This window comes from Pyrus communis, chromosome 10 (genome assembly GCF_041283825.1).
Source record: "Pyrus communis isolate YQ-2024b chromosome 10, ASM4128382v1, whole genome shotgun sequence".
Classification (NCBI taxonomy): Eukaryota; Viridiplantae; Streptophyta; class Magnoliopsida; order Rosales; family Rosaceae; genus Pyrus; species Pyrus communis.
Genome location: NC_142574.1, coordinates 32,704,765 through 32,818,520, shown reverse-complemented (window position 1 = coordinate 32,818,520; position 113,756 = coordinate 32,704,765). Strand labels below are relative to the sequence as shown.

General features: G+C 37.6%; 25 protein-coding genes, 1 non-coding gene and 3 pseudogenes across 34 annotated transcripts; 16 read left to right on the top strand and 13 right to left on the bottom strand.

Moving 5' to 3' along the window:
• The first annotated feature begins 1,884 nt into the window (after positions 1 to 1,884).
• LOC137729277 (uncharacterized) lies at positions 1,885 to 3,855 on the top strand. Its single transcript, XM_068468150.2, has 3 exons — positions 1,885 to 2,135; positions 3,124 to 3,345; positions 3,446 to 3,855. Exons 1-3 carry the CDS (start codon positions 1,950 to 1,952, stop codon positions 3,653 to 3,655), a joined length of 618 nt encoding a protein of 205 aa, XP_068324251.2. The 5' UTR covers positions 1,885 to 1,949; the 3' UTR covers positions 3,656 to 3,855.
• A 424-nt stretch (positions 3,856 to 4,279) lies between these two features.
• Positions 4,280 to 7,008, top strand: LOC137729278 (Immunoglobulin E-set superfamily protein). Its single transcript, XM_068468151.2, has 6 exons — positions 4,280 to 4,368; positions 4,558 to 5,535; positions 5,645 to 5,711; positions 6,095 to 6,313; positions 6,424 to 6,548; positions 6,783 to 7,008. The coding sequence occupies exons 2-6, from the start codon at positions 5,287 to 5,289 to the stop codon at positions 6,858 to 6,860; spliced, it is 738 nt and encodes a 245-aa protein (XP_068324252.1). The 5' UTR covers positions 4,280 to 4,368; positions 4,558 to 5,286; the 3' UTR covers positions 6,861 to 7,008.
• Positions 7,009 to 8,142: 1,134 nt separating this feature from the next.
• Positions 8,143 to 12,425, top strand: LOC137729249 (uncharacterized). 4 transcript variants are annotated; one of them, XM_068468120.2, is made up of 11 exons: positions 8,177 to 8,283; positions 8,461 to 8,550; positions 8,671 to 9,057; positions 9,169 to 9,413; positions 9,556 to 9,640; positions 10,117 to 10,302; positions 10,394 to 10,561; positions 10,665 to 10,865; positions 11,535 to 11,706; positions 11,794 to 11,965; positions 12,047 to 12,425. In XM_068468120.2, exons 3-11 carry the CDS (start codon positions 8,695 to 8,697, stop codon positions 12,138 to 12,140), a joined length of 1,686 nt encoding a protein of 561 aa, XP_068324221.2. In that variant the 5' UTR covers positions 8,177 to 8,283; positions 8,461 to 8,550; positions 8,671 to 8,694; the 3' UTR covers positions 12,141 to 12,425. The 4 variants fall into 4 exon arrangements, with proteins under 4 accessions (XP_068324220.2, XP_068324221.2, XP_088534533.1 ...); XM_088678407.1 differs by having other exon boundaries at positions 8,660 to 9,057; XM_068468119.2 differs by lacking the exon at positions 8,461 to 8,550 and having other exon boundaries at positions 8,143 to 8,283.
• Positions 12,426 to 13,470: 1,045 nt separating this feature from the next.
• Positions 13,471 to 15,420, top strand: LOC137729845 (acyl-CoA--sterol O-acyltransferase 1). Its single transcript, XM_068468888.2, has one exon. It carries the CDS (start codon positions 14,103 to 14,105, stop codon positions 15,207 to 15,209), a length of 1,107 nt encoding a protein of 368 aa, XP_068324989.2. The 5' UTR covers positions 13,471 to 14,102; the 3' UTR covers positions 15,210 to 15,420.
• Positions 15,421 to 19,029: 3,609 nt separating this feature from the next.
• LOC137727532 (long-chain-alcohol O-fatty-acyltransferase pseudogene) lies at positions 19,030 to 20,460 on the top strand (annotated as a pseudogene).
• Positions 20,461 to 26,992: 6,532 nt separating this feature from the next.
• LOC137729279 (V-type proton ATPase subunit e1) lies at positions 26,993 to 28,847 on the top strand. Of its 2 annotated transcripts, none has more exons than XM_068468153.2 (4): positions 26,993 to 27,152; positions 27,319 to 27,474; positions 28,333 to 28,380; positions 28,539 to 28,847. In XM_068468153.2, exons 2-4 carry the CDS (start codon positions 27,377 to 27,379, stop codon positions 28,603 to 28,605), a joined length of 213 nt encoding a protein of 70 aa, XP_068324254.1. In that variant the 5' UTR covers positions 26,993 to 27,152; positions 27,319 to 27,376; the 3' UTR covers positions 28,606 to 28,847. The 2 variants fall into 2 exon arrangements, with proteins under 2 accessions (XP_068324254.1, XP_088533399.1); XM_088677273.1 differs by lacking the exon at positions 26,993 to 27,152 and adding an exon at positions 27,178 to 27,234.
• A 527-nt stretch (positions 28,848 to 29,374) lies between these two features.
• On the bottom strand, positions 29,375 to 30,877 carry BAG5 (BCL-2-associated athanogene 5). Its single transcript, XM_068469241.2, has 2 exons — positions 30,156 to 30,877; positions 29,375 to 29,939 (listed from the first exon to the last, which is right to left on the bottom strand). The coding sequence occupies exon 1, from the start codon at positions 30,875 to 30,877 to the stop codon at positions 30,239 to 30,241; it is 639 nt and encodes a 212-aa protein (XP_068325342.1). The 3' UTR covers positions 29,375 to 29,939; positions 30,156 to 30,238.
• LOC137727719 (uncharacterized) lies at positions 29,562 to 30,944 on the top strand. Its single transcript, XM_088677272.1, has one exon. The coding sequence runs from the start codon at positions 29,562 to 29,564 to the stop codon at positions 29,898 to 29,900; it is 339 nt and encodes a 112-aa protein (XP_088533398.1). The 3' UTR covers positions 29,901 to 30,944.
• Positions 30,945 to 31,882: 938 nt separating this feature from the next.
• LOC137727878 (fumarylacetoacetase) lies at positions 31,883 to 35,622 on the bottom strand. Its single transcript, XM_068466713.2, has 14 exons — positions 35,165 to 35,622; positions 34,992 to 35,070; positions 34,825 to 34,883; positions 34,618 to 34,742; positions 34,449 to 34,523; positions 34,059 to 34,134; positions 33,844 to 33,943; positions 33,699 to 33,758; positions 33,517 to 33,587; positions 33,354 to 33,416; positions 33,124 to 33,188; positions 32,663 to 32,759; positions 32,417 to 32,542; positions 31,883 to 32,144 (listed from the first exon to the last, which is right to left on the bottom strand). Exons 1-14 carry the CDS (start codon positions 35,369 to 35,371, stop codon positions 32,082 to 32,084), a joined length of 1,266 nt encoding a protein of 421 aa, XP_068322814.2. The 5' UTR covers positions 35,372 to 35,622; the 3' UTR covers positions 31,883 to 32,081.
• A 781-nt stretch (positions 35,623 to 36,403) lies between these two features.
• On the top strand, positions 36,404 to 40,568 carry LOC137728014 (transcription initiation factor IIF subunit alpha). The gene is made up of 10 exons (XM_068466894.2): positions 36,404 to 36,634; positions 36,774 to 36,955; positions 37,038 to 37,196; positions 37,489 to 37,640; positions 37,803 to 38,185; positions 38,646 to 38,761; positions 39,119 to 39,253; positions 39,544 to 39,762; positions 39,866 to 40,075; positions 40,221 to 40,568. Exons 2-10 carry the CDS (start codon positions 36,782 to 36,784, stop codon positions 40,311 to 40,313), a joined length of 1,641 nt encoding a protein of 546 aa, XP_068322995.2. The 5' UTR covers positions 36,404 to 36,634; positions 36,774 to 36,781; the 3' UTR covers positions 40,314 to 40,568.
• A 535-nt stretch (positions 40,569 to 41,103) lies between these two features.
• On the bottom strand, positions 41,104 to 42,504 carry LOC137730105 (mavicyanin). The gene is made up of 2 exons (XM_068469169.2): positions 42,114 to 42,504; positions 41,104 to 41,655 (listed from the first exon to the last, which is right to left on the bottom strand). The coding sequence occupies exons 1-2, from the start codon at positions 42,301 to 42,303 to the stop codon at positions 41,285 to 41,287; spliced, it is 561 nt and encodes a 186-aa protein (XP_068325270.2). The 5' UTR covers positions 42,304 to 42,504; the 3' UTR covers positions 41,104 to 41,284.
• A 5,651-nt stretch (positions 42,505 to 48,155) lies between these two features.
• On the top strand, positions 48,156 to 53,201 carry LOC137729253 (phosphatidate cytidylyltransferase 2-like). Its single transcript, XM_068468125.2, has 12 exons — positions 48,156 to 48,335; positions 49,280 to 49,431; positions 49,789 to 50,042; positions 50,157 to 50,308; positions 50,529 to 50,670; positions 50,753 to 50,909; positions 51,326 to 51,373; positions 51,474 to 51,560; positions 52,031 to 52,159; positions 52,254 to 52,310; positions 52,517 to 52,600; positions 52,707 to 53,201. Exons 2-12 carry the CDS (start codon positions 49,348 to 49,350, stop codon positions 52,788 to 52,790), a joined length of 1,278 nt encoding a protein of 425 aa, XP_068324226.1. The 5' UTR covers positions 48,156 to 48,335; positions 49,280 to 49,347; the 3' UTR covers positions 52,791 to 53,201.
• Positions 53,202 to 53,413: 212 nt separating this feature from the next.
• LOC137729254 (alkaline ceramidase) lies at positions 53,414 to 56,038 on the bottom strand. 2 transcript variants are annotated; one of them, XM_068468126.2, is made up of 3 exons: positions 55,876 to 56,038; positions 54,819 to 55,139; positions 53,414 to 54,246 (listed from the first exon to the last, which is right to left on the bottom strand). In XM_068468126.2, the coding sequence occupies exons 2-3, from the start codon at positions 55,070 to 55,072 to the stop codon at positions 53,733 to 53,735; spliced, it is 768 nt and encodes a 255-aa protein (XP_068324227.1). In that variant the 5' UTR covers positions 55,073 to 55,139; positions 55,876 to 56,038; the 3' UTR covers positions 53,414 to 53,732. The 2 variants fall into 2 exon arrangements, with proteins under 2 accessions (XP_068324227.1, XP_068324228.1); XM_068468127.2 differs by having other exon boundaries at positions 55,849 to 56,012.
• Positions 56,039 to 59,245: 3,207 nt separating this feature from the next.
• On the top strand, positions 59,246 to 60,976 carry LOC137727331 (phosphoenolpyruvate carboxylase, putative (DUF506)). Its single transcript, XM_068466197.2, has 2 exons — positions 59,246 to 59,921; positions 60,186 to 60,976. Exons 1-2 carry the CDS (start codon positions 59,525 to 59,527, stop codon positions 60,695 to 60,697), a joined length of 909 nt encoding a protein of 302 aa, XP_068322298.2. The 5' UTR covers positions 59,246 to 59,524; the 3' UTR covers positions 60,698 to 60,976.
• Positions 60,977 to 61,691: 715 nt separating this feature from the next.
• LOC137730392 (small nucleolar RNA snoR109) lies at positions 61,692 to 61,784 on the bottom strand. Its single transcript, XR_011068152.2, has one exon. It is a non-coding gene; the product is annotated as a small nucleolar RNA snoR109 (small nucleolar RNA).
• Positions 61,785 to 62,347: 563 nt separating this feature from the next.
• Positions 62,348 to 65,145, bottom strand: LOC137730185 (phosphoribosylglycinamide formyltransferase, chloroplastic-like). The gene is made up of 5 exons (XM_068469244.2): positions 64,555 to 65,145; positions 63,848 to 63,959; positions 63,181 to 63,357; positions 62,936 to 63,062; positions 62,348 to 62,775 (listed from the first exon to the last, which is right to left on the bottom strand). The coding sequence occupies exons 1-5, from the start codon at positions 64,955 to 64,957 to the stop codon at positions 62,662 to 62,664; spliced, it is 933 nt and encodes a 310-aa protein (XP_068325345.2). The 5' UTR covers positions 64,958 to 65,145; the 3' UTR covers positions 62,348 to 62,661.
• Positions 65,146 to 66,721: 1,576 nt separating this feature from the next.
• Positions 66,722 to 68,166, top strand: LOC148693944 (F-box/LRR-repeat protein At4g14096-like). Its single transcript, XM_088678800.1, has 2 exons — positions 66,722 to 66,883; positions 67,378 to 68,166. The coding sequence occupies exons 1-2, from the start codon at positions 66,839 to 66,841 to the stop codon at positions 68,146 to 68,148; spliced, it is 816 nt and encodes a 271-aa protein (XP_088534926.1). The 5' UTR covers positions 66,722 to 66,838; the 3' UTR covers positions 68,149 to 68,166.
• A 41-nt stretch (positions 68,167 to 68,207) lies between these two features.
• Positions 68,208 to 70,335, top strand: LOC137728638 (uncharacterized). The gene is made up of 4 exons (XM_088678136.1): positions 68,208 to 68,226; positions 68,288 to 68,831; positions 68,915 to 69,598; positions 69,921 to 70,335. The coding sequence occupies exons 1-4, from the start codon at positions 68,208 to 68,210 to the stop codon at positions 70,054 to 70,056; spliced, it is 1,383 nt and encodes a 460-aa protein (XP_088534262.1). The 3' UTR covers positions 70,057 to 70,335.
• A 1,182-nt stretch (positions 70,336 to 71,517) lies between these two features.
• On the top strand, positions 71,518 to 74,640 carry LOC137729594 (uncharacterized). Its single transcript, XM_068468575.2, has 3 exons — positions 71,518 to 72,058; positions 73,690 to 73,848; positions 74,142 to 74,640. The coding sequence occupies exons 1-3, from the start codon at positions 71,711 to 71,713 to the stop codon at positions 74,247 to 74,249; spliced, it is 615 nt and encodes a 204-aa protein (XP_068324676.2). The 5' UTR covers positions 71,518 to 71,710; the 3' UTR covers positions 74,250 to 74,640.
• Positions 74,641 to 74,951: 311 nt separating this feature from the next.
• Positions 74,952 to 76,794, bottom strand: LOC137728734 (mitochondrial pyruvate carrier 4). The gene is made up of 5 exons (XM_068467484.2): positions 76,648 to 76,794; positions 76,156 to 76,254; positions 75,998 to 76,050; positions 75,438 to 75,511; positions 74,952 to 75,252 (listed from the first exon to the last, which is right to left on the bottom strand). Exons 1-5 carry the CDS (start codon positions 76,700 to 76,702, stop codon positions 75,207 to 75,209), a joined length of 327 nt encoding a protein of 108 aa, XP_068323585.1. The 5' UTR covers positions 76,703 to 76,794; the 3' UTR covers positions 74,952 to 75,206.
• A 934-nt stretch (positions 76,795 to 77,728) lies between these two features.
• LOC137728637 (carboxylesterase SOBER1-like) lies at positions 77,729 to 78,479 on the top strand. The gene is made up of 3 exons (XM_068467367.2): positions 77,729 to 77,841; positions 78,226 to 78,295; positions 78,387 to 78,479. Exons 1-3 carry the CDS (start codon positions 77,729 to 77,731, stop codon positions 78,477 to 78,479), a joined length of 276 nt encoding a protein of 91 aa, XP_068323468.2.
• A 1,053-nt stretch (positions 78,480 to 79,532) lies between these two features.
• Positions 79,533 to 81,346, top strand: LOC137729395 (uncharacterized). 3 transcript variants are annotated; one of them, XM_068468340.2, is made up of 2 exons: positions 79,533 to 80,435; positions 80,960 to 81,346. In XM_068468340.2, exon 1 carries the CDS (start codon positions 79,718 to 79,720, stop codon positions 80,366 to 80,368), a length of 651 nt encoding a protein of 216 aa, XP_068324441.1. In that variant the 5' UTR covers positions 79,533 to 79,717; the 3' UTR covers positions 80,369 to 80,435; positions 80,960 to 81,346. The 3 variants fall into 3 exon arrangements, with proteins under 3 accessions (XP_068324441.1, XP_068324440.1, XP_088534321.1); XM_068468339.2 differs by having other exon boundaries at positions 80,787 to 81,346; XM_088678195.1 differs by having other exon boundaries at positions 80,784 to 81,346.
• A 4,873-nt stretch (positions 81,347 to 86,219) lies between these two features.
• On the bottom strand, positions 86,220 to 88,906 carry LOC137727302 (serine/threonine/tyrosine-protein kinase HT1-like). Its single transcript, XM_068466166.2, has 3 exons — positions 87,766 to 88,906; positions 87,001 to 87,456; positions 86,220 to 86,710 (listed from the first exon to the last, which is right to left on the bottom strand). The coding sequence occupies exons 1-3, from the start codon at positions 88,183 to 88,185 to the stop codon at positions 86,462 to 86,464; spliced, it is 1,125 nt and encodes a 374-aa protein (XP_068322267.2). The 5' UTR covers positions 88,186 to 88,906; the 3' UTR covers positions 86,220 to 86,461.
• Positions 88,907 to 90,299: 1,393 nt separating this feature from the next.
• LOC148693943 (putative splicing factor 3A subunit 1 pseudogene) lies at positions 90,300 to 90,883 on the bottom strand (annotated as a pseudogene).
• Positions 90,884 to 91,440: 557 nt separating this feature from the next.
• LOC137728636 (putative splicing factor 3A subunit 1 pseudogene) lies at positions 91,441 to 95,078 on the bottom strand (annotated as a pseudogene).
• Positions 95,079 to 98,760: 3,682 nt separating this feature from the next.
• LOC137729220 (protein SHOU4-like) lies at positions 98,761 to 103,682 on the top strand. Of its 2 annotated transcripts, XM_068468081.2 has the most exons (4): positions 98,761 to 99,756; positions 102,257 to 102,394; positions 102,682 to 102,893; positions 103,002 to 103,682. In XM_068468081.2, the coding sequence occupies exons 1-4, from the start codon at positions 99,010 to 99,012 to the stop codon at positions 103,192 to 103,194; spliced, it is 1,290 nt and encodes a 429-aa protein (XP_068324182.2). In that variant the 5' UTR covers positions 98,761 to 99,009; the 3' UTR covers positions 103,195 to 103,682. The 2 variants fall into 2 exon arrangements, with proteins under 2 accessions (XP_068324182.2, XP_068324183.2); XM_068468082.2 differs by lacking the exon at positions 102,257 to 102,394 and having other exon boundaries at positions 98,768 to 99,756.
• Positions 103,683 to 104,084: 402 nt separating this feature from the next.
• On the bottom strand, positions 104,085 to 106,402 carry LOC137728984 (tropinone reductase-like 3). Its single transcript, XM_068467801.2, has 6 exons — positions 106,046 to 106,402; positions 105,356 to 105,472; positions 104,970 to 105,104; positions 104,653 to 104,781; positions 104,458 to 104,559; positions 104,085 to 104,356 (listed from the first exon to the last, which is right to left on the bottom strand). The coding sequence occupies exons 1-6, from the start codon at positions 106,181 to 106,183 to the stop codon at positions 104,207 to 104,209; spliced, it is 771 nt and encodes a 256-aa protein (XP_068323902.1). The 5' UTR covers positions 106,184 to 106,402; the 3' UTR covers positions 104,085 to 104,206.
• A 387-nt stretch (positions 106,403 to 106,789) lies between these two features.
• Positions 106,790 to 110,800, bottom strand: LOC137730274 (EH domain-containing protein 2). Its single transcript, XM_068469335.2, has 16 exons — positions 110,505 to 110,800; positions 110,323 to 110,402; positions 109,865 to 109,933; positions 109,707 to 109,761; positions 109,533 to 109,588; positions 109,407 to 109,446; positions 109,271 to 109,326; positions 108,899 to 109,012; positions 108,644 to 108,746; positions 108,507 to 108,556; positions 108,242 to 108,370; positions 107,863 to 108,114; positions 107,693 to 107,772; positions 107,469 to 107,595; positions 107,196 to 107,339; positions 106,790 to 107,102 (listed from the first exon to the last, which is right to left on the bottom strand). The coding sequence occupies exons 1-16, from the start codon at positions 110,587 to 110,589 to the stop codon at positions 106,917 to 106,919; spliced, it is 1,626 nt and encodes a 541-aa protein (XP_068325436.2). The 5' UTR covers positions 110,590 to 110,800; the 3' UTR covers positions 106,790 to 106,916.
• A 661-nt stretch (positions 110,801 to 111,461) lies between these two features.
• Positions 111,462 to 113,429, bottom strand: LOC137728635 (RPM1-interacting protein 4-like). The gene is made up of 4 exons (XM_068467366.2): positions 113,424 to 113,429; positions 112,118 to 112,636; positions 111,686 to 111,883; positions 111,462 to 111,578 (listed from the first exon to the last, which is right to left on the bottom strand). The coding sequence occupies exons 1-4, from the start codon at positions 113,427 to 113,429 to the stop codon at positions 111,549 to 111,551; spliced, it is 753 nt and encodes a 250-aa protein (XP_068323467.2). The 3' UTR covers positions 111,462 to 111,548.
• Positions 113,430 to 113,756: the final 327 nt, after the last annotated feature.

Here is a 113,756-nt window from a genome sequence, read left to right as displayed (position 1 = left end):
AAGATGAGAGAAAATAGTGTAAGATAGTTGGATAAGTGAACTAATGACCTACATATGCTCTGGTTAAAAAATTTGACAATGAAACGAAAGATTAGAACAAAATGAGTAGATGGCATAGAAAGACTTGGAAGGAGACTATAAGCTATTGAGTACTTGAAATTAATATAAGACTTGACACAAAACCAAGCATAATTGCGTTTTAAGATTCATAATGATTTCGCTTAATGGAACAAGACTTATTTGTTGGTGTATAGATTGCGTTTTTAGGTGATACCATGCAAGACAAACACGTGTCATAATAAATACATATTGCAAAAATTTAGAAAATTAGAAGTCTAATTTTGATGTTTGAAGTGGCTAATCAAATTAGACTTCTGTGTTTGCAATGAATTTAATATTGTGGCCCCTTAGAAAAAGGTTCGTAATTGTTGGCCCAACGTTGATACCGATCCAACTTGAACGTAAAATAGTCTTTTATTCACGCACCGACCCAAGTGTTATGTTGACTAAAAGGAAAGTTTGAAATGTTTATGTTGACTAAAAAGAAAGTTTGAATTGTTACGTTAATCCATCGATTATGTTTTATGGCAATAACGGTAAATAAGTGTGTATATCCATTTGGCCACGGGTTTAATCTTTATCGATTTACCTTCTTTCTTAAGCTGTAAGTTATAATTATTTTATTCATTAATACTAGCAAATGTCTTGTGTGTGAACAATTTCATTTCATTTTGTTTTTTATTATAAAGTGGGATAAATTTTTTCAAAAGAAAAACTAATGAAAAGGGTTTGAAAACTTTGAGTTTTAATGATAAGAACAAAATAAAGGGTAAAGTAAATAGTACCAAGATTGACTTTTTAATGTAAAATGTGGTTTTTCGTTAAAGTGAACAGTACCGTGGGCTTTTCATTAAAACTCCCTTTTTAAAATTAAAAAAAAAAAAATCAGTTATGAAATTTGAGATAACGATGAGCAGCTTCTTCTAATGTGAGAATATTTTATTTTTATTTTTATTTTTTAAATAGGGTATGTTATATTAACCTGACTGTTAAATTATTGTAAAAAGCAGCAAAATTTATGTTCATATAATTACTAAATTTTTATTTGAGTTTAGTTTTGATGAGATGATTAAAATGGTAATTTCCCAGTGTGTTGGTTGACAACCAGAATTTTATTAATATGTAGGTTAAACTATCATTTGTCAAACAAAAAGTTATGTTAAATGTAGGTGTTTATCTGTAAGAGCAAGTCTAGCGTTGTGCATTGCCTTGGGGACCGACCGCTCAAAAACCCAAATTGCCAACCTTCCTTGCTCCAGCCCATGCTGGCAATTGGGCTAGAGGCGGGCCTATGGGAGAGGGGAGGCAGGAATCCACGGCCCAAGCGCCTGAGGCACACTAATGCAAGACTGACGTCAACCACGTTATAAATTAATAAAAAAATTAATAAATTTTTTAAAAAGTGTAACAAATCCGAAAACAAAATTAAAAAAAAAAAAAATTTAATTTTGCTATAAATATCTTATTATTATGTTCAAACTTACACCACAATTTTGTATTTTCTCAAATACTTTGGGTTGTAATTTCTTATTTAATGACACGTGATATAACGAGACCGATTTAAAATCCTATCCGAAATTACAAATAAAATTATTTTTTATTATTTTATAAAATAAAAAATACTAATATTTTATTATCTATTGCCATAACTATTCAGTTTAGAGGTGGGGATACAAAAGATAATTACTATTCATTAAAGATAGTTATTATTCACTGGAGGGGATTCAATAGGCAGTTGCCCTAAGGGGCCTTCTAACACTGGAAGTGCTCTAAAAAATATATATATGAATCAACGCAAAAAAAATAAAATATATATCAAACGCAGCGTTTAACTGTAATGTTCTCCTAACGTTTAACACCGGAGAAAACTTAGGGTGGGAAGTACGAAGATGGCGCTCGTTCTTAACCTAATCCCGCCATCCCAAACCCTCTTTCAGTCGTCGTCCTACTCCACTCGCCCACTTCCGACTTTCGTTTCCCGCCCAAATGAAGCAACTCAGGACTGGAATTCTCTTCTGTTCAAGCTCAAGTGCCGCGGCAGGTTCTCTTGCCTTTTCTCAGACAATAGCAAACAGGTCCCAACATCCCAAATTTCAATTCAATTTCCTCTTTTGTTTTCTAATTTCCCTCTTCTAATTTGTCAAAAGAGATGATAAAATACCAATTTTCAGAATTTTGACAGCTGACAATGTGGATTTTGAACAATTTTAGGCAAATTGAGCAAACAGTTCAGTTGGGTTTGTATTTTGTTTGGCAATGATGCATTCCTTCTTGTTAGTTTCTCAGTGGAGTATTATGTGTTTTCTCGTGGTATCCTTCTCTGCTTGGCCATTTGCCCTGTGCGGTTTGAGCCCTTGGGAAACTGTATGCTCAGTTAAATTGTGCTTGGAGATTTACATTTGAACATTCAATTATGTCCGAAAAACACTGCGTTCTTTTAGTGCCCGAGCAAAGTGAATTAGCTTTATGCATTGATTTGAGTTTTGAATAAAAGTCGAGTATTTGGTAGTTTGAGCATTCAATTTGTTGGAGAATTGTAAAGAATCATCGAGTGTTGAGTTAATGGTGCACACAAAAGGAAAGGGACCTCTCCGGATCCCTTTCCATCTGAGCCTACTGACCACACAATCCGAGCCCTTGAAATTTGATCCAACGGTTAAAAACAGAGGGTCCCATTAAAAGTTATAATAACTTTAGCCGTTGAATCAAATTTCAAAGGCCTGGATTGTGTGGTCAGTAGGCTCAGATGGAGAGGATCCCTTTCCCACACAAAAGGTTGTTCCACTCAGCTTGCAGAAAGCCTATTTTTCCCTGACAATGTTCTTATGATTTAGTTGTCTCGAACACCATCTGTTGCTCTAGGTATAGGGGCTGCTGACAAGGTCTAACCATGACACTGCACGTCGTCATTCGGACAAATAACAATTTTATCAGATATAACTTGCTGAAAAGAGGAGTTGATTGATCTCTTGGTCGCTCTTTTCATCTGGTTTAACGGGCCATAATTTAAATGCGGGTTCATCTTTCATGTATGAATTTAACTTAACCATTTTACGGTTCCAGGACCAAGCTAGGAAAGCTTTAGAAGGTGCACTTGGTGGAAAGAAAGATGAATTCGAGAAATGGGACAAAGAAATTAAGAGAAGGGAGGAGGTGGGTGGAGGAGGCAGCACTGGTGGAGGGGGATGGTTTGGGTGGGGTAGATGGTTTGGATGGTCGAATGATGGCAATTTCTGGCAAGAAGCACAACAAGCAAGTCTTGCTGTGATAGGTATCATCGTGATGGTAAGAAACTTCTTGCCCCATTTCTAAATTCAACTCAATGCCGTTGCCTGGAATATATACAGACCTCTCTATATCTCATATTCTTATTCTTGATTTTCAGTACCTCATAATTGCAAAGGGAGAACTGATGCTTGCTGTCATCTTCAATCCGTTGCTATACGCCTTGCGAGGGACAAGAAGTGGGTTTGCTTTCATAACTTCGAGAATCTTAAGGAAGGCAGCACCAGATGGCCATAATATCTCGATGAAGGAAGCCTACAGCACTGTCTCCGCTAAAGAGAGTGTTCTAAGAAAATGGGGAAGTGACTAGTGAGTGATGATTTTGTTTCAGTTTGAGATCACTCCAAACATGCATTATTGAGAATGTGACCACTATTTTTTGTATCTCAAGTCCAGAACGCGTTTAATTTGCTGCAATGCTGAACTTGTGATCAGGCCCTTGAATGAACAACTTGTGGATTCAAATTTAAAATCACGAAAATACCATCCAACGGTATTTTCATTCAATTATACACTGTTACGGGAAAAAGTTAACGTAAATAATACTATGTGATTGACTTTGTATATCGTCGGAGATGCATTTTCCAACCTCAGTTTTTCTGAGAATTGGCCTTGTATAAAGGTAAATGATTGACCAATTCCTACAATAGGGGGCAATCATAATCCCATCATTGCCTTGATTCCTCCGCTTTGGATCCTTTAATTATTTAGTAGTTGCAATTTCAATTAATCCCCTACCAAGAAATTTAAATCAATATAAAAGCTAATCACCCAAATTATTAGAAAAAAACATGTCATGCTGTTCATGCACATGTGTTATCTGGAAAATGATCCGCCTATGAATTTTATATAGCATTGTGGAGCTTTATAGTGCCATGTTATTAGTCACAACTCTGACGTATCAATTAACAAATAAAATTGTTCCATCTTGTAGCGGTTTCGAACACATCATTCATATTGGGGAATTAGACTAGTTATCAGGACAGCTTCTTGACCGGTCTCTTTTATCCCTTTTATTTTCGGGTAATGTTAGAGAGATTAAATTTATAGAGAAAGTTTTGGAAACTAAGAGACATGAAAGTTGATGATTGATTTATTACTTAAACGTTGATAAATATGTTTATTCTTATTGGTGACACATAATTTAGTTTGCAAATTTAGTTTCTAAATTTAATCTTTCTAGCATTACTCTTTATTTTCATGTTTTAGCAGGAGCTACAATTTTGGAAGGTACTAGGTGAGTGAGCATGGTCTAATCTAAACTTAGCGAATGCTCGTGTATAAAGAAATCACATATGCTTTAACTAATATAATTATGTTATCCGCTCTAACAAATATGATTACACATGTAAATTATAAAACTAAAAGTAAAGATAAAAAGCGGAAAATAGGTAGGGGTCAAAAGTTGCTATCTTTGGTCCACCCAATCCACAGGCTTACCTTACGCATGTCTCATCCGATGTGTTTGTTTCTGTGTTTCAAAAATTGAAAATCCCTCCTCGAGTCCTGGTCTTCGTGGAAGCTAGTGCTGCAACAAGTGACCCTCACAATCTCTCCACCCTTCTCTCTCTCCTCTCTCTCTCTAAAAGTTTCGGATCACCACACGACCATTTCCTCTCGGCTTGAAAACTCCTCCTAAACACTCCCTTCTCTCCCGCCCCGCCAACTTTTTTTTCTTGATGCAAGGTTTATCCTTGATGGGTTTTGCTTAATTTTCTGTTTACTTTTCTGGGTTTTACTGAAACTCCCTCATATTTTATTGGGTTTCTGTCTCCCAATTTTCTTGTTGTTTTCCCACAGAGATTCTCCAACTGGGTGTTTTGTCTTGTTCTTTTTGTTTATTTTGTTCTGTTTTTTCATTTTTTACTTGTAATACTTTGGTCATTGGGTCTACATTCTCTGTGCCCTTTGATCTTTTTGTTGGGGTTTGGTGACCTGTTGATGTCTCTGGCCGTTGGACTTGTTTCGAGTTCCAAAAACATGGGGTTGGATGATGATAACGCCGCCAAGGTTTCCGACAAGACGGCGAAAACCGGTGAGGCAAGTGCGGATCAACTATCCACAGGGATGGTTAGATCACCCAGTGAGGGTTCTCTCTGTCAGACCGAGGACGAAGATGACGATGACGAAGTAAAGAAGATTGAGTTGGGGCCTCAGTTCACTCTCAAAGAACAAATTGAGAAGGATGCGGTTTGTGTTTTTGGTTTGTTGTCTCTATTTTGAAGAATGTGGCATTCGGGTTTTTGTATCTGGCTAACGTTGTTGTTGTTTATTTGTGGTGATAATTTTGAGGTTTTAGGACGATGAGAGCTTGAGGAGGTGGAAGGAACAGCTTCTTGGGAGTGTGGATGTTAATTCTGTCGGAGGTAATCTTTCTTTTCCTTCGAAATTTCGAATTCGTTTTTGTCAAATGAAATAATGGAGCCTGAAAGTGTGTAAATTTTGATTTTTGCCTTTCAATTTCCAGCTGAAGTTCAAAACTTTAGGCCCGTTTGATCACCATTTCGGCTTTTAGTTCTAGAAAAACAAATGTAAAACTGAAAACGAAATGGTTAAACCAGCGTTTAGCTTCGTCACATGATTTTGTTTGCACGCTTTTGTTTTATATCTTCAGCCGTCGATATATCTTCAACTGTCAGTAAAATATATGTTTGTTTTGGTGTATAAATATGCTGCTGATTTCAGCTTGCGGTATGCGATTTTTACGATCTCTGATGGAACAACTTTGTTTCTGTCTGTTTTTGTGCAGAAACTCTAGAGCCAGAAGTTAAGATCATGAGCCTGGCAATTAAATCCCCTGGCAGATCTGATATAATTCTTCCGATTCCTGTCGACGGAAATCCCAAAGGGTTGTGGTTTACTTTGAAAGAAGGTAGCCGTTACAGCCTCAAATTCACTTTTCAGGTCAGCAATAACATCGTTTCAGGTCTCAAATACACCAACACGGTCTGGAAAACTGCTGTGAAAGGTACTCTCTCTCTCTCTCTCTCTCACACGCATATATTCATATTATGTAACAGCATTGATAAGCCTTAGGGAGTTTCGATGTTTCATTCTCGCGGATCATTTTCTTCGCAGTTGATAGCACGAAAGAGATGCTTGGAACATTTAGTCCACAGTCTGAGCCTTACACACATGTGTTGCCCGAGGACACAACCCCATCTGGCATATTTGCTAGGGGATCTTATTCAGCCCGAAGCAAGGTAAGTTTAACCGGCGCTTGATGTTTCCATAACCTCAGATCTTTCAAATTAGATTCATAAAACCGGACCCTTTTGCGAAAAGAATGAACTTGTAGATTTGGTACTTACACATCCACCATGTGGAAGAACGATATATGTTAGCCTGTTAGGATTGTGCTTCCAGTACTGAAAGCCCTCTTTGACATGAACTCCACTCACCGTCTCACATTATTCGCTTTTGGTTTTGTGGTACAGTTTGCTGACGATGACAACAAGTGCTACTTGGAGATTAATTACACCTTTGATATCCGAAAAGACTGGCAATCGTCGTAAAAATTCGATCTGTTTTATCGATTTGTAGTCCATTGTTTTGTTTTCTCAAGCTGAGACGATCTGCAATTCATTGTAAACATGTGAAAAATATTCCGCTGCTGCCTTTGTTTATTTTTCAATCCAATCTGAGACTGGTGACTTCATACAATGACGAGAGGATCGATCCCTTGAAACGAAGAGGGAAGGGTAAACAGATAATGGTTAATTCTCGTTAGCCAACGAGGGATGGCTCAATTGGTAAGGTTCCTTTCTTGTGTGACCGATCTGCAAATACCTATATAAATCCATACTAGTGGCAACCGGTAATTAAGTGTCACGCATAAATCTTTCTGACTTGAGGTTGTGGGTATGCTTTGATGCTGATGGTGATAGTTGTTTGAGAAGTTTAATTATTCTTATGATGAAATAATTAATCTTATCCAGTGAAATAAATAATTACTCGTTGTTGCTCAAATTTAATCCACATTTTCAATAAAATAAATGATTATTGATAAACAATCCCAAACTGAAATATAGGCTAATGGCTAGTACGATATCTTTTTGAGATATCCGTCAATATATACGTAAATTAGACCATCGATACTTCCGTAACAACCAATATTTAAACCCTTGGGCTGAATGCATGCCTAATGCTGTAGCATGAAACAAGTAACACAAGATATGATTAATATATGTGGGAAGTTGGGAAAAGGGTTGGGGAAGCCTCAAGTCGAACTTGAGTGAAATGGGCCACGAGCGCTTGATTTTCATTATGGCACTAGCCATCCTCCAATTCTTGATTTGATTCTCATGATAGTTTGTGTTTTGAGCGACAAACTTCTCGGTTAGATGTACTTTTAAAATGATTAAAAATATTTTTGGTGAAAATGTTATTAGAACCAACCTTTAGTAAAAATGAAAATATCTTGAAAAAAGCACTTAAAGTATTTCCCAGAGGAAGCACATAATTGGTGCTTCTTACATAAAACACTTCAAGTGTTATTGGAACCCAAAAAGATTTTTTCTAAAAATATTTTCAATCATTTTAAAAGCACATCCAAATGAGCCTTAAATTTTGAAACGTGAGCCTCGGACCATCAAGTGTTCTGACTAAGTTATTCTTTTACTATTGCCTATACAGGTTGATGATGTTACCAATCAACTTATATTATAACTCGTATTTATCCACGATGTCGATATAGGGAAAATAAACCCGTAGCAGACTTACCATCACAGTTAAAAAACGGGCCTAGAACGTCTCCTTGGACCTATTAAGTATTAAGCCCATATTACGCCGAAGGTTCCGGAAGGCCCAAATTATTAGACTCTCTCTCTCTCTCTCTCTCTCTCAACTGAGCATCTTACCTTTCATTTTTGCTTCGAAACAAAATCGAAAGGCTCTCTCCCTCTCGCTTCTCCGACTGCAAACAGCACACTGATCCAGGTAATAGTTTTGCAATCTTCACCAAGCTAATTTCATCTGTATTTTATCTAATCACATGTAATTTCCGATATATTTTCAAATTCAAATCGGACGAGAAAGCAAAGAAATATCCTAACGCACATAACTCAACACTCTGATTTTCTTTCACTTTCCCTCGTTTTCTGGGCAACCAAACAGAGCATTTGCTATTTTATTGGTGTTAAAACTCGGAATGTTGCTATTGAGCTTTCAGTCGACTATTTTTTGGCGTGTATTAGCTTTTTACAGGTTTGTACTTTAGAACTGCTTTATATTTTTATGTTCATGGCTGCGTTATATGCTTCTAGGGTTTCAGAAAAATCAAAGTTTGAATTTTGCCCTAATTTGTTTCTGTTAGTGTTGAAACAGGGAGATTTCAATTGGGTTAAGAGAATGAGCTCTAAGAGGGAACATGAAGGTAATGCTAGTGTGAACACGGAAGGGTTTGAATTGCATCCGAAGAGGCAAAAACTGAATGAGCATTCATCGCCGTCACCTGCCTCTGAAGGCACTCTACTTCCGGGTTTTAATTACGGAGACGTGGACGACGAGGACAACCACAGAAGGCCACCTGTGGGTGGCTTTAACGGGGACGGCAGCGATAATCAAAAGGGTGTACAGAATGGGGGTCAAGTTGGAGAACTAGAGGATGATGATGATGATGATGATGACCTTGAACAAGGACTTTACCAAAGGCGGGGACGTGAAATCGAGGTCAGGAGGGATTGCCCATATCTTGACACTGTCAATCGCCAGGTATATTTCTATTCTGAGTTGTTACAGTGTGGTATTCCAGCTTGTTTATATATTATCCATACAAAAGTATTCAGTGTATTGATACTGATTGCTTGCTTATTCTTTGTCCAGGTTTTGGATTTCGATTTTGAGAAGTTCTGCTCTCTGTCACTGTCAAATTTGAATGTGTATGCATGCTTGGTTTGTGGGAAGTATTACCAAGGCAGAGGGAAGAAGTCCCATGCATATACTCATAGCCTTGAAGCTGGGCACCATGTTTATATCAATCTCCGAACAGAGAAAGTTTATTGCCTTCCCGATGGATATGAAATAAGTGACCCATCATTGGATGATATTCGACATGTCCTAAACCCAAGGTTTGATGATTATATTTTCTTATTTTTCTAGTCTTCCTTGGGTATCCTTTTAAGTATGCATGAGTAAACGAATAACTTTGAATTCCTTGTAAGTATGCATAATTAAACAAATAATTTTGAATCCATTTGTTCTTATGTGTAGGTTTACTGAAGAACAAGTTGAGCAGATTGACAAGAACAAGCAATGGTCTAGAACACTTGATGGTTCTGATTACCTTCCTGGAATGGTATTGATTTTAGTTCTTGCACAAAATTCCACATATGTTTCTATTTCTGCTGTTGTCAATTCTGATGCTTGGTGCTATGTTTCAACTTCCTAATTCGCTTGGTCAATTCTGTAGAGTTTCCCTTCTATTAACTAACTCAGGGAAGAAGGATCTTTAATCCTTGCCAAATATGGAATTAGTTATGATAAATCTATTACGTGCGTAGCCAACAATTAGAGCTATGATATAGCTGTTCAGAGTTTTGATATACTTGTATGGTATCAAGAAAGCACCAGCCGGTTCTCTCTCATCCATAAGGTTAGACTAGATTGTTTTGAACCGCATAAGTACTGTGTTTTCATGCGTGTGGGAACTATTAGGGATGAATCTGTCTGATGGGTGCACTTCATTACAATGTGTCTTAAAAATATCTAGCAAGGTGTTATTTTGGCTCCTAAATGTTGCTACCTTTGTTTTCTTGATTTTGCAAAAAACAGGTGGGGCTCAATAACGTCAAGGAGACTGATTTTGTGAATGTCACAATTCAGTCTTTAATGAGAGTCACTCCTCTAAGAAACTTTTTCCTTATCCCTAAGAATTATCAACATTGCAAGTCTCCGCTTGTTCATCGATTTGGGGAGCTAACGAGAAAGATATGGCATGCACGAAATTTCAAAGGACAGGTTGGATCTTGATTCTTGTAGATTTCATATTTATGCCACTAGGTATTGTTATTAAACATTTTCATATGTCTTATATCTGTAATGTCTACAGGTCAGCCCACACGAGTTCCTACAGGCAGTTATGAAAGCCAGTAAGAAAAGGTTTCGAATTGGAGCACAGTCTGACCCAGTCGAATTCATGTCATGGCTGCTTAATACGCTGCATGCGAATCTTAGAACTTCAAAGAAAAATAGCAGCATCATATATGAGTGCTTTCAGGTTTTCTTTCTTATTCTTATTTTCCTTTGTTGTTGTATTGTTGTTGCTTCAATTTAACCTGCACTTTTCTTTAGAGTGTAATATGTTTTATTTCTGTGAATAGGGGGAACTGGAGGTTGTGAAGGAGATTCCTAATAAAGGTATTGAGAAGATAGAAAATGGTGATGACCAGAATTTAGGTGCTGCGACTGAAATTAAGGGCATTGTCAAGGAAACTTACAAAATGCCCTTCTTGATGCTTGGATTGGATTTGCCCCCACCACCGCTTTTCAAAGATGTGATGGAGAAAAATATAATACCCCAGGTACTGGGAACACTATTTTGTGCATATGACGACCTTTGTAGTCTCTATATATGTACTGCATCCTCTGGCGAGTGTGAAGGTCATTCTTTAGTTGCCTTTTTAAAGGTTTTAATGTCTTTCTAATAATTTCAGTGCCTGAGTAACTTTTTTCCTAGCTTGACAGGGGATTCCCATGGCTACATAAAACATGTCTGAATTTACTGGAGTTACGTACATTGACTTTAGTGGTGCTATTACCCAACTTGTACACTAGTTGTCTAAGATTGCTCTGAGTCGGATTCTGTAATTATAATCTTAGGTATTTACAACTTTGCTGGTCATTAAGATGGGTAGTTGGGCTATTCCTCAATTTTGTTGGTCTGAATGGAGGATGGTTGATTGCCTTGAATTAAGCGGTTTAGTCTTTCTTTCTGCTCCTGTTCAATACCATATAGTTACTTAAGATTTGATTGCAAATTAGGGACAAAGCAACTGGTCTTTCTTCTAAGCATTTTGGTTTTCCATTTTCCTTGAATATTGAATCGACCCCAGGAAGTTGCCCGTCATGTATGTCTCATTAGTCTTACATCATACATCATGCTCTGTTTAAACGATTATAGCACACCTATGTTATTTTGAGTTTTGCTTTCAAAATGTATTTATTTCTCATTTCTGTCTGGTATGGTTTAGGTCCCACTCTTCAACATTTTGAAGAAATTTGATGGGGAGACTGTCACTGAAGTGGTCCGACCTCGCATATCAAGGATGAGGTATCGAGTCACCAGATTACCTCAGTATCTTATTCTCCACATGCAACGTTTTACAAAGAACAATTTCTTTGTGGAGAAGAATCCCACACTAGGTGAGAATATACGTCTATGGAAATATTTTGTACTGGATGAATCAATCAGTAATGCTCATATTTTGTATTGGAATAATCATTTTGCAGTGAACTTTCCTGTGAAGAACCTCGAATTGAAAGATTACATCCCGTTGTCAACCACCAAGGAGAATGAGAGGCTGCGCTCAAAGTATGATCTCATTGCCAACATTGTCCATGACGGAAAACCTGGTGAAGGTTCCTACAGGGTGTTTGTACAAAGAAAATCCGAAGAGCTATGGTAAACTTTATTCTTTGTTTATTGGCCTAATGTAAATTTAAAGAAAATTCAAATGCATGGGCTCACTTCTGTTCTTTTCAGGTATGAGATGCAGGACCTTCATGTTTCCGAAACCCTTCCTCAAATGGTTGCGCTGTCAGAGACATATATGCAGATATATGAACAGCAGCAGTAACACGGGACAATTTGAGGACTGTGGTGTTATAGTTCTGTGGATTTGACGTTTTGTATGTGGAGATGTACGAGCAGCAGCAGCAGTAACATGAAATTCGTAATGGTATGGTTCTGTGGATTCTACGTTTTGTAGTTTTGGCCAAATTTTGACAGTAAAGCAATCGATGTTAGAGTAGATAGCTTCGCGTCTAAAATTGTGTCTTGTAATCGAGGTGTAAAGTGCCGAAAGGAATGTAACGAACTGTTTGATAATTATCTGTTCATCAGAAAAAATTGTTTCCTTTCTTTTCTTCTGAGTTGATGCTTTCTAGTTTCTGGTATCACTGGTGAAATTGAATTGCATTAGGATGTGTTTGGAAGTGCTTTTAGAATACGTAAAAGCGTTTTTGTTGAAATATTTTTAAAATAAATCCTTAGTAAAATGCAAGTGAATCTTGAAAATGCAGTTGAAAGTGCTTTGTGCTTGCACGTTATTGATGCTTCATCCAAAATGCATTTTTAAGTGCTCTTGCAATTCAAAAATGCTTATCAAAAGTATTTTTAGTCATTTTAAAAGCACTTTCAAACGAGTTTTTACTCTTTATGTTGTGGGCTGATAACCAGAATTTTGTGGACATTTCGGAATACTTGCTGCTAGAAGTAGGTGGCAGGTTTTGAAAATTGCTAGTGGGTACTTTTCAATTATTCAATTGTTCGTTGCAACGTTATTCCTTTGGAAGCAGATGCTGATCCCTCAGTGTTGACACACAAATTGAACTCTGGAGTTGGTCAGGATTGACCCTTACTTGAAACACCAGTGGAAATAGTCGCAGTATCTGCCAAAGATTCAAACTTGGAAGGCGATCGCGGGTGACAAATTTGGAAAATTTCGCCCCTTTATTTATTCACTTGAAGAAAATAATAAATTAACACTTTTATAGTCCTTGTTGTAAGGGTTATTAATTTCTTACACGACTTGTTAAAGCGATACGAAATGACGTAAAAATTAACAGACTTTGAATCAACTGCTTAAGAATCCATTAACGAGTCGAGTTGTTATTGAGTCATTTGTTAAGTATCGATAAGATTTAGACGTACGCATGACAATGGCTTGCATAACCTATTAACGCGACACGAACCATTAACGAATTGAGTCTTTATATGTCACCTATCAAGGAACAATTAAGATAATACATTTAATACGACCTGTCAATATAACCTATATGACACAAAAGTGACACAAAAAGGACTCATTTTCCAGGCCTATTTGTAATTTGCACAAATTTTCACTTTTTTACATGCAGTTTCGATTCGTAGTCATTTGTTGTTAATTTTTTTACAGCTACCTCTCTCTCTCTCTCTCCCTCTCTCTCTCTCTCTCTCTCTCTCTCTCTCTCTCTCTCTTTCAAGCCAAAGACATTGACCAAAACAAAATGCCTAACTCCATTGAATGGAAATAGTCCGTGGAATAGTACGTCAAACCCTTTCCCCTGATTACCTAACTTTCCTTGGACCGGAAATGCTGCTGTGATTGTAGTTTTAAGCCCATCACTCATGAGGCACTGGCACCATTTAACTTTTCTACCTAGCAGTCAATGATTGCGTCGAGACACCAGCACAATGACATCCCGCTTTCTCCGTTGCTGGACGACGATGGATTTGGTTTTTTCCTTTTTATTTTATTTTATGAAAATTTCGTTTCGTCGGTGAGAGAATTAAGTTTTTTCCACATTACATAACTCCCTCTTCAGCTTCACAAGTCAAAAATATAATCTCCGTCTGATTGGATCCCATTGGTCATGTGATCAAATATTATCTTTTCTGTTCCATTTGCAGCTAGCCGCAGAATCATTCATGTCAACACATCAACAGTCCTGAGAGCTGATAGGTTCGTAGCTTCTTGAAGTGGTTAAGAGCGTTTATATTTGCTCTGATATCGTATAAGAAAAAGAATTCAAAGAAGCATAATTTCTTCGGGAAGAAGATGGAGGGTGAGATTGGAAACTTCATCAAGGTATGGCTCTCAGTTTACCTATCTCTATGCTACTGCTATGCAATTGCTAAGTTTGTGCCAAAGGGAGTTCCAAGACTTTTGCTCATAATTCCAATCGTGTCCCTCTTCCTATACCTCCCTCTCCACCTCTCCTCCCTCCATCTCGGCGGCACCACCGCTTTCTTCATTTCTTGGCTTGCAAACTTCAAGCTCTTGCTTTTCGCTTTCGGCAAAGGCCCTCTCTGCTCCGACCCTTCGATATCTCTTCTCCGTTTCGTGGCGGTTGCTTGCTTACCCATCAAAATCCAGCAAAACCCGTATTCAAAAACCCAAAACAAAGAAAACCCAGCCCCGAAAATAACCAAAAATGGAACAAAATCCCCATTAAACTACGCAGTTAAAGTCCTACTCTTTGCCTTGTTGGTTAAGCTGTATGACTACAAGGAGCACATTCATCCAAAGCTCTTATGGATCATGTATTGCTTCCACATATACTTCGCCTTGGAAATAATCCTAGTCATCGCCGCCTCGTTGGCTCGAGCGCTTCTGGGGCTGGAGCTTGAGCCCCAATTCAACGAGCCTTACCTCTCGTCCTCGCTCCAGGACTTCTGGGGTAGGCGATGGAACATCATGGTCACCAGCATCCTGCGCCCAACCGTGTATGAGCCTATCCTCGCGCTAGCAACTCGTGTGGTCGGGCGCAGGTGGGCTTCTCTCGCCGGCGTGATGGGGACGTTTGTGGTGTCCGCAATCATGCACGAGCTCATATTCTACTACCTGGGCAGGATGCGGCCCACTTGGGAGATCACGTGGTTCTTCCTCCTCCACGGGGCGTGCTTGATGGCTGAGATCGGCGTCAAGAAGGCGGTCGGGAAACGGAAGAAGCTGCAGCTGCCGAGGTCAGTGTCCGGGCCGTTGACCGTCGCGTTTGTGACGGCCACCGTGTTTTGGCTCTTCTTTCCTCCTCTGCTGCGGTGTAAGGCAGACGTGAGGGCATTGGAGGAGTACGCGGCTGTTGGTGCGTTTGTGAAGCACATCGGCCATGCTTTCGCTTCTACAGCGGTGAACGCAACAGCGACAATAACAAGAACCTCGTAATAAAAGCAGACTTGTGGTGGAGAAATTTTTGAATGTCATCGGTCGACGGGTTGGTATAGTATGTATTATCATACAAATACGAAGATATTTGTTTTAAAATATTAATAACTTAAAAAATAAAAATTTTCTATGATAGTTTTAGCAGTTGACATTGTATTAACTAAAGCTACAACTTTAATAATTTTTAAATAGATATTTTCCCATTCGATCAGTACGTCGGCTTCATTCTTCTCCTGGTAATAACTTCTCACGTTATGTAAAGACCAAGTTTTTTTTTTTTTTTTTTATTGAGAAAAAAGATGATGTCTTGATTATTTCGTTTAAAAAATATGTTAATTTTTTGTTTAATATAATATAAATATAAGACATATTGTATGCATACATGTAGTAAGTAAATAATTTGAAAAAAAAAAATGATGGACAATAATAATAACAACAACATAAGATTGACACATAGGTGAATTTTACATTGGGGAATTGAAAAAATTAAGAAATAATACATGTGGTGTAATAATATATAAGTGTATAGTTTTATTCTTAATAGTACTGATAAAACTTAACACTTAATAATATAATTTTTTTTAGTACATCGATATTTTTACACTAAGGGAAGAAGAAGTTCGGCAAAGTCACATAATGAATAATCTAATTTGGTATCGAATTCGTCATTCACGAGATTCGAATCTAAGACCTTTCACTTTCAAATAAAAAAAAATATCATCAAACCGTAGTACTGAGTAATAATAATATAGTTGAATTAGAACAGTATCGGTGTAAATATCTGACAATAGGGCTTGCCGGTTTTCTTGTGGGATATGATGGTATGTAATGTGGCAGGATTGTATTTGCCACCGTCCAGAAAAACATGTAAGTGAGAAAATATAACCAAACAGAGCAATACTTGGGTACTCACTGGAGAGTACCCAGTATTCTGACTTGGATACGTGGAACAACTAGATAACAACACTTGTTCATCTCAAATCTGCCCAAACATAACCAATCAGCCTTTTTTCTGTTTGCCAAACATATGCTATCGTGCTATCCAAACACACGGCTTCTCCCTCACCGAAATACTACCAGCCCCCTATCCCATTATCGCAAGCCACCATCCTCTCCCACCACCACTAGGCGCATCCCGCCCATATTCAGCGCACCCAACCCTCCTTCAGTCGGTGACTCCACCCCCGCAGCGAGACCGCCTCGACGAAATCTGGGAGGATTACAAATTGGGGTTTCTCAGTTAAAAACTCGATGTTGGCTTGGCGAGTGAGCTTGAAGCTTGCATGCCGGAGCCGACGAGGCCACGAGATGGGGTTGATGGAGGTAGGAGGAGGATAGGACTTGTCCAGATCCACCATGACAAGGGCAACGGGAGGAAGAAGGGGGCTGTTTGGTTCTTAGCATATCAAAAATTTAATAAAGAATTAAAGGGACGGCTGTGCTGATTTTATTGGTCCATATCATTTGATCAGTAAATTGGGTACTTTTCCGTGAATATCTAAGTATTATTCGTTTACACATACGTGTAAGCATTATATTTCATGATTTTGACATATGTATTCTCCCGAATTAGTTTTAAGGAACTTTAACGAAAAACTACCAGTATTGTTAACTTTAATGAAAAGTCATATTTTTACTTTAAAAAGTCAATCATTGTACAATTTATTTACAACTTTTTTTTGTTATTTTTGTTAAAATTCAAAATTTTCAAAAATTTTCTATTAGTTTTCCTTAGCTTTTATTAGTATATAATCCAGCAAGAATTTTGCTTTCATATTTGACATTATTTGCTTCGTGGGAAAAGTGTTGAAAATCAAACTATATCAACCCCCTCTTTCTCTAAAGATCAAATGAGGACAAAGAAAATTATTAATGTGACGGAGATCCATAATTCATATATAAACTCTTAAGTGTCGGGGCGATCGCCTTCACATTAAGCATGATATATTGTGCTGATAGCCATCAAATGCAGAATGATTGCATATAATGAACTCATTATAATTATGATATTTCGATTTAATAATATAATATTATACGTAAGTTTTTTATTTTATAATAATGCATTACTGAATTAAGGTATCGTTTGGTATGCAGCGCACCAAACGGTACCTAAAGGACCAGGTATTGAGGAATCCGTTTTAATAAATTCGGATGGTTTAACATATTCTTTTCAGCGCTCGAGAAAGTTTAAAAGAAGTAATATAGAAAGAACACATCACCATAGAAACAATGATGAATCTTAAATAAATGGAAAAATCATGAATTGGTAAATTATAATATGAATTAGAGATGATCAGTGACCTAATTATAACTGATTTCGACTACTTAATTAGTTCCAACACTATTTTTTTTTGTCGAAACTTTTTTTTTTTAATTTGTTAGAATAGTGGGAAGTCCTTGGTCCTAGGAGACGTATATGTAATACAGTTTACCAACAATATTTTTTGTTACATCATTTTTCTCTTCGCTTTTTGTACATGTACAAGTTTAGATTTATTTGAATTTTAACACGTATTTATTTAAATCTTTAAGCTAGTCCACCTGATGAAAATTTTCTAGCTCTGCCATTTCAAGCTACTGCATATGCCACATGCAACGCTATCAAACCACACATCTAGAAAACGATTGCAACATATGGAAAAAAAAAAAAAAAAAAAAAAAAAAAAACTAAAGCAACATCCATCTACCATTGTTTTGTTTCCTTGGCATATTATTGCCCTGCTAATTTTAAATTTGCCGGCATGTCAATTCGCCTTTAAAGAGGACACGAGGTGGCCTCGTGGTTCACGACTTGTGTTATTACTTTATTTTCTTTGTTAGACCACCGACTATTTCTTATACTTCTCTCCGAGTTTTTCCGATCATCGAATAGTGAATTATCGTAATAAAATTATTAACTGGTTTTCTTATAAAAAATCACTAAATCTTTATATTTAATCTTCGTGCATGTACCTCGCATTTCGTTTTATCTCTACTATTTTAATAATTCAACAGTTAATTACAAGTAAATATACAAAAACTGAATCTAGAAACTCGAGATATATGAAGTAAAAACAAAGTTACATCTAGACGAAAAGCGGGCTGCTCTATATTAAAATTTGTTTGAACTTTTAGTTGTTGAATCCAACTAATGTGTCACTTTTAAGTCCTTCACGTGAATAAACAATTGGCCTCAAATCAAAGGTAATATTTGTTGGATTGCATTGCAATATAATAAAAAGAGCCATCATTTATTCCACTACATTTTTTTAACAAATGATATTATCTACATTAAGAGAAAGGGGTGAGCTTAGCCTCACAATTTGCTAGTGGTAATGTGGTTCGAATTCACCTTTAGCGAAAATCAAATTTAAGACCTCTTACTTAAAAGTGAAGAAAAATACCACTAAACTGTGACAGTAAGTAACTATTCCACTAGACTTTGATTTATTAAAAGTTTGTTTAATTACACTATCCTCGAATGACATGAATTTATAACTGACTTTTAGAAAATTATAACAAATTTTTTTTAGGAAGATCATATTCGTAATCATATGATGGGACATTTAATAATTGAATTTCATAATGTTTTAAAAAGAAATCTAACTATCAAATACCACAACATCTCTGATTTTCAAATTTCAGTCTATATTCTTGTTTACAAAAGGCTAATACTAGAGAGATTGAATTTGTGTACTAAATTTTGTATACTAATAACATGAAAGTTAATGTTTGAATTATTACTTTAAATGTTAATTAACGTGCTTATTTCTTATTAATGACATATATCATTTTAATCGACTTAGCATTACCCTTTTATAAACAATAATATAGGCTTCGAATAAATAAATAAATAACTACAATATAGGGACGAGCGTGTTCCGTCACAACCTTTACAATATATAAATACGATAGGACAATCTTTCTCCATCTAAAAAATTAGTACTCTCATAAGAATTGTTCACAGAAATGAAGAAATGGGAAGGAGAAATCCCAATCTTTTTCATGGTTTGGATTTTGGTTGTGGCATCACTATCTTACTGTCACACCGTCGGCAAGGTCACTTCTCCGGGCACTACCAGACTCCTCGCCATCCTACCCGTCGTATTCTTCTTCTTCTACCTCCCTCTCAATCTGACCACCATTTTTCTCGGCGGCCCGTCGTCTTTCTTCCTCGCTTGGCTTGCCAACTTCAAGCTCCTCCTCTTTGCCCTTAACAAAGGTCCCCTCGCCACCACCCCTCCCACTTCCATATCTCATTTTATCCCCTTAGCTTGCCTTCCAATCAAATTCCGAAACGACCCCAAAAACCATGAAAAGAAGGAACGTCCTGCGCGGAGAATTCCTGCTTCAAAATCTCTCCCAAAAGGCCAGAAATCGACTCTCAACTATGTGACCAAGGCTTTGATTTTTTCCACGTCATTACATGTATATCACAACAAACAGTTTATTCACCGTAAAATCTTACTCTTCCTCTACTCCATTTACATGTACACCGGCCTTGAGCTTACCCTCGCCTTGGTCGCATCACTGGCCCGAGTCTTCCTCGGCGTCGATTTCGAGCCGCAGTTTGACGAACCCTACCTCGCCACCTCACTCCAGGACTTCTGGGGAAGCAGGTGGAACATCATGGTGAGTAGAATTCTACACCCTACCGTATACGAACCCGTCCGGGAAATCTCCACCGGTGCCCTCGGGACAAAGTGGGCCCCGATTCCGGCTGTTATCGCGTCATTTTTCGTATCGGCGGTGATGCATGAGCTCATCTTCTATTACATTGGACGGACGTTGCCCACGTGGGAGCTGACGTGCTTCTTCCTCCTCCACGGAATATGTTTGTCCATTGAGATTATGATCAAGAAGGCTTTTGACGGTAAGTGGCGGTTGCCTGCTGCCGTTTCGGGCCGTTGGCGATGGCATTTGTGGTGGCGACGGGGGTGTGGCTGTTTTTGCCGTCTATTATGGTGCTGTGTGAACCGGACGTCATGGCGTACAGAGAATATACGGCTTTCACTGAGTTTATGAAAAGTGTTAGTAACTTTGTTAAAGTTTCTTTCTTAAGCATAGTTGGAAATTAAATAGAAGAAGCACTTCCATAATTGTATTTATTAAGAGTGGCTTTGGATGCAGTCCTTATTTATCAACGTTTTTTTATTGAAATCTTGTTGGTTTTTTTGTTTTTGATTGAAGTCCTTAAAATTAATGCAATAATGCATTTCTATGTAAGTTATTATAATTTTTAAATTACACTTGATATTTGTAGTTATTTATATTAATGAGCATTTAAATAAAATCCATAATTTGTTGAAAATATTAAAAGAAATTATGCTTAAATAAAACTCATGATTGTCATTACTTATATTAATGACATTTTACATATAAAAAAATTGGTAATTTTTATACGATGCATTTTACATACAAAAAGTTGGTACATTTTATATAAAAAAAGGGTGATACGTTTTATATAATGGCTACATTTCATATGAAAACAAAAAACAATGGCTACATTTTACACAAAAGAGATGGTACTTGACACACCCCGACCGAGATCAGGGCGTGCTGGCCGTCACACGGAGGTGACGTAACCATGTGCACGTGCGGAAGCTAATAAAATAGTAATATAAAAAGTACGAATAAATAAAAACTAGCATACAAAGTACTAAACAAGTGCTAGCGTAAGTGAGATACAAGTTCAGAGCAAGACTACAGCAGTCCAAAAGAAAGATGCGACAATAGTACACCCGAAGGTGACCCTACGCTGGTGAGTATCTGTCAGAAAAGCCGGGAGAACCCTCTGGGAAACCACCGAAACTGCTAAGCAACTAGAACCTGGAGGGGCGCAAAACAAAAGCGTGAGTGGGCAAAAACAAAGCTCTTTGAAAACCAATTAGTAAAATACATTCTAACCCCTCGTCGTAAAACCTGTATACTTCCCAGAAAAATAACATATGTGCGTATGTATATAGATGTGCCAAACATGCTCAAGGGTATGCCAATCATGCTCAGAAATATGCCATGTCGAAACCTCATAATGGAAATGCAAGTGCTCAGGTATAAATCATATCAATAACATGTAATCTGGCAGTCGGAGTCACCTAACGTGACCTGTACGGCTGCGTATAGAGCTCAAATCTCAAAACTCAATAACTGAACCTGCCCACGAGTCGGAACCACCTAAAGTGGTCTGTACGACAGGCCTGGGTGTAACATATATATACGCTTTAGTGCTACGATCACGTGAAGGCTGTGCGAATAATCGCGGGTCACCTACGAGTCGGAACCACCTAATGTGGTCTGTACGACAGGACTGTGCACCTAACTTGGATCCAAGCTGAGCATGTGGTGCGGGAGGTGAACATCACGTGAAGGACTGTGCCCTACTCTGGGCGGGAGCACTAACACCGGGGGTGCAGGTTATGAGCTCTCTAAGCATCTCAAACTATTACTGAATGTAAATATGAATACCACTTACCTGGCACTTACCTGTGCGTCCACAGCACCCAATATGCATATGTATATATATACGCAACTACTAATGCATGTGATGATGCATAAAGAATAATAATATGATGCATGGCATAACACAAATAACCCTTTTTAAACCATTTCTGGGAATATAAATGTATATAGGTATATACGGAAAACCAAAAGCCCACTCACTGGTAAGTGGAAGGGTCGTAGCCCCTCTGCCTCGAGTGACCACGCTCGTCCTCGGGGTACGTATCACCTATACGCGAAACAACTACAAAAACGTTAATTTTAAAGCACATAACCAACTTCTCGTAATAACTTCTCATACATTGCTCAAATTGGACAAATGAATATACCAACGTGCTCTACACAACCTCAGGAACACAACCATATTTTTAGAAAAATTTTCCTCCGCCGCACGCGCCGGCCACGCGCAGGCACGTGCCTGGCACGCTGATGGCGAATATTCCGTTAGTTCTAACGGATTCCGTCAACGGCGTCAGGAATATTCCGTCACCTTCTCCGGCAAGCCTCCGGCGACGTCGCCGGCGCCGGAAACTGGAAAAATTTTCTAACTTCGTTTTCTCTCTCGTTTCTCAACCATTTTCCACGTTTCTTGAACCAAAATGAAGCCCTAGACTAGTAGAACCACGTTATACAAGTTTCAAGGGCTAAAAATCACTAGATCATACCTGTCCACACAAACCAAAACCGGCCAACTTCGAACCAGGCTATTCCGACGTCCAAATTCGTCCAACTAAGTACTCCGAGGCTCATTGTGACACCACCAAGCTACCTACGAGCTTAAAAATCCCAAAAACGTACTACAATAAGTTTGCATGAATAGTACCTAAATCGGACCACCTCGAATCGACGTGAAAACGTTAGAGTTCTCACCTGAAAATGGTATGGTTGCACTCGCATGGGCCTCACGAGTTCGAAAATGTACTTGGTTCCTTCGATCTGTGAACGTTTGAGTGAGTTGTGTGTTTGTCCGTACGTTTATGGTGAAAGGGAAGGGAGAGAGAGACACGAGACAGAGACAGAGAAAGGGATAGAGACAGAGAGATAGTAAAGGTGAGAGTGTGTGTGTGTGTGGCCCAGCACCTGCCAACACCACACCAAGCAACCAAAACATGACGAAAACAAACTAGGGGCAAATTTGTAATTTCACACGTACGTTAACATGAATTTTGGGACGGGATGTCACAGTACTTACAAAAAAAAAATGGGTACATTTTACATATAACAAAGTGGTACATTTTTATAGACAAATGGGTACATTATTAATAAATTATGGGTACAAATAAAAGGTCAAAAAAAATATGAGTACAAATAAAGGTTTGAAAAATATGGACACAAAAAGAAATTAATATATGGATACAAACTAAAACTGAATAGAAAATTAGCAAAATTTAAAAAAAAAAGAGTTGCAAATTAAAATAGGTACAAACTAAAAATAAAAATATATGATACAAAATTTAACCATAAATATAAATATATCAAATGTAACGTTTCTAACACTAAATGAATAATTTAAAAATAAAATTTAATTATCTTAATATTGTAAATATTTTATTATTGAAATAATTAATGATGTTTATTAAAACCAAGGGACCTTCATTAAAATTTGAAAATGAATAAAGTTTCAATCAATGAAATTGAAAAAAAAAAAGAATGTGCACCTAATTTCTCTATTTTTTTTTTTTTTGGAAACTGCACCTAATTTCTCCATTTATTAATTAGTTAGTGTAACTGAGCAATCCCAGTCTTTAATAAAAGACCAAAATTGCCAACACTTTGTTGACAATCTGTTCGCCCTGGTTTAAGTTTTTCTGCTATTTTTGTGGCTCTCCTCTTGCTAAGAATCTTGGCAAGTACCTTTCTCCACGAATAACACTTCCAAGGGCGACTGCAAGACAATACTGTCACATCCCGGTCCGGGGGACCACTTCCCGGGCTCGCTCTACCACCGTAGCATGATATTGTTCGCTTTGGGCCCCGACCACAACACTTCCAAGGGCGACTGCAAGACAATACTGTCACATCCCGGTCCGGGGGACCACTTCCCGGGCTCGCTCTACCACCGTAGCATGATATTGTTCGCTTTGGGCCCCGACCACGCCCTCATGGTTTTGTTTTTGGGAACTCACACAAGAACTTCCCGATGGGTCACCCATCCTGAGAATGCTCTCGCGCGCTACTCGCTTAACTTTGGAGTTCCCATGGAACCCGAAGCCAGTGAGCTCCCAAAAGGTCTCGTGCTAGGTAGGATGAGAATATACATTTAAGGATCGCTCCCCTGGGCGATGTGGGATGTTATAAATACGGCTACCCATTTTGAGATAGTCTTGAGAAAGATCTATTATATACAATCTTACCCTTACTTTATAAAGAGGATGTTTTCACGACTCGAACCCGTAACCTTTCGGTCACAACCAATTTGACAAAAATATTTTCCAATTTTACCTTGTTAGTTAAAGTTTGTGGCTGTAAGTCAAAGTAGATTTAACTTAGTCAAGTTAAAAAGAGCAATATAGTTAGAAAACATTTTGATTGAAGATGATTATGTCTTTCATTCTTGTACTTCAAACTTCTATAAATAGTGATGTGTTTCTGGTAAGTTCGTAACTACTTTTGTGGCGGCGACAAGAACATTAACGTTGAAGCTTACTAATTGCTTCACATTCTAAGTAGAGACCAGGGCAACGCCAGTCTTGCTTCCTTGCCACTTTGTACTTGGATCTATATTGTTCGATTAGCATGTCGAGTTTATCTGCAACATCCCGCCCTAATGGATCTTTCTGCTTCTTTGCCAGCTTTCTTCTCATCACATTCTCTTCCCCCTCCACCTCTTTCCGCTCCCGTAGCTTCCTCTTTTTCTGATGCCTACTTGTCCTTGTTGAAGATTTTGAATTGCGAGCATCAACGACGATGGTTTTACTTTCAAATGATCTTCCACCACCCGCGTTCCATCTCGATGACCATTTTTCGGCCTCTTAGAAGGTCTCTATGTTTCAGTGGCAGCTCCATCATCACCAATTCTATTTGGAACTAAGTAGTCATCCAGCTTTTGCTTGTCATCTTTTTGTTTCCGTTCGTTGAACTGACTAATCACGTCTTTTGGAACACGATCATGATGAGCTGCACACTGCTGCGCTTGCAGCTAAGCTTTTCGCTCTTTCAACTTTTGAACATTCTCAAGTGCAAACTCCACAATCGGCCGACGTTGAGGACCAAAAGTTTCTATGAGCCTTCCTTTCTTCATATAGATCATCCAAGAACTTTATCTTCATGGTTGACGTTGAATACAAATGAGGGAGATCTTATGCCAACAAGAAAAGAATCACTACACAAATTAGTATAGCTAGCGGCAGGCAAATCATAGCTACTAACGAACCTTTAGAATAACTCGTTTTTGTTTTATAGCTCGTAAGGTAACTGCACCGATACAAAGTTTGCTCAGGGACTTCGGCACTTTTTTTATAAATATTCTTGTCTTTGAAACGTGATACTTTGGAGATCGAAGCTTCTCCATCATCCTCCTCTCCGCCCTGCATGGTTTCAGAAATTCACTACAATATGTTGCGTATATGTAGGGGAACGAAGAGATCAGCAACACTTACATTTATCATATCGACATATATATCAGTAGCTGAAACCCCTTCTGCCGCTGGAGTTCCCTTGAGAATAAGACCTTCCTGTTAGTATTTTGAAGAAACCAAATGGCAACCATTCAGGACACAATTTATAGAATCTAGATAAAGCCAGGATGTTCATCAAAGAAATAAACTTTGCTACATAGAGATTGCGGCGGTCTAGCTCCTCTTTTCTGGCCACATTCAGTTCCTTGTTTTGAGCCCATTTTTTAACCAAAGGGCGCAAGACTGTCAATTCTTAACCCTTGAGAGAAATTCCCAAGCCAGATGCCGCATTCCCGGCTGAAACAGCATAACTGGCTGCATCTTTTGTTTCAAACATGAAAAACCCCTTCCTTTTCGTTTCCTGCCACAACATAATATCACATGTACTTTCAAACGCAACAAACGATGCAAGAATCGTATCAAACTACATATAAGACATCCTCGGTGACCTGAAGGACTGGGGTAAAAGATTGCACTATCCCAAAGGTCGAAAACCTTTGTTTGACATCATCTTTATTGAAGTCAGACGGAAGATTGCTTATGAAGATTGTTCTATCCAGATCATCTCCTTCTTCTATCTCATCAGTAGCATTGGATTCTTTTGCAGTAATGTCTTCTTAAGCTCATGAACCAATTTATCAACAGGCGGCTTCTTGTTCCTTTTGGGCAATGCAGAACCTACGACTTCATTAGTACTACTCCAAAGTAAAGCGCGATTAAAATATGTACATTTTCTGCATCCTGTTTGCGTGTGAATTGTACAAATGCAAAACCGTTCGATAACCTGCAAATAGGAATAAAAGTAAGAACGAAGGGAAGGAGAAGAGTTTATTTCATTGAGCGAGAAACGATACTGGATGATGGTAAGAACAAAATTTCATATGACAATACAGTAAGCAAAGAACCTCAAAAGGAAGATTTCTAACGATCAGCTTCCACTTCCGAACCCTGAAACCCTGTCTCATAAAAACTATCGAGCGGATCAGAAGCAATATAATTACAAAGACAATAACGTGAATGACAGGCTAGAGCGATTCAACATTTAGTAAACCCGCCACTTTTCTTGCTGGTGTAACAAAATACATGCTTTTTTAACACTTTATAATGATGTAATTAACTTCCAACATTTAGTAAATCTACCCAGTAACATTTTGAGAATGTAACTTCAACTAGGAAATTAAGCATAACCATATACCAAATATAAGAAAAAACAATAAATTGCGCGTACGAAAAAGTTGAGAATATTTGAAAACTTAAAAAGTATTATGAATTTTCGATTTATGTTTCGAAATTTTTGAGATTACTCCAATTCTGAAATTTTCAAACTAGTCAAAAATTCCGAATTTGAAAATTGTGGTCCAATTCTAAAATTTATGACGGAAATTGGGAACGTTGTTTCCGATCAGATGCTTTAGAACACGGCCCTAGGCCCTTAGTGAATTCGGATCCTCTTTGTGAGGATCTCGGTGATCCATGAATCATGCTCGTTCATTGTACATCGTACGGTCAGAAATTATTTTAAATATTTTTATTTAAAATTAAATAAGAACAGTACCTAACAAAAACTGATCATACGATATACGATCAGACACAATTTAGGAATCTCTACGATCCTCACCAAAAGATCCGGAGAGCATGCTGTTGGGCCCCTAGGAACTTGCTATGGTAGATGGAAGACATTTCGGTTAAAGTACCAAAACGACCTTTTATTTATTTGATCTTTCTAAGCAAAAACAATCCCATTCTTCGTCATCCCCTTCCCATCACAGCCCAAAATCAGAGGTTGGAGGCTTGGAGCCTCAGGCAACGTACAAATTGTTTTTGAAGACAATCATATCATTCATTCGCGGTAACCACTAAGTTTTAAGCTCTCCCTCTTTCTTTCCCTCTTGCATAATTGCATTTCTGCCTCTCATTTATTTAATTTGAAGGTCGAATTGGATTTAAGTACGATAAATCGAACTGGGTTCTGATCTGTGACCAGATTTATAGATAAAGGATTGTGCTTTTTGCAGATCAACTGTTTGTGGATTTGACTGTTCGAAGAAGGGGTCGGAATTGGAGAAGATCGAAATGGGTTTTGTAGTTACAACTCTGATCTTTGCAATGGTGGGCGTAATTGCTTCCCTCATGGTCAGAATCTGCTGTGGCAGAGGCGCATCGGCCAATTTGTACGTCTTATTTGCTCTACTAGTTTTCTCTTTTAATTTCTGAATCCAAAGATTTTAGCTTTCTAACTTGTTTTCCAATTGTTGATCCAATATTTTGAAGTTGGTAGGATGTTAAATTGGATTTTAGTGATGTTTAGAGTTTAGGGCTGGTCAGATTGAAACCCTTATAGTATGCTGATTATGCTATTGGAACCGATTTTCGGTGATGGAATTCGAATCTTTTAAGGGTTTAGAAACATTTGCATTGCATTTTAGCGAATCGTAGCTCCATTCTTGTTGGATGACATTGTAGGGAAAATCTACCACATAGATTGTCGGGAAAGAAGAGGAGAGTTTTGGTCAGAAGATGCTTTGATATGGGAAGCCTGAAATATGCTAATCGGGTTCAATAATTTGATTTATATTGCATGATTTTCTAAATGTTTCTTCGTGTTTATATAATGAATATTGTCAATGAGTTATTGTGAAACTTTTGTCTATCATTTCCTAAGGAAGGAAATCTGTGGAATGTGTGGGAAAGGAAGACTGTGATAATGTTGTTCTTCACCATTTTATATCCTAGGAGATATGTGACGGTTTTAGTTAGACACATCAAGGAGATACCGTTGAATTTATGTTGGATGAGTTAGATTTATTGGTTACATTCGTGAAATATGTATAGATTTATCCTCAACATTTCTGTCTGCATCAAAAGAGATGAGGCGGCGTTGATTTTGATGTTTACTCCATGTCTACATCTAGACTTACTGCACAATGTTGTTTGCATGATTAAGATTCAAACACTTTTGGACCTTTCCGGTGTTGGGGGCATCTTTCAAATCCTCTTAAAGCTAAACGTATTGTTTTTTTCATGTGCAGGCTTCACCTTACACTTGTTATCACGGCGGTAGTGTGCTGTTGGATGATGTATGTCATCGACTCTTACCTTTGATTTTTTTTCGGTTGACTTTTTGGGAAAATTTTATCAATTTGGATTTGCTTCAGTTGGTGAACTTTTAATGTTACTCCTTTGCAAACTTTCCCACCTGGATATTGACTTAGCATGCTCCTGTCGTACTTGGTAGGTGGGCAATCGTATACCTTGCACAGATGAAACCACTCATTGTTCCGATCCTCACTGAAGGAGAGTGAAGTGTGTATGGAAGAATTTGTTCGTGCAGAACTGGGTCACGCATTATTGTTTCGGACTTTCCATTCGGGATTTGGTTGTATAATTTTCGAAGAGAGTTAGTTTGCTACGTAGGTTTATTGTACCGATATATTTGTTTGCTTCATCCTCCGTAAACAGGGTGATAGACCAGTCTTTTTTTTGCAATTTCGGTTTGTATGTACCTCTGTTTTATTGATGTGAAATAAAATTTCGATCCCTTGCCTTGTTCTATGTGCATGAAACTCGGATTGCCTGAGGGTCGTGTAAGAAAAGAATTGGGTTCTTTCTGTTTTTCCGGTTCGTCTCATTTTGTTATTCGCGTATTATAATGTCGTTCATAGTACGCTGATATACTATAATACATAGATTTTCAAACTATAACGTGAAATAGTAATAGCATGTGACAATATGATACATATATAAATTGATTTTTAAACAGTAACACATGAAATAGTAACATCATGTAACAATACGATATAGATCAACCATTTATGCCAATTTTATCTATATTGAGAAAATTTTCAGTGTTGCTTGAAATACGAAATGGTACACCACATGTCATTATACAAAATGATTTGAGTTGCATCATATGACATGTGATGTACCACACACGTCTTAGCAAATTGAAAAATCTCTCATCTATATCCTACAGCATGGACTTACCGTCTCTGATGTGAAGACATAGATGTACGCGAAGATATTATAACATTGTGCAAACCAATACATAGCAATTAATGGCACTAAATGATCTAGTTGAACTGCGAGGCAACAAGCAATGCGGCAGATTTGTTTTATATTTATTTGATTCAGTGAATGATTCACATAACAAACAATAATATAAGGTCTGATTTCATTTTCTCCTAGAAAAAGAGCGTGCGAAAATCATTCTTTAATATATAGTCGAGCAAGCAAAGATCAAACATTTCAGAAGCAGATAATGGAGAAGAGGCCGCCTGCACTAGCTCTTGGGCCGCTGAAGCTGACGCTGCTGCTGTTGCTGTGGTTGATTGCGTTTCCGGCAGCTAAGGCTTGCCCATCAGGCGGCAGCCGATGCAGAAGTTGCCCACCGGATGGCAGTCAATGCAGAAGTTGCATAGTAAATCAGATGAAGTTCGGCTGCCCAGAATGCACGCCGGTTCTGCGCTGTATGGCTCGATGCTTGTGGGGCGGCAGCTCGAGGGCCAGCTGCATCAAGAACTGTGATTGTGGCACCCCGAAGCTCTCCGACTGTAAGAGGTGCATGACACGCTGCAAGTGCAGCTGCATGTTGTGGTAGATGAGCGTTCTCAGGAAGAACAACAAAGCCTGTATGTTTCTGTTTGAAGTATGAAGTTTATGAGTTATGAATTCCGAAATCTATCTTTCTCATGTTCATTTCATTGTCAACGTGTCGATATTCTAAATTGCTCTAATTTAATTTAAACGTGGCGATATTCTATCTTTACGATATTTCATAATTAAAACCGTTGAATTTAAGTGCATGGAAAATAAAACTATTAAAAAAAAGGGTCCAAACTAAGTACAAAATTACAATTTGCGGTCTGTAGTTTGTAGACTGTGTCACTCTACAGATAACAGAGTAGGCAAGCAAAGCAGTGCCGGCGATGAACCAGATCACGGCTCCTGCAAAAATCGCTGCAAGCACCGAAACCCCAGATACTGAGCGCAAAACCTCTCCATCTCCTCCCCTCCTCTATCCCTGCACACCTCCTCCTCCATCTCCGCAAGGATGTCGTCCCAGTTCCTCCCAAATCCGCCGTCTCTGCCACCCCAGAAGCCATCCACGTCTTCCGATACGATCGCGTCCACGATCTCCTGCAGCCCCACGATCCGACGGCTCACCTTTCTCCTCGCTTCCCTCACCGCGGGGTCCACGCCGGGCACCGAGTCCAGCTTCAGCAGCAGCCGCATCAGGGACTCGTTCATCCTCAGCTTCTCACGCTCGCTTGTCCTGATGGCGTCGACAGTTTCCTGCCGTTGGATCCGGCGCTGGTACTGGTTGGCCTCGGAGTGGACGGCTGCGATTGTTTTGAAGTGGGTGCGGATGAGGTGGGCCCGGTAGGCCGATTGAATTTTGATGGCTGCGGTGGATTGCGGTAAGTGAAAGGTGATGGGAATTGGGGTGTCCGAGGTCTGGATGGGAATTTCGGTGGTGGCGGGAGGGGCAGGTTGGTCATCGTGGAGGGTGTAGGTGACGGTGGTGGAGGCGGAGGAGGAGAAGCTGAGTCTGCGGCTGCGAGAGGGTTTCATCATCTTTGGCTAAGCCCTGGTGAATTTGAGCGTGAAAAATGAAAATCATTCTTGAATTTAAAAAGACTTTTTTGAAAAGATAAAAAAAAAAGGTATTTTTGAAACAGTAGAAGGTTCTTGAATACTCTTGGCGCGTAACAGCATCAGCAGTTCAGCACTATCGCTCCCGTCCGTTAATTTACGGGACCCACACGCCCCCTCTCATTTTTGGATAGAAAGCTTGTTGGCACACGAAAGCGAAAATGATCATCTCCGGATCATTTTTACTAAATTCTTCTCATTAACTAATTTGAATTTTTAAAATTTGATCAAACGATTATAAATAGGAGCATATTTTAAAAGTTATAATAAATTTAACCGTTACATTAAATTTCAAGAACTCGAATTATTTAATGAGAATAATTTAATAGAAGCGATACGGAGAGAATCCCTTTCCCACGAAAGCATCTTTAATCTCACAGGCAAGGGAAGAAGTTATATGCGCAGCTACATATGCTACGGTGTCGAGCTAATAATATAGCTCATATTTTTCAATCAAGCTATTGATCAATGCAATTCGTGACATCAAATGGCAGACTCAAGATTCGAATCTTATTAGAGAATTCTTGTGTTAAATACAAGATTTAGATAAAAACAGATCACCGCCAAAATTTTAGTTTATTCACAAAAATTTCGTCGAACACTTAATGAGCTTATTGTTGTCAACCAAACCAGGTCGTGCACATGTCAACATCTATCAACATATGCCGAAGTTATCTGATGAATGATACGGAAAGAATTTGTTGAGTGTTGTCAACACAACCTATTGAGATATACATAGCAGACATTACATAAACACTTTGTAGGCACAAAAAGGACCGTATCAAATATTCGAATGGTCCTAGAAAGACCTATACACGTATATTTCTTGAACGTCGAGTGGTCCTAGAGACCAAGCCCCCGGTGACATCCACATTTGAATGTATAGAAAGAGGGAACACCAAACCGTAAACAGTAAATAGTGGGGGATTATCATAAAGCAGAACAACGCCGTCTTATTCCACTAAGGGTGGTCAGGTGAAATGCGCATGGTTTAGAATTACAAAACAACAAAGGCCAAGTGAATTACAGAGTAAATGGTACACAGCTCCAACAACATATGAAATTGAGGTTTGCTAATGGAATACAAGTACTCTGACTGATTACTTGAAGGCCAAGAAGAAAGCCTTCAAAGAGGTGAGGGAACAACCTTTCCGGAGCAAGTCCCAAAGCCAACGTTGTAACCATTTCCCTGCAATCATAACATCAAACGTAAAAATCAGACTGATAATCCTGCTGCATAACAAGTTCACAGGACCGATGGCAGTATGAAGTACATGTTATGCACAGTAGCGTGGATATTGTTTCATTCCAGAATTCTGGCAAACTTCATATCGAGGTATTGCATCAGAACAACAATAGGAGGAAAGAACAACAATAAACAGCATGACGAGACCGCAAGCAATATGTAAAAGAGATTGTAAATGTAATTAAACATGTAAAAAGACTTGTATCAACAGTAACCTTGCTAAACCCAGAAATGATGACTTCATCACCATCTTCTAAGAATTTGCGGGGTGTCCCATTTAATGACAGCTGCTTTTGTCCATTCCATGTCAACTCTAACAAGCATCCAAGAGAATCAGGCTCCTGTTGTGATACACAAGTGAATGAAATTCACTCTAGCAATAAAAGAAAACTCCACGAATTTATAGTCAAGCATAACTTAATATGAATGTACGAATTAGGAAAAAGAAACTGAAACCGTACAGGCCCACTGATAGTCCCTGTTCCAAGGAGATCGCCTGGCCTTAAGTTGCAGCCGTTGATAGTGTGGTGGGCTACCTGTTGAGTCAATGTCCAGTATCTGTAAATGAGGTGCACGAGTTAAGACACCTTATAAATGAAGCACGCAAGAACAAAATAAAAAGTACAAAACCATGGATTTTCCTTCATCTGATTACTTAGGCATCCTGATTAGCTCAACAAAAGCTAAAATGCACTTATTATGATGCCCCCCAAGAAGCGCAGAACTACAGAAAGCATGGTAATGAATATAAAGTCCATTATCCTAACCAAAAGGAAACTACTACGGAAAAGTTATCTCAACGCTAGGCAGTATGATTATGACCATCTTCTAGGTTACTTTTCCAATAGTTGTCAACAGGGTAAGACTTATCTCAGCTAAAGATTAAAGACTCTTGAGAAAGTAATAGGGGAGAAATCCTTACAAATTATTGAAGTTGCTCTTTGTGACCACATGCGACTCATCTTGTCCGGCAGGTTTGATTTGAACCTAGCAATAAAATGGCAGTTCCATCGTCATCCCAAGAACACAAGAGCACATGACTATTTACAATATAATCACTAAAAGAAAATTCCGTAAGGCCTTAAGGGTAAAAGAAACCATAAACTTTGTTAATTAACTAAAAGAAACAAATTGCAATGAGCTGGTAAATACCTCCAATGAAATGTCATAATTTTGGGAGATTTTTTCAGCCAGATAGGGCAACGGATGGGGGTCCTACGAGTCAGAGTGAACATAATATAAATATTCTATGACTTATAATTGCAAAGAAAGATTGAATTATGTGGGTATGCATTATGCAAATATGAGTAACCACCTGCTTGGGAGCATCACAAAGAAAAGGTTCTAGAGCTTCCAGCGTCACTATCCAAGGGGATATTGTAGTCCCTGATATTCACATTTTACACAAAGTTAATGTCAGTTTCGCAGTCATTACACGTTTTACACACTTATAAAACAATAAATGAAGAATTCAGCATCATAGTTTCCGCTTCTTACCAAAGCTTTTCCCAAGGAAAGGCCCAAGGGGAACATATTCCCATGCCTGAATATCTCTAGCTGTCAAAACCCAAACTTATTATCAAGCAGCTCCAAACATTAAACATGAAGGATTAAAACCTATTAAGGCAAGAGGCAAGCATACCACTCCAGTCATTCATCAACACAAGTCCAAAGATGTGATCTGCTGCTTCATTAACATCCACCGGCTTTCCTAACTCATTTCCAGGGCCAACTATAGCAGCCTACAATCAAAATGAGAACCCACACGACATAGTAAATAAAAATGGGATAAGCTTAACTGTAATTATGAGTTCTACTTCTACACTAAAATGCTATACTATAGCATAAGTGGCTAACCATTTCGAGCTCAAAGTCTAGTTTCAACGAAGGACCAAAAGGTGGTGGAGAGTTTCCAGTAGGAGCGGCTTGACCTCTGTGATAAGACAAATAAAAAATGTAAACTTTAAGATTGAAATCCAATAAGTATAATATGCCATCAGAAATCAGAATTGGATGGACAACTTTCACCGATTCAATAAAGAACGTGACATAAGACCAAAATCACCTTACTCATAAATCAAATATATAAGCAGGCAATCGACAAAACATCAACGGAAAAGTTTGGCCTTGAAATCAATTCTTGGAAATTGAAGTACTATTACTACTAATAGACAAGTTCAACAATTTTTACTCACCCTGCATATTCAATGAATCTAAAAGCAACAAAAATAAATGATAAGTTCTCACCTTGGTCGAATAATGTCCGTTCCTGAGATAACAACCGAAGAAGCTCGACCATGATATGCAATTGGAAGGTGGAACCTAAACATCAAATAAGACTCCCTTAACTTGGAAAAAACAATACTAAAACTAAAATAAGAAATTATGTTCAATGAGTTATCCAAAATCCACACACCAGTTTGGTGGAATCGCGTTCTGTGGCCCGCGAAATATGGTCCCGCAATTCTTCGCGTGATGCATTGACGAAAAGAAATCCGTATAGTCCCCTATTGTAATCGGAAGAACCATTTCTACCTTGCTCTACACATCAATCCACATAAAACATGAATGATTTGAATAAAATATATTGAAAATCTAAGCAGGATTATAAAATTTCAGGTACCAATGGAAGAAGTGATTTCTGCCTTAAACTTTCATTGTCACGCAAGGTCGGCTCAGTAGCTGCACCAGTAATAACCAAATGAATCTTAATTACCAACTTCATTAAGTGTAAACTAAGCCTAATTACTTCAATAAACACATTAATTAATAAGCATACTGCATACATACATGACAACAGCTTCTGAATGGTGGTGCGCGCTTCCTTCCACGCAGGCCGTCCAAGCGCCAAGAACTTGTTTAAATCAGGCTAATCAACCAAAACAGAGCATTTAATAATTAATCACTGCATTTATCATCATCTTAGTCAACTAAAAGTAATCTGTGATTAATGATCAACGGACCTGATGAAAGCAATCGGAGTTGACGAGGATCGGACCGTTGAATAACCCGGCGGCGGCGATTTCGGAGAGGTCCAAGACGTAGTCGCCGATGGCCACTCCCGGTCGAGCTGACGAACCCGGTTGGGGCTTGAAGACGCCGTACGGGAGGTTCTGGATGGGGAAGTGAGAGCACGGGTGGACTTCGATGAAGGACGTCAGAAGAGCCATGCTGTAAAACGGCGTCGTTGAGCGGAAGGGCGAGCTTAGCTGTGCAGTGAGGAAGATGGAGAGTGAGGTTGCTGACTTTACATAGGAGCAGCCCGAAGAAGTAGATTTGGCTTTTCTTTCCGTTTATTATTTTAATATGATTTTTGGGATATTTTAATGGATAAAAAGGTAATATTATATTGGGGATGTCGAATTTTGTGCTGTAACGGAGTTGGTTGGGGGACTTGGGTTTCATCGGTCCTCCTAATCGCGAATCATGTGGTAGATGGCTTACCAATCTTTCAATGAATGCTCTTCATCTAACCGTCCGATTTTAACTTGCTAAACCAATATTTGGTTTATGTGGCGTTACGGCCTGATAATTAGTCGTTACGTGTTTAACACATGTTTTAATAGTTTAATAAATAATTGTCACGTAATAAAACAGAGACACATATACGAAGAATTTCTCTTAATCTTTATATGTAAATTGGGCTTTGGTTTTCCAATTGCGCTAGCGTTTGTGTGGCACTATGTGGCATAAAATGAAAGAGGTCATGTAGGAAGCACGTCATCCGCTAAACAAGTTCACTGCCCACTTTAGTGTCATTTTCCATGTGAAGAAAAACTCACGCATAAACTACGTTATCAAACCAAAACACCGAGTGACGACAAACCCGTTAACCTTTTCTATTGCCTAGGAGACGTGAGATAGCGGTTTTTTTTAATAATATGGCCAGATGTGACGTGGCCCGCTAGTTGGGCCGAACTAATTCTTACACCACTATGGGCTGGGCTTGGACATGCAAATTGGGTTGCATTTTCCATTTTAGACATTGGCACGAGGAATGTTATTCATAATATCAGATGTGAACAATCATATTATTTGAAAAAATTTCAAAACCCAAAGAAATAAAGAAAAAAAATTCTTCGTATACCACAATCATCATTTAATTAACTAGTTTTTCTTAATTATTAATTTATTAAATAGTAAACTAAATTTAAAAATCTGATTAATTCAAATGATATGTTGTTCACGTCAAATATCACTTTAAATTATACAAAAATATAGTACAAAAAAAACATAATATGAACGTTACTCTTGGTGCACCAAGCACGTGGAATTGCCGCAGATCTGATGACAATATATGCGTTTTTATTCTTTTCCGGACTAGGAAATTTCAATCGACCCCAAAACGAAAAATAAAGAAAATTCTGTCCCGGCAAAAGAACAAGAAAACCCAAATTCACAACCGATACGCGATCTCTGTTATAAATCAAAAGGTAATCATCGAATTGTTGAATGAATTGGTAAATTGTTGAATTGTTAGGTTTCAGAATCAAAACCCTAGCTTTCGTTTGGGAATAGGATTTTCTCTCTGAATCGGTGTTTGTTTCTCGGGAAAATTGCGTGGTTCTGCAGGTGGGAAAATGTCGACGACCGATTTAATACTGAGACCTGAGTGTGGCGGATGTAAAACGACCAAGGATTTATACGGAAGCAATTGCAAGCACTTGACTCTGTGCGACGACTGTGGCAAAAAAATGGCTCTCAACCGCGCCAAGTGCAACGAGTGCGGCGCCGTCGTCACTCGCTTAATTCGAGTTCGCCCTCTCTCTCTCTATATATATGTGTGTATGTGCATATGTATGTAAGGATTGATTGATGTATTTGTTTCTGATATAGGAGTATAATGTTCGAGCGAGTACTGCCAACGATAAGAACTACTTCATTGGGAGATTTGTGACGGGGTTGCCGAGTTTTTCGAAGAACAAGAATTTTGAAAATAAATGGTCTCTCCACAAAGATGGACTACAAGGACGCCAACTTAGTGATGCCATGCGGGTAATTTCGATTTGATTTTGCCCATTGGCTATTACTTGCTTGGTTTTTACTGTTTCGCGAGTATCATTTGGTGATCGTGTTGCTATAGGTAATAACCATTATAAATTTGTGAGTATTCTGTGACCCGATTGTAGCAGTGTTTTAAAGTGTGAGTTGCGTTTCAAATGTTTTTGGTTATTGTAATTTTCTTTTGTTATGTTCCGCTCGGAATTAGTAAGTTGTGAGATGTTTCATGAACTGACATCGAGATGGTTTGCACCCCTTCGTATTTACATTAAGTTTCATTATATAGGAAAAGTACAAGAACAAACCATGGGTTTTGGAGGATGAAAGTGGCCGGTCTCAGTACCAGGGTCATCTTGAAGGTGCACAGACTGCAACTTACTACTTACTAATAAAACATCCCTCTGGAAAGGAGTTTTCTGCTATTCCTGCTGGTTCTTGGTATGCATGCCTTACCTATTTTTGCTACCGATGTTTTTATTTTACGGTTCATCACTTTTAGTCTTGGCATGAATATGGGGAAAAGCTTTTCATGAGTACCAATTATGGCTTCAATCGTATATTTACTTATCAAAACAAGGTTGTTTTGAGAATGTTTACTAGGTTCAATTTCAACAAGGTTGCGCAATACAAGCAACTTACATTGGAGGAAGCTGAAGAGAAGATTAGTAATAGGAAAAAGACTGCAGATGGGTATGAAAGATGGATGATGAAAGCTGCAAATAATGGAGCTGCTTTATTTGGTGAAGTAGAGAGGCTTGACAAGGATAATGGTGGGGCTGGTGGGAAGGGACGAAGAAAGACAGCTGGTGGTGATGATGATGAAGAAGGAAATGGCTCAGATAGAGGGGATGAGGATGATGATGAAGAGTTGGAAAGGAAAAAAAGATTGAATAAAAGAGGTGGTGATGGTGGTGATGGTGATGATGATAATGAAGGTGTAGGGGGAGGTGATGTGGACATGGATGATGATGATATCGAGAAGGGTAAGCATCTATCCTTTTTCTATTTTGCCTTATAAACAAAATATCATGAGCACTATCTTTTCTCCTTGCTAACCTAAACAATTGCTACCCAATACCATTATTAATCACCACGAATTCTTAGAAGAGTGAAGTTCAGCTTGGTTCTGCTTGCCGTGGAAAGATGCTGCATATACAGACATTGTAACAGCCTCTTTTTTACTTTTTTTTTTTTTGTCTCGTGAAAAGTAAAGGTGGTTTTAATCCATCTTTTTCTGTAAAGTATTTGATTACTTCATTAGTAAGGCTTTCATGTTAGTACCATGTCTTGGCATCCATTGGGGAAGTCATATCAATTAAGTCTTGTCCAGATGTCTTCTTTTTGTGAACATAACAGGGGTACCTGATGATGTCCATGATAACCACGTCTGGATTATGTTAGTTCCGTGTCTTCTTTTTATAATCAAGTCTCCATTTATTGTAGGTGATGACTGGGAGCACGAAGAAATTTTCACTGATGATGATGAAGCTGTTGGAAACAATCCTGAGGAAAGGGAAGATTTGGAACCAGAGATTCCAGCTCCTCCAGAAATTAAGCAGGTTTGTTGCACAAATGTCGCGCAACCACTATTCTTTAAGCATTCAGTTAGAAGCTAATACTGATCAAGAGAATAGGTAGACTTTATTTTGATATTTGTAAACAAATTGATTTGAAGTTCTTTTTTACCTTTGAAAATTATGCTAGGGAATATATTAAGTACAGCACTTGAGACCTCCCGTTATATTGCATGTTCAGTTTGGGAGGTCTCGGGTTTTTCTTTTTGCACCATGTATCTGGTGCTACCTTGGAAGTTCATGCACTTGTATGTCAGTTTTATCCATGGTGCAATTGCTGTGTTAGTTATGGCACTTTGTACAATTTAAAGATGGCCTTTTTTGTATGCTTCTTCCTCATAGGATGATGAGGACGAGGATGAAGATGACAAAGAGGGTGGACTGAGCAAATCAGGAAAAGAGTTGAAGAAGCTACTTGGGCGAAGTGGTGGACTGAATGATTCAGATGTAGAGGATGATGACGATGACGATGAGGATGTAGGTTATTTATTTTATTTTTTTGGCACACTTAATCTGACTAGATTTCCCATTTCCCATAATAAACATCTCAAATGCTTTATTTGGCACTTTTGTCAGAACTGCATCTGTTAGATGATTTTATTTTTTTTCCCTGTACCACGTGCATTTTGAATAGCAATGGACATTTTTGTTGATACCATTTTATTCATAGACACGGGATTTTTGAAAATTTGATTTGTCCTGTAAAAGTGGATCGCAGATCACAGCTCTTTTCCCGCTAATCGGCCTGTTCTTTCTGATGTGTCCAGCTGGATGATGATATTGGCTTTCCTCCAGCGCTGGCTCCAAAGCAGAAGGATGCACCCAAAGAGGAACCATCTGACAACAGTCCCTCAAAACCAACACCTTCTGCGTCCAGTCGAGGAACTACACCAACCTCCAAACCCTCAAAGGGAAAGAGAAAATCAAGTGCCGATGATTCTAAGGCAACGAACAGTGCACCTCCCAAGAAGGTCAAGACTGAAAATGTATGTTTTGCTACTTTGTTTTTATCAGCTTTATTTTTAGAAGCTTTGAAACTCCCCATGCTCGCTAATTATATGGTATTCATTTACATTGTATCTATATTAGGAACAAAAATCCATCAAAGAGGAGCCTGTGTCTGTGTCTGCTTCTAAAAGTAGTGCGCCTCCAAAAGGTACTCCACCCGTGAAAACGGAGCCATCGTCATCTGGTGGACGCGTCACCGAGGAAGAAATCAGGGCTGTATTGATGCAGAGAACACCACTCACCACAAATGATCTTGTATCTAAATTTAAGGGAAGACTCAAATCTTCAGAGGTACATTATCATGTTTTCTACCATTGTCTTGACTGACCTTGCTCTCTTCTGTTTGAACTTGAAGGAACGTAGGCTGAATAATTTGAATTGTGATAGTTTGTTCCTATTTTCTTCACTCTGTCTTATGGTGTGTCTTATGGTGCAGGAAAAGACCGCTTTTTCGAATATTCTAAGGAGAATTTCAAAGATAAAGAAGGGGAACGGAACCAGCAGCTATATAGTACTGAAAGAGCGATGATTGGATGATCCAATTTGGATCTCCCAATATATCCGAGGTGCCCAAACTGAGAATTTATGATTCTTCTGTTTAGTGTATTGCATACTTCGTGTATAATTGCTGTTGGACGATGCTCGCATCAGTCACTCGTCGGTACATGACTTGAATGGTAGCCATTGATCCTTGTGGGCTCTCCAGGGATCAATGGCTAGCACAACTCTGTGTGCTTATAGTCTTATTGTGCTCCTAGTAATACTAAATCGTCATAATTTGAAACTTGGTTGCAATATCAGAAAGGAAGTACGTAAACTTTGGGGCGTAATGCAATCCCCAGTTGAGTGCACAGGTTATTATTGCGGTTGATGAAGGTATATGATTTGTGTAAATCTCATTCATTCATTTCCCGTGACGTAGTCTAAATGGAGGAATGCAACTTCCGTAATGAAATTTTCGTATTGACGCTTCAACTTGAAATGGATTGATTGCAAATTTTAAACTTTCATCTTCTTATGAGGTTGTAAATAAGAACAATGCTTGGCTATTTAAGATCAATAGGAACTTCTATTCAAAATTCTTCATGTTCCGATAAGAGTTTTGTGTTTATGGTCAGAACCGTATAAAAATCATTTTTGCAAAAAATGAATTAAATATAAGATTGTTTAGTCAATCTATTATAGCAAATAAATTGACAGTTAATAATACTTTTCTAATTCTGTCCATCTATTTTATACAATTTGATGACTAAATGACTTTAGTTTTAATAGATTCTTTGAAGAGACGATCTTTATAGAGTGATTTATAATATGAACAATTCTAATCATAAACACGAATTTTTATAAATCAACAACGAACAATTTTGATAGGAATTATTACTCATCCAGAGTAGCTGAGTATTATTCTACAAATAATAAAACCAAAATCCAATTCTTCATACCAATCCTCACTCTCTTACTGAATTATAATTAACACACATCAATTAATTACTACTTTCTCTAAAAACCCAATACATAACAAAGCAACCCAACGGACAACACCACGAAGCTTGCAGTGAGATGGGCCGAACCAGAAGGGGTCGTGGGCCCATTAGCTGCAACCAACGCAGGGCCCACTGATTCCGCCACGTTGGTGTTGTGCATTTCAGGAGCTTGATATGACTGAGGCATAACTTCCACGTGTAGTTTAAGGCCATTCTTGCAGCTCTCGACGTTACTACTTGCGAAGTAGCGGAGTCCTTCCTTGTCCATTGAGATGGTATCCAGGCCGTCCGTGAACATCCTGATTGGGTTGGTTACATCGCACGACTCGAATTCCTCCTTGCTCTTCACTTCAGCTATGTACCCATGCGCCGTGGAGTAGGCTAGCCCTAAAAGTGCACACACAAAAGAGTTGTAATTTAAAGAATTCGAATAACGAACCAGACGCATGAAACTGTATTTACTTTCTTTCAAATTTATTCTCCTTTCTTCGGAAACCAAACAAACGGCTTGGCTAATGGTGCCAAGAAAACTAAACCAAAATTTGAGATAGTCTAGGACTGGTTTGCGATTACTTTCATATCGAAAGTGTTTTCTGACTAGCAAAAATTCCAGACCTTCTAGCATTTAATAGGTAATTTTTTCTAGTAAGTACTTTTAAGTTTTTTTTATCAAATGATGTCAAAACATGATTTCTATAAAACGCGATTGATTTTGTAATGCATAATCACTTTTGAGGTTTTAAGGAAGACATCCTAAGCGTTTTAACCGTTTTAGAAGCAATTACATGAGTAAAACTAAACAAACCCTAATTAAGCTTTACAGAGAGGATCGAGAGAAGACTCACACATCTTATCTCCGGCCCTAAATGTTTTGTCCGAGGACCAAGAAGCAAGGTCGGAGGATGGATCCCAGCCGCGGTCTGCTCCGACAACGTGGTACACTTGTGCTCCAACCAAGCCCCCTCCGAGGCTCACAGCGGCGACACCGACGAACAAAACAGCGATCGCCACCTTCAATATCCCATCTCGAGCCATTACCTCACAAGCTAGAGTATCTCAGCAGTCAGCACCACCCAAAGTGCTTCCTTTTATCGCTCTTATTCTTGAACAAAATATAAATGTTACGTAACCGCGAAAGAGAGTGATAATGTGAGGGAGAAGTAAAGGCGCTCCCCTCTTTCGGTTTTTAGCAATGATATACTTTCCAAGCAATTTCCCACTTGTTTTAACCAAAACAAGGGAATACTGGTGGTTGATGCTGCTATGTGTATTTGTTGGCTCCCTCTATGTGTACGACTACCACTGGTCCACTGCCCTGCTCCTTCTTTATGAGAATGCCCCTCTGTTGTTTTGGAGACCAATGTACGGTCTTCAATCGAAGAAGAGCAATTTATATCAAACAAATTTATCGTCATGTGACGTTCCGTTCTAATAAAACATTGTTATGTAAAAAAAAACTTACGACGTTCCGTTCTAATAAAACATTGTTATGTAAAGAAAAACTTGCGCATGCGTTATTGAACAATTTGACGTTACGTAATGGTGAATTCGTTCTATGTAAGTCTTTCTCATTCTTGGAGGTGGTTAAATGCCTTCAAAGCCGTAGAAAGGCCGTTAGGCCCTAGGGTTCCATGTTGCATAGCAGGCACTAAACCTTGACTTCCTTCATGGCCTAGACAGACACTCTTGCATGAAAGATTTCAGTGCTGTCATTGGCATCCTAAATCACTAATATAAGGTCATATAAAAAGAGTAGTGCAGTCTTCTATTAATAGCTCCAAATGCCACAAAAAAAATATGTAACCATTTTCGTGTTGTGTATTCATTTCATATAAGCCTTTCTTCGTTACTCTTATTACCAACAATCTCATGCGAATATAAAACATATGCCCTATTATTATCTTAAGCATCAAGCATGCTGTCCTATTCTTGTATTTTCTCCGAAGTTGTAAGTTCTTTTGTTGATTTACTTATAAAGCTAAGAATTCCACAATTAATTATTTAATCATGAATCGTATATAAAAGGAGCACAAAAGCGTTTGAAAGTTGAAGGTATGAGAGATCTTTAAGTATGACCGAAATACGGAGTGGTACATCACATGTCATAAACAATTGGAGAGGGAAATTTTTTTTTTTCTTCAGATGTCTCTCTAATTGTATAATGACATGTGACATATTTTTCCGTATTTCGATCACACTGAAAAATCTGTTGAAGGGTAGGTATGCTTTATTTCTTCTCTACTCTCCCAACGCAACCCTAGCTAACAACACCAAGGAGCAAGGAAAATCGTACGTACCCTCTAACATGGTCCATGCATAGTAATCAAATTTTACAGCAGAGCGGGATCAGTAGGAGATCTCATGTAGTGATCGCTGCAGCATTTCATACACCAACTCGAACTTGTCGTCTTGAATGAAAATCGACTACGCTCCTACGTATCATCTTTATCTACCTCTCATTTTTATAGTCACATAACGAAAATATACAGTCAAAGAGTAAGAATCTTCTCCATTAATTTGGATCACTAAATAGGAGTACTTTGTTACTTTCGTGGGACTTGTGTCTTTTATCAATGAGGACTTGTGCCTTAATTTAGAACAGTCTCTAGACTCTCTACAGAAGATTGCCGACTTGGATTAACGCAGTCCATGCTCTAATTAAATAAATAAAAATTTGATTGAAACAAACTAATAGAAAAATGCTGCCGAGATAGAAAATCTATAGAATTTTGATACGTATATACTGATTTTGGAACGATATACAAATCATATGACTCGCATCTTATCAGTTATTCCTAACTGCTATATGCATCATCACCAATTATTGTATAATACGGGAATACCGCCATCTTAATAAGGGACATCAAAACCCAAAACCAAATATGATAAAGAAAAATTTGGTGTGTTTAATAAAATAAGATATGAAATCTTAATAGGGTAGATTATGTATTAATCAAAGTCTTCATCATTGTCGCTGTCGTCCGTCGTGATGGCCTCCTCTGAGGGGTAAAATATGAAAATATCAGCTTCTTCTGGCAATCGAAAGCTCACCTTCTTCTTCAACTTATGAGTTTTATTCTCACTTAATTGTGTATTAATACTTCTGCAGCTCATTGACGCCGAAAGGTCATTGACGATCAAGTTTGCTTCATCAGATTTCTTATCCTCATTTTTTACGAGTCTCTCGAGGCAGAGGCTGTCTTTTGCTTTAGAGAGAGGTGGCAATTTTGACGAAGAAGATGCAGCTGGATGTATTCTTTTCGAGCTGGATCTAAATACATACAATTCGCCTCCGTTGATGTTGTAGTTATGATCTGCCTTGACGTGGCCGGGGGAGGCCAAGAGCCATTCTTCTAGGGTTGTCATCCTAGTCCCACTCCCAGCTGCTCCAACAATTCCAGTATTTTTTGTGTAATTATTGTAAATATTCTTCTTCTCTGGTGCCAATTGTCTCTTCCTTTTCTTATTCTCCGATTTTAAGCAGTCAGGTTTCAGCAGCTCCAAGATCGACGGCACAGGACTCGAATTCCCACCACCATGGCCACCATTTGATAACGATGAGGGCTTGCAATTGCTTTGATTAGCTCCCATTTCTGACCCCCTTAGCCTCTTAACTAATTAGAAAGTACGATTAATCAACGTACGGGCGAACAAACGAACGAGAGTTAACTCACCGTAAGTTCGTCGTGGATGAAATGAAAACATGTCGAAGATGAGAGAAATGTATTGACTTTGCTTTTGTGGGAGGGTTTTTTAAAGAAAATTTTAGACGGAGAGGCCTAGAGGATTAATGTTGTTCATGAACACAATGAAAGCTTAGGTAACGTCAAAGTTTAGTATTTCTGTATTTGTGTGTACGTGCTTTATCCACGACATCATCGCCTTGCATGCGTTAAGAGAGGGAGCTTCCATTTGAATGTTATTATACAGACTATGGTTAATATATACTAATTCATATAATTGCATGCATGATATATCTTGGCAAAATACGCCTTTAATTACATCATCAATTGGTTGATTTAATTATGTATACAAACAAGAACCACCGTAGGTGGCTTGGATTACTCTTCATCTTACTAAGCCAACACTCACTGCCTAATTACAATTTACAAGTTGGATTTTAGATTTTGACAGTTAAAAATGGCGATAAAACCAACTTTGAATCTTTGATGCTTGCGTTGGCCTTTTTCCTTATTTCCATCAGATGAAGGAGATACATTGTAGAAATCTATCTGCTAGCTCATCAGAATCTTTGTCGTCTCTCAGTAGGTAGTGACAGAGAATCCAATTGGAGTATCGCTAAGCTACTGCTAAAGAAAGAGCAACTGTTAATGACCTGACAGTGAGCGGTGGCCGTAGGTGTTATTTATATCTATACTAATATTAGCATATATATGAGTTCCTGTAGTGACGGGTCTGTCTGTGCTCTTTGTCTTGATTTGTCAATATAAATTTGCATGTATCGTATGTGGATATAGAGATATGTATGATTGCTAATTTGTTATTGCAGCCTCTTTACCTATGTCGTCTTTGTTGTTTTCTTATTGACATGCAAAAATCATAATCCAACAAGAAGGGAACATTAATTACGTTATAGGAGGGATCGTTCATTAACTTACAGGATACAAAAATACTAAACATTTGACGATCCGAGCCTTCAGGTATCCCTAAACCTAAAGGAAACCCCGAACTTTAAATCCCTCCAGCCGCCGGCCTCCAGCTCCTGCTTGGGGCCGGTGGCAGCCACCCTTTTAACCCTTCTTTATCCTCTCCTTCCTCCTCTTCCTTCCCTGCCCCGATTCCTGTCAGAGAACGTGGAGCAACCCACCTTTTACAAGTGGTGTGAATGAGCTCTGTCTCCGGGCATTTTGCTCATTGTTAAAGGTATTATACCTTTTAATTTGGGGCTTTTGTGCCATGATTTGAGACTTTTCACTCAAACTCTCCAACAGTTTTGAGTCAACCCTCCAACCACTCACATCCGGCCGTCATTACCATCCCTTCCAGATTTGGCGGATCTCATCTCAACACTAGTTCGCTGCTTTATCGTGCTTCTCTACTATTGAAGATAACTATATGTTGTTACCCTTATAGAGGTTTGGGGTGTGAGGATGTGAAGGTAAAAGAGTCTCACGGTGAAAGCAGAAACTTTGCAAGGGCTTATAAGAGGTTTGACTACTCCCCATATTGCTAATTGGTTATATGGTCGAGAATAATACTAGAGAGACTAAATTTGTAAACAAAATTTTAGAAACAAAAGGATATAGAAGTTGATAATTAATTTATTACTTAATCGTTGATAAACGTGCTCAATCTTATTGGTGACACATCATTTAATATGCAAATTGTTTTCAAATTTAGTCTCCATAACATAGCATTACCCTATGGTCGAACCTCAACTTTCTTCGGTGCTTACACCCCTTTGCTTTTTTCGTTCTACTTGGATCAGGGCATTTAGATGACTATTGATCTGCATGTTTGGCTCCATTTTACCGACGTTGAGACGAAGATAGGCTCGAGTTCAGCTTTCTGCAGACTCTTTTTTGGATTTTATGTTCATAGGTCGTCTCCAACAATTATGCGGTAGAGGAGGTGGCGGGTGAATCTTCCTTTAGGCTTTTTAGGTTTTTCTGTTGAGTTCACCTTTGGGACTTTTTGTGTGGGTCTTAGCTTTTTGGCTGATACACATTTTATGTAATTTTTTGTTTTAGTATAAATAGGAACCTTTATTATGCGTTGAATGCATAAGTGACGTCTCGTTTGTACCTACCACATTTATAGGACGGTTGTTATTTTCTCACCTTCATCTGCTGCAGAGTCTTTATACCGACTTTGTTATAAAAGCTCCCATTGACAAAAAAACAGAGACAATACAGATCTCCCCGCAAAAAGTTAGCAGTCGAAACTAATTTCAGTTGTATCAATATGTGGCCTCTTTTCCAATGTCAGTTTTAGTGTTTTAGGTTGGCTAATTCCGCTTATACATGAAAAAAAGAAACAGAAACTCTCTCTCTCTCTTAGATGTGTTGGGTTTCACAAGTTACCTAAAATTGCAGAATAAATATGGGCCTCATAAAAGCCCAATACAAGCTCAAATTCAAACTCTAAACCCTCACGGCCCAACACTATTTTCATACGCAGCCTGAAGCGTTTGGGCTGGGCTAGGCGTCAGTTCGATAAAGCTTGTCTTTTATAAAATTAACATAGTACGAACACAAAAATGTGAAATATTCCAAGTGTCAAAGATTGGGAAAGCGTTCTCCCCAAAAAAATAAAAAAAAAAAGATTGGGAAAGCAGCAAACAAATAGCATAGCATGCTTCCCTTCTTCCTCGCTTATAAAAATTAAAGTGATTAAGATTAAGAGCGTTTGAAATTATATATTTTTGTTGAAACTTGATGACATCAAAATCACTATTTATTTTTTGTGTTAGCTTTATATATAGATATAGCATTATCTCACTCATTATTGTTCACGGACTATTATTCACAAGCTTCTAAACCTTAAACCTCACAGACCTCTACTACTTTTGAGTTCTGATACACCTTCTCAATATTAGAATGTGTTCAAAATTCGAATTATTATCCTCAGAGAATGATACATAAAAATTAAAGTGATTAAGATTAAGAGCGTGTGTCCACATTTGAAATTATGTGTTCGGTATCAATAGTGGTAAATGTTTAATTACAATATAAATGGATTGCACAAAGTACAAAATAAGCATAATAACCAATTAAATGTTTGATTTGATTCATTGACTTTTTTACGTTGGAGTGTGACGGAAAGAAACAGCGCAACCAGAATCTCCTACGGTCAAACACTAGCCATACACGTGTACTCCCAAAACCTAAATCACATATCGGACGGTCAAAACTCCACCACTTTGTACAATTAGAAGGTGGTTCACAACTAAAATTCGTTTTTCGTTGTGTTCTTCTCTCCTCTTCCAGAAAACCAGTTACGAGAAAGGCACTTTCACTCTCTCTCTCTCTCTCTTCGTGTTCGCCTCTTTTTTCCTTCGTTGGGCTTCACCTTGTCAGTTCCCACAAGCGAGGAAACGAAACGAGGTGGGTTTCTCTCTCCTATCTCTAACTCTCTGGTGATTTTCGATCTTTAGGTTCAATTTATTGGTTTTAAGATTTGAATTTCGACAGTTTCTTTGTGTTCAGCTTTTAAATTGTTAAAATTTCGTATTTCTGCACTTCTGCACTATGTTTGTGTGTTTAAATCTTCTGGGTGGGCAAAAGTTCTTATTTTTTTCATGAATCTTCCATTGGGGCAGTGAAGATTTGCAGACTTGTTATTTTTTATCTTATTTTCCAAGCAAGGAAGTGATGAACATGGTGGGAAGGTATTGAAATTGGGTTGATCCCAAAAGGTTTGAAATTGATGGTTGAATTGTGTGTTCCCAAAGTTTTGGAATGCTAGCTCATAAAGAGTGTTTCTTGACTGGTGCTTGTAGTCACACCCATTTGATTGATATCTGATACTCATTGGTGGGTTCCTTTCATCTTCTATTTGTATCTTTGGTACCTGCAACAAATGACGTTAGTTTAGTGTGCCGCCGGCGTGTTAAGGTTTTAGCTTCGTATACCTTGGAGCATTTTGATAACCATTTCGTTTTTAGTTTTAGTTTTAGTTTTCGTTGTTGTGTTAGCGATAGAGGGTAAATACATGGGAGAATTTAGGGATATAGAAGGGTAGAGGAAGTAAGTGGAAGAGATGCATAAGGTAATGTACGGAAAGTTTAATCTAAAGACCAAAAACGAAAAAGTATTTGAAGTTGTTTTCACTTTCAATATGTTGTTTTCATCCATTCTTCTTTATTTGTTCCATTCTCTTTCACCTCCTACTTTTCCCCCATACTTTCCTCGTATCTCAAGGTTTAAAAGGAAACTGAAAATGGCCATCAAAAGGGCCCTTGATGTATGCAGTGCATAGTGACAAGACAATTATCACTTTATTTTATGATTACCATCTCCTTTTATCTGAATGTTATTTGTTCTTTCAGGTGACGGTCATTTTGCATCAGATACATGTATGTTTTAACCTGTTGAGCAAAACTAAGTTAGAACAGTCATGCCAGGAGACAATAGTGTCGGCAGCCCACCAAATCCAAGGTCCCCAATTGCTCGACTTCGGCATCGTAGACGCTCAGCTGAGGTTTGTTAGAATTGGATACTTATATTATTTTCTTTCAGGATAGAGTGTTGGGCTGTCTACCTTCATTCTGTATGATTTTATATCTAAAAGAATTGTAGGGGACAATATGACTTTCTCTGGTAGTTTAAATAATGTAGAGCGCACATTCGAGTTTCTCCTATTTGTTTTTTCATTTTTCTTGGTTTTGTAACTGATCATTTGCATGTTTTTTAGTTGTTTCTGCACAATATGTGTTTTTGTTTTGAGCTCTTCTGCAAACCAAAAAAATTAAAATTTTTATGCATGTGCTGTATTAGATGTAGGCATTTTAGATTAAGGCGGTAGTACTTATTCAATTTATTTCCTTTATGGCTGCAGGCTGTCCCCGATGATAGTAAAACAAATGGAGGCAATTTACTGGTTAATGACCGTAATAAATACAGGTCAATGTTGGTACGTGCGTACTCTTCTATTTGGATGATTGGAGGTTTTGCATTGAGTATATATCTGGGTCATCTCTGCATCACTGCTATGGTGGTGGTTATCCAAATCTTTATGGCGAAGGAGCTGTTTAATCTACTCAGGAAAGCTCATGAAGATAAGCACCTACCGGGATTCAGGAATCTAAATTGGTCAGAATAGTAGCATTTCATTTTGTCTAGTCTATTTTACTCCACAGAATCAGTTCAGGTGTTATTTAAAGAGTGTTACTGTAATATTTATTCAAGTTCAATTTCTCTGTTCAGGCACTTTTTCTTCACTGCGATGCTGTTTGTTTATGGTCGCATACTCAGTCAACGGCTTGTGAACACTGTCACTTCAGATAAAGTTTTATATCAGCTTGTCAGCAGCCTTATCAAGTATCATATGGTTGTCTGTTATTTCTTGTACATCGCAGGTTTGTTACAAATGATGTGTTCGAGTATAGCCAAATATTTGGTTGAAGTGAAATTGGATTTCATTGTGTTTTGCCTCTTGTTGACCAGCATCGAATACTATATTTGATATGCATAGTGGTTTAATTGGGTGAACATTTGTTTCGTTGGTGTTTTTCCTTTCCCATTTATATATAACTCAGATGATATTGATATTATTCCTTTCCCCATAATTGGGTGCAGGATTTATGTGGTTCATTCTTACATTAAAAAAGAAGATGTACAAGTATCAATTTGGCCAGTATGCGTGGACGCACATGATTCTGTTTATTGTGTTTACCCAGTCCTCTTTCTTTGTAGCGAACATCTTTGAAGGAATTTTCTGGTAATTCAAGTTTCTGTAGGAACAAACTCACACGTTGCCTTTTTTTGTTCCATTATCTGAGACAAAGACAAAAAAATTGCAGGTTTCTTCTTCCAGCTTCACTTATAGTAATCAATGACATTGCTGCTTATATCTGGGGTTTCTTCTTTGGAAAAACCCCTTTGATCAAGATATCTCCAAAGAAAACTTGGGAGGGGTTCATTGGAGCGTCAATTACAACTATCATATCAGCATTTTTGGTGAGCTTGCTAATTAATTGGGTGATAGGAGATAGACTTCTCTTGTCTTGCATGAAAGATAAACCATAGTTTCAGTCCGATTGCCCTGATTTCATTTTTATAGATCTTATGCTCCAGTAAGATAATTATTTGACTTGAAGGTCCACCATAATTGGTCACGGTACATCTCAACTTATAGAAATATGTGTTTAGAAGGTTTTTTTCTCTGTGACTTGTTAATCCAAAGGTTTTCCACTTTGAATGTATCAAAATTACCTTGTACAGCCTATCTTTTTGTTTGCATGCTTCAACCAGATGCACAATGTTCTCAGATGTATACACATTCTGACTATAAGTTCTATGTGATTGTGAATAAACAATAATGTGTTGACATATTCATTTGAATACAAACATGGTATGTACATTTGTTTATGCAGCTTGCAAACATCATGGGTCGTTTCAAGTGGCTAACATGTCCAAGAGGGGTAATGATTCTGATGAAATGTTATTCAATTGGTTTAGGAAAGAAATAGCATTTCAGTTGATGTAGCTAATCTCCACTGGTTTCTGTTGATGCACTTGCAGGATTTATCGACTGGTTGGCTTGATTGTGATCCTGGTCCCTTGTTTAAGCCAGAGTATTATACCTTTCCAGAATGGCTCCCACAATGGGTGAGTAAAGTGTTGCCTCTTGATTCTGTAATTACATGACAGCATACCCGTTTGTGTATTGTACTAAACCATAGATCATGGTAATCCCTAAGAAATTGTGAATTGAATCTTCTGTTTTGGAGATCAGTTAACTTGTTTTCCACTTTTTGATAATGAAGTCATTATTTGGCCAAAGAGTTTTGTGTCAACTGCTCACAGAACATGCATATTGTATTTGATAAATAGTCTCTACTGTGTTCAATGTTGTTCAATGTTCTTCTTTTTCTTCCGTGCTGAAGCTTCTTATAAAATTCGATCTTAACTGTTCTTTCAGTGGATTAGCAGGCTCCCTCTTAGTATTAACAGTTAGATGATTGTTTTCAGAGACTGCTTCAGTTATGTTATAGCCATGCCTGCAATTAAATAGGCTATTTAAATTTGGATTCTTATAAATTGAGTGAAATATAATCCTTATCTATTTTTTGTTGCAGTTTCCTTGGAAAGGGATCTCAATTTTGCCAGTTCAATGGCATGCGTTATGTCTCGGTTTGTTTGCATCAATAATCGCTCCCTTTGGAGGCTTCTTTGCAAGTGGCTTTAAAAGGGCTTTTAAAGTCAAGGTTTACTTCTGTTGTTGTAATTTGGATTGATGCAATTTTGCATAGTAAGCTTCAGTTGTTCGAAATTATTTTAACATTCTTCCATTTGTCATAGGATTTTGGTGATAGTATCCCTGGACATGGTGGAATCACAGATAGAATGGATTGCCAGGTATGATTTTCCTAAATAATAACGATAATAATTTTTCTGTCGGAGTGCTCTAAATTGTTCTTTAGTACTCCGAATGAATTGCTCATACTAATTATTGCTGCTTCCAATTCCCACTTTATGTTGATCTTTTGCTCTAAACGATGGGGTCTTTATGTTTGGCTTCAGTGAATGACTTAGATGACGCGACCCATTTTGTTTTCTTGTAGATGGTGATGGCTATCTTTGCTTATATCTATCATCAGTCTTTCGTTGTGCCTCAGAGCCTCTCAGTTGATATGATCATAGACCAGGTATCCTTTCTACAAGTGTCGTGCGTAATTCTGTTATTGGCTTTGAAATTTTTAATGAACAAGAATTGATAGCGATTGGATTGACTTTTTTCGTTTTGCAATTTAGATTTTGATGAACCTTACGCTTGAGCAGCAGCAAATTCTGTTTGAGAAGCTTAAACAAGTCTTGCAGGATAGGCTGGTTGGTTAATCGTGTGTGAATAACTTGTATTTCGGTCATCTCTTCGCCTCTCCCTTGCATGTTTGTACATGGGAATATTTGTAAATGGCGGTGTTCTGTTTTCGGAGAGCAACCCCCATTAGGCTGGAGGCATTCTTGTGCGCAAACCCTGTATATTCTCGTTCTCGTTTCATAGGCATCAACTATAGATGTACTTGCATTTCTCTCTCAATTTCCCTTGCGCTTTCGATGGATAACATGCCCATTGCAAAATTGGGTGATGCAGTAGTGTTCAATTTTTGCTGTCCTTTTGTGACAACATTGTATTTTTATAGTTTGATGGATTCTTGCTTCTAGGATTCATTTAACAGAAGATGTGACACGTAATCAAGCACAATGACGTTCTAGGATTTATATAACCGACCCCATTTAGTGAGAAAATGTTTTGTTGTTGTTGATGGATTCTTGCTTCTTTTACTCGTCTTCCTTTCTAATACATGCGATATTTGATATTTTCGGACAAGGGTTGTTCGGAATCAATGTGCTTGGCGTGTACATACACGCGTGCCACACAACGTGTAGGGGTTCCTTCAGTGCCAAAAAAATGCTTGGTGTGCTAGAGACAAGCAACAAATACAACTGAAAATTGCTCCTGCCATGAAATCTCACAATTTTTTCAAAATTTGGTGACAAACAATTAATAGAACCAGAGTTGCACTTCCAGAAATGAAAAACGGAAACAAAATTAAGTCATATCGACCAACGCAACAGAAAAGAGATTATAGATATGTTACACGTCCTACTTTTACAACGAAAATCAAGACAAGATCCAATCTAAAACAACAAAAACCAACCTTCTTCTCGGTCCAATCTAGAGAGTGAAAGAAAATGATTGTCCGGCTGTCCGGTTGCGTTCCACACCTGCGAAGAAATCTTACTGAAACTATACTCCTGCCTTTTGCTTTCGACCTCTCATTGGGTTTTTGGTTTTTCAATCTTCACATACGGCAAAAACCCCATAAAACGAACAATCCTGGGGGACCATCCTCGTTGCTGAGCCCGGCAAAACATCAAGAAAGTGTTCGCAAAGTAGGAATTGAAACCCATGAACAAATGCCACAAGGCATGACCCTGTGGGTTAATCATCCAACTGGATATCTCTTCGCAGAAGATGTTATCACAGAGCCAACACAAACTGCCAATAACAAGGGTGGCCACATACAGCTTTGCAATCCGCTTAGCGCACACGTCTTGCGTATATATGTAGTACTTATACATTCGAGGTACACAGAGAAGACACAAGATCACATAGTGCACCTTGAAGCCAATCTCAAAACGAACCACAGAATGAACACCAGCGAAAAGAGCACCATAGAGGAAGAGGAAGGTGGGCATTGTACTGCGATAATGCCAATCTGGGGAGTAGAGGATATACATGTAAAGGAGCATCTCCCAAACCATAGGAGTCTCATCGCTCTGTTGTTGCCTGGAATTACATACCAGTAAAGTTTCAGCACTCAACTTTCATTGCAACAATTTAGACAAATAAATTGAATAATAAAGTTACTGGACCTGACAGACCGAGTAACTAAAACAACTATTAGGCAGATAATAAGTCCACATACCCTCATACCTAATGTGGATTATGCATGTGTTAATGAATGCATATATATGCGGTCATTTCTTACGAGAGTGAACACATCGTTGTCATTAGCTACCCAGACTACCTGTGTTTTGCAACTTCATGACATGTCATATACATTACTTAAAACTGTTAAGGATTAAAGAAATTTACCCTGGTCCATAGAAGACGGCCTTAACCGCCAACTAACCAACTCAACTTAAACTTTCCAGAGTGCACGGGCTTTGTTTTCAAAGAAACAAGCTAACAATATTTGCAACTTTCATGTAATTTGTAATCAGATATAGTACTTGTAAAATGCATAATATACTCATAAAAGTCTAATATTGATATTTTTAATGTTTTGAAACACGTCATTCAAATTTTCCTGTTAATCCCTTCTGTCAGCATATAAACTTAACGAGAGTGATACTTACACATGTTGCAATGTGGCATGGTATAACATGCTTCCGATGGCAAGAATCATATTAGATATGTGTAGAATGCCAAATCTCTTCTCGAACCGCTGTCTCAAGGCGTTTATAAGGCCAATGAGCGCCAACAGAATGCATGGAATGTTTGATATAGTGTTGTAAAATTCCGCAATATAAGAAGAGTAGGCATAATTCTTCTCACAACACTCAATTGTTGATGTGACAGGACCCCAGAAGCTTGATCTTCCATCAGCCATTCCTATTTCTATGCTTGTATATTCTCAACCGAGTCTTTTACTTCAACTGTTGCAGAGTTCATAAAACCTGCAGATCATGTACCAGCACAAGACAATGTTGTGAGCGATTTGACTTAAAACTTAATGCAAACAGACACCATATCAGTATCGCAAGCGATTTGGCATAAAATTAATGTAAATAAAAAACCACACAGTATCGCGAAAATCACGTTCATCAAATTATTTATTTCCATAGAAAGCAAACAATTATGACTATCCTAAAACCAACTACGCATGAATCACACGCAAAACGCAACTTCTTTTAACTTCATCACTGAACCGAACATATTAGTAACACTTCCCTTAAATCGAAACAAAAGTCCCGATATTGATCCATACAACACGATCAAAATCAACCATGACAAATGAAAACCAGCAAATTCCACATATGGGTCATCAAATTTCACCAATAACCCACACTCGAATAAAGGAATTAATCAGATCCCACATACCAAATCATCAACCCAGATTACACCAGCACCATTCTCCTAGAAACCACAAGAAATTCGCACAATACAATAAAAGATAATTCACAATAAGATCCAATCTCAACCGTTAAAGCTCACGTAATCTAGCCAAAAAAACTTGAAACCCACCAAAAACCAATCATTTCCCATGACCCATGATCAACGAACGTGCTCAGAAAACTTGAAAACCCCACCAAAAGATCGAACCAGAACAAAAACAAATACCAGATAAACAGTACAATTTTATGCATAATAAAACAAGCATATTACTTCTGCATATTGAGGAATAAAACGCACCGTCTTGGCCGACAGAGATCTCATCCTATTCTCCTTGTGTGCTTTGGCACGGCCACTCTCTGCCCCTCTCTTTCAATGGCGTTCCAGTCTCTGAAATTTTCTTTTCTTTTCGGCGACCGATTCTGCTTGCGAGTTGTGATTCTTTTCTTCTTTTTTTTTTTTTAACTATTAATTTTAGTGGTTTTGGAATAACCTTTTACTTCTTGCTTGGGCCGGTGCCGACGCAAAATGATGGCCCAGACCATATTGTGCTGGGCTTAAATGGGCTTTAGATGTGAAACAAGTCCATTTAATTTTGTTACATTTTGGGCTGGCAAACTGTGCACAGCATCAACGAGGGATGTAGCTTGATCTTTTTCTTTTTTTTTTTTTTGATGCAAGGGATATAGCTTGTTAACAATGCAAAGCAACTTTAGCAAGAATGATTTCGACCAGACACAAAAGTAACTCGAGTTGTCAAAATGCTGACTTTATGGGCAGTAATGTGAACAAACTAAAACAGTGTGTTCATTTTTGAAAGTCGTAAGTGTCAAATTACAAATCACGTTGATATTATATTTTATTTGTATTTTCTCACCTACTAGTACAATGTATACAATGTTTTATCACACAAAATTCAGTCTTCGTTCGGAGCAAATATACTACATCTTATTTTGTCAATTATATTTTGGATTTGTGTATTCCTCAAGAACATTAAAGGTGTATTTTGTGATAAATTTGTATTTTCATCATGAATCATATTGAAAGGAGGGATTGAATATAGAACGTCTTGTTCAAAAATATTATTCTCATAAGCTTAAACTACAAAACTCATTTGAACGTACAGTTAAGAGCACCTTACATATATTTTATTATATAAACTATTACGTAGAGGTACTTGTTAAATGCTCGATCGAATGCTAAGATGAAGTGTGCAGTACCTAATAAGATTATTATTCCTTAAGCATTAACCCTTCTTCTGGAGAAATTTTCCGGTGTGCTCGGAGACACATGTTAAGTGGAGAAAAGTTTTAATTTTCAAGTGTCCCACCACTTGTATAATAACATAGTATACCATCCCGTATTTCTGAGTACGTTAAAAAAATCTCCTTCTTCTTCATGATATGAAACTATTGATTCAGTTAAAAAACTCAGTGATCAATTAATTAGTATATATAGTATATAGAAAATGCTAATTAATATATACATGGGGATGAAAAAGAAAGCTCCCCGCAACATATATAAGTTTAGAGTAATGGAGTAGGGCAACATGATTAATCAATGTATGTGGCTGAAAAAGCAGTCGTATACATGATCTTAGACTATCGCAGAGCTGACGGATTGGAATATATTTCTATTTATAGGACCAAATGGAAGTACTCGATGTATGCATGGGAGTTGGGACCATTTTAAGCAGACAATCTTCACTTCAATTGCCCAAAAATAATGATCAAATTGACTGATGGAGATACACACGGCCTCTTAACGTCCAACGAATTTGGATCCTCTTTTCAATGTTTTTTTTTCTTTCTTGAAAACGATAGATATTTACATGACATATTAATTAACTACGACAAGAGATAACTCAAATAGAATGTGAAATGTCCACAAACTAAGTGAGACAATTACAATTATTAAAGTTTCTTTAACACTACAAGAAATACTTCTGTATATAATATATTGTTACTGTCTCCAAACTAATCATGCATCTTTATTGAGAAAGTTCAAAGTAAAAGAGTTTCCTTATTAAAGGACCAACACGAATGTAGCTTGAACACTATATTACACTCTATCAATCATTCAAATGCATGCATGTCTATTAAAGTTGAAAATTTTACTTGATGTTTAAGTTCGATAAGTACCATATTGCATTATGGGAACGATATATGTTCTCTTCCAATTTTCGTAAAATGAAAAATTTTATTTGCTTGGGTCGCCTTTTAGTCGTATACGTCCACTTTTGGCGGCTGCAATTTGTTTGAGTTTCTTGTTACTTTAGCTGTTAAACATTTTAACACGTGCGGTCACGGTTTTTTTTTATAACTAGTGTACATTTTGTAATGACATTGGTTTAGAACAAGATGAACAATTTAGATTCAATGCATGTGGACACAATTAGGTTCATTGAACCTGGACACCAACAATGATTATCAGCTTCGATTTGCCACATCCGAGATGAAACGCCGACGTATTTGGCACGTGTGAGAGTATACGAATCCACATGCATGCGTAGGCCAATGAGTGCAAAGTTACCACACTCAAGTCACCAATCCATAAACGCAACACCAACGCAACTTCCAAGTATTGTTCTAAAAATCGTCGCCTAACGCTGTTTAGATCCCTTCTAGTGCTGCATAGACCCTGTCTAGGCGTTAAGTAGTTGGTCATCGTCCTAATTAATGTCTAGGTGTTTGAAAATTAAAGAAATAACGCCTAAACCTATTGAGGCGCCCGCCTAGACCACCTACGCACCTGCCTAGCCCCCCCCAAACCTGCCTAGACACCTGCTTAGTTTGCAACTCACTTAGACAGAAAATAAATAACTTTCATTTTGCATTTTTTTTTTTTCAATCAATTATAAGGGACTTGTTGAATATTTAAATAAATACACATTATAAACATATTCCTCATGTTTTAATTATGTTCTAGTACTTTCTAATATATATATGTTATTCTATTTTGTAGTTTATAATGAAATTATATATATTTTAAGTGTAAACAGACTTATTTACACAAAATGTAATAGATTTACTTAAATCCACCTAATTCGCCTAGGCTCCTAGACTCCAACTGATTGTCGCGTCTAACGTCTTTTAGAACCTTACTTGCAAGTCATAAAACGGAAATGAAAACCAAGACTAATCTTTCATGTATTGTCTATTAAAACTCTAATATCATATTAGGCGGTTAGTTATTGTAAAAGCTGCAGCTGCTAAATTATTGGTACAACTTTGAATTTTACAGAATAAATTATTAATCCCCATCACTTAATTGGTAATTTCAACTTGATTTTTGGTCAACCTTATCTCCTAAATATAATTAAAGAAGGGTTTTATTTAAGGAATAGTTATTAGCATTAAAAAAAATCTTATTTGACATTCCAAACTTTCTATAATTAGAAGAAAAAAAAAACATTTATGATGAGTATAGAATAAGATTTTTAAAATGCTAATAATAATTTTTTTTATTTAATGCAAATTTAAATTAGAAAATGCAACCCTGACTAAATCTCCAAAATATTGGTTACATTGTTAATATAAAAGTTTAGTATCTACGCAGGCAACAAACGAAATACAGAAAACGGAATCAAGACGTCAAATCGGGCAGGTTCATCGTAACTCATTAAACCCACCAACCCCTATAAATAATCCGCGGTGTCGTTTTAGTCACCACATCATGTCATCATCTTCATTCTCTCCCTCTCTCTCAAGACTTCTGTCTTCTATGTAAACACCATGAACAAACCATGACAACACTCTCCTTCTATATAAAAACACCCAATCGGGTCATTTGCTCCAATCATTTATCCCAAAAGCGAAAAAAATTGATAGTCTGATCTGATAGGAGGGAGCAGAGCGAATCGGGGTCGGAGTGCGAAATTCCGACCAAGTTGAAGAAATACGGTTGAGATATAGTAGCCAAGATCGTTCGCGATTGCGAATTGGAAAAAATGGGAGCGGTGAGGTTTCAGAGAGTGGCGGCGGCGTTTGACGAGGTGTCTCGGGTGAGGCTGTGCGAGAGCAGCGGGAGCGAGTACTCCACGGCCGGGGAGAGTTTTGCGGATTTGTCGGATCTTGTCAAGTCCTTCATCGAGAGAGGGGATTTGGGAGAAGGCGGTGGCGACCGGGACGGCGTACGGAACGATGAAGAATCAGAGGGCGGTGATTGGTCGGATTCGGAGACGAAGAATTCTCTGGAGAGATTGTTTGAGGTGAAAGGTGATGATTTGAAGAAGACGATTGCTGATGAGGTGGAAGTTGCTTTGGCGGGCATTGGGGACGACAAGTCGTCCCGGGGGTTCAAAAGGAGGTTGATGACTCACTTGCGCCACAAGGGTTTTGATGCTGGTGAGTGGAGTTTTAAATTTAGTAATGTTATTTATGTTTTGAGACGAGTTTTGGCGCAATAAAAATGTTGCTTATATGTGCCCGAATGGTCACAGAAGCATTATTTGCTTGAGGTTGCCCTTTAGTGTTATTTATGTTTTGGTTCCCAAAATTTGAAAGAAAAAAAAAATCAGTTTTTTCTTGTTATTTGGCAGAAATAATACAATTTATTTACATTATGAGATTGATTAATCACTAATTACATTATTCATCCAATGTGTGCAGGCCTTTGCAAATCAAAGTGGGTGAAATCGAGCCGGTTTCCAGCAGGGGACTACGAGTTTGTCGATGTCAACCTCAAGGGAACTCGTTACGTAGTGGAACCATTCCTTGTGGGACAGTTCGAAATTGCTCGTCCCACGACACGTTACACATCGCTCCTCGAAGTTTTTCCAAACACATTCGTCGGAGAAGTCGATGAGCTGAAGAAAATCGTGAGGCTAATGTGCACGGCAATAAAAAAATCTATGAAGAGCGTGGACATGCCAATGCCGCCATGGCGGCGGAACGGATACATGCAGGCCAAATGGTTTGGATCCTACAAGCGCACAACCAATGCAGTAGCACCATTAGCCGCCGCCAATACGACATTGGAATCGAACCATGGATTTGGAGGTGTCAAGAAATCAATGAGGCTTGAGGCATTGCCTACGAAGTCTTACTATTGCAGAGATGATTTTGCTAGTAAGGATGGCTTGAGAGTTGGGCGTTTGACTGCTGCGTTTCAAGAGGGATAGCTGGTCGTTTTGTCTTGATTCATTTTGGTCGTATTAATTTTGTTTTTGTTTTTGTTTTTGTTTTTTGTTTTTTTAACGGGCCCAATGGCCTTGTTGCAACCGTAAAATACCCATCTCGGTTTTGGTTAGAGAAAATTTATGTATTAAAATAGATTGCAAGATAAATTCGATCCCATGTTCATAATATATCAAAAATTTCAATTCGAAAATGTAATTTGCAGTTCAATTGTAAGTTAAAAATAAATCATTTAAAATAGTGTTTCGTCCTCTTGCACTGTAGTTCACAGAACCGTATCTCCTCCGAATCCAAAGGAATTGAGCTCATCCATCAAATGATTCGAACTATTAAAATTTGATTCAATAGCTACAAACAGAAAACCCTTCCAAAAATATAATTGTAGCCGTTTGATCAAATTTTAATAATCCGGATCAATTGATCATTGAGTTCAATTCCTTTGAATCCGAAGGAGATCCGGTTCCGTAATTCACAACAAAATCGATGTTCAAGACTCATCGGATTTTCAAGTCCAAAGGTGTATTTTGAGGGGAATTGCTAATAAGACAATATTCTGTCCGTTCTTTTATGTTCGATACTTCATATCCTAATCATTAAATTAGAGCAGTGTATCCGCTTGCAGTCAAATATGCTTACAAATTCTAATTAAAATCCAACTCGATTGAAGTAGCTTAAAATAATTATTTTTCTTTTGAAAATAAGTGTAAATTGAGGTTGTAATTAAAAATGTCAACCGCATGAAAAGTGAATAAATGTGGGCACCAATAGACGCAAACAGCCTGGGAAATCGAAGCAGGTTTGCCTGGAAGGTAACCCTAAAATTTGAATAATTTTAGTTCATGTAAGAGAAGGGTCTCACGAAAAGGCTAAATCCTATGCCATTTCTCTCCTCTCCCCTTCTCAATCAATTAAATTAAATCACACCAAAATTAAATAAAAATAATAAAACAATTTAGATATGTAAAAAAAGGAAGAAAGAACTGTGAGAAGCTCGGTAAGCAGATCTGTCGACAGAGAACGACGACCGGCCAGTAAACTTCTCTCTTTTGTAATTCGATATAGCTACAGCCCTTTTGGCCAAAATCAAGCGAAAGGGTATGTTGAATTTTTATAAATCAAACCCTTCTCTTGGTACAAGTAGCTTTCTTTTTTCATCAAATCCATAAATTTCCCACAAAAAAATATGAAAATAAAACTTGAAAATTCGGGAGAGAAAATGAAACGGTCAGCGGCTGCGGAGAACGAGTCAGAGATGGAAGTGTGATAGCTTTTTAAAACCCTAGCAGCGGCTGCTCATTTATAATGTATGAATCTCAAAGGACTTGTTGGCAGGATTGATCTCAGCCGTACATCTGCTTGATGTCACTAATATGGTGGCGAAAATGGACCAGTTGGGCTAAAAGGGAGATGTTGTGATCCACACCGTCCAAATGTGAGGGGTCCCGTCATACAAAGGATAGTAAAGGATGGATTGGACGTTCATGATTTTGGGGATTCAACCCAAAAGAGCGGAAATTCGAGAATGCTTAATGTGACTGTTGCGGTATTTTAAATCAATTATATTGTTAGGTGAGAATTTTGAAACGCATGATAATTCGTAACTAACTTGAGATACTGACACAGTCAAGAAAAACTAGGGTACGAGATGGGTAGACATTGAAAAAAGAACAAGAGTACCCTACTGCTGTATTTCGGTACTATTTGGCCTAATGCGGTTAGAACTCTCAAAGCAAACAGCCTCACTTTTGCCATAGGCTATTTAGCCATTGTACAGATAATGCAGTAAAGAAAAAGGATATATACGACTCACGCTACAGGTTGAGCTTGGAGCTCTTTTTTCTGCTACCTCCCCGTCTTTTTTTAAGTATATGCAATGTGCGCATCCAAGTAACAGGTAGTGTATATAACCGGGACAAAGTCTCTTCAAAAATGAAAACTTTCGGTTCTGCTAGCTGTATTCATTGGGATTTTCTTTGCTCCGGATAATAGGAATACCATCGTCCCTCCAAGCCATCCGTTCTTCACATACTGCTGTTATCACTTCCACGTACAAGGAGTGCTCCTAAAATCAATAACAAACAAAAAATTTGATTGATACAATGTACAGACTAACACATTTATGATTCCAGCACCCGAAAGAGGCCAGAATCCAAAAGGAAACACATGGAGAAAAGATTCTTCGGATTCATTCAGTGGTTCAGACAAGACAAAAATTGCATTACCTCCCGAAGAACCCTTGCTGCCAGCTCCTCGGCAGTGTCCTTAGCAAGCACAGGGACAACTCTTTGGGCAAGGATACGTCCTGTATCATAGTGCTCATCGACAAAATGTATTGTAGGGCCTGTGTATCTAACCTAAATAAAAGTTACAAAATATTAGAACATTTCCTGTACATACAAACAGAAAATGTAACTTGAATAGTGAAGTTTGACTCAAAAGTCTTTGGATATTGGTGAAGGATGCATACCTTGCCCCAGAAGCAATGACTGCCTTGTGGACCTTCATACCGTAATGACCTTTGCCTCCAAATGCTGGAAGAAGTGAGGGATGGATGTTCAGTATGGATCTGGGATAAGCTTGTATCAACTCAACCGGTATAAGTTTCAAGTAACCAGCCAGGAGAACAAAGTCAACCTCTAATCCCCTGGTCATATATATAATCAATCAAAAGCTAATTAGCAATAAAACTATGCTTAAAAGACTGCTCATAGATAATTCACACCACGCTAGCTACTGCTGAACTTGGTCTATGTCCCTAGGCTAATGAAACACCAGAAAATAAGCATGTACTTTTAAGCTACGGTCTTACAGATTGTTTATAGTGCATAAGACTGATGTTATACATAACCAACCAAAATGTGAAGAGGCTGATAAGTAATGTAAGTAACATACTATTGGGTTGTCTCCTTTATGAATTCAATAAAATGAGGGGGTTAACTTATTTAAAAATTGGGTGCCAATAAAGGCACCCGAAACTAAAAGCACCAATGCTAATGCATTTGTATCAATATTTGCCCCTGCCTCAACCTCCTCTTTGAGGGGTGTAATCGAACAAGTAGCATATAAGCAGATGGTTCGACATTCTAAATAACCAAGTGAGAGAGAGAAACTTTTGAGCTGTAGAAGAGGCTGACCTAAAGGTAGCAACAAGGTCAGCTGGAGATATTCCGTCAGGCTCAAGTTTAGTTTTCGGGAACACCATAATTGGGAGGCCTTTTTCTCTTGCATAGTCGGCGCCTCCACAACCTGACAAGCAAAAATAACTATCAGTACACCTGAATGAATATACAATATTCTCATCAATGATTTCTACAATATATTTTGAAGTTCCTAACTTGCTTTTACCACTCTATCATTAGCAGCCGAAACCCCAGGTGCCAATGTAGGCATTTTGAAACAAGCCTTTTGAACAAGTCTAAGGGCTCTGGCTCGGAAATGCATTTGCAGGAAGCACTCCTGCTCATAAGTGCTTTTGCCAGAAGCATAAGACCATTTTTATTCACAATCTAAGTGCTTCCTAGAAAAACACTAAATACTCATTCTAAAAGCATGTAATCTATCTCCAACATCAATGCTGCCATTGAAAGAATGCTAAAACATGTGACTACAAAAACTTTTTCATTCAATCTATATGCCCGATTTTGCCTTGATACGACAATAAAAAAACGAAGACCAAATTTTGAGCAAGCGATAACAACAAACGTTAAGATAGAGCAATTGCGTAGAAGTGAAATTTAATCCCATGACAAGTTAAGATCGAGCAATTGCAACCAGATTATCGAGTAAGAAAAGCAAACTGTATTGCTGTCAATGACAAAAAGCACTTGAGAGTGGAGGATACCTTGTTTACTTGCGACCAAAACCACAACGTCTCCGAGAATTAAACCGTTAAGACACGCTTCATGGATCGAACGGAAGTTGGAGCCCCCGCCGGAAACAAAAACGGCAAGCTTTTTCGGTCGAATCCCACTTGTCAAATCTTGTTTATCCGAAGAAACCACCACCTCAGCTCTCTCTGTGTCCGCGGTGTTCCTGCACTGTATTAGCTTGGTAGACAAAGGGCGAGCTTTGAAGGAGACCCACCTGTGGGATTGAGCAAAAGAAGCGGCGGAGGAAGAAGAAGAAGAAGAAGAAGAAGAAGAAGGAGAAGGAGAAGGGGAGGGAAATCTGACGAAGTATTGGGTTCTGGCGTTTGGAATCGGCGAGGGTGAGCAGAACCCAGAAAGCAGACGCTGAGCTTCCATCGAAAGACAGACAGAATATTTAGTTCTGAAGCGTTTGGAATGTGTCTGAGAGGAGAGGAAGCAGCAGAGTCAATCTGTGATGAAAATATTGGATTTGAAGCAACTTTCACATAGAGATGGAGGAGAACGAAGTCGCGGCGGAACTCGAAGTGAGTGTCACTGATGGTTCTTTGTTTATCTTTTTCTTCGGCTTTTGGTGTTTTTTCATATTTTATTTTATATTTATTTGTTTATTATTGGGTTATATTTTTACGGTAAGAAAGAAAGAATTCGATTAAATCACATAATAAACAGTCTAATTTAAGGAGATGTATTCAATTGAGATTTTGAGAAATTTTAATTTTTTTAATGAATCTAGGGGTATTCATTCAAGATTTTAAGTGATTTTTTGAAATTTAAGGTGTATTCAATTTGAATTTTAAGATAGTTTATTAAAATCCTTAGAAATCCATGTGTATTCAATTATGATTTTAAATAAGTTTATAACATTTTAGGTGTATTAATTATAAATTGATTTTAAAAATTTGATAAAGTTGAGGAATTAGATGAAATTTGAGAGATTTCGTAATGTATTTTAAGTATCTACAAATCTCATCTCTCCCTATAAGATTTCGAGGGAATTGAATCAAAATTTTATATGGAATCTCCACAAATCAATTAAAGTCCATAAAAATCTATAGATTTATAAATCCATTAAAGTCTCTCAAATTTTCAATTGAATATATCGAATTTGCCATCTACGAAATTTGAACATAAAAACTCTTACTTCTAAGTGAAGAAAAATATCACCATATCAGTACTGAGTGGCTTTATATACACACACACTATAATTGGGTTTGTGTGTTCTGAACGTCAAATTTATTTATTATTATTTAGAATTTTGTTTTGGTTTAATTATTATCAAATTTAAGGGCTTACTTCAATTCAGATTTTCAAAGATATTAATTCTTTTAATGAATCTAGAGATATTTAATCATAAGTTTAAGTGATTATTTGAAATTTAATGGGTATTGAATTAGATTTTAAGATAGTTTATTAAAATCTTCATAAATCTTGATGTATTCAATAAGGATTTTAGATAAGTTTATAACATTTCATTTGTATTCAATTAGAATTTGATTTTAAATAATTTGAAAAAATTGAGGAGTTAAAGGAAAATTAAGAGATTTCATAATGTATTTTAAATATCCACAAACTTCATCATTCTCCATGAGATTTCGAGGGAATTAAATCAAAATTTTACATGAAAATCCCTACAAATCAATTAAACTCTATAAAAATCCATTTAAATATTTCAAATTCCCAATTAAATACACATCTCTTATATAGCACTTTGATTTTTTTTTTTTTTTCTCCACCCCGTTACGTTAAATTTGAACTATTATATACTTTTCATAATTTTGATATAATTCCTTGAAAATCTCAGAAAGAGAGGTGAAATTTGTGAATGCTTAAATTATATTACGAAATCTCTCAAATCCTCCAAAATTTGTCAACATTTTAAAATAATTTAAAATAAATTCCTGATTGAGTACAACGTTATAAACTTTTTGAAATCTTAATTGAATACAACAAGATTTATAAAATTTTTGATAAATTATATTAAAATTGTAATTAAATACAGATTAAATTTCAAATAATCACTTAGAATTCTAATAGAATACTCTTAAATTTTATTAAAAGAATAAAAATCTCCCAAATCCTGGAAACCTCCTATACACTTCGACAAAGCAAACAAGTTAGACTGGTTAGCTTTGTCTTTCTCCTCTGTCTCTCTTCCTCTCTAACCTAGAAGCTATAAGAAAAGCGTCGCAGACTGAGATCCGTTTCGGACCAGGAAACAACCTCAACGGAAACGCTGCCCTGCCACTGCCAGATCTGATGACCAAAAGGGGCTGCCCAGCTTCTCAATTTTCCAAAAGCAAGGTACACACCCTTTTTTTTTTTTACAGATTCAAAACTCCGAAGTTTACGTTTTTTTCTTCTAGTCTCTTTCATAGATATCGAATTGTTATGAAAAATTTGATCTTTCCGTTTCCCATATACCAAACGCGCATGCCACCATCTAAAAATTGAATCTTTATATTTTTCCACATATCTAATTTGTCCATTGCTTTACGCAAAAGATACTACTTGCATCCCCCCATTGCTAATAATCTACATTCATTCATCTTAGAAAATTCATAATCGGAACTGTTCAATTTCAGAATCTCCAATTCGAAAGATTTTTCGTACGAATGACGTTTAAATGATGATTAAGAAATTGAACGGTTTTGTTTATGAAATATATTCATGAAAATACGTTTATGGGGATGTAAGTATTATCCGAACTTGATGAACGCTACCCTGTAACACTCCTTAGTCCTTACTCGGTTTGTTGTTGTTGTTTTCCCTTTGGGGTTGGCATGTTGATCTATTAGAAGAATGAGCACAACTTCGGGACGAGAGGAAAGGCAACAAAAAGAGGAAAAAACTTGGGGACAAAAGAGAAAAATAAGGGCAAGTGCAACGCGGTGGGCAAAATCAGTCGTCGTTTGCCAAATAGTCTTCTATTCTCGCTTTTCATGCTAACGGGAGCAGCCTCTGCTAGGAACCTTTATCGGCGGAGTAGAGACATGCCAAAAAGAAAAAAGAAAAACTTGGGAATAAAGGAGAAAAATAAGGGCCAAAACAACAATTTGGTGGACAGAATTAGTGAGTTGCCTGATGAAATACTTTCTAGTATTGTGTCTCTCTTGCCACTTAAGGAAGCAGCAGCTACCAGTATCCTTTCTAGAAGATGGCAGTATGTGTGGTCGTCCACTATGAATCTCGATCTGGATGCTAAATTTGAACTTGGTGAATATTTATTTCACTTCATGGTAATGGAACCAGAACTAAAAGACCAAGAACAGCATAGATACGTCAATTGGGTAGATAATGTGGTGGAACAACATAGAGGTCCAGTCATTGAACACTTCCTGGCTTGCTTTTATGTAGATTTCCGTTTTTCAAGTTTGCTCGACAAATGGATTCAGTTTGCAATGAATAAGAGAGTTCAAGTACTTGAGCTGGTATTCTATCTAGAATTTTGTAACCGTATTTCAGACGATCTCTATCCATTTCCCCACAAACTATTAGGTCTCGAAAACGTTTCTACATCGAAGCTCAAGGACATGCATTCTGACATTCCACAATCTCCACTCCATTGATCCCTTCTCGAGCAGCAAGATGCTACAATTGACGAGCATCAGAACGGTCCTTGGGATATATGCTTATCAGAACTCTTGGTTCCCACTTTCGATTTCTCTTAAACCACTGATCCTTTTTCTGGTTCCATAACTCGATCAGCGATTCCAACTCGCGCCACTCGCGTTGTTGTGAAGAGTCGTATCGAGTTGGAATCGCTGATCGAGTTATGGAACCAGAAAAAGGATCAGTGGTTTAAGAGAAATCGAAAGTGGGAACCAAGAGTTCTGACAAGCATATATCCCAAGGACCGTTCTGATGCTCGTCAATTGCAGCATCTTGCTGCTCGAGAAGGGATCAATGGAGTGGAGATTGTGGAGTTGGGGGAGGTGTCAAGGAAACACGGCGAACGGGTGCAAAGCTGGGGTGACATCAAAGGGGCGTTCAAGATTTTGGCCAAATTGAACAAGCAGAGGGAAAAGCTTGAGGTAGTGAGGATCTCTATGAGCCAGTTCGTGCAGCAGCTGGAGGCCGGCGCATCTGTGCGCATTGGGACCGAAAAGCAGGCTATGACCGTCGGCCGCCTGAGGGAGTTTGTCAGCACATCGTCTTTATGCGCGCTGGTTCTGGAGGACGCCGACGTCGAAGTGTCCGGTATGGTAGCAGACGTGGCACGTGAGGCAGGCTTCACACGCGTTAATCTCGGGTATATAATTTAGTTAATTGATTCTGATTATAGTTAATTGATTCTTGATTATAGTTAATTGATTTTGATCTCTCTCTCAAAAGTATAATTCTCCCTGCAAATTCAAACCCGGAAATGTCGTCGGTGATGGTTTCTATGGCCAATTTCCTGGCTATGGAAGATCGGTGTGAAAAGTTGAAGTCCAAGATTTCCCACTCGAGAGAATGCTTCGTGGAAAAGGCTAACAAGGTTCATCGCGCCGCTCGCGTTGTTGTGAAGAGTCGTATCGAGTTGGAATCGCTGATTGAGTTATGGAACCAGAAAAATGATCAGTGGTTTAAGAGAAATCGAAAGTGGGAACCAAGAATTCTGATAAACAGATATCCCAAGGACCGTTCCGATGCTCGTCAATTGCAGCATCTTGCTGCTCGAGAAGGGATCAATGAAGTAGAAATTATGAAGTTGGGGGAGGCGTCAAGGAAACACGGTGGACGGGTGCAAAGTCGCAGTGACGTCAAGAGGGCATTCAAGATTTTGGCCAAATTGAACAAGCGGAGGGAAAAACTTGAGGTAATGAGGACCTCCATGAGCCAGTTTGTGCAACAGCTGGAGGCCGGCACATCTGTGCGCATTGGGATCGAAAAGCAGGCTATGGCCGTCGGTCGCCTGAGGGAGTTTATCAGCACATCGTCTCTGCGCGCACTGGTTCTGGAGGACGCCGACGTCAGAGTGTCTGGTATGGTAGTAGACGTGGCACGTGAGGCAGGCTTCACACGCGTTAATCTCCGGTATGTTTGTGGTTGATATTGTTAGAATGACATTTCAGCAACCACATCAGCATTGCCATGTTAGCAGAGTCTGTTAGGGTTGTTAGAATCTGTTGAGAGTTAGTTAGCACTGTAACCGACTAACTTGAGATATAAAAGGATAGATTGTAATTCATTTGTACTAAGTCGAAATACAAAGATCAAATTCTGATTTCTCTCTCTAATTGTTCATCTCTCTTTTCTTACATTTTTGTAGTCTTAGCATTTCTTTTCAGTTCTCTAGTTTGGTTATCATGGTATCATTCGCCCGGACGATCTTTCGTGCCATCATCTTCTGCTGAAGGTTACAAATTGGTGATCTTGTTTGGGAGCTTCGATTTGAGTTTCTTCATCTGGGTTTCGATCTGTTCGGTTCAAGATCTCGGAGGATTGGTTTCTCAGGTTATATTCCTGAAACTTTATGCACAGTAGGTGTTTGATAAATTGTCACAGTGAGAAGTTTGTTAAGTTTTCTTTGAAATTGTATTGAAATTCGATAACGTTTGATGAAGTTTATGATTGATTGAGATTAGTGCTAAAAAAATAAGCATTTTCATGAAGAGAGAATTGTTAAAAGCATGTCGATTAGAGGCAAATATCAGCAGAAGATTGATTTTTCTGAGAAGATAGTGAATTAAAGATTGTGAATTGAGAAGTATGAAGTGAAGATTGTGAGTTACAAGATTGTTAACTGAAGATTGTGAATTAAAGATTGTGAATTGAAGATTGTGCGTTGAAGATTGTGAATTAAAGATTGTGAATTGAAGATCGCTTGGTGCAAATATCGTTATCGCAAAGATTGTGTTGCAGTTTGTGTTGAGAATTGTTTCTGAATTTTCTGAGTTGATATGGCGTCTAATAATGTCAAGATCGAAAGTCTGTTAGGAATGATAATTGTGAAGCTCCAAGATGACAATTTTGTCAAGTGGAGTTATCAATTCTAATCGGTTCTTAGAGGGTATGATCTGTTTGAGTTCTTTAATGGGGAATCTCAGTGTCTACCAAAGTTTTGCATTACTCCTTAATGTGGTGTCACCAAAGAAATTACTACAGCATATAAAAAATGGGTTAAGAAGGATTTAGCTTTGTTAAGCTTACTGATTCAAATTCGTCTTTAATGATAATTAAACTTACATTTCATTTAACAATAAAAAGAAATATTACTAGATCGTAGTAAATAGAATTTAACTCCACTTGACGATTCCTTAGGTTTCCAAAAATTTGTGAATCAGAAAGAAAAGGTCCCAATGTGGTAAGCGCGTAGACGCCCCTGATTTAGCATCACAATAGTAAGACCATCTTGAACCGAGGGTTGGCCAGATGGCTCGTTTTAGCCCTTTTGCTCTCCAAGAAATTAATATTTTAATAAACAGTTCATGGCCATATTTGCCTCCGTCTTCAACCGAGAACCAAAGGGCCAAACATAATTTATTATTTAAATTTAAAAACTAAAACGGTAACTGGATCAAAAAACCAAAAAAATTAGAACTTAAATTTAATGAATGGTTTAGGTATTTATAGGAAAAAAAAATAGAATTTTTAAGAATTAAAAAAAAAAAATTGGCCCAAAAAACCCCAAAAAAAAAAAAAAAAAAAAAATTTTGAATACAACGGCTAGCTGACTAGCCGTCGTATTCAAAAATTTTTTTAAGCAATTCTTTCTGGTATAACCGACAGAAATATATTTAATTTTTAATATAAATATATGATTGCTCTATTTTTTGGTCAGCCCTCCAGCCTTCTCTGATTCTGTGGGACCCTTTTAGATTCCACAGCCCTCTAGCCTAGTCCTCGGTTAAAGACGATTTTTGGACTATTTTCGACCCTTTAGCCTTTTGGAGCTTTTAGTTGAAGATGGCCTGCATGACCACCACCCAATCCCACCCGGACACGGAAACCATATATACGAATCAAAAACACACCTCACCCAAATCTAGAGAGAGAAAGTCTTTGTTTTAGAGAGAGAAAGCAAAGAAACAAAGAATCATAGAGCAATTCTTTAAAATTCTTGATATTTTTTTTTTAATTTTAATTTTAACGACGGATCGGACTCCTAACGACTCGCCAACGCAGAATCGGAGATCCATCAGCAAGATGGAGGGAGTTGGGGCCCGACTCGGGCGGACTTCGACCCGGCACGGACCGGCCACGGTGTTCACTGGGCCGGTAAGGAAGTGGAAGAAGAAGTGGATCCACGTAGCTCCTCCCTCCAACCACAACACCTCCACCCATCACTCTCACCAGATTAACGGTTCCTCTAACGGTATTAACGGCTCCCATCTCTTGCTTTACAAGTGGACCCCAATTGCCCAAAGCCAAAACGCTACCATTAGTAATGGTGCAGTCGCCAATGGAGGGGACATGAACAAGGTTTCTGCCAAGGACGACGGCCTTTTGGCTGCGAGCGAGGAGCCGCCCCGCCGAAAATTCAAATACATTCCGGTAATTTTGCTCCAATTTTACTTGTTTGATTGATTTTTTGTCATTGGAGTCTGATTGATGTCCTGGGTTGTTTGATTTTTGTACTTTTTTAATGAAAGCTTTGTGGGGTTTTTTGTATTGAGTTGATAGTGTGTTTTGGGTTACTAGTAATTTAGGGTTTAGTTTCAGAGATGTTGGGGAAGGAGGTGATTGACACATTGGAAATTATGGGTTTGTGCTTCTTTTTAGTTTCTTTGTGGACTGAGTGGAGTGAGGATCTCGTGATTTGCATAACGCGTGCAGCGAGTCCTCGAGTCGAAAAATGAATATTTGAAATTGAGTTATGAGTTATCTTTGTTTGTCATGTTGATGTTTAGATATAGTTGTTGGATTTTGGTTTGGTTTTTATGTTTCGTAAGTAGTCGCGATCCTGCTGTGAATCATACTTCATGCGGCTCATGAGAATCCATTTAGAATCGAGAAAAGATTAGCACATTGGAATGGTTTGTATTTAGAAGTAAACTGATTGTTGATTGGTTAATCATACTTAATGCAGCTCCCGTTAAACCGAACTTTGTTGTTGTAGTGAAGATTCAGTACTTTGAGAAAACATGGGATGTTCGAGGTTGTAGTGATTACAAAATTCAGCAAGAGTTCTCACAAAGTTGATATAGAATCTTGGTAATCAAGAGTTTTTGGGGGGTTATACTGACATTTTCCTCTAGACAATGATATACTACTTTGTTACCGGTTTTTGTTTTGTGGTTCCTTTTGGTATTTCTCTGAACCTTATTCTATTGGAAAGAGTTTCCAGCTATTCATCCATAGTGCCAACCGGCAAGTATGTAGTGACGAAGTTTGGTAAATGCAGCTATGAAGTTTTGAATATTTACAAGTATGTTGCGATGGAACAGTGGGATAGACAAGTTTTGAATATTTACAAATACCTGTTTATACATTGTGTTATGTTAAGATTTGAGGTTTATATTGTGCAAATAAGCTAGATTCAGTGAAAAAGATTGAACTCTGAAGACCTTTCTGGTTTGTCCGGCCATCTCTTGTTTTCCTAAAACCTGCACTAGTGCATGCTTGACTGAATCAAGCATCATCCGAGTGATATTGGGCGTGTCATAAGTGTAAAATCATGTCGCCAATTTCCAACTTGGAGAAACATTACCAATTTCATAAAGTGAGCTGGCTCTAGAAATCTTATTCTTATGGTGGATGGCTGGAGGGAAAACAGATGTATGGTTTGCTTACACTGGATAGTTAGGAAAATAGTTACACCAGGAACTCCCTTGTAGTTATTTAAATGCCTAACTCCTACCCCGGTGAAGTAGTCAAATTTGAGTTTGAGATATTGGGAGTAGTTATTTTTACTGGTGTGTATAGAGTGTATAACATTTGAAAACAGCGTAGAGGTTCTCTATGATTGTTCACTTTCTTATTGGATTATGGGTAGGATGACTCTAAGATGGTAATGATATTGAGTTCATTTTGATTTAAGTTGGGTGGTATCGTTAGACAGGTTTCCATCGTAACATTGCTAGACAGGTTTCCATGATTGGAATGGGGTTAGTTGCGTAGGATTTTATTTGATTTTGGTGGGGGGTTTTCTGTTGAATGATAATTTTATCCTTTTGACAAAGCAGATTGCTTTACTAGAAGAACAGCAAAATGAGGCTGCAGAGCAGGTTGAAGATGACGGCAACTCTATCGATGATGAGCCAGTTGAAACAGAGGCAACCCCAAAGAATGAGGGTTTAGATGAAAAACCTGACATTAATGACGTTCCTATGGAAGAAAATCAGGTGAAACGTTTTTGCCTTTATATGCTTGCGTTCTTTTCTACCATTTCTTTTTTTGGGTTCGTGTAGCATTACTTTGTATAGTGGAGACACATGCTTATCATATGCATTAGTGTGTGTGGGAACCATAAATTGACTGTGCTTTTCTGTTGGAGGGATTTAATTTACGCCTTTCTCTGTTAAGAAATTGTGGAAATCATAATATTGGTACTTGAATTCTAATGGTAAATCAAAAGAGGTTTGATTTCATTTTTTTTTTTATTAACAGTTGCTTGATTTTTTTGTTTCATTCGCAGGAGAGTAATCAGGTAGTATGCCAAGATCTGAATTTAAGTTTGGTCTTGAATGGGCATGAAAACGATAACGATTCTGGTCTGAAAGGTGAACAAACCAGAAATGGTTAGTTGCAGCGACTTGGTTCAAGCATTAAGCGAGCCTATATTGGAGGTCTTCGAAAACTGGCACTCATAACCTTACAAGGAGCAGCTAATTGTTGGTGACGAATTTGGAATTCAGTTTTCCCTTTTGGCTTTATAATTTACCTACGGCCATATAGGGCAAGTGAGTTTCAGTGGCATTCGCGTGTACTGTTAGTCTTCATTGTTTAGCTGATTGCAAATTATACCCATTCGGTATAAGATGCAAAACTTACATACTTCAACATTCAAATCATTGAATTTTTTCAGCCTGCCATTTTTGTTTACTTCTGAGATGGGACATGTACTTCGAAATTTTAGTGAGGTTGTAAACTTCTGAACTCTTAAACATTTATGAAGTTTTAGTTCTTCATTACAATTTGATTAGGCAGATTATCGTTCCCAAACCATCGAGATGTAGCACAGGTTGGAAATGTTGTAGTTCGTCATGCTTGATCATTCCAATTATACAGATGTCATTTGTTAACTTTGCTGAAATTATGTGAGATTGGTCATTTTCATCCACTACCGTCTTCCTTCTGACCGGAAAAATACCGCACTACTCTCTTCCTATTCGAGAGTAGGCCGCAGCCCGCCAACCGTGCGGGAGTGAACAACAGAACCAGGGATTTTGGGGGAGGAGGGATTACGAAATATGAACTACCCAGATTTAGATACAGGCACTGCAAATCGAAATAATATAGCAGAGATAAAATTTATTAGTGAATTAGGAACTTTTGGCTGTTCAACTGTCAACAAATTTTTTTCAGTTGCAAACTGAATCAAACAGAGAAGTACAAACTATCCGTTACCACATCAAACTCGACTATCCAGATCCCTCCAAGAAGGCGGCAACATGAAATCAAATTCAATGGAAACGGAAGGGAAGGAGGCGACATGAGCCTTGGCACCCATGACAAGATGTGGTTGGTACAATTTTCGCCATCATTCTTCAGCAACTGCTGCTTCTTTCTCCGAGAAATAGTCATGCCTGGAAAAAGTAGAAGATTATCTCATACAGATGTTCGTGTCATGATGAACACGCCATAAAAATGTTTTGATCGGTTCCAGTTAACCATTGATAACAAGCACTGTTTAGTGAACTATTTAGTAAGAGCTATCCCTTTTATCATCACCAAAATTTCATCAAAACAATTAACATTACATTGAACTTACCGTATTTTACGACTGAGTTGGTAGAGGCCTGTCCCTGCCATTGCTACATTCACGCTAAAAAGATTCCAGTTCTTCTGCAATTATGAATCGCAGAACGCAAAGCTCAAAATCCAGTAAAAACTCCATCCAGGAAAGCTCCAATATACAGAATCAAGAACAAAACCACAAGGCTAATCCTTAATGCATGCACTTTCACTCATCTGTTACCCCAAGTCCCTTTCTGTGTTCTATTTCCACATCAAAGAACATCCATGACTCTCTTGTTCTTATGACGAATATTATGCATCCACGGTTTTGGAACTCACAAGTTTACTGAAAGCCGGTCTATCATCTGAGGAAACCTGAAATCTAATTCTCGAACCTATCTCTCCTCGGAAAGTAATGCCAAATCCACATAAGATACATTCCTAGTGTTCATGATCTAAAACTTGGTAACAACAAAAAGAGAACGACAAAAAGTAAGCACAAGCTGTTTGACACTTCCTGGACCGAGCAACTATCATCGATCTTCTGATCTTCTAGAGGTAGGAAGGAACATTATATCGATTAGTTCAACTTACCGGAGTAATGACGGTGCTATAACGTGACCAGACAACTCCGGTGCATGCAACCGCTGGGTACAAAACAAAAGCGGGAAAAACATTAATTTGAGGCGAGACCAGACAAATCCACTACTCTCGTATAGAACATGAAACAACAACATATGTACAGAACAAACCTATTTGCTGAGGATATGAAAGGTTTTCTGGTGGTTTAGCGAAGTCAGCAACATTAGCTATGCTGATTCCCCATTTAAATGTGGGAGCCCAAAAGTGAACTGCAATCAAACAAATTTTCCACTACACTTGATCAAGAACAATAAGCGCAAACAATTCAAAGAATAAAACTTGAACACATTAGTTTAACAGAAGACTTAGCGCAAAACCGAATGCACTCACGTCAAACGATACATGCATCCGATCCCATCTAATGAGATAAGGTTTGGTAGTTGTTGTTGTTTAAACATATTGAACTAAATTCTAAAGAACCAACTACTTTTCCAACTTCTAATTTCTTGGTAAAAAGCTCGATTGGGTGTCTTTATCAAACCTAATTAACAATATACAGGTTGCAAATTAAAAAATAGAAAATATAAAGATGTGAAAATTCGAATAAAAATATATCGAGATTAAGATAATTCGGATGTGAAATCGGAGGAAGTGGGACTCACTGGTTTTAGGGCCGGCCGGGTGATTCCACAGCGCTTGGAGCTTCGTAGCCGCCATGGATCGTTCTCTCTCTAAGCTCTGTAGCTCGCGAAAGTCAGAGAGCAATATATCTGTTAGTGTTTTGAGATGGCCAGTAGTGTTTAGCCACGTGTGACTTAAAGGCGGGCTGGTCTAACGAAATGAATCCTCTTTGATTCCTCTCCACCTAATCCACAAAATTTATTATTCGGGTTGTTGAAATTTGATCTAACGGCTACAAACAGATGATACTTTAAAATTATAATAACTGTAGTCATTGAATCAAATTTCAACAATCTCGATTACGAACATGATGAATTAGGTAGAAAGAGATCTAGAAAAGATCCTTTCCTTAACGAAATATTCTCTGTGGCAGTTGTAAAGGCGCTAGGTAAAACTGCGATTTTTTTTATATTTTTAAATTTTAACATATGATATTGTATTTGATGGCGAGGAGGGTGGCCACGATTTTAAGCTCGCGTTAACATGTAATTTTAATTTTTAGCTGCCGTTAATCTTCCAAAAATTCAACAATTATCTCCATAAAACTGTAAGATATATCCACGATTTTTTGTTCTATTTTGCAAAGAAAACTATCATGACGACTTAACACTAAGTTAACTATGACACTGCAAATATTTGGTTACAAATTTTAGACTTATGGTTAAATTTTGACAAGTCGTCATTTAGAAAGGTTACAATTTGTATTGACCACTTACGAGCGAAACCAGTTGCCCTAAAAAGCGTTGGCATGCAGGCTTAAGTTAAGTTCCATTGCTCTTAGAATTGGAGTCTCAAAAAAATTAGGGAATGGTTAATGTTGAAACTGCAGAAATCACTTTTTCTGTCATTGAAAGCATGCCTCAATTTTAATGTTGCAGAGATATCCTTGTGCTGACTACGACTTTATGAAGAGCATAATTTGTTCCAAAGCAAGTCAGTACGATCTAATGGCCTTCAGTATGCTGATTTGCTTGTTCTTGTAGATGGTTCTGTGATGCCTTCTTGGTTTGACATCCACGAAAAGAAGCTGGTCTGCTTAAACCCGTTAAGAATGTGCATAAGATGACAGACAATGAGATAGAAGCTGGCACAAATCCTAGTAATGTCCTTGTGTGTGGATTCAGTCAAGGTGGTCGGTCTCTTTCTCTACGCACTCACATTTACACAGTTACACTGTTAGAAACAGTTGCGCGTTGAATTCCTTACTGTTGGTAACTCGAAAATACAATCTTTTTATCAGGTTCCTTGGCATTGGCAAGTTTTCTGCTATACGTACCCTAAAACTTTGGGAGGAGGTACAGTGTTTAGTCGATGGCTTCCTTTCAATTCATCTCTGATGGAACAAATAAAACCAGAACCGAAAATTGTACTTTTCAGAAGTTTATCCTGATTAGCATTCCTTATCGTGTTTCAAACTCGAAAAAGCATGTGCATCCATTGTCGTGATACCATTATCGCCATCATCCTGGACTTTGTCCCATTCATTTGATATATTTCAAATGAAATATTATCTTCCGTTATGTCTAGTTTGTGGTCTCAATGTTAAATTTGGTTGACAGGAACTGGTCGTTTCGTCGAACAAGCTGGAGAAGCAGTGTCAAACAAGCTGGTGTAAGCTGCGGATTGAAGGTAATAATATGCGAGCAACACAACATTCCTTAAATGCACGCATACTCCACGTTTATGCAACTCCTACATTTCACCCGTTTCTAAACTGCAGGCTTATCCTGGTCTTGGTCATTCAGTAACCAATGAGGAGCTCAAGAAACCTGGAATCACGGATCAAAAACTCATCTACGTAGTTCGATCTTGATGGTTTGCCGGAATGCAGAGCTTTAATCCGATTAATGTTGAATTGTTATAAACGTGCGAAATTCAAAACTCGCGGTTCATATTTGACCATTGTGGCTTGTGTAACATTAGCTTTTTCTCGAATTGGATTCGGCAGAACTATAAGTTGCTCTTGTGTGAACTTTCTTTCACTTAACTTCCTATTATTCCCAATGGCCTTCGTGCATCGCTCATCAGGGTGCTCCCATTTGACGTATATAAATTTTTTTATTGGAAGTTTATAGAATTTTCAGATCCTACTCAAAATTTAAAAAACATAAAGCATATGTACAACGTTGTCTAACACATTGTCCCTTTTTGGATTTTAAAAACAGTTGTATGTTTTCAATTTCCAAGTCAACAAGATATAGCGCAAAATGCACGTTACTACGAAATGGAACTCGTATCCGAAACATGACATCCTACTTGCAGTGCTATATTATTCAAACATCTATTCAATAAACTCCTTTTGACGCAGTCTAAATTGCTTGGCATTTAAAATACTCAGCTCCTTGTCTTGCATCAACACTAGAAAACATGCTAAAGATGTCACTGTGACAAATATTCTAAATTTATCATATTCTAATGTATAATTAATATTTTTACATAACAACATACGGTTGATTTAGAATACTACCACATTTATAATCTCATTACGTATTTTCCTTTAACCTTCTAGATACGGCCAAAATAGCTATGCCACTATTACAATATTATCACACATTATCACGTGTAACAAAGCGCAATTCATTTTATGTAGTACTGCAGATATTAATGTTGCATGATAGTTGTTAATGATGCGGCACCGCAGATAAGGCCAAAGCTTCGACTGAGAAAGTCATACCAACCCTACGTACAATTAATCATATCATACTAAGTTAGTCCCACCACATCACAACCGTCCAAGCAATCCAATTCAATATTCACTCACTCTGATGAGACTGCATGTACAGATACAGTAGGAAGTCCCGCGTCGCACATGAACACTTGCCCAATCAGAACCCAACTTTCAAAAACTCATTACATCACCCCATCACCAACTCCAATGCCTCTCCTCTCTCTCTCTCTCTCTCTCTTCTCTGAATCTGGAATATAACCTCAGCAAACCCTTCTAAGGCCAGAGATTCTATCTCTCTCTCTCATCTCTCCCTCTTTCTCTATCTAAAAACCTCACCATCTTCATCGCCAACTGTAAGTCTTTGCTTCACCAACAATTAAACCATGAAGAAGCTCTACCGAAAGGGAGCGGTTCATCCGTCACCGCCAATCATATCAGACCACCTGGCCTTTCTTCCCGCCACCATCCTCACCCTGGCGGCGGCTCTGTCACCCGAGGACAGAGAAGTCCTGGCTTACCTTATCTCCTGTTCTAACTGCTCCGTCAACTTATCCTCCTCATCCTCGTACGCTCCTCCACGTAATAGGACAACCGCCACCGCCAAAAAGACGGCAGCAGCAAAGGGCGGCAGCGGGAGCGGTGGGGTTGGCGGGGACCACCCGGCTAGGTTTAACTGCGACTGCTTCAGGTGCTACACGAGTTACTGGGTCAGATGGGACGAGTCGCCAAATCGCCAACTCATCCACGAGATCATCGATGCTTTTGAAGATGAGCTGCTGACTGAGAGCAAAGGGTTTTCATCAAAGACTAGTAGGAAGGAGAGGAGGAACAAGAGTAGGGCTAATAATGGCTCGGGTGAGTTGAAGAGGTCCGAGTTGAGTGTGAAAAGGAAGGAGCTGGCTCAGTCTCACACGGCGGATCAAGAGGCCGGTGGTGGCGGCGGAGAGGTTGTTGAGGAAGCCTCGGAAAAAGGGTCAGTGAGAAGGTTTGTGAGCTTTCTTGGAGAGAGAATATGGGGTGTGTGGAGTCAATAATTTTTGGGTTAAGTTCTTCTGCTTCCCTGAAGACGGTAATTAAGCTCGAATATGGCTTAATTTTGAGGTGGGTTTTAGCTAAATTCCATCTTCTTCATCTTCATGTTCAAAGAAAAAACTACTTTGTTTTTGTTTTTTTGGCTGCCCATAAATTACCCCTTCATGTTTATGTAAAAAGAAAATGGGTAATTAAATTTTGACTTTTGGAGTCATGATCACAACTTAGTTTCAGTTTTTATCATTGCGGTCTAGCACTTAATTAACAAATTATGAATGTTAAAAATGTTTGCATACAGTGTGCTTTTTAATTAGAAAGTATATATGGTTGGATCATTGATGCGGTATATGTTCAATGCTAATTTAGCACTGTGATAAGCCTACTTAGTAATATTTTCTTTGTTTTTTTATCCTTAAGAAGAGGACATATTTTCTTGAGGAGAAAAGGCCAAAATGGAATACGAAATACAGGGAATATGAAGGAAAAAAGAAAGAGAAAGCCTGGAAATACTTTTGTGATTGTTTTGTGTGGCATGCGGGGAGTGGGTGGCTCCTTTCCTTTGTTTGTCTTTTGACTGTCTAATTTCCTCCTAGGGTTTTGACTGCACAAGTGCAACTGCGGAATTAGAAAGCTGGTTTGTTTGTATTGCAACAATGTCGAACAATCCATCGTTTGTGTCTTTTTTCATTTTGGTCGTAACTCCGACGTTCTTTTCTAAGCAAGAATATTTGGCAAATTATTGCCAAATTCACAGTGTGAACTGGATGCATGGGTGTTTCCGTTCCTATTAAAAATGTCATCAATCATGTACTTCTACATTTCACCTCAACTTTTATATGTAACTTTGCACGATTGTCTTGTAATATAACTATCACATGGAATCTATGATAGGTTTATAAAGTAAGTAATGATACTTTAGGTAAACTACTTTGTATTTATAAAACTAAGAGAAATATTAAAGAGATTTTCTCAAAGTGATACTCTTTATGGATTTTTTGTCACCTCATAATTTAATGTTAATTCTGTATCAAAACTATAAATCATTATGTCAATAACTTGAGGTTCATAAAAATTATTACTATTTTAAATCTCCTTAGCATTTTAAAGTGAGATATTTAATAGCTTGAGCTAAATTACGCAATAAATTAACAAAATATAATGCTAGTGACTTTGAGTAATTGAATAGAATCAAATATCGAGGCATTGAGATATGAAATTCCTCCTTGAGTAGCGATGGGGATGTGTCGCTGCTGTCGCACTAGACAATGTTGGCATTCGACAACACAAAAAGTAAAGAGATATAGGATTCTTTCAAAGCAAAGGATCCAAAACCCTGAAGAATCCCCCCACTCACGTAATTAAACTATATTCCAAACCCTCTTTTCGTTGTTCTCCAAGGCCATTGCTTCTTTCCAAGGCTAATTATGCATACCAATTATTTTCTTCTTATTTAGCCCCTTTCCTTCGTCGACCGAGTTATATTCAGGCCGCTGGTAAATTAATAATGTTAAGAATTCTCCTTGATCTTCATGCTGCACTTACAAAAGAAAAGCAGCAAGTGCTGCTGAAAAACTAATCATAAATGAATACGTGTTTGAATAATTGAAATTAAAAATTATCATTGGTCACTTATCTATTTGTGATTGGATTTCAACAACACTTGCTGCTTTTCTTTCAGTAGCAAAGCATGGTTCTACTTTATATGATGCATGCTCAAACTTTTCATCGTCTAATTTTAAGATTCCTATATATAAACACCAAATTGATGTTTATTGTTTAATAATTACAAATACAAATACAAAAAAAAATAAAAAAATTGGTGGTCTTTCCTTTTTTTTGGGTTGAAAACTTGGTGGTGTTTCAATTGAGTTGAATTGCATTAATCCTTTTGAGGGATCGCTTAAGACAAAGGGAAAAAAAGGTAGGGGAGAGTTGCAGTTTACCAAACGAAAAGAAAGAGGTTATCCATCACTTTTGTGGATTAGTTTTGTTAATTCCTTTCCACTTAAAAATATAAAATGGAGAAGCATTACCCCCAAAAATCTAGATATTAAAAGCTTCGTTTACAAAAACTAGGGCAAGTGAAAAGAGATCATGTTTTTTGTTGGTAACTTGTGTAGAAATATTTCGAGTGAGAGTTTGGATTTTAACAACGTAATTAAACAAGAAAATCACTCACTTTTTTGAAGCGTAAACCCTAACCTTATACAGTTCCACCTAATACGATTTAGTATGCCAACACATGAAGACACATGTAAGCATATACCATGTGCGTATTGTATTTAGGGTTGGTTTGGTATTGTGTTTTGAAAAAAAGCTACTTCTGCTGTGTTGTGAGAATAAACAGTTGTGAAATAAACCAGCAGAGTGTTTGGTAAACTTTTTTGTAAAAGTGCTTTTGAAAAAAAAAAAAAGCAGTATTATAGTGTTTAGTAAACTTTTATGTAAAACAGATGTGAAAAAAAACCGGTTTTTCAAAGTTGAGTTTTGCAGCTTCTTGTTTTTGGCTTTCTTTCACCCAAAACTGTGAAAAAAAGTTGAAGCTGAATGTTACCAAACACAAAACAGCTCCCACCTTTTTTTGATACCAACTTTTTTCAAAAATCATCTCAGTACTAAACCAGACCTTAGTGAGCACCAGATATCTGACAACCCCTTGTAAAAATGAGTTTAATAACCCTTATACTTGTCTTTTATTCACTCTATCTACTCCACTCACTAATAGACTGAATTTTTAGTGTAATCATCCGTAATTATTACATACAAATTATAATATAAGTGGAAGTTAATGCATAGTATAGTATTAAATTATAAATACATATACATATTTTAATATCAATGAATTCATAATAATACACAACAACACAACAGTCACAATCGAAAAATATCTTGAATTGGTTGGATATAAGATGCATTGAACGGATTAAATAATTCATAATAATTCAGTTCATCAAAGTTGAAATTTTCAAAGGGTATTTGGGTATTTTGATCATCAAAAGAAAGAGAATGAAGAACATGGTATTCTATGAAATTTTGAACCCTTGTATATGCCTCACCCAGTGCGACCTCTCCATCTCTTATTTTTTATATGTATTAATAAGTTAACAACATGCTAAAATTAGGTGAAAGAGAAACCTCTGGAATGCGGACTCTGCATTGTGTTTGCTGAGCCAATAAATAGAGAACGATAGGGGGACAATTGGCTCAGCTCTCAGTGCCTTCAGCAGAAATTCCCCGACAGTTTAGCTTATCATATGGTCAGCTTGCATGCATCTACGTATCATCACCGTACACGTAGCTGTGGAAAACCTAGGAAGTGCATGATTCCCGCGTTTTTAGGCAACCAAAACTCAGTTAAGTCTCTAAACTGAAAGCATTAGTTGAGGATGCGGGTCAAGAAGTTGGTGTGAGTTTAGCACTATTGAATCGAATGAATATTTGATTCAATCATAAGCAAAAATATTAATCAAGATGCAGATTGCAGGGCAACAAACTCTGACATATGCGTTTTAGCTATGAAATGATTACTCGCTAAATATGTTGATTTAGTCGCTACGCTGGTGTGAGTTTAGTACTCTTGAAAACATTGTTAAATCTCACTTGTCCCCTTGTGTCTCACTTTATCACCCTACTACAAGTTAATTAAAAAATTCCACCAAAGTCGTCGATGTAGCACGTTGAAGTCAAACTGCTTGTTAAATATGTATTTGGTGAAGAAATTTCAAATGTGTGGTTCATGTTGCACGCTGCGCAATATTATTAATCTACATATTTTATAAAATGATTTAAAATAAGAAAGTTTTAATGAAAAGTTCACAGTACTGTACACTTTAACGAAAAATTATATTTTTACACTAAAAAGTCAATATTGGTACTATTCACTTTACCCTTTATTTTGTCCTCATCATTAAAACTCAAAGTTTTCAAACCATTTTCAGTAGTTTTCTTTTAAAATAATCTATAATAAGTAGATGATTTAGATGGTTGATATGTTATGCATAGAGCCTTTAAAGGAAGTGATCTTCATTTTTATTTAAAATAAGGTTAGTTGTGAGGTACACATCAAATTAAATTTTAACAATCCAAATTTTTTATTTTTCAAGTAGCAGTTCATAGATTATTCTTGCAAAACCAAATCGGAAACATATGAGACATTTAATTGAATTCAAAAAAATTGATGAACGTTATGTTCTAAGAAACATTAAAGTTTGTGCATAATAGGAGCCATGACAATTAAATGGACAAACGGTTTTCGTATTTAATTGAATTTTTTTAAAAATGATTTATTAATAGCGAATTACAAAATAAACATAATTTAGATCGTTAAAATTCGATGTGAAGTGAGTCTCACACTAATCCATACTTTTTCAACAAATAGAAATCACTTTCCTTAAGGGACCTGAATTTCGTGCATAATAGAAGCCATGCAACTGACCAGAAAGCCAACTTGGTGGTGACTGGAGGTGCATGTCGTCGTTCATAGCTTAGTTCTCACGCGTTTCCTCTGACTATTTCTTCTCTTTTTGCCTAATCCTTTTCTGTATCAGAACTGTTTTGTTTTTTTGTTTGTAATTTCTTGGCAAATCCACAGCCCTCATGATTTTGGAGAAATGGAGTAGTGTTTGGTTTCGAGTATTGAATGGATCAAGGGTCAAGGGTCAAGAGTCAAGGGTCAAGGGTCAACATATTTTAACAATTTGATTATCATCGTTTAGGCTCATCCACAAATATAAGATGACTGATCACTTGCTTTTGGTTTGTTGCAACTTTTAAAACTGAAGTAAATCACGCTGCGTGTGTGAATATATATATATATATATATATGTGTGTGTGTGTGTGTGTGTGTGTGTGTGACAGCAACTGATATCAAACGCTACGCATTTGTAGCTTTCACGTACAAAGTTTTTATTAATACATAGTTATGCATGCACTAGAACCATTTCAAAATGCTTTTTTTTTTAAACCACTTATGATAATATTATAAAAAAATTTGATAAAATTATAAATGTTTTTAAAATGATTGAAATTTAAAAAAAAAAAAATGTTTTTGAGTTCCAAAAGTATTTAAACTTAAAAGCGTTTTTCAAGAGTTCACTTACATTTTTACTTAAGATTGGTTCTAAAAGTATTTTCACAAAAAGTGTTTTCTGTTATTTTCAAAATAGTTCCAAACAAATTCTAAATTTTTAATCCAAAAGCACTCTAAACTTTTTATGTCACATTAATCAAAACTTCTTTAATAACCTAAAAGCGCTTTTAATTATTATAAAAGCACTTCTAGCCCTTAGCCAATACTACAAAAGCAGATTCCTATTTTAGTGCAGCAGTATCCAATTCAAACGCTTTCGAAATAACAAAACAAAAACGGAATATGCAGAATTAATGCAAAGTTTGAGGTATCGTTTAAAACGAATATGCATCAATAATTTTCTTCTTAAAGAGAAATCTTGAATTAATTATCAACATGTCACATTTATATATAAATTTAGAATCCACTTTACTTCTTTGCGGATGATACAAGAACTTGGGAAGGAACTTATTGCTACGTATTTTTGCTCAATAACTTTGTTCACGTAGTGAAAAAACCATTAGTGGTGAAGCTTATCCCTCTTCGTCTCACTCATGTATGATAAAAAATACTACTCTTCTCACATTTTTAATCACCAGATTTGTATCACTTCTCTAATAAAGATGAAACCCACATATGTTGGTGGCCCTACCTCTATTAGAGGGGTGGTAAAAGTACGGTATCAAGAATGTAGTAAGTGTAGCATTACTCGTATATGATTGCAACCTATTTACTTTTCTCTGACTGCTTGAACAAATATTTTTTTTTTCTCAATAAGAATTCTATATCTGAACATTCATTATGATATTTACTGAAAATCAGTGAATCGAAACTAAGCACAGAACCCGTGATCAGTCGGTGTAGGGTTCATACCAAAGCTCACAATCCTCACATACAAAGTTACTTTAGATAATTAAAAGAACATCATGTACAAATTATAATGAACTAATTGGTTACTAATTAACAACAAAACATATCTTTATCATGAAAATAATAATAATAACTGCATTAATACCTTCTAATGGAGTCAGGCCTGTACAGTTACGGAGGAGCTCAAGGATACACAGCCTTTCAAACGTTCAAGAATTACATTTCTGCTTACCAATCCGGAGTGGTGCGTGAGAGGAAGACCCTCCTTCACACACTCATCATACTTCTCCAAAGTAGACACAATATTGCTGAAATCTGGCCGCTTCGCAGGGTTTTCTGCCCAGCAGCGCTTGATCAGGTGTGCCAGTGCCGGTTGACAACTAGCCGGCATTGGAGGCCGTTCATTCTGCACCATTAGTACAGATAATGTTACAACACAGCATCTCTATCATCAAATACGAAATTAAATATATTTCTGACGCTAATGAAAGGATTTACAATTTGAAAAGAAAAATACTTGTCTTGTTACATGTAAGTAGATATTCGTAAATTAGATTTTGATTATTCGTAAATTAGATTTTGACGTGCACATGAATTTTTCTTTTTGTAGTTGTAACGAGATATTTAGTTACATGTGCCAAATTGTGATTGGCAGTTATGGAGCACGCAGTATTTGTTTGAAAATAAGCATCTCACCTTCTCAGCCACAGCAAATGCAGCCTGCACAGGGGTCATTCCTTGGAAGGGAAGCAAAGCTGTTGTCAGCTCCCATAGCACAATCCCGAAACTGTAAACATCAACCTTCCGAGAACAAGGTTTCTCCTTGATCATCTCCGGTGCCATCCAACGATAAGTCCCCTTGTTTCCCTTGGTTTCCCGGCACTGCGTTTCAAGACACGATGTACCAAAATCCGCCACCTTAACCCTCATATCATCATTCAGAAGCAAGTTATTTGATTTGAGGTCCCTGTGGATCACCCCTTGTGAATGAAGATAATCCATTCCACGGGATATGTCGAGAGCTAACCTCAGAATTGTTTCTGTGGACAGAGAATAGGGCTCCTTCTTGTTGAGATACATCCTCAATGTTCCTTGTGACATATATTCTGTGATTATACAGTACACAGGAGGCTTTTTACAAGCTGCAATAAACTTTAAAACAAAAAAGATTTCACCAATTTAGCAACACAAAACTCTAATTTAACTACAAGATCTTCAATTATCATATATCATATGATCAGCAAGTGCTGATAGTCGAGGATTACAAGATTAAAACTAGTTTAAAAGTCGATCTCATATTATGAGCTAAAATCATTCCAATTAGAAAAGTGATTTTCACACACTTACGTTTATTTTTGGACATTTGGATTGAATAAATCAAGAGAGAATCGAGAAATAGAAACAAACATCGCTGTGCAGAAATGATTTTCCTTCTATTGGAAATTGGGACATAAATTTTACCTGCACTATGTTGGGATGAAAGAGTCGCGAAAGCAGGGCAACTTCGGACTTGAATTGCTGCTCAAGTAAGCTTCTGGTCTCCTCCCTCTGGTTTGGAATCCTCACCATTTTCACAGCAACAGCTCTCTGCTTGTAGATTCCACGATAAATCCTACTGTGCGCACCAGACGCAAACTTGTTACCAATAAACAGCTGAGAAAGATCAGCAGTCCACTCCTCCTGGTCCTCCTTTGAAACCTCCCAAGTTTCCACATTTTCTGACTCCAGTATCATAGACCATGAATCCAAGCTGTCAAACCTCTTCCTTTCCATGCTGTTCATTTCGGAATTGAACTGGGATTTCTTTGACGAGGAAGGGTTTGGCAAAGGTTTGCTCTTCGACTTTCGCAGACGGAGCTTATGGAAGCATGACGTCGCCATTGGTGTTTAGAAAAATTGGTTGGTAGTATATGAAATATGGGGAGATACTTTTTATTTCTGTCAAAACAAACAATCAAAATGTATTTTCCTTCTGAATGTGTGAATTGATTTCATGAAGTGCATGAACTGATTGCGAAACATGGGTGTTGAGGAAAAGTGGATTACATACGTGGGTTTTCATTAAGAACATGTTATCGGCAAAAAAGCTTTGAAATTTTCGGAGAAAAAACACAGAGATAGAAGAACCAAGAGACTATTTTCCATGAAAAAGATAAGCTATTTATTGTTGTGTATCAAAGCTTGAGTAACCGAGTGGAGGAAGAACTCTTGTGATGAAGCAAAGTGGTTGGAGAGAGAAGTAATAATTTCATTTCATGGTTGGAGGAAGAAAATGGAGGTTCAAAAGGAAGAGAAAATGCAGCAAGAAAGTGAAGATTTTGCAGACGAAGAGAGAGAGAGAGAGAGAGAGAGAGAGAGATTTTTGTTGTTTTGTTTGTGATAGGATAAGGAGGATTAGGTCATTCAGCAGTTGAAAAGACGAATTCAAAGGCAGAGATTTCAGGGGTAGCTCGTGATTGCTCGCTTCAAAGTTTGCTTTTCTGTTTCGATCGATCGAGAGAGAGAGAGAGAGTCCAGCTACTTCTGTTGTTGTGTTTCTGTGGCAGATTCTTTTTAGCATCATCAAGGCTAAGTGGTTACAGTGGAAAGGTCTTTAACTGTAATCAACTGTAATGCCTTACTCTTAACGATGTCCCGAACTAATTATCAATTATAATATGAAAAAGTAGAAACGCGTGATATAATGCTTAATTCCCTTATAATATCGCCACTTGTCATCATGGTATAGGCAAGAAGAAGAAGAACGTCATACGTGGCAAGGGGCTTCACCCAGAAATGAAATTTACACAACCGGCAAGGACTGGTGGGCTGAGCGACAATTGAAAAGTGGCAGAACTTGAAGCACATCATGTTACATGTTGGGTTTTTCTAACAAAAATAATTTCTTATTCAAAGAACGATTCCAAGTTAATAAGACTCCTAACTTTGCAATGGTCGGAAAATGAATGTCTATCTTCGCAACCTTATTCTTACTTTGCAAAGAGGTTATTTCCATGACGGTCATGGGTTCGAGTAAAAATTAAATAATTGCATCAACAACTCTTTCTTCTTTAATCAATATTAATCAAGAGGAGAATCTAGGATTCGGACGAAATGATCTATTACTCTTCCCATCATATGATATGCTTTTGTATACAAGCGATTTAGTATATTACTACGCTAAGCTACACTAAGGGGAAGGGAGAAAGTTTGAACTGAAGACACAGTAAATTGCAGTGAAATATCCCACTCAACAAAGCAATCCACCACATGCCATCATACGATATCCTCAATAATGCCTAATCTTCTTCATATCCAGATTAATATATCCTTTGATTCTTGAAGAAAACTTTGATGGCTCTGATTTATGTCAACATTATACCAGGTATAATACTTGGAGCGCTAAAATTAAATACTCATCCCACAACTTTATTCCAAACTTAAGGAAAAAAGAGTGGGTGTGGGGTGGGAAGCTGAGGGAGAGAGAAGAAAGTGTTGTCTTCTCATTTCAAAATAATTCTTTAGGAAATTAGGAGTACAAAGCAATCATTCTTAGGTTTTGGAATCAGATTAAAGAGCAAGCATGCATATAAAGAAATGAATATTACCTAAATTTAATGTGCTGATATGATCGTTGGAATTAGATTAAAGAGTTTATATTCCGCTACTTGTCACAAGAACATGAGTGGTTCTCAGCAGTTGATGTTTTTCAGAGTTTACATAAATCAAACCCGGCCATGGCATTGCCATCAGTGTTGATCTAACCGGTTCCACGGACCATTTTATGTGTCCGAACAGGCACAGAGATATCAAAACCATAAAACCAAATATTTCCAAGAGGAAGAACCTGCATTGCGAAAAAGGAACAGTAATCAAATATACAAGCAAACGACTACGTATGGCTAAAGGAAATAGGAACTAATCAATCTACTTCCCATTCTCCTTGAGAGAGAATTGCCGATACGCCAAATTTGCATTAGATACGATAACCAGCGTCTAAAGACAACAATAACACCTTCAGAATAAAATCATCTTATTAATGCATGATCGACAGATAATCCACCATATAAGCAGCAAATAAAACAGAATCAAAGAGTTTAACATGAGATATTGTGTATTCTCACTGTAACGAAAAAATTTCCAGCAAGAAGCTTAATCGTCCTGGTCACCATATCCGATCACCTCTTTCTTCCACCACGCTTTCGTACTGAAAGGGTAAGTGTTTCTCCAGCTCCAACAATGTAGTAAGCAAGCGACAAATTGTCCTTGAGAAAGCCCGGTTTTCCACTCAGTTTCCGTTTATTTGCAGGAAGCTGAATCTCCGTGGAAATTTTTTCTTTCAGCTTAACAACAGATTCAGACAAAGACTGCACTGTAATCTCCAAAAATTGCCCCTTCAGATCACCTTCATTGGCACTGGGGACAGAAACTCTGATGCAAACAGGTCCCCGATGCTGTGCCAGAAACCGATCTTCCGGAATAAGCATATATATTTGATGTGAATTACATGAGCACTTCACAACCATATAGTTGTAATGTAATTTTTTCTCGTGGATCCGATTGCTTATAAGGGGACTTGACCCCTTTGTATAAGCCATAGGTGAACCCAAAACGTCCTAAGCTCTTAATTCTCTCAACCCTATCAATTATTGCGTCGACATGGAGAAGAAGTGACATTTATTCAGAGCTACTTTGTATAATTTCTCGAGTTAACATGTAACGAGCACAACACTCATTAGAAAGTGGTTGAAAAGCACTTATGTTCTTGGTGATGGCCTACATGTAGTTCTGTGTTGGCGCTTGAATAGACATGTCTCTGAAGCTTCGTGCCAGAAAGTTGTTAAGTATGATAACTGGCTTGAGCAGTCAGAAAGTACTTTAAATTCTACACTCATCTCTTCTTATCAATAGACAATTAAGGGCTATGAGTGGTCATTTGACACAATCATCTTTATTTTCGTAGTGGCCTCTGTCATCGGGGTTTCTTTGGCTAGCTTGCATAACCAACGTCTTGATCTTCTTATCCTTTATTGGGCTTTCTATTCAGCCCAAAAACACTATATATTATCTTAATAAATCTAAAAAACCATGCGTTAACCATTGTCAAGCTTCTGCCGCTTTGGCTTGGGCTCTTCTGTAAGTGGTGGACGGGCTTCTTCAGGTGGTGGTGGTGGAGGCATGACCTGAGGCAAAGGCGGCGGTGGCATCAATTGCATTGTAGGTAAAGGAAGAGGGAGAGGAATACAGGCACGGGGAACTTGCATGGGGTTTAAAATACGGGACTGTGTTTAGAGGAACACAAGGTTTCAATGTCGGACCAGGTGGCGGGGGAAGAGTACGAGCTGAAGGCACATTCAGTTTTGGAGGAGGTGCTGTAGGACCGGGAAGGTTCCTTGCATCATTGTTAAGAACATAATTTTGTTTAAAGCCAATGGTTCCAGTGTGACCATCCCATATGACCTGCTTTTCTTGCTCATCTTTCTTTTTTTCGATCTCAACCCTGACAGCATTAGAAACCTCTTCCTCTGTGGTACCAAAAATATCAGGACGGGTTCTTGCAAGTCCCATAATGTTCCTTGAGATTTCGTCATCCTGAGCAAGAGTAGTATCCCTAATCTTAGCAAACATCCTCTCTTTCTGCTCTTTGAATTTCGGATCAATGAGAGAAATCCTCGTGTATTCAGACATCTCACTGATTGGAATAAGCTCCCGGTGATTGGCGAAACAACATACTTCTTTGCGTCTCTCTCGGCACGAATCCCCTCCTCTGGTCTCCTCCAGTTCTTCACAACTCTCATCGGTTCTTCTACGTCCTTTGTCGCCAACCCCTCTTCAACAAGCTGCATCTCTTCGTCATCCATTTCCATTTCAATCTCCTTATCAAACTCGACAACATCTTCTTCCGTATCCGTGACCCTGATCCTCCTAGAAACCTCCTCAACCGTCATCGGAGAAGGTAAATACTCATCCTCATTGTCCACAAAATCTACTCTCTCAACGACCACAAAATCAAACCAATCAATCATAGCCATTTGGATCCTTTCCCGCTCAATCTCATCCTCCACCTTCCGCCTTTCCTTCTCTTGTGACTGCTCCCACTCCAGCCGTTTGCACACCGTTCAAGCACGGTTTCCATGTCTGCAACACTTCTCCTAAGCTTCTCTGTTAAACCCTCCGGTGGCATCAACACCTTCGAATACGCATCAGCAAGAGAGGTGAAAAACGCAAACATCACGCTGCCCGGCTTCAGAAAACTGAACTGGGAGTTCTTGATTTCCCTGCTTGTCAATCCCGCCAAAAATGACTTCCCGTTTCGAGCCATGAACTGGGCTGTCAGCTTAACAATGTCCAACTCTTCCCCAGTAATCCCTTCCGGAATCCGAACAGCATACTGCTCAGCTTCCGGTGTCTCGAATGCCTCTTGCACCGTTTTAAACTGGGCAGAGGGATCAGGCGTTGGTGACCCTGCTCCACCATCTGAGGCGGGAGCCGGTGGCGCCGCCAACTCTGGCGCGGCAGAGTCTGCATGTTGCTGATTCCGGTCCCGGAATTCAGACAACCGATGCTGATAATACGCATGGTAAGGACTTAAAGAACTCAAAAAGTCGAACTTCGAATTTCCAGAATTTTCAGCGACGATTCTTTTCACGAATTCGGGTCCGTTTTTCGCCACGAAGTGCGCGGTTTTGTCGACGATGGTTCTGATGTCTTGGGGAGGACGTATGACGCCGATAATCCTAGTGTGCGACGTCGTTTTGGATTCCGAAATGGCAAGCGTGAAGCTTCAATCGGAAGCAGGATCCCTTGACAGCGACATTGAAACGTCGGAATCGATTTTCTGAATCTCTCGAGAAGTTCGGTACCGATCGAAAGAGCGAATCGAACCCGGACGGAATTCGAACACCGGAATCGAAAAACGGAAACAATTTGTAATCTTTTGAAGCAAAACGAATAAATTGTTGCAAATTCTAGAGAGAGAAAGTAGCTTGGGGTTTATGATCGCTGCTCTTCTGGGTTCTGAAAGCAAGAACGAACTGCTGAACTTATAATTCACATTGTTTATATACAGATATTTGGATACTAATTACCGTAGGAAATCCAGAATCCTAATTCCTAATGGAATCAAGTTTCAAATGGGAGATACAAAACAGTAGTGATTTTGCAGAAACAGCCCAACAAGTCTGATACCTCTTTCTCAAAGCCCGCTAAAACATAGGCCCAAAAAGGAAGGCTTTTTTTTTTTTTTTTTTTTTTTTTGAATAAACAATATTATCTATACAAAATATGAGGGACGTGGACTTAGCCTCACAGTGGGCTTCTCTTCTCTCTTGATTTCTTGGCATGTTCATTTCACTTATATGGAATGGTTATTCCAATTATTCACGTCCTTAACTTCTCGGTGTTTACTAATACATATAAAATAGTGAGATTAACTAATCAACTACTTGATTATGTACCCATTCCTTCTCGTTTAAACATATAAAATAGTGAGATTAAATCACAACTTTCTCGTTTAAAGTAAGTACATATTGTTGTTGAGCTCAAAATTGAGAAATCAATAAAAATCAATATGGTCAATTCTTGGTTGGTTCAGGATGTAAAGCTAGATTATAAACCAAAGGATTTGAGTGGTTCACCCCTAAAGATGAGCTATGTCCATTGTAATGATTTGATATATATTTGATGTGAATTACATGAGCACTTCACAACCATATAGTTGTAATGTAATTTTCTTCTTGTGGATCCGACCGCTTATAAGGGGACCTGACCCCTTTGTATAAGTCATAAGTGAGCCCAAAACGTCCTAAGCTCTTAATTCTCTCAACCCTATCATTTATTGCGTCGAACATGGAGAATAAGTGACGTTTATTCAAAGCTACTTGTATAATTTCTCGCGTTAACGTGTAACGAGCACAACACTTAATAGAAAGTGGCTGAAAAGCACTTTACCCGAGGCTATGTTTGACAATATTCATATCCATTCATAGACTTATGTTCTTGGTGATGGCCTACACGTAGTTTTGTGTTGGCGGCTAAATGGATCTGTCTCTGGAGCTTCGTGCCAGAAAGTTGTTAAGTATGATAACTGGCTTGAACAGTCAGAAAGTACTTTAAATTCTACACTCATCTCTTCTTACCAATAGACAATTAAGGGCTATGAGTGGTCGTTTGACACAATCATCTTTATTTTCGTAGTGGCCTCTGTCATCGGGGTTTCTCTGGCTAGCTTGCATGACCAGCGTCTTGATCTTCTTATTCTTTAGTGGGCTCTCTATTCGGCCCGAAAACATTATATATTATCTTAATAAATCTAAAAAGACTATGTGTTAATCATTGTCACTAAATAAAAATTTTGTCATGTACCAACAAGAAAATTACTAAATAAGAGGAAGTAGGATTCTCTCATTTCTTATTACCACCCCCTCCTCTTAGGGTTGAAAAAAAATTTCGAAAATCCCAAATCAAAACGAAAAAATCCCACACCCAAACCAAAATTATCCCGAACTTATCCCGTACCGAAAAATACTGAAATATTAATTATGGGATTGGTTTCCAGATTTTATTTATTCGGTATCTCGAAATCCCGAAATCCTCTTTTCCTCTGATTTATGTTCCTACTTCCAGCGCTACCAAAAAAAAAAAAAAAAAGATTGGCATACAAATAAAACCAATGCCAGAACCGTAAAAAGAAAAGTTCTCTCCTCCGTGAGAGCTTTCTCTCCGCCGTGAGAGCCCTCCTCTGTGAGCGTATTTCTCTTCTTGGTGAGAGTCTGATCGAGAAACCTTGAACACATTTCAGTTCCTGTCTTTAATTCATTGACCAACCTTCTGACGCCTTCAACTCCCTCAACAACCCCACCTAAATCCCCACCTTAACAAATCCACCTACATCCCGCACTAAAACCTTGTCTGTATGCACCCAACCCCTTATACTCTTAAATTCCCAAATCTTTGAATCCAGATTTGCCCTGGTGGGTCAGGTTTGGAGAGTTGTGGGGATGGGACAGCTAATCACTCCTCTATCCGCAGAAGGATTCAGGAAGGAAGCAACCCTAGCTAATTACAGATCTGACGACTATGGCAATCAGACTCGAAGTAATTAACCCCACCTCTCCGGAGAAGTAATTACCCCCAACTACCCAAGGCTATCAAGGCAGAGACAGATATTCATATCACCAACGGATCTAGCAGTTTGAATTAGGGATTTACGATTTTGGGCCTCTGATTATTTCTGGATTTGGATTTCTAGATTAATTTTCTCTGGATTTTTTGATTAATATTATGTGGATTTGGTTGATTGGATTTCTGGATTTGCATGGTCAATTTCTCCTATTTGATTTCTGGATTTGTATGTTCGAATTCTGCAGGTCTTAAGGCAATTTATGCATTGGTCAGTACGCATTGGTCACTATTTCGGGAATTCCTATTTGTCTCGAAATCCTAAAATTATTTCGGGTTTTCAAAAATTTGGTTTAAAATCGATCTTGAAATTAAGATTCTTGAAAACTTCGGTTTGGAAATCAGGATGTGATTTTCGGTTCATTATCCCTTACCGAACCAACTGTACCTTCTCTCACACTCTTCTTTTTGTTGAGAAAATTTTTTATTTTTGTTTTTGAAATAGAAGAAGAAAGGAAGAGAGTGATAGAGAATGTGGGGCGGAAATTTTTTTATTTAATTAGAGATATATTAGAATTACATGTAGATGATTCTTTGAAAAAAACAATAAAATTTGATTGTATAAAATTATATTTGTCTCGTATTTTTTATTCATATTCTGTTTTAATCATAGGCTAAATCTGGTAATTTTATAAAATTTTGATTGATAAAGAATGTTTTATTAATTAGTATAATCATTTAAATAAGATATGATTGAAGGAAAGAAAAATTAGGAAGGCAGAAAACCTTTTCTAAAAGAGTACGATTACTCATAACGAGCCCCTAAAATATACCATCATCGTATCTGAGTGAAATTTTCTAATTGGTCAAATCAATCAAATGATCATCTGATTGATGACAGCATATTCAATGTCTATGTGCATTATGGTCATGAGGCCATCAGTCATGTCATATGCATTGTTATTGCATGAAACATGCATGAGCTCCAAATTACCAAACTCTCCTTCTCTGTCGCACCCATTATTTTCCCTCCACCGACAACTTTCTTAATTAATACCTTTATAATTAAGAAAAACTAATGAAAATGATTTAAATTTTTTTAATTTTATAGATAAGGACAAAATAAAGGATAAAGTAAATAGTACCATTATTGATTTTTTAGTGTAAAAATATGATTTATCGTTAAAATGAACAGTATTGGAAGTTTTTTGTTAAAATTCCCTTATAATTATAGGTGCTTTCCTTAATAGGACACTAATCGGCTTCCCTATATGTCATTATTGTACTTCAGATAGCATTTATAGCTTAATTACAAAGTGCCTATTTAAATATAAAATGATTCCGTCCAAGAAATATGTGTATATATATGGGTCAGATTCGTGATACCAATTCTTTTACACAAATTTTGACACAAGTTTTTGTGAGGCTCACTTTATAATATATTTTAACAATTTAAAGTATCTATCTTTTAAGTCTTCCATAAAAGATTATGTTCATAAAAAAATCATCAAAATCTGAAAACCATATTACTATTGGATTAAGAGTTTAGGATTTCTTTGCATGACCGTATTCGTCCATTTTGTTCATCATAAATGAATGTCTTAATGATTTGGGATTTATCTAATTTTTCGTAAGGATGATCTATGAATAATGTTATAAAAGATAAATTTTTAAATCATTAAAATACCTTACGAAGTGAGTTCACAAAAATCAATATAAAGAATTGTGTAAAAAAAGTATCGTCACGGATGTATTTGCATATATATATATATATATATAATTGTTCAATCAAAATATATTGCTACTAAAAGCAACTCATCGTCTAACTATAGTTAATATACATTTGCATTTAATATATTTAATAATTCACTAATGCTATAATTATGTTAAACCTAATCATCGTTCTTTCGTTTTGATGTACGATGATTGCTGTTGTTTGTTCCAATAAGTAGATTGAAGAGACGCTCAAGTTTCTCCTTTTATCATGATTTTTTTCTTTCTCCATAATTTTTTCAAACAACGAATGTTTGAATTAAAATTGCGTATTTGTTCATAGTTTTTACGAACAAGTTGTGGAATGACATTCTGGCTATCCGTTATACATTTTAATTTACTTTTGGTCAAGCTCGCAATTGGGCCGATTACATTGCTTTCTAGGCTTAATTAAAATTAGAAAACCTTAAGTAGTAAAAAAGAAAATTAATGAAAATGACTTGCAAACTTTGAGTTTTAACAATAAGGACAAAATAAAGGTAAAATGAATGGTACCATGATTGACTTTTTAGTGTAAAAATATGATTTTTTATTAAAATGAACAGTACCGGAAGTTTTTCGTTAAAATTATTTAAGTAAAAATGTAGCTCAGTATCAATGTGGTCTAGCAGTCCATAATCCAACATTATCATATTTATTCGGCCCAAACATCTGGAGCTCAGACCAATTTTACCGTCCTAAAAGCAAACTTTAATCTTGAAGAAGACTAAAGAATAAAGGACGGAAAGATGCAAAGCTACTACAAAGTACTAAGCCACAGGTAGCGTAATTAGAAAAAGATACAGCAAACAAACCTACTTTCCAAATAAGGACGCAATTGCAAGCATAGAGGAAGAGAATCCCTTGCAAAAGAAAAAGGGGAGAAGCTTTACGGCCATGACAAACTATCGATTCCAATTCCTATGTCTGGTTTTGGCCCACCGTAACATGAAATTACCAAATTACCCTTTTCGAAAATTAAGGTTGGTAATGACTTGTTATTCTTTGATCTCAAAATAAATAAATAAATAAATTTGCTATTCTTGGTGGAAACTTGACCAAGAGTATGGTTGTTAGAGATCAATATCATATGGACTATTTGATGTAGAACAATGTTGTAGTGAATCGTTTATTACATGTGAGTTGATTCTGACCGTTAATATATTGTGATAGTGTTGTTAGGATGACTACTCATGCTAGTGTGAGATGGTTCTGACTTTTAATGCAATGTAAGAAGACTAGCACAACGACTACCAATGCATTGCTTATACAACAAGCATTAGTGGAATTCGCAAATTAATACATTACAAGAAGAATTATCCGATGCTATTCATATGCGCATGAGTTGATCGTAACTGTTAATACATTGCAAGAAAAAACTGCCACTACGACTACTAATGTGCGTTTGGCCTGGTAAGATTGCCCTAGGAACTAACTCTGTACCTACAAATTTATATATAAATGACTGTCGCTAATATTAACTTAGACTTTACCACCTTTGGTATAATATAGTATCGAGTGGAGTCGGTGAGCTAGGCAACAAAGATTGAGGGGGTAAAAGGGTAAAATCCAAGGCTACTTGGTGAGTGAGTGTGTGGTGGGCGCATAACAAGAGCCATCATCAAAATAGGGAAAAACCCAATCGAGTAACATCGCTGTATCGACATCTGAAGACAGCGGACACACACATCGTTATCACAAAACCTCAGACCCATTTCAGTCATTTGAGTCACCTCCTCCCTCGAACTCCCACCATCACCGTTCACACCCACACGCCACTCTCTCTCTCTCCTCACTTGCAACTCTAACGTCTGCAGCTGCTGCTGCTACTTCCTCTCTGTAAAAACCCCAAAAATGAGCAGTCGAATCCCATCTCACCAGCTCAGCAGCGGGCTGGTGGTGTCGGGCCGGCCCGAACAGCAGCTAAAAGAGCGCCAACCGACAATGGCGTCGCGCGCCGTCCCATACACTGGCGGTGATGTGAAGAAATCTGGAGAGCTAGGCAAAATGTTCGACATCCAAATTGCCGATCATCCTCTTTCTGCCCCATCCAGCGGACCTCCTCCTCTTTCCAAGCTCTCAGGCTCACGCCCGTCTTCCTCCTCCCAACACAACAGCGGATCCGTTCGATCGGGACCCAACTCCGGTCAGATTTCTAAGAAATCCTCAGGCCCCTTGACTCCACAGCTCCAGGTAACTGGCCTTATCACCTCCGGGCCGTTGGGCTCGGGCCCACTAAGTTCCGGGGCCAGAAGGTCGTCCGGTCAGCTGGAACACACTGGCTCGATGAGCAAAGTGCTGTATGGTTCGTCGGTGACCACTTTGAGCGAGGAGGTGAAAGTGGAGTTTCGGGTGTCGAAAGTGGCGGTTTGGGTGTTCATGGTGGTGGCGGCAATGGGGTTGCTGGTGGGTGGGTTTCTGATGGTGGCCGTCAAGAAATGGGTGATGTTGGTGGCGGTGGCGCTCTTTCTGGTGCCGGTGCTGGTGGTTGTTGTCTGGAATTGTGTTTGGGGAAGAAAAGGGCTGCTAGGGTTTGTGAGGAGGTACCCAGATGCTGAGCTCAGAGGTGCCATTGACGGACAGTACGTCAAGGTTACTGGGGTAATCACTCTCCCCATCTCTCTCAGATTTTCCTTTCCTTTTTCATATTTATTTATTTAGTTGCTTGCCCGCTCTTAAAATAATTGGGTTCTCTTGCTATTTAAATTAGATACTTTCCCAGTTTATTATTGATAGGATTTTTCCCACTCCATAAATACGGTTAAATTACATAAAGATATTCATGATAGGCCAAGGCAAAACCAGGGTTAAATCACGTAGAAATATTTTTAAGAGAACAATATTAATGTTACTGTAATATAAACGGCTCAACTAAAGTCGATCCCCACAAAGGCTAATATAAAGAACTTTCGTTAGGGAGAAAATCAATGTGAGAAGCACTAGGGTAGCCGTCACCATTAACACTCTTATATAGTCATACCAGCTTATGAGTTAACACATGCAAATTTGCAAAAATATAGAAAACACCCTTGTAGTATAAAGAACAAATTGTCAAAAGCTCCTCGTCCGAGTTCTCCAAGAAAAGAAACAAAACGTATTGAACCCTAAGGCAAGACTTGCTATATATAAAGAAAACTAGAAAATCATAATCCTACCAAAAATAGGTCTCCCAATAAATCTGGAAAACCAAATAAAATAATATAACTAGAATATACATTCATATTCTACTTTGGTAACTGGGTAGCCAGAAAGTCACACATTTTCAAACCAAATATGCATAAAATCAAGCATGCAAGTTGGCGTTGGAAAGCTTAAGATGCCCCCTTCAACTTTGAAGAAGGAATTTTTCTAAAATATGTCATCTTCAATAACTTAGCGTCCAAACAATTCAAAAGCGTCAGTCTGCCAGCACTTCGTATTTGCCTCCATTTAATTGTCACAATCAAGGTTAAGAATTAATGGCTGAAAATTTGACATAATCAACTTCACTTCTTAAGGAATCGGCTTCAAATGGAATCACTCCAAAATCCCATCATTTTCTGTAATTCTTAGCCATTTGATCGTGACAATTAAATGAAGTCAGATGCCCAGTGCTGATAGATTGACGTTTTGAGATTGTTTGGACGTAAGTCTGTCAAGATGACTTTTTTGGAGGAAATTTCCTTCTATAAAGTTGGAAACAACATCTCAAGCTTTCAATTGATATCTCTTGGGACTGAACTCAAACTACTTTGGTCGGTCAAAAGGTCGAATTTCTGTGCAGTCCAAATACCCGTTAAATGAGGAATGTATTTTTCAATTTTATTATTTTATTTAGTTTTCCAGATTTGTTGGGTGACTTGGTTTAGGTAGGATTTGTATTGATTTGGTATTTATAGCTGAGTCTTAGCCTTATGGTTTCTCATGCACGACTTTGCTTTGAGAACTCGGTTTAGAGAGCTTGATGATTTGTACTTCATTATACAAGGGTGTTTTTCCTGTATTTTCATCTTAATAATTTTTTATATTTAATTATGACTATGAGTTACCAATTATCTAGCTTAGCATGAATATATAGTTTCTTTTCAATTTACATATGATGTTATGCATGCTTGCTTTGAAGTGTCAATAACTGATTTTAAACTATGTATATGTTTTAATGCTTAGCTACCATTAAGATGTTTAGGCAAGTAATTGGATGCAATTTTTGTTGAAATATCACCCTAAAATTGGTTAATGCTTTCTTGTGATTGATAATTGTAAGTTCACTTAAGGTGAATGTCACGCTTTTAAGGGTTGCATGGTTTTTCAAACGTTTTTCACAAAACTTAATGAGTCTTGCATGTTTATTTTTATCTGAAAGCCATAGACAGATTGCATGTTAGATATACGTTATAGTTTGAATGCCACAAGTATAATGCATTAGGAAAACCTAACCTTCAAAGTTAGGGTTTTTAGTTTTTAATGTTTTACTTATTTTCATTTGTTCTTTTAATTCACTCTTCCAACTTTCTAAATTTTGTATTAAATAGGTAATTAAGAATTGTGTTTTGAGTACAAGTTATTTATGCCAGAGAATGACCTTGCTTGAGCCGCTTGCAATACAATTACCTTTTCTCTTGCAAGTATTTTTATGTGATTTAACCCCATTTATGCAGGTAGCTACTATATTTAAGCCTTTTGTTTAATGCAACATTTATAGTTTTGCGTTGAAGACATTCTGGGTCAATTGTTTGATTTTGACAAAGGCTAATGTAAGGAGGTTGGATTATCACAGTCAATTGGAATGTTTCCAATTGTGTATTGTAGATATACGGGCATTTGGTACGACCTAGGAATTACATTTATCACTAGCAGAGAAGTTAAAAGTAAAACAATATTGCAGAAGCGGATTAGGTCAGTTGGCAGTGACAGTGTGTCTGCCCCTTTGCACTCATCACTCGAGTTTAATCTCCCTCCATGTAGATTAGGGTTGATTAAAATGTCGCCATGCAAAAAATGTGAAACAATCTTGGATGTCACCATAGTAGTAGCTCTTTTATTCTAGTATGATGGTTTGGTTTTATTCTTCTATGCTTGTGTTTCATATCGTGGTAATATATGTGGATATTTCTGCATGTAGGTTGTTACCTGTGGCAGTATTCCGTTGGAATCGTCCTACCAAAGAGTACCTAGGTGTGTATATGTTTCCACAGAGTTGTGTGAATCTAAGGGATGCTGTGTGCACAAGTCAGAGAATAAAAAATCTAGACATTCAGAGGTTAGTTGTCAGAATATTTGTGCTTATGTGCCCTTAGTTGCGTTCAGTGTCAAAGTTTGGCCGACGATGATTTGTGATAAAGATTTGTAACTAATGCACTCACCGATCTGACAGGGCTCTGAGAAGTGAAACCTAGTAGTTACATACATGTATATAGATATGAACACCATTGCTTTGTCTTTTGTAAATGTTTTACACCACAAAAAAGAATGCATATGCAATTCTTTGTGCAAAGATTTCAATCAGGCTGGAATTTTAAAAACTAATTTTATGTTTCTTTTGAACAGAAATATGTGTCTGACTTCTACTTATCAGACTTCCAATCGGGTTTAAGAGCATTAGTGAAAGCTGGCTATGGAGCCAAGGTTGCCCCATTCGTAAAACCAGCAACTGTGGTGGATGTGACAAAGGAAAACAGAGAGCTGTCTCCAAGTTTTTTGCGCTGGCTTGGTGAACGCAACCTCTCTGCTGATTACCGCATAATGCGTCTCAAAGAAGGGTATGCTGCAGTTTTTTTGTCTAGTCATACTTTGTGCATGATCATACAAATTGTGAGGTTCTGGCGTTTACAATTTATAGGATTTTAAGAGTGTTTCTTCTTCGTCAGGTATATTAAAGAGGGCAGCACTGTAAGTGTGATGGGGGTTGTCAGACGCCACGATAATGTGGTCATGATTGTCCCTCCAACGGAGCCTGTCTCAACAGGCTTTCAATGGTTTCGCTGCCTTCTCCCAACCTATGTTGACGGTCTCATTCTGACATGCGATGATAATCAGAATGCTGATGTGGTTCCTGTGTAGATATATTCAGTTCCGTGATAGTTTTGTTTAGAAATGGGTTTGGCATGTGAAAATATGAAGGCTGAAACCGAAGGAAAAAACCACACAACAACTGGTCTGTTCTTTCCTTTCGCGGTTAAGTGTATGTAAGCCTAAAGATGCAGTTCAGAAAGACTGAAGATACTGTGAAGGAAGTAATGTAATAGGGCAACAAGGCTCTACTACTACCCTTTTGAAGAAGTTTGTAGATGATGTAACGTCGGAAATCTGGATGTTCTGTTCGTCGGAAATCTGGATGCTCTGATTTCATGTACATATGTCATAGCTTCATAGTGTGCCCAAAGGGGTTCCGGCTGCCTTTCTTGACTTTCATCTGATGCTCCATTTTAGTACAAAAAGTAGTACCTAGGGTTTCTGTGGTTTCCTTTTTTGTTCTCGTGTATTTGTATTTCATCCTGTAATATGTATTGTTTGTGACAAGAAGAGTAATGTTGATATTCTTTTTAGCATGGGATTGTATAGTGTTAATGTTTCGTGCCAGAGGACTTTAGTGCAAAAACAAGCACAGTGGCCTTCTAAGATTCATACAGCTGACCTCAGTGGGATGACGTTTTGTTATTGTTGTTGTAATGTTCGTATCAAAGATTGTAAATGCAAAAATTACGCTCCGTTGTGAGATTTATATGCATTATTATATTTTGGAAATTTTAACGAAAAACTCCTGGTATTGTTTACTTTAACGAAAAACCACATTTTTACATTAAAAAATCAATCCTGGTACTATTCATTTTATCCTTTATTTTGTCCTTATCGTTAAAACTCAAAATTTTCAAACCCTTTTCATTAGTTTTCCTTCATATTTTTCGATATCAGATTGGAAAGAATGACCGTACATTATGAGATAGCGAAAATTAAAGTCGAAAATCAATAGCAGTGAATCTTATTGATATTTACTTCAAGGTCTAATGCCAATTATGAAAAACATCTGTTCTTGTAGTGATTAGAGCAAAGAACATGTCGATAAAGAAGGGAATTAGAGTCGAGAGGGCATCCCTCCTGCCACGACTATAGTTTCTCCTGTTATGTAAGAAGCATCATCAGATGCCAAAAAGGCAGCGGCAGCAGCCATGTCTCCAGTGGTGCCGAGCCTCTTGAGCAACGTGTTCTCCTCGAGGGACTTCCTCTGCAACAAAATACCATTCGAGTTCAGTCAACCACGAAGGTGAAAGCCCTTTACCCAAGATCCGTTGTAAAGGAACTGTATATATGCATGTATATACTTACCACAGCATCATTTTCTGTAATGTATGAAGCAAAGTTTGTAGGAACAAAACCCGGAGCAACACAATTTACGCGTGTATCTGGCGCCATATCACCAGCAAGGGCCTAAAACAAGACCAGCAAAGAATGAGAAGAAGAAAATGTGTGGCTTCTGGAGTAGAAGAAACAAACGGCATAAGACATGAACCACCTACATACCTTGGTTAGCCCAAGAAGGGCTGTTTTAGTGACCCCATACATAGCCATGGCAGCTCCTGGTGGATTGTAGCCAGCAATTGAGGAAATGATAACAACAGAAGAACCCTTTGTCAAGTGCGGCGACGCATCCTGCAAAAATAATCTAATACTATAACCTAGCATACTACACCAGACATTTATGCACATCGAAAATGTGAGGAGAGGACAAAATAAGTCATATAAAAGTTTATCTCAGCAACTGTTTAAGGATCAAGCAGAAAATTTCCATCAGAAAAGAGCTCATGACTGCTCAATCATGTCTTCCTATGACATTTTACCTTGAGAAGAAGTATAGTAGCTTTGACGTTGATTTCCCATAGCTTGTCAAGCACAGATTCTTGGGTTTGCAATATGGGGTCAACTGATGGATTGGCAGCTGCATTTGATACTACCACATCTATTTTTCCATATTTCTGCAAACAAACCAGTAAAATTCATCGTTTAGTAAAATGGCATTGAAGAATCATTGAGACGGAGAAAGTGATTGTTTATGAGAAACAGAGATCATCTCCTTTCGAAGGTGAGTTAGATCAGAGGTTTTAATCAAGTATAATTCATTATGACATCGTAGCAGTCTACTATATCTACCAGCTTTTGGATGTGTATTTCCCGTCTTGCTTCGATAGTAGACACAAAAAATCATGGATTCAACAAATGTTCTTACCTGCACAGTCTTGTTGATGAGATTCTTCCTTTGTTGCTCATTTGAAACGTGGCACACGACTCCCAACGCTTCAATTCCTTGAGCTTTAAGTTTCTCAACTGCTTCATCAACGTTTTTCTGGAACAATTTGATCAAGCACGAAAAAATATTTGCCCCATCACAACCATTAAAAAACAGCATAAAACTCAATTACCACTTGCTGCTTATGGAAGATAGCAAAAGAAGCAAAATTTGTGATTCAAACATGTACGATTTAGATTGATTGAAGTTCATGGTATGCAATATTTCACTAATTCTTCCTCTCTTCATTTTCCCCGGAAATGGGTGGGAAAAAACATCTAAAACTTCTCCATTTTAAGAAGCTAAATGTTCGTGTCGGACTGCTTCTGTAGAAAGCACTTACGATATAGAATGCTTTTATTAAAAACATATAGAAATTTTCTTAAACGCGCTTGGTGCAATACTTCTCGCAAACGTAGTCAGAAGTGCTTTCGGCGGTGAGAAAGCACTTTTATCCAGAAGCCGTCCGAAACATTTAATTTCATTTTCAGCAACAAGACATAACGAAATTCAGGGGTTCATTTTTCGATCCCAATTTCCACAGAAACCCGAAAGAAATCAAATTTAACTAAAATTGAAGAACAAAGTCTAAGATTCTTTCAGAAGAATTGATGAGTGTCGGAGACTGACCTGCTTGCGGGATGAGATGACGACGGAGGCGCCTTCCAAACCGAGGCGCTCGGCGATGCCGAACCCGATGCCCTGAGTGGATGCCGTCACAATCGCTACTTTGCCTTCGAACCTCCTCCCAATCTTCGATTTCTCCATTTTTCTTGGGTTTCTCCGTAAACCAGACGGACTTGTTTATTTAGCTAAGCAAAGCCTTCTGCCCTTTTTTGTATTTACTGACAATTACGAGTGCGATTCTCGCCGAATCTTTTTTATGGGGATTTTAGGATACTCAAATTAGTTTATTGTACATCGTATAGTAAAAAATTATTATAAATTTTTTTATTTAAAATTTACTATAAACAATACTAACAAAAACTGATCGCATAATATACAATGAACGAATATAATTAAAAGATTTCCAAGATCCTCTCTTGACAATTATTGCCACGCTGAGCGATTAAGAAACTAATTACATATGGACTCGTTCGCAATTGTATTTTAAATAACTACTAAAAGCAATTTTGATAAAAATATTTTTGAAATCAAATTTCAATAAAAATTTCAGTTGATTATCAAAAAACACTAAAATACTTATTGCAAGAAGTACATATACGTTTCTTCTTCAAAATCAATTTCCCTGAACATTTTCAAACAAGCCTATAGTAATTATTTAATTTACTACAACAAAACGTTATTAGTCATGTTGGTTATAACGTCCAAGTTTAAATTCTCCTTTTTAACAATATTTCAAGCTAATGATTATTTAGCTTAAGAAAGGTTAAAACTTTGATTATTAACCTCAAACCATCTCTTCCATACCCATGAAGAATGCAATCTCTCAAAAGTACTCAACTAAAAATAAACAGCAACAATCAAATATTAATCTCTATCAATTGTAGGGATTTCTGAATTTCTTCAGGAGCTCAGGTATGTCATAGCCAAGCATGTCATCCACAGCTTGAATCATTTTCGGCTTCAACTTGTCGAATTTATCGATGCTGTAGCCGCCCAACACCTCCCGAAAGTGCTCCACGTCTGGAAAGTCGCCAGCCGGTAAATGGAAGTCCCTCTGAACCTGTTTTTTTTGGAAAAATTAACCAGCAGAGTAAGCATGCTTCCAAAGATACAGATTTAAAGATCGAGGAGTGTTGTTTAAGAATCGATATACCTTTGCAAATTCTTCCTCGAGGTTATCGATGAGTTTTCGCTGAGCCTTAGATTTTCCCATCACAGCAGGCATCTCTTTCTTCAGATGACTCATTATGTAGGCATGAATTTTAGCAGCTCTAGCACGTTTTACAAATTCATTGATCTGCAACATACGAAGTAATAGATTTTGGGATTCAAACGCAATGCGCGCAAGAAGAGCAACCAAGCCTTCTTTCGTATATCAACCAAAACAAAATCAAGAAAGATCGAAATGGGAAGCATATAATCTTACCCGGCGATCACATGCTTTCTTCGGTATATCAACCAGATCGGATAGGAGGTCATCTTGTTCTTTTTCAAACAGTTCTTTACCGATAGGGCCAACAACTCCTTCATTGACAGGCTTATCATTGAATGAGCTGCAAAGCCATGAAGAAATACCAATATTCGATCAAGATCAATTACACATCGAAAACAATCCCAAAGAATTGACAAATTGGAAAAAAGAAAGCCTACCCGATATAAACACGCACAACCTCCGGAGTATTCAAAACTTTTCCAAGCGACCACATCAGTGCCCCATAAACTCTCATCAGCTTCAGTGTATAAACGAAAAGTTAATAACTTGAAATTTTGCTTTCAACAAAAGTATAATGAATGCAATATAAAATAGAGGTGCATCTCACTTGTTGAGTATCAACTTGATCAGCTTTATTCAAGACCACTCGAATCTTGTCATCATGACCACGTAGAGATGAAATAACACGCTTAAACTCGTCGCTGATGTCGAGCTTATGAGGATCAAACAGAAGAAGAATGACATCACATTTTGCTGCAAACCATGATATAGCACCAGTGAAATCGTAGCTCCTTTGTGTTCGTTGCTTTTCTCCAGATAGAACTCCAGGGGTGTCCACAAATGTAATTTCATCTAGCAACTATAACAAAAAAAAAAAAAAAAAAAAAAAAAAAAAAAGGGTTAAAACACTCCAAGAGGAAGATTATGGTGACAAAATCAACGGAAATGCTATACAAATAGAGGATTATAAAAATTTCAAAACTCACTGGATGTGGCATTTGTGAACACTCAAATTTTGACAAAAATGCACCTCCGAAAGTTGTTAGACCACTGAAAGGCATGTCTGCATGAACAGCTATAGTATTTCCAGGAATACTCCTCTCATCAGGTCCAGACTGAGAATCGAATTGTGATCAACAATTAGAAATTACCAAAAAAATTTAACATACAATATAAAATTCAGAGTGTACAAAGAAATAATGATAAACTTGATAGACTTTTAGAAGGAAACCAGGTGGTTAGCAATTATACCATCACTACAACGAATCTATCTGTAGTAGGTTCTGGTCCAATGTGAGCTCCTGTTCCAACAAGCGAATGTTAAGCCCTTCAATGCTAAGGTTGCCAATTATTCATTTCAAAAATAAAATGGAGATACCTTAACCAACCTGGATAGTCGCATCGTAACAAATGTTTAATAAATGTTGTTTTCCCTGTTGAATACTGACCCAAAAGCATGACCATGGGTTTAGCATCAAAATCACTATTAGTCTGCAAAGAAATAAATCAGCCATATGTTTAGCAAATGTACTATCTAAACGAAACAGTGCAAAGAAGAGCAAAAGGATATTTGATTCCCCAACACACTATGAAGAATAAAGAGGTGAACTATACATCCAAAAACATATAGAAAATCCACTCACCAACGATGGAGAGGCAAAATCGTTGAAACGATATGCAAGCTCCAAGGGCTTTAGTTTCTCATTGTACAATCTCTTCAAGCCATCAACGATAGAAGTCACAGCATTAGGAGGGAGCTGAAGAAAAATGTTAAAATAGTCAGCCAATAAGGAAGGAGAACATATCCCTCCATAAATATGTAAAAACAGTTTGATCTATAGATGACAAAAAAGATAATATGTAATATTCGATGAATTAGAATACAGAAGAAACTAACTCCTTGCAATCAAATAAATAAAGAAACTCGTTAAGGAGATTGTTTAATTCATGAAAAAACATACGACGAGTATAAAAATACAGCAGTAATCAATTGCACAATGGATATCTGGTCTTACTTTCTTTGCTGATTTTGAACCAAACCGCTGAACTGATGGTTGAAATTGAGCGGTTCCTACATCATTGCCAAGGAAGACAATCAGTACAAGATTATAACAAGTACATTCCCAAAAAAGTTGGATCGATTTTTCTAACCATTTACTTCAACTCCATATGTTGTTAAACTCTTGGTTTTCTGTCAGTACAGAATCGAGAAAATAGTAAGTGAAAGTCACAATGTATGATATAAAATCAAAAGGGAGGTAAAAGGAAGACACTCACGGCTATCAAATCATCCAAACCTTCTATAACTGGAGGTTTAATGTTTTCCCAGTCAACTGCAATTGAACATGAATAACTTGAGGCACAAAATGAATGAGACCTAGATAAAATGTATATGTTGGTTCTTCCATAGTTACGAAAACAGAAAATACGATATTAAATGGAGATTCTTGCCTGCGGTTTTGAGGACGTCTGGGCTTAGTTCATGTTCTTGTGCCAAGGAAATCATCTACCAAATTCAACCACACATGAGGGTAAGATTCTATTACAATTCTCAATAGCTAATAAAGCATACACTAATCAAGAAATACATCCCAAAAATCATGCACAACCTGCATTGCAGTAATGAACTCTGAAAACCCCAAAAATCCCTGTCGTTTCGTGTCAGCAATCGCCCAAACCTTGAATGATAAATGAGAAAACAAAAGGTGAGTTCCAAACAATCATACCTAATCCCAAACACAATCAAATTAACTTCCAATCATATCGATCTGAGGGCAAAACCATACAATCATACTTTCCTAGTCGAACATAATAGTTTCGGTACTATTTACGGAAGAGAGAAAAGCATTTTCATTTCTCACAACCAAAACCACTTTTGACTGTGATTGACACAATATATAGAAGTGCTTCTGAGCACCAGTAATGTGCTTTCAAATAAGTATTTAGACTTTTATAAAAATTTCAAAGTGTTTTTACCAAAAGCACTTATGAGCAAAAGTGACTTCTACATAAGCAATCCCTATAAATAAAGAAAACTATGAGCCTGCTATCGCAAAAGAATGAAAACCTGCTTGAGTTCTTCTCGAGAAAGCTTCGACATGGCGAAGAACTTGGTGGCTTCGTTTCCAGTAATACGGCCATCGCCATCTAACAATCAGAGCAATACGATTAACAGGCAACCGATCAGAAGTTCAAAACCAAACTTTTAATCAAAAATTTGCGAAAGAAAAAGAGGATAACATATTTCACCGGAATCAACCAAGTTGAACCACTCCTGGTAAATCTTCTGATGCTCTTTCGGGCACACACCGGTCGGACCCGATCCAATCTCCATTCGGACGAAAACAGGAGGAACTTCACTCAGAAATTTGAAAACAAGAGAGAGAGGGGGGGGAAGAGGGAGAGAGAGAGTGTGAGTGAATTTTCTCTGTTTTCGTAACAGCTTTTGGCGCTTGGGTTTTTATTTCCAAGGCAATGGCAAACGGCGTCGCATTGGGGTCGTGGGGGGCCAGGGTCGCTGTGGAGCGACACGCATGATTTTGATTGACTTTTAACGGTTGGGCGATGTGAAAATCATGGTGATGGAGCTGGATATTGAAAGTGGGCCCCATCGGGGCTCGACGGGATATAATCGGGCCGTTGGCGTAATGGAGCACAATATGAGATGATGGGGCCTCTTGTAGGGCATTCTGACCTACCATAATTTTGAATTTGGGTAACGACGAACAATAACATAATTTGAAGTTTTGAACTTTAATTTCGAGCGCCATTTAATTTCGATTACTTTTTATTTTGTTGGATAATAATTTTTCAAAACAACATCAATAAAATTTTATCTCACTAAATAAGGTTGATTGTATGATTTTTAAAACGTTAATGCAGCGTCAAATATTTCTTTAGATCAAAGTACTTCATGTTTTAAAAAAAAAAAACTTTGAATAGCAACTCTACTGTAAACAAACTCGATTCAAATATACTTCCATTAATTCTTCCAACAAAAAAAAAAAAAAATACTTACATTAACAAAATAGAATGCAAGAAATTCTTTATCAACATAAATATTACGCACATGAAATCATAACATAACCAAAGAAAATTAAACACATAACAATAAGGAATAATTGTTGCATAAAAAATGAACAATTACTAATTACTCAGTAACGACGACGAAATTTTCATTAAAAAAAAAGAAAAAAATAATAAACTGTCCGGTCTCAGAGAAACTAGAGAATAATTGAGTTTCTTTATCTTGCCATAAAAGGACCAAAGCATGATCATCTCAATGTCATTGCCCTATTTACTTGAAAATATGCAGCACCAACTCTGCGCAAGAACATAAGGAAAATTTATGTATTAACAGTAATTTGTCGATGAAATTTTAAACTGTTGAGAATATGTAATTACGATACTTTGTTTGGCCGCAAAATTACCTTTGATTTGGAAGGCGATTTTCCACTTTTATTTGCGCTGTTGAGATTGTTGCGTGCTTGCTGAGGCACATTTGGGAACTTTGATGCAGTTTTCTTTTCTTCTTTCACTCGTTCAAATATGTAAGTAAAACCTTCACCAGATTGGGGATCTTCTTCATCCCAATCCCCAAATTTGGGTATTGAAGCTACTCTAGTATGCTGTCACATTACAAATCTTGCATACTTTAGCAATGAATTCTATGTAAGTGGGACGATCACAATTTACGAGCTATAATATAACAGTTGACGATAAGTACTATGTTACATAAAAATAAGGTATAACATTAGTAAATTGATATGTGTTTTATGACATTAACGGATTGATAACACCATTTGACAGTGACAAGGTTTTATCAATCCGTTACTGTAGAGAGAAAAATGAAGAGAACTTACAGTATCGTGTTGAATATGATTACTGGACTGATGAGTGCTACTGCCAGTACTTTTAGGCTTGCTCTGGGAATTGGAAGCGCTATGACTACGATCACTTCCTGAGGAAGCCAAGCTACTTTTTCTATCAGATCTCTCACGGAGGCGTCTCGGTTGTTGCTGCAAGAGCGAATAATCAGAGTTGCTCCTTTCGCTGCCAGACTCCGATGTGTAACTCTTGCGGCTCCCTCCAGAAACCCTATGCTCATGCGCAATGCCATGTCGCTGATGCGCACGGTGGCTATTGTCTCCTTCAGTTTGGCGTACTTTTTCGCTTGAGGTTCGTGGTTTGCTGCTCGAACTCGTGGATATGTAAGCAGGTTGTGCGGCGGAGGACTTGAGCATGCTCTTGAAGGCCTCTGGGTTGTCTTCGGGATCATTTGGATTTCCCTTCACTCCATTTTTACGAGCACTTTCAAAACATGCAGTGTATGATATGTTGTCACTGTCCCAGTCCCCAAACTTTGGGACATGGGTTTTTTTCTGCAACAAATTAATCTTTTTAATATTGTTTCTTACAACAACAAAAATCTTCCACGAGGACTTCCATGAATCGAGATGACATTGTAATTATATTCTGTACAATTCGCCCAACGTTATATAAGAAGTTAAAACACATGATAGTGTGTGGTTTGCATCGTCAACAGCGATGGCGTTGTAAATAAGTTTTCAAATTATTCTCATATAAAGAATCAAGGAAACTTGACTAAAATGATAAAACTTTATATCACGATTGTTGAACTACTAGTCAAAAAATTAAAGATCCAACGACATAAAAATCAAGGGATCTTGACTAAAATGATAAAACATTATATCACAATTGTTGAACTGCTAGTCAAAATTAAAGATCAAACGACACAAAAACCAAATATCAACAAATTAATAATCAATGACTGACCAAATATAGCAATCAAATATTGACAAGACACTGAAACTGATCACTTTACAATTGAGATTTGAAAATTGATCATTTTAGACAATTTCCTAAAAATAAAATTCAATATGATTTTAGTCAAACATTGGATAGCATCAAAGATTTTCTAATTAGGATCAATCAACAAAGATTGTCAGCATTTATCAATTCAAAAACCTCCTTTACGGTATGAATTAATCTAATATATGGCCCTAAAATCATAATATATATACAAATCATGATCAATTTCTTCAAAAATGAAAAAAATACAGTTAGTAGCTATAAGGCAAATTGTAATACTGAATAAAGTATAATATACAGTAAGAATTTCAATACTAAAAACAGAAAATAACTTACGGCCATAATATCAGGTGAATAAATTGTGCAGAAATAAGTCCTTAAGAAGAAGAGGAACAACAACAAGTGGAGGGGAAGACGAAAACTATAGAAGAAGGGCGATTGATCCGATTACTTGTTGTTTTCATAAAATATATCCCGTACGCGTTTCGAGCACCAAGAAAATTGGGGGACATGGACGTGCCTTAGAAAATTGCCGATCCGATGGTTACAAAGTTTGCTAAGCGTGTAAACCTTTTCAAAGCCTCGACAAACAGTGTATTTGTTTGCTAGCTTATACTATAAGTTCAATTTATTCATAAAAAAAAGCTCCTATAGGTGATTTTTATTTTT

What these genes read in the sequence shown, in the direction of transcription:
- LOC137729220 (XM_068468081.2), top strand. Translation starts at nt 99,010, where the DNA reads ATGAGCAGTCGAATCCCATCTCACCAGCTCAGCAGCGGGCTGGTGGTG. An exon ending in AGTACGTCAAGGTTACTGGG is followed by an intron (nt 99,757 to 102,256) that starts GTAATCACTCTC and finishes TTCTGCATGTAG; the next exon opens with GTTGTTACCTGTGGCAGTAT. An exon ending in ATAATGCGTCTCAAAGAAGG is followed by an intron (nt 102,894 to 103,001) that starts GTATGCTGCAGT and finishes CTTCTTCGTCAG; the next exon opens with GTATATTAAAGAGGGCAGCA.
- LOC137727719 (XM_088677272.1), top strand. Translation starts at nt 29,562, where the DNA reads ATGGAGAAGAGGCCGCCTGCACTAGCTCTTGGGCCGCTGAAGCTGACG.
- LOC137728638 (XM_088678136.1), top strand. An exon ending in TTCACACGCGTTAATCTCGG is followed by an intron (nt 68,832 to 68,914) that starts GTATATAATTTA and finishes CTCTCTCAAAAG; the next exon opens with TATAATTCTCCCTGCAAATT. An exon ending in TTCACACGCGTTAATCTCCG is followed by an intron (nt 69,599 to 69,920) that starts GTATGTTTGTGG and finishes CTTCTGCTGAAG; the next exon opens with GTTACAAATTGGTGATCTTG.
- LOC137729254 (XM_068468126.2), bottom strand. Translation starts at nt 55,072, where the DNA reads ATGGCTGATGGAAGATCAAGCTTCTGGGGTCCTGTCACATCAACAATT. An exon ending in CATGCCACATTGCAACATGT is followed by an intron (nt 54,247 to 54,818) that starts GTAAGTATCACT and finishes ATGTAATTCCAG; the next exon opens with GCAACAACAGAGCGATGAGA.
- LOC137728734 (XM_068467484.2), bottom strand. Translation starts at nt 76,702, where the DNA reads ATGGCGGCTACGAAGCTCCAAGCGCTGTGGAATCACCCGGCCGGCCCT. An exon ending in ATAGCACCGTCATTACTCCG is followed by an intron (nt 75,512 to 75,997) that starts GTAAGTTGAACT and finishes TCATAATTGCAG; the next exon opens with AAGAACTGGAATCTTTTTAG. An exon ending in CAACTCAGTCGTAAAATACG is followed by an intron (nt 75,253 to 75,437) that starts GTAAGTTCAATG and finishes TACTTTTTCCAG; the next exon opens with GCATGACTATTTCTCGGAGA.
- LOC137729395 (XM_068468340.2), top strand. Translation starts at nt 79,718, where the DNA reads ATGAAGAAGCTCTACCGAAAGGGAGCGGTTCATCCGTCACCGCCAATC.
- LOC137728637 (XM_068467367.2), top strand. Translation starts at nt 77,729, where the DNA reads ATGACAGACAATGAGATAGAAGCTGGCACAAATCCTAGTAATGTCCTT. An exon ending in CACATTTACACAGTTACACT is followed by an intron (nt 77,842 to 78,225) that starts GTTAGAAACAGT and finishes TTTGGTTGACAG; the next exon opens with GAACTGGTCGTTTCGTCGAA. An exon ending in GTGTAAGCTGCGGATTGAAG is followed by an intron (nt 78,296 to 78,386) that starts GTAATAATATGC and finishes TCTAAACTGCAG; the next exon opens with GCTTATCCTGGTCTTGGTCA.
- LOC137729249 (XM_068468119.2), top strand. Translation starts at nt 8,695, where the DNA reads ATGAGCTCTAAGAGGGAACATGAAGGTAATGCTAGTGTGAACACGGAA. An exon ending in CGACATGTCCTAAACCCAAG is followed by an intron (nt 9,414 to 9,555) that starts GTTTGATGATTA and finishes TCTTATGTGTAG; the next exon opens with GTTTACTGAAGAACAAGTTG. An exon ending in GGAGAAGAATCCCACACTAG is followed by an intron (nt 11,707 to 11,793) that starts GTGAGAATATAC and finishes ATCATTTTGCAG; the next exon opens with TGAACTTTCCTGTGAAGAAC.
- BAG5 (XM_068469241.2), bottom strand. Translation starts at nt 30,877, where the DNA reads ATGATGAAACCCTCTCGCAGCCGCAGACTCAGCTTCTCCTCCTCCGCC.
- LOC137729278 (XM_068468151.2), top strand. Translation starts at nt 5,287, where the DNA reads ATGTCTCTGGCCGTTGGACTTGTTTCGAGTTCCAAAAACATGGGGTTG. An exon ending in GGATGTTAATTCTGTCGGAG is followed by an intron (nt 5,712 to 6,094) that starts GTAATCTTTCTT and finishes GTTTTTGTGCAG; the next exon opens with AAACTCTAGAGCCAGAAGTT. An exon ending in CTGGAAAACTGCTGTGAAAG is followed by an intron (nt 6,314 to 6,423) that starts GTACTCTCTCTC and finishes TTTTCTTCGCAG; the next exon opens with TTGATAGCACGAAAGAGATG.
- LOC137727878 (XM_068466713.2), bottom strand. Translation starts at nt 35,371, where the DNA reads ATGGCTCTTCTGACGTCCTTCATCGAAGTCCACCCGTGCTCTCACTTC. An exon ending in CATTCAGAAGCTGTTGTCAT is followed by an intron (nt 34,884 to 34,991) that starts GTATGTATGCAG and finishes TTACTGGTGCAG; the next exon opens with CTACTGAGCCGACCTTGCGT. An exon ending in AAGAGCAACTTCAATAATTT is followed by an intron (nt 32,760 to 33,123) that starts GTAAGGATTTCT and finishes CCTCATTTACAG; the next exon opens with ATACTGGACATTGACTCAAC.
- LOC137729279 (XM_068468153.2), top strand. Translation starts at nt 27,377, where the DNA reads ATGGGTTTTGTAGTTACAACTCTGATCTTTGCAATGGTGGGCGTAATT. An exon ending in AGAGGCGCATCGGCCAATTT is followed by an intron (nt 27,475 to 28,332) that starts GTACGTCTTATT and finishes TTTCATGTGCAG; the next exon opens with GCTTCACCTTACACTTGTTA. An exon ending in GTAGTGTGCTGTTGGATGAT is followed by an intron (nt 28,381 to 28,538) that starts GTATGTCATCGA and finishes CGTACTTGGTAG; the next exon opens with GTGGGCAATCGTATACCTTG.
- LOC137730185 (XM_068469244.2), bottom strand. Translation starts at nt 64,957, where the DNA reads ATGGAAGCTCAGCGTCTGCTTTCTGGGTTCTGCTCACCCTCGCCGATT. An exon ending in GACCTTGTTGCTACCTTTAG is followed by an intron (nt 63,358 to 63,847) that starts GTCAGCCTCTTC and finishes ATATATGACCAG; the next exon opens with GGGATTAGAGGTTGACTTTG. An exon ending in GTCATTGCTTCTGGGGCAAG is followed by an intron (nt 63,063 to 63,180) that starts GTATGCATCCTT and finishes TATTTAGGTTAG; the next exon opens with ATACACAGGCCCTACAATAC.
- LOC137729845 (XM_068468888.2), top strand. Translation starts at nt 14,103, where the DNA reads ATGGAGGGTGAGATTGGAAACTTCATCAAGGTATGGCTCTCAGTTTAC.
- LOC148693944 (XM_088678800.1), top strand. Translation starts at nt 66,839, where the DNA reads ATGACCAAAAGGGGCTGCCCAGCTTCTCAATTTTCCAAAAGCAAG. An exon ending in CTCAATTTTCCAAAAGCAAG is followed by an intron (nt 66,884 to 67,377) that starts GTACACACCCTT and finishes TTGATCTATTAG; the next exon opens with AAGAATGAGCACAACTTCGG.
- LOC137728635 (XM_068467366.2), bottom strand. An exon ending in ATCATATTCAACACGATACT is followed by an intron (nt 111,884 to 112,117) that starts GTAAGTTCTCTT and finishes GTAATGTGACAG; the next exon opens with CATACTAGAGTAGCTTCAAT. An exon ending in AATCGCCTTCCAAATCAAAG is followed by an intron (nt 111,579 to 111,685) that starts GTAATTTTGCGG and finishes GTTCTTGCGCAG; the next exon opens with AGTTGGTGCTGCATATTTTC.
- LOC137729253 (XM_068468125.2), top strand. Translation starts at nt 49,348, where the DNA reads ATGCCAGGAGACAATAGTGTCGGCAGCCCACCAAATCCAAGGTCCCCA. An exon ending in CTATCATATCAGCATTTTTG is followed by an intron (nt 50,910 to 51,325) that starts GTGAGCTTGCTA and finishes TTGTTTATGCAG; the next exon opens with CTTGCAAACATCATGGGTCG. An exon ending in GGCTAACATGTCCAAGAGGG is followed by an intron (nt 51,374 to 51,473) that starts GTAATGATTCTG and finishes ATGCACTTGCAG; the next exon opens with GATTTATCGACTGGTTGGCT.
- LOC137729277 (XM_068468150.2), top strand. Translation starts at nt 1,950, where the DNA reads ATGGCGCTCGTTCTTAACCTAATCCCGCCATCCCAAACCCTCTTTCAG. An exon ending in TCTCAGACAATAGCAAACAG is followed by an intron (nt 2,136 to 3,123) that starts GTCCCAACATCC and finishes TTACGGTTCCAG; the next exon opens with GACCAAGCTAGGAAAGCTTT. An exon ending in TGATAGGTATCATCGTGATG is followed by an intron (nt 3,346 to 3,445) that starts GTAAGAAACTTC and finishes CTTGATTTTCAG; the next exon opens with TACCTCATAATTGCAAAGGG.
- LOC137730274 (XM_068469335.2), bottom strand. Translation starts at nt 110,589, where the DNA reads ATGGAGATTGGATCGGGTCCGACCGGTGTGTGCCCGAAAGAGCATCAG. An exon ending in GTTCAACTTGGTTGATTCCG is followed by an intron (nt 110,403 to 110,504) that starts GTGAAATATGTT and finishes TCTGATTGTTAG; the next exon opens with ATGGCGATGGCCGTATTACT. An exon ending in GTTGTGCGTGTTTATATCGG is followed by an intron (nt 107,596 to 107,692) that starts GTAGGCTTTCTT and finishes ATGGCTTTGCAG; the next exon opens with CTCATTCAATGATAAGCCTG.
- LOC137727331 (XM_068466197.2), top strand. Translation starts at nt 59,525, where the DNA reads ATGGGAGCGGTGAGGTTTCAGAGAGTGGCGGCGGCGTTTGACGAGGTG. An exon ending in CCACAAGGGTTTTGATGCTG is followed by an intron (nt 59,922 to 60,185) that starts GTGAGTGGAGTT and finishes CAATGTGTGCAG; the next exon opens with GCCTTTGCAAATCAAAGTGG.
- LOC137730105 (XM_068469169.2), bottom strand. Translation starts at nt 42,303, where the DNA reads ATGGCTCGAGATGGGATATTGAAGGTGGCGATCGCTGTTTTGTTCGTC. An exon ending in TAGGGCCGGAGATAAGATGT is followed by an intron (nt 41,656 to 42,113) that starts GTGAGTCTTCTC and finishes GTGCACTTTTAG; the next exon opens with GGCTAGCCTACTCCACGGCG.
- LOC137727302 (XM_068466166.2), bottom strand. Translation starts at nt 88,185, where the DNA reads ATGGCGACGTCATGCTTCCATAAGCTCCGTCTGCGAAAGTCGAAGAGC. An exon ending in TTCATCCCAACATAGTGCAG is followed by an intron (nt 87,457 to 87,765) that starts GTAAAATTTATG and finishes TTTGTTTTAAAG; the next exon opens with TTTATTGCAGCTTGTAAAAA. An exon ending in CATTTGCTGTGGCTGAGAAG is followed by an intron (nt 86,711 to 87,000) that starts GTGAGATGCTTA and finishes CTAATGGTGCAG; the next exon opens with AATGAACGGCCTCCAATGCC.
- LOC137729594 (XM_068468575.2), top strand. Translation starts at nt 71,711, where the DNA reads ATGGAGGGAGTTGGGGCCCGACTCGGGCGGACTTCGACCCGGCACGGA. An exon ending in GAAAATTCAAATACATTCCG is followed by an intron (nt 72,059 to 73,689) that starts GTAATTTTGCTC and finishes TTGACAAAGCAG; the next exon opens with ATTGCTTTACTAGAAGAACA. An exon ending in TTCCTATGGAAGAAAATCAG is followed by an intron (nt 73,849 to 74,141) that starts GTGAAACGTTTT and finishes TTTCATTCGCAG; the next exon opens with GAGAGTAATCAGGTAGTATG.
- LOC137728014 (XM_068466894.2), top strand. Translation starts at nt 36,782, where the DNA reads ATGTCGACGACCGATTTAATACTGAGACCTGAGTGTGGCGGATGTAAA. An exon ending in GCTATTCCTGCTGGTTCTTG is followed by an intron (nt 37,641 to 37,802) that starts GTATGCATGCCT and finishes AATGTTTACTAG; the next exon opens with GTTCAATTTCAACAAGGTTG. An exon ending in GAAGACTCAAATCTTCAGAG is followed by an intron (nt 40,076 to 40,220) that starts GTACATTATCAT and finishes CTTATGGTGCAG; the next exon opens with GAAAAGACCGCTTTTTCGAA.
- LOC137728984 (XM_068467801.2), bottom strand. Translation starts at nt 106,183, where the DNA reads ATGGAGAAATCGAAGATTGGGAGGAGGTTCGAAGGCAAAGTAGCGATT. An exon ending in TCATCAACAAGACTGTGCAG is followed by an intron (nt 105,105 to 105,355) that starts GTAAGAACATTT and finishes GTTTGTTTGCAG; the next exon opens with AAATATGGAAAAATAGATGT. An exon ending in CCCTTCTTGGGCTAACCAAG is followed by an intron (nt 104,560 to 104,652) that starts GTATGTAGGTGG and finishes GTCTTGTTTTAG; the next exon opens with GCCCTTGCTGGTGATATGGC.